Source organism: Emys orbicularis, chromosome 24 (assembly GCF_028017835.1).
Source record: "Emys orbicularis isolate rEmyOrb1 chromosome 24, rEmyOrb1.hap1, whole genome shotgun sequence".
NCBI classification, from domain to species: domain Eukaryota; kingdom Metazoa; phylum Chordata; order Testudines; family Emydidae; genus Emys; species Emys orbicularis.
The window spans coordinates 17,849,857-17,988,150 of record NC_088706.1 but is presented as its reverse complement, the minus strand read 5'-3'; the positions used below and the strand labels follow the sequence as shown (position 1 = coordinate 17,988,150).

At 59.7% G+C, this 138,294-nt stretch overlaps 5 protein-coding genes across 5 annotated transcripts; 3 read left to right on the top strand and 2 right to left on the bottom strand.

Moving 5' to 3' along the window:
* Positions 1-20,516: 20,516 nt before the first annotated feature.
* Positions 20,517-22,513, bottom strand: LOC135894017 (natural cytotoxicity triggering receptor 3-like). Its single transcript, XM_065421992.1, has 3 exons — positions 22,453-22,513; positions 21,750-22,103; positions 20,517-20,728 (listed from the first exon to the last, which is right to left on the bottom strand). Exons 1-3 carry the CDS (start codon positions 22,511-22,513, stop codon positions 20,517-20,519), a joined length of 627 nt encoding a protein of 208 aa, XP_065278064.1.
* A 29,385-nt stretch (positions 22,514-51,898) lies between these two features.
* RABEP2 (rabaptin, RAB GTPase binding effector protein 2) lies at positions 51,899-61,255 on the top strand. Its single transcript, XM_065422370.1, has 14 exons — positions 51,899-51,905; positions 53,260-53,523; positions 54,483-54,631; positions 56,433-56,552; positions 56,718-57,062; positions 57,273-57,389; positions 57,990-58,088; positions 58,253-58,384; positions 58,816-59,005; positions 59,164-59,175; positions 59,270-59,325; positions 59,510-59,608; positions 60,906-61,022; positions 61,154-61,255. The coding sequence occupies exons 1-14, from the start codon at positions 51,899-51,901 to the stop codon at positions 61,253-61,255; spliced, it is 1,809 nt and encodes a 602-aa protein (XP_065278442.1).
* Positions 61,256-63,433: 2,178 nt separating this feature from the next.
* On the top strand, positions 63,434-81,438 carry TUFM (Tu translation elongation factor, mitochondrial). The gene is made up of 11 exons (XM_065422135.1): positions 63,434-63,502; positions 70,078-70,124; positions 73,069-73,231; positions 73,653-73,819; positions 74,960-75,064; positions 79,765-79,929; positions 80,004-80,136; positions 80,241-80,345; positions 80,456-80,607; positions 80,691-80,810; positions 80,984-81,438. Exons 1-11 carry the CDS (start codon positions 63,454-63,456, stop codon positions 81,149-81,151), a joined length of 1,374 nt encoding a protein of 457 aa, XP_065278207.1. The 5' UTR covers positions 63,434-63,453; the 3' UTR covers positions 81,152-81,438.
* Positions 81,439-81,872: 434 nt separating this feature from the next.
* ATXN2L (ataxin 2 like) lies at positions 81,873-93,517 on the bottom strand. The gene is made up of 21 exons (XM_065422224.1): positions 93,500-93,517; positions 93,030-93,086; positions 91,955-92,026; positions 89,871-90,021; positions 89,650-89,774; positions 89,401-89,492; positions 87,799-87,999; positions 87,539-87,714; positions 87,255-87,359; positions 86,810-87,007; positions 86,574-86,663; positions 86,185-86,252; positions 85,821-86,101; positions 85,613-85,682; positions 85,346-85,492; positions 84,889-84,961; positions 84,407-84,594; positions 84,035-84,164; positions 83,791-83,912; positions 83,483-83,692; positions 81,873-82,725 (listed from the first exon to the last, which is right to left on the bottom strand). Exons 1-21 carry the CDS (start codon positions 93,515-93,517, stop codon positions 82,414-82,416), a joined length of 2,886 nt encoding a protein of 961 aa, XP_065278296.1. The 3' UTR covers positions 81,873-82,413.
* Positions 93,518-107,263: 13,746 nt separating this feature from the next.
* SH2B1 (SH2B adaptor protein 1) lies at positions 107,264-124,211 on the top strand. The gene is made up of 10 exons (XM_065421994.1): positions 107,264-107,327; positions 113,526-114,493; positions 116,991-117,092; positions 117,615-117,706; positions 117,964-118,070; positions 120,910-121,116; positions 122,251-122,468; positions 122,574-122,745; positions 123,732-123,828; positions 124,193-124,211. The coding sequence occupies exons 1-10, from the start codon at positions 107,264-107,266 to the stop codon at positions 124,209-124,211; spliced, it is 2,046 nt and encodes a 681-aa protein (XP_065278066.1).
* The last annotated feature ends 14,083 nt before the right edge of the window (positions 124,212-138,294 follow it).

The window sequence follows — 138,294 nt, the reverse complement described above, 5'->3', positions numbered from 1 at the left end:
CCTTGCTGATGAAGCAGCACTGGTACCGGGCTCCCAGGTCTTCCAGGCTCCTGACACGAAACATGAGCGTCGTGGCCAGAGTGGTGGAGCCTTTGGCCAAGGGCTGCGTCTGGACTTTGTACGGAGCGCTGATGGGAACAAGCGGCCTCTTCTCCCCATCGCTCCCAGCTGGTTCACTCCCAGCAATGGGCATTAGCTCTTCATTTTGGCACTTTGTCCACTTGGCATCCGTGCCCGCCAGGCAGTGGTAGCCAATGCACACAAGGGAAATGTACTCCCCGGGGACCCAGACTTTAGGCCCCATGATGTCGCTCACGGCAAACGTCTGGTGGGCAGCTAAAGAGAGAGAGCATCGTAGAGACACGTGATTATTTATACTGCACCAGCTATGACATTATGAGTGTAATATAATATCTCATTGAAAGATGACAGGGCCAGAAAGAGTTAATTAACTCACCGACTGACCTGACCCATGGCCAAACTTTAGAGACTGGTTAGGAAGATCTGTAAACGAATAGAGCTTTGAAATGCAGCCGGCATTGTTAGAGATAGAAGGGGAGGTGTTTGCTCAGGGCTTGTGATGTAAGCAAACAAATCTTGTCTATTGCTATAGCTTTGATTCAAAGATCAAAACAGGAATAGTAACATTTAGGAAGACACTTGAGTGAAATAGTATTACTGTCTCTCTGTCTCTTTGAAGGTTGTGGTAACCTGGATCTGAACTGTTTAATGGATACATTACCCTGTGCTAATTGCCAGGATGTTTGGAAGGAGAGTTCAGCCTATTGTTTTCTCAGGCCGAAAGGCTGCTGGAAATGTATAAGAACCCTGGGACACGATCCTGCTGCATCTCAGATCTGCTTTGGGTTTCAAGAGGGGGAAACCTTAAGCCACAAGGATTGAGATCCCCAGTCACTGACTGGAGCCACCCTGAATATGGACATTGGACTATAACCTATGGACTATTTCTAAAAGGACTTTTGGCAATGACAAGCTCATCTCTGCTGTGTCTGAACCTCAAGAATCAGGGCCGGCTCCAGGGTTTTTGCCGCCCCAAGCGGCGGAGAAAAAAAAAAAAAAAAAAAAAGCCGCGATCGCGATCGGCAGCAGCTCAACCACGCCGCTTTCTTCTTCGGCGGCGATTCGGCGGCAGGTCCTTCCCTCGGAGAGGGACCGAGGGACCCGCCACCGAATTGCCGCCGAGGAGCCCGACGTGCCGCCCCTTCCCCTGGGCCGCCCCAAGCACCTGCTTGCTAAGCTGGTGCCTGGAGCCGGCCCTGTCAAGAATTGAATTCAAGTCTGTCTGTATATTGATCTTTTAACCAACACTCTCTCGCTTTTCTTTTTAATAAATTTTAGTTTAGTTAATAAGAATTGACTATACCGTGTATTTTGGGTAAGATCTAAGTTATAATTGAACCTGGGTATGTGGCTGATCCTTTGGGGTTGGAAGAACCTTTTCTTTTCTATGATGAGATAAGATTGTCAGGAATCATCATCATATCTGACGTGTGTGTCTGGACGGAGGCCGGACGCTGGGCACTTTAAGGGAACTGCGTTGGTTGGACTCTGAGTAACCAGTGAGGTGCTATAGAAGCTGTTCTGTGCTGGTTGGTAAATCTAAGTATTGGACTAACCACCAGTGTTTGGGGTTTGTCTGCCCCGTTCTGTTTGCAGTTCACCCTGATTGAGTGACCTCAGCCGGCTCCCACGGGCAGCACCGTCACACCAGCGCCCCCATCAGGGACCAGGGCTACACTGTGCGGGGTGCAACGAATAGCAGCCCCGCCCCAGAAAGCCTGCAATGGAGGTGAGGGCGAGAGACGCCGGGGACATATTCGGACCCTGGGCTGTGCAGTGGCCCCAGCTCCCCGGCTGCCTGGCCACAGCTTCATGTCTGGGGTTCCCGTGGAGTCTGAAGGGGAGCGGCAAGAAGCTTTCGGGGGAGCTGCTTGGGACAGAGATCCGGGACAAGCCTGAGCCAGTGTTGGCACTGGGTCAGAGCCGGCTCCAGGCACCAGCCGACCAAGCAGGTGCTTGGGGCGGCACCTGGAGGGGGGAGGCCCTCCAGCCGGCTGGGGAGAGCGGGGCCCCGGCCGGGCTCGCCGCCCTCCCCTGCTGCGCTCCCCGCCGGGGGGCCGGGGGCGGCGGGAGGCTTTTTTGCCTGGGGTGGCAAAAAAGCCAGAGCCGGCCCTGCACTGGGTGGTGGGCCGGCGCAGGACTGCTGGAGGAGGAGGCCGGGCTGCTGTCATCGCTGGGAGATGAGGCGAACGCCCGACGTCTGCGCTGAACAACGTGGCAGACGACTGAGCGTTCGGGACAACGTGTGCGGGGTGGAATTGCTAGGCAGTACTGGGCGAGGGGGGGATTGCGCCCCTCCCCAGTCTTTGCCGTGTGGCCTTTTGTCTGCGGATCACCTGTGACGTGAGGCCAGTGGAAGACCCAGGCTGGATTCTCCCCGGGCCCGCTGACAAAGAAAGGACTTCTGAAGAAACAGCCTGAGTTTCGGCTGACTCAGGCCTTTGTTCTGACCCAGCGATGGAGCAGGGCCCTTGTGGGGATGGGACGAGCGGTGATCTCTGGTTATGAGCAGGTGCTTTTGGGGGGGTTGTGGGGACCTCGTGGGAGAGAGAATCTCCATTCTAACGCTGCTGCTGTCACCCCACGGGTGCGTCTACACTGGAGCTGGGGTGAAAGGCCCAGCTCACGGAGCCGGGGTGCAAGGCCCAGCTCACGGAGCCAGGCCCGCACGCACGCGGATCACGCTAACCACGGGGGGCACAAGGGGCAAGCTGCCCACGTCCGTGCCTAGCTGTGACGAACTGGGATTGTTCTTACTGTGGTCTGTGAGTGCTGACAGGGGAGTGTGGCTGGGATGGTCTGCGTTGGGGGATGGGAGAATGACTGAAGGGAAATACCTGAGCCTGTAACATGAGAACCCAGGAGGGGGCTGGGGCGAGGTGACACCTTTGCCCGGGAAACTGGACAAAGGCTGTGGGAGGGGTCGCTGAAGGCAGACTCTGGGAAGCTGGCTGGTGAGGTGGCTGGAGGCAGGGAGAGCTCTGACCTCTGGAGGGGGCTGGGATGCCCGAGGACCCCAAGATGGACCTAACTGAGGGGTATCCTGTTGTCTGTGCCTGCACGACCTGTCTCGGACTGTATTCCCGTCGTCTAAATAAACCTTCTGCTTTACTGGCTGGCTGAGAGTCATGGTGAATCGCAGGAAGCCAGGGGTGCAGGGCCCTGAGTCCCCCCTTACTCCGTGACAACTGGTGGCAGCGGTGGGATCTACTGCACCCCGTGGACGGCGCTTCCTGCAGTAAGTGACTGGGGAGCAGTAAAACGAAGGGGGATTGACGGGGACCAGGCGTGCTGAGGAGTCAGAGAGAGACGGTTATCACCCCTGGGAGTGTGTGACCAGCGAGAAGGACTTTTGCAGTAACAGGGTCCCTCGGGGGATCGCAGCGAGTGGTCCCAGGGGCGGAGGAGTCTGCAGCTCGACCCTGGCAGAGAGGTGGTGACCTCGAGAAGGGCTGGCACACTAGGGGTCTCCCTGGAGACTGTGGGGAGCGGTGAGCACCCAGGCCTGTGAGTGGCCAGCAGGAAGATGTATGCCAAGCGGCTTAAGAGCGACCTGGTGGAGCTGTGCAAGCAGAGGGGGGTGCACATTGGGAGGCTCACCAAAGAACAGCTCATTGCCCAGCTGGAGAAGGGAGATCGCGCGAATGAACTGATCCCTGTCTCTGAGGGAAGCAGCCTGGCAGATGCAGCGCAGGCCCCAGTGTCTGTCCCAGCTGGGAGTGGTCAGCCGGCTGCTGAGGGCTTCCCGAGACCCCTCCTTCCTATGCCTAGGGGAAGGGTGGGGAGGAGCCCAGCAAATACTGAGGGCACCGTGACCCCCCCGGCCAGCAGGGGATCCTCCCGGCCACGCGCGCCGGCCAGCAGGGGATCCTCCCGGCCACGCGCAGCATCCGTGGAGTGGAATGGGCTGGAATGGGAGAAAGAGCTAAAACTGAGAGAGCTGGAGGATCGTGAACACCAGAGACAGCATGAAGAGAAACTGAGGCAGCATGAACGGGAGGAGAATGAGAGACAGAGGCATCATGAACTGGAGCTGGCGAGGCTGAAGGGCCGCGAGCCCCCGGCTGCGGTGAGTGAGGGGGGACCCAGGACTGCACGAAGCTTTGATAAGTGCATCCTGGCCCCACGTAAGGAGGGGGAGGACATGGATGACTTCCTGGATGCCTTTGAGACGGCCTGCGAGCTGCACCAGGTTGATCCTGCAGACAAACTCCGGGTTCTCACCCCCTTACTGGACCCCAAAGCCTTGGCCTTGTACCGCCAACTGGAAGAGGCGGAAAAAGGGGACTATGAACTATTCAAAAAGGCCCTGCTACGTGAGTTTGGGCTGACTTCTGAGATGTACCGGGAAAGGTTCCGGAGTCAGGATAAAACCCCGGAGATCTCATATCTGCAACTAGCCGTTCGCATGGAAGGATACGCCAGCAAGTGGGCTGCTGGGGCCCAGACAAAGGAGGACCTGGTTAAACTGCTGGTACTGGAGCAACTGTATGAGCGGTGCCCATCCAACCTGAGGCTGTGGTTGGTGGACAAAAAGCCAGAGAACCCGCGACATGCAGGCCGGCTGGCCGATGAGTTTGTAAAGAGCCGGTCAGGGGCTGGCAGGGAGGAGTCCCAAAGGAACAGTCCCTCCACAACGCAGAGCGAGAGTCACCATGGGCCATCCCAGCGGGAAAATACGGAGAAACCCCACCAAAGGGGAAGATCCAGCGTCAGGTCCATCCAACCCACTCGAGGGGACCCCTGGGACATGGTCTGCTATCACTGTGACCAAAGAGGTCACATACGGGCCCAGTGCCCCAGGCTCAGGGACAGACTGAGCAGACCAAACCCACAGAGGGTTGACTGGGTAGAGACCCAGCCGGGCGAGAGGCAGCACTCCCAGGGAAGGGGGGCTGGCAGAGTACCACCTGCTAAGGAGGGAGGAGAGCTCCAGGCCTGCTCCTCTGCGGGGCGGGATGCTCCAGACTCAGGGTTTTTGGTTTATACGGTGGGCGCGGGGCGGTCCCTCCGGAAAGAGTACCTCGTTCCCCTGGAGGTGGATGGGAGGAAGGTCGATGGATACTGGGATACGGGCGCAGAGGTGACGCTGGCCCGGCCCGAGGTGGTGGCCGCAGATCAGGTGGTGCCCAACACCTACCTGACCCTGACGGGGGTGGGCGGGACACCAGTCAAAGTGCCCGTGGCGAGGGTACACCTGAAGTGGGGGGCCAAGGAGGGCCCCAAGGATGTGGGGGTACACCCGTATTTGCCCACTGAGGTGTTGATGGGGGGGAACCTGGAGGACTGGTCAAGCAACCCACCAAGTGCACTGGTTGTGACCCGCAGTCAGAGCCGGCGAGGAGCACTGCGCCCTGGCCTTGGGGAGGGTGCCTTGCCCGAGGCGCAGGACCCTAACCTGGTGGGGAGGGAACGCCCAGGGACACGGCTCAGGGAGGCTGCGGCTTCAGACCCAGCCGGCAAGAGAGAGCAGGTGGCCATCCCTGTCCCAGCTGCTGAGTTCCAGGCCGAGGTGCAGAAAGATCCCTCCTTACGGAAGATAAGGGACCTGGCCGACCTCGGTGCTGTACAGACCATGGGGAGAGGCGACCGGAAAAGGTTCCTGTGGGAGAAGGGGTTCCTGTACCGAGAATGGGCTCCCCCAGGGAAAATGGAGTCAGGGGGGATCAGGAGGCAGCTGGTGGTACCCCAGAAGTATCGCCGCCAGCTGCTGTGCCGGGCCCATGACATTCCCCTCTCAGGGCACCAGGGAACCTGGCGTACCCAGCAGAGGCTGCTACGGAGCTTTTACTGGCCTGGGGTCTTTGTTACTGTCCGGCAGTACTGCCGATCCTGTGACCCCTGTCAGAGGGGGAGGAAGGCCCGGGACAAGGGGAAAACGGCTTTAGGACCCTTGCCCAGCATAGAGGAGCCTTTCCAGAGGGTGGCCAAGGTTAAAAGGGGGGCTCTGAACCAAGAGAGCCCGAAGCACAGACCTCCAGACGGGAGCGCTGGGAGAAGACCACAGCCCAGTTGGAACCCCAGGGGTATTGGGGTGGGGAAAGGGCACAGGCCGCATAACCCTTCCCACATGCGAACTGCAAATGCCCTCGAGCACCCCCGACCTAAGGGGGGGCGTGAAACTGGAGGGGCCTGGTGTAATTCTCACCAAGGAATGGGAGGGATGCGGGGGCATCCATGGGAACGGGGGTAGGTTCGAACTTCCCCGGGTCACTGGCTGAAATGACCCCGCTCAGTTCGGTCTCGAAGGGGGGAGATGTGACGAACTGGGATTGTTCTTACTGTGGTCTGTGAGTGCTGACAGGGGAGTGTGGCTGGGATGGTCTGCGTTGGGGGATGGGAGAATGACTGAAGGGAAATACCTGAGCCTGTAACATGAGAACCCAGGAGGGGGCTGGGGCGAGGTGACACCTTTGCCCGGGAAACTGAACAAAGGCTGTGGCAGGGGTCGCTGAAGGCAGACTCGGGGAAGCTAGCTGGTGAGGTGGCTGGAGGCAGGGAGAGCTCTGACCTCTGGAGGGGGGCTGGGATGCCCGAGGACCCCAAGATGGACCTAACTGAGGGGTATCCTGTTGTCTGTGCCTGCACGACCTGTCTCGGACTGTATTCCCGTCGTCTAAATAAACCTTCTGCTTTACTGGCTGGCTGAGAGTCATGGTGAATCGCAGGAAGCCAGGGGTGCAGGGCCCTGAGTCCCCCCTTACTCCGTGACACTAGCATCCAAGACGGGTATGTATGCAGGCGGCCAGCCCCTCTCGCGCTGCCGCGGCTGCACGGCTAATGTTAGCCAGCTCCCTCGACCAGAGCTAGTGCCGCCAGTCTCACGCCTCGGCCTCGAGGTGCAGGCCCACCCTTCACGGGGGCAGAGGCGGACACAGAGAAAGGGAGACCAAGAGAAATGTACCGACTGACTCAGGACTCCGAAATCCGACTCCTGGGGGATTTACCGAGGGCCGGGTGACCAGACAGTAAGTGTGAAAAATCGGGAAGGGGGGGAGAGGGGTAATAGGAGTCTATATAAGAAAAGACCCCAAATATTGGGACTGACCCTATAAAATCGGGACATCTGGTCACCCTAACCGAGGGCTGGTCAGTGCAACCTCCAGGCGCTGAGCCCAACACGATGGGAACAGTGCTAGCCTGCAGCGGGCCTCTCTGGGCATCCTTGCGCGGCTTGGAAGTCAAGGGGGAGCTGGGCGTGAGGCCTTGCAGACATTTACGGCTCGTTTGAAAGCCCTGTCATAGGTACCCGCACGTACAGCGAACGCTGCCCACACGTTTCCGTTCTAAAGGACCACGTCAGGCACCAGGACTCTGTCGGCCGGCGCCCGTCTGGGCTGACGCCTGGCCCGGCTCTCCCGGGTACTGTTGTTTGCAAAGAGCAAAAACAGCTCAGCCATTATTAGAGACGGAAGGAATTGGGGGGAAGGACGGGGGGACGGGACGGACAGCTTTGTCACCAACTGTACTGGGAGGGTGAACCCCTCTGGTGTCTGTTGGGTTGGTGTTAGACCCTTGAAATGCAGCAGGGACCCTGCCTGAGGGACACTGACGGGCTTTTTTAATGGCCCAATGAAAATCGTTTCTTTGTGCGAGTGACGGTTAAAAACTAGACCTGGCACCTGCCACCGGCGATTCACTGAACTACTGGCACCACACACGGGTCTGTAAACTCAGACCTGCCCTGCCTGGAGCCCCCCGGGACCGGGCGTGTGGGGAGATGCAGGAGAAAGCCCCGTGCAGCTGCACCCGGCCGAGCCATCCCTTACCTCTGCTTCTCTTGTACAGGAATAACGCAACTCCAGCCACCGCCAGCGCTGAGACCAGCACTGACACCACCAGGACTATGACACTGACCTGAGTCCCCTCACCTGGGGAGAAAGGGAACCTGCGTTTGGCCCCCTGAGCCAGCCAGTCCCTGCCCTGGGGCCGGATGGGAGCTGGCGCCCCCTAGAGGGGACAGGCCCCATGTCCCATGCCCCGTCCCCATAGCCAGCCAGTCCCTGCCCTGGGGCCCGATGGGAGCCTGCGCCCCCTAGAGGGGAGAGGCCCCTGCCCCATTCCCTGCCCCCGTGAGCCAGCCAGTCTCCGCCCTGGGGCCCGATGGGAGCTGGCGCCCCCTAGAGGGGACAGGCCCCATGTCCCATGCCCCGTCCCCATAGCCAGCCAGCCCCTGCCCTGGGGCCCGATGGGAGCCAGCACCCCCTAACAGGGAAAGACCCCGTGTCGCCCCCTGAGCCAGCCAGTTCTTCCAGACAATGTCAAGCTCTCCAAGGGAGGGTGAGGCTAGTGTCCCTTCCCCCGGTTCTGGGACAAGAGCCCTCTTCCCTTCCAGCTGGCAGGCCCCTGACACCAGCCCCCGCTCTCCCTCCCTGTCCCCTCACTCACGCTCCAGGTGCACCCACACGCTCCGGACGATGGGCCGGCTCAGCATCTCGTGCTGCACCTCGCAGCTGATCTCAGCGCCCTCCGACTCCGCCGCAGGCTTGAACTGGTAGAAAGACTCCAGGTTGAAGGTGCCATTGGGGTTCACGCGGGGGGCTTCTGTCCGGATGCCATTGAGGAGCCAGTTAACAGCGATGGCTTCTGGGTAAAAACCCTGCACGTCGCACGTTAACACCTGGGCCTTGCCTTGCACAAACGTGGGGGCGTGAATGTTCACCACGGGGGAGACTGCAGAGGGGGTTAACGACATCAGGTCCGTGTGAGTTGTTACACGGACACTCAGAGAGACAGCACCACCCCGGGACAGCCCGCGGGGCCAGGACAGGATCCAGATCCCACAGGACGGGCAGAGCAGGGTACGGGCCAGGTAAGGGCGCCAACTAGCTACTCGCACAAAATGAACACCCTTGCCCCGCCCCTTCTCTGAGGCCCCACCCCTGCTCACTCCATCCCCCATCCCTCTGTCGCTCACTCTCCCCACCCTCACTCACTCGCTTATTTTCACTGGGCTGGGCTGGGGGGTTGGAGTGTGGGAGAGCTCCAACTTGGGATGCAGGCTCTGGGGTGGGACCAGAAATGAGGGATTCAGGGTGTGGGAGGGGGCTCTGGGCTGGGGCTGAGGGGTTTGGAGTGTGGGAGGGGGCTCCGGCTGGGGCAGGGGGTTGGGGTGTGGGGCGGATGAGGACTCCGGCTGGGGGTGTGGGCTATGGTGTGGGGCGAGGGATGATGGGTTTGGGGTTGTGACGAAGTGGGGATTTTCCCCTGTTACGTTTTATGTGAGTCTTACTGTTGAGCCTATGTGAGTTCTACTGTTTAGCATGAATACGGTTTGTGCCTCAGTTTCCCTGTGTGCTGCACCAATACCTCGGTGGTGGGAATAGGGGTGTGTGACTTTGGCTGAGACCTCTAGGGCAGGTCAGGCTGCTCCAGCTGCCTGCACAGATGCTATGGGCGATGCCCTTCCTAACCTGAGACCCAGGAGGGGGATGTGACCAGGTGACGACCAGGTGACTTTGCCCAGGAAGTGAGACAAAGAGGAGAAGGAGCAATGGGGGTGTCTGAGGTGGGGTGGCTGGAAGCTGGGCAGTCTGCTTAGGGGGACTGGCAGGGGGGGAATCCAGGGCGTCTGGCCCAAGATGGACTTGGCTGAAAGTCACTGATTTCTGTGCTAACAAGCTCTGCCCAACGCTGTGTTTCTGTCGAATAATAAACCGTCTGTGTCCCCGGCCAGCTGAGAGTCACGTCTGACTGTGAAGTGGGGGTGCGTGCAGGACTCTCTGGCTTCCCCAGGACCCCGCCAGGGCGGACTCGCTGTGGGAAGCGCATGGAGGGGCATAGGCTGAATGCTCCCAGGTCAGACCCAGGAAGGTGAAGCCATGTAAGCTTCTTGCCCTGGAGACAGTCTGCTCAGAGAGAGGAGGCTCCCCCGGAGTCCTGCCTGGCTTCATATGGAGTAGTTCCAGAGAATCACCCAGTGACTCCGTGACAGGGGTGCAGGAGGGGGCTCTGGGCTGGGATCAAGGGGTTTGGAGCATGGGAGGGGAATCAGGGCTGGGGTAGGGTATTGGGGTGCAGGAGGGGATCAGGGGTGCCTGCTCTGGGCAGCGCTTACCTCAAGCAGCTCCATGTCCCACCTCCGGCTCCTCTGTGGAGGCGCAGCCAGGTGGCTCTGCATGCTGCCCCATCCACAGGCACCACCCCCGCGGCTCCCATTGACTGCGGTTCCCGGCCAATGGGAGCTGCAGAGCCAGCACTTGGGGCAGGGGCAGTGTGCAGAGCCCCCTGGCTGCTCCTACACATAGGAACCTGACGGGGGACATGCCGCAGCTTCTGGGAGCCTCTCGGAGCCACAGCAGGCAGGGAGCCTGCCTTAGCCCTGCTGCACTACCGACTGGACTTTTAACGGCCCCGTCAGCAGTGCTGACTGGAGCCACCAGGGTCCCTTTCTGGCCGGATGTTTCGGTCAAAAACTGGACACCTGGCAACCCTAGGGCCAGGCCTGCCTGCCGCAGCACCCCCGCCACTGTTACTAGCCACACCGCCGTGCCCGGGCATGCGTACGCTGGCGCCAGCACCCTGGGAGCGAAGAGACGGGGTGGGGGCGCAGCTTTGGCAAGAGGAGGAATCTGGCGACGCGGCAGCTCCAGGACCAGAGGCCCAGAGTCAGTGACTGGCCCCAGGTTGCTCGGGGAGTCCGGAGCAGAGCTGGGATCTGAACCCAGGTTTCCTGAGGCCCGGCCAGTGCCCGAACTATCGGGCCATGCTTCCCTCAGGAATGCGGGGCCGGCCAGTTAGTGCCTCCTGGGGCCCTTCCCCCTCCGCCCCCTGCCCACGCTGTCACCTCCGAACACGAGCTGGAAGTCTGTCTGCAGAGCGCCCCGCGGCAGAGCGGCGTGCTGGACCTGGCAGGAGAAGGTGACGCCCTGGTCCTGCTCCGTGGGCTGGAAGGTCAGAGAGCTGCTGACATTGAAGGTGCCGTCCGGGTTCCTCTGGGGCGCGGGGACGCCGGCAGGACCTCCCCAGCCCTCAGCCAGGTCACCGTGATGTCAGCCGGATGGAAGCCGGACACGGAGCATTTCAGCAAGTTCGGCTCCCCCCTCAGCACCGCTTTACTGGGGATGGCAACGGTGGGCACGGCTGCGGGGAACCAGAGGGCATCAGTAGGGAGAGCCCGCGGGGGACGGGGGCCCCCAAGCATCCCCTGCTGGGCTGGGTGGTTCCTCCCCCCAGGACACCCAGAGCTGCCTAACTATGAACAGGAACGCCAGGGCAGGCAAACAGCCACCTGGAGGCACCCGCTCCTGGCTGGCGGGGCGGATGGGGGCTGCCAAGTCACGTGCTGGGAATTTAAGGAAACCCCTTGCCCACCTATCCCCGAAACACCCTGCCCAGCCCCAGCGACACGCGCAGTGCGGGCCGTGCCCAGAGCAGAGGGGCAGGCTGCAGAGCCAGTTCCCGCGCCTGTCTCCCCGCTCCCTCGCCAGCACTGACCCAGCACTGCCAGGTGCAGGCTCTGCTCCCCTCTGTCCGGGCTGTGGATGACCAGGCACCGGTAGGCTCCCTGGTCCGACACGGTCACATTGCGCAGAACCAGAGAGGCGTTGCCGCTGGCGAGCTGCTCCGTGTCCATGGAGGCCCCCGGCCGGGAGATGTTGAGGGAGTCATCGTACGACACCAGCTCCTGGTCCTGGAAATACCAGTGCACAGCCAGGTACTGTGGGCTGATGGGGGCGTCCGCCACGGTGAAGGTGCATGGGAGGAGAGCCTGGGAGCCCAGCTGAGCCACCACCGGGGAGTCCACCATCACCTCCAGCTGGGCGCCTGCATGGAATGGAGCCCGGTTCATCCCCAGCCTGCGTCAGAGAACGGCTCGCAGCCAGACACAGGGACGCAGAGAAGTGGAGCCGGGAGAGGAAGGAAAAGAGGTTGCGGGAGGGGGATTAAATAGCTTTTGTTCAACTAAATATCCTCTAAGTCGGGACCTTTAAACATCCAGCCCGGGGTCCAGATGTGCCACACACAACAGATTCGCCAGAATTTCAGCTTTCATTTAAAACACAGCATGTTTCTACCCCTCATGGCTGCAGAGAGAACCTTCTGCGTGTGACATATGTAATGACGCTGCCTGGGTCTGCAGAGAGCCTGAGCCCATCGCTGTGGGAGGGACGAGCTGCCCTGAATGTGACTGACACGGTGACACTGCCTGGGTCTGCAGAGAGCCTGAGCCCATTGCTCTGAGCTGCAAACTCTCCTGGCTCTTATTAGTCTGATTGGAGACTCAGCTGTACCGCCCCAGGATGACGCGTCAGTGTGAACATGAACTGTTGGTCACTGGTGGTTCTAGTGGCTGGGGGAGGGGCTGGCTGCAGGGCAGCAGATCCACGCACCCCAGAGGGAGAGACACACTGGGGACGGGCGATGGACAAAGGCAAAGGCAGCGATATCGGTAGATGGCGAGTCTCCGGTTCATGGCGGAGGTGACACCATGAACAACAACGAGCTGTTTAGTGCTGCCTGAGAGCCGCGCCCTCCCCTCGGGTCCCGTGCAAACCTCGCACAGCCGTGGGAGAGACTCAGGCCCCGATCCCTGCCTGGCAGCGACTGGGGTCCGTCCCCCCCCCCCGGTCTCCTTGCCCCCGGTGCACCAGGGAGCAGGGGAGAGGGCTGGGTCCTTGCCCATATACTCACAGACGCCCACGAGAAGCAGAGAGAAGAGCCCGACTCGCGCCCCCATAGCCCCGGCCGGGAGGGGCTCCAGCTGCCTGGCTGCTCCTTAGCAGTGTGTAGATCCTGGGCTTACAGCAGGGAGCAGTGACTGGATGCTTTCACTTTCCCTTCCCGTACAGCTGGGTGCCTTGTATCCTCCCTGTGCACAGCCAGGCAGTGAGCAAACAGAGCCGTGCCCAGGCCTGCTGTGTGCACACCAGCCTGGCTCTGATTTACACAGTGTGACGTGCTGCCACACTGAAGCTAGTCTAGGTAAGCGTTGGCCCGGGGGGGGGGGGGGGGGGGGGCGCCGCCAACCTCTGGGGCCTGGCTCCCGGGAGGGGGGAAAACGGTTGATCCGAGCCAGGTGTTTCTTCGGTGCAACCCTCTTTCCTGACAAAGGACTTGCCGCGGACATAGCAGCCAGCAGCGCCGAGCTCAGAAACCTCCACGTTTGCCCCTCTTCTGCCCCGTGGAGCGCTGTCTAGCTGTGTCCCCTCGGGGCCACGCTCCCAGCTCCCACAGGCTGCAGCGGGGACGCTAACCCCTGCACCGCCAGCCAGGGAACGCCCATAATCCGCCCGGCTCCGCGGCTCCCCGCCCCCACGATCCGCACACTAACCCCTGCACCGCCAGCCAGGGAACGCCCATAATCCGCCCGGCTCCACGCAGTGCCACGGTGCCCCGCCCCCGCAATCCGCACGCTAACCCCTGCATCGCCAGCCAGGGACACCTATAATCCGCCCGGCTCCGCGCAGTGCCACGGTGCCCCGCCCCCGCAATCCGCACGCTAACCCCTGCATCGCCAGCCAGGGACACCTATAATCTGCCCGGCTCCGCACAGTGCCACGGTGCCCCGCCCCCACGATCTGCACGCTAACCCCTGCATCGCCAGCCAGGGACACCTATAATCCGCCCGGCTCCGCGCAGTGCCACGGTGCCCCGCCCCCGCGATCTGCACGCTAACCCCTGCATCGCCAGCCAGGGACACCTATAATCTGCCCGGCTCCGCACAGTGCCACGGTGCCCCGCCCCCACGATCTGCACGCTAACCCCTGCACCGCCAGCCAGGGAACGCCTGTAATCCGCCCGGCTCTGCGCAGTGCCACGGTGCCCCGCCCCCGCAATCTGCACGCTAACCCCTGCATCGCCAACCAGGGACACCTATAATCTGCCCGGCTCCGCACAGTGCCACGGTGCCCCGCCCCCACGATCCGCACGCTAACCCCTGCATCGCCAGCCAGGGACACCTATAATCTGCCCGGCTCCGCACAGTGCCACGGCTCCCCGACCCCACGATCCACACGCTAACCCCTGCACCGGCAGCCAGGGAACGCCTGTAATCCGCCCGGCTCTGCGCAGTGCCACGGTGCCCCGCTCCCGCAATCCGCACGCTAACCCCTGCACCGCCAGCCAGGGAACGCCTGTAATCCGCCCGGCTCTGCGCAGTGCCACGGTGCCCTGCTCCCGCAATCCACACGCTAACCCCTGCACCGCCAGCCAGGGACACCTGTAATCTGCCCAGTTCCGCGCAGTGCCGCGGCTCCCCGCCCCCACGATCCGCACGCTAACCCCTGCATCGCCAGCCAGGGAACGCCTGTAATCCGCCCGGCTCTACGCAGTGCCACGGTGCCCCGCTCCCGCAATCCGCACGCTAACCCCTGCACCGCCAGCCAGGGAACGCCTGTAATCCGCCCGGCTCTGCGCAGTGCCACGGTGCCCTGCTCCCGCAATCCACACGCTAACCCCTGCACCGCCAGCCAGGGACACCTGTAATCTGCCCAGCTCCGCGCAGTGCCGCGGCTCCCCGCCCCCACAATCCGCACGCTAACCCCTGCACCGCCAGCCAGGGAACGCCTGTAATCTGCCCGGCTCCACGCAGTGCAGCGGCTCCTGGCCCCCACGATCCACACGCTAACCCCTGCACCGCCAGCCAGGGAACGCCTGTAATCCGCCCGGCTCCACGCAGTGCAGCGGCTCCTGGCCCCCACGATCCACACGCTAACCCCTGCACCGCCAGCCAGGGAACGCCTGTAATCCGGCCGGCTCCGTGCAGTGCTGCGGCTCCCCGCCCCCACAATCCGCAGCTGGGTTCACATCTGGGGGCCTGCCTGCGCCCGTGGGCTTTATGGGGGTGTCTTAGACCCGCCCACGGGCAGCCAGAAGCACCCCGCATAACATGAGCCAGGGTTAAAGTCCCGTCCTTGTGGCCCCTCGGGGGCCCGACGCACTTTATCCCCCAGCTCTCGGGGCTCCGCCTCCCTGGGCGCGAGGACCAGATGGCTCTTCGGGCTCCGAAAGGATTTTATTACTGTCACGGGGTGTGACGGTGCTGCCCGTGGGAGCCAGCTGAGGTCACTCAATCAGGGTGAACTGCAAACAGAACGGGGCAAACAAATCCCAAACGCTGGTGGTTATTCCAATACTTAGATTTACCAAGCCAGCCCAAAACAGCTTCTATATTACCTCACTGGTTACTCAGAAGTCCAAACAACGCAGTTCCCTTAAAGTGCCCAGCGTCCGGTCTCCGTCCAGACACACCTGTCAGATGTGACGATGATTACTGAAAAATCTTATCTCATCATATAAAAGAAACGGTTCTTCCAATCCCAAAGGATCAGCCACACACCCAGGTTCAATTATGACTTAGATCTTACCCAAAATACACGCTTAGAGCCAATTCTTATGAACTAAACTAAAATTTATTAAAAAAGAAAAGAGAGAGAGTGTTGGTTAACAGATCAATATACAGACAGACTTGAATTCAATTCTTGAGGTTCAGATACACAGCAGAGATGAGCTTGTAGTTGCCAAAAGTCCTTTTAGATATAGTCCACTGGTTATAGTCCAATATCTATATTCAGGGTGACTCCAGTCAGTGACTGGGGATCTCAATCCTTGTGGCTTAAGGTTTCCCCTTTTTGAAACCCAAAGCAGATCTGAGATGAAGTAGGATCATGTCCCAGGGTTCTTATACATTTTCAGCAGCCTTTCGGCCTGAGAAAACAATAGGCTTAACTCTCCTTCTTCCAAACATCCTGGCAATTAGCACAGGGTAATTTATCCATTAAACAGTTCAGATACAGGTTACCACAACCTTCAAAGAGACATAGAGACAATAATACTATTTCACTCAAGTATCTTCCTAAATGTTAATATTCTTCTTTTGATCTTTGAATTAAAGTTATAGCAATAGACAAGACTTGTTTGCTTACATCACAAGACCTGAGCAAACATCTACCCTTGAGATCTCTAACAATGCAGACTTGCATTTCAAAGCTCTATTCATTTACAGATCTTCCTAACGAGTCTAGGTTCACCCATGGGTCAGGTCAGTCTGAGTTAATTAACTCTTTCTGGCCCTGTCACCTCCCAGTGAAATATTATATTACACTCATAACGTCACACGGGGCCAGCGGGCGATGCTCTGGAACTGCCCCCTACGGAGCCAGGCAGGACTCTGGGGGATGCAGCGAGGCCGTGTGGTTCCCCGCCGCCCGGAGAGGGACGAGCGCCTCCCGACACCAGAGTGAGCGGAGCCAGCGAGTCCTGCGCCCGCCCCCCACAGGTCAAGGCGCAGGAGAGGAACTATAAAAGCCCAAACCCAGAGCTTGCTCGGGGCCAGACGTCTCCGGCCTAGTCAGGGCTGGATCCAGGCACCAGCGAAGGAAGCACGTGCCTGGTGCGGCACATGCTAAGGGGCGGCAGACCGTCCATTCTTGGGGCGGCACCGTCCGGGCGCCTTTTTTTTTTTGGTAGAAAAATGGTAGAGCCGGCCCTGGGCCTAGTTCCCGGTTGGGAGACCCCAGTGACCTACGGCGGGCCCGAGGACTGGCCTGACCTGCCGACGCCCACCAGAGCCCGAGGAGCTGCCCAGCCTGCCCCTCGCCAGTTACCCGGAGGAGCCCGTGGTGCTGGGTCCCCCGGAGGACACCGTACGGACCAGGTACCTCCAGAGGGGGAGTTCGGAAGTGGCCCGGGGGCAGCCGACCCGAGTCTGGGTGCGACGCTGCCAGAGCCCATGTCACTGTGTTGCGGCCGGGATCCCACTGACGCAGCAGCGGGAATTCTGCTGCTGCTGGGGCCCCGGGCTGGGATGCCGTGGAGTGGGTGGGCCTGTGTCCCCCCTGCCACCCACCTCGCGGGTCTCAGTCTCCCCCTTTCCCAGGCCCCTCTGAGCCGAGAGCCTGGGCTGGTTGTGAACCTGTCTTAGCTCAGCCCCTGCCTGAGCCACTGACTCTCTGCTGCCCGGCCCTGACCCAGGGCCTGGACCTGCTATTGCACAAACTGTTCCTCCGCCCCTGCCTGAGGACCTGAGCCCGTGACTGACTATTGCCGCCGACCACGGGCCGGGTGCGAATCACTGTCTGTGTTTGCCTCCCGCGGACAGACCCCCGCGGCCAGGTGAATTCCCCGTCAGCGACTGGAATCATAGACTCATAGAATATCAGGGTTGGGAGGGCCCTCAGGAGATCTTCTAGTCCAACCCCCTGCTCAAAGCAGGACCAATTCCCAACTAAATCATCCCAGCCAGGGCTTTGTCAAGCCTGACCTTAAAAACCTCCAAGGAAGGAGACTCCACCACCTCCCTAGGTAACGCATTCCAGTGCTTCACCATCCTCCTAGTGAAATAGTGTTTCCTAATATCCAACCTAGACCTCCCCCACTGCAACTTGAGACCATTAGGAAGGAAGTAGGAAGACGGTGTGGTTCCCCGCCGCCCCGGAGAGGAACGAGCCCCGGGCAAACCCCCTACACGCAGCTTGCCTCGTCTCTCCGAGCAGACTGAAGAAGCTCACACAGCTTTGACCTTCCTGGGTCTGACCTCAGAGCATTCAGCATCCCCTTCCACACTAGGGTGACCAGACATCCCGATAAAATCGGGACCATCCCGATATTGAGGCATTTGTCCCGTGTCCCCAACCGATGTTTGGTCGGGACGCAATTTGTCCTGATATTTCGTGGTACTCCGTTTTTGTTTTTGTTTTCCTCCGCCGGCAGCACGCCTCTTTTTTTTTTGCTCCGCCGGCGACCCCCTGTGACAATGCGGTTCTGGCGGAACCCAACTGAGAGTGCCAACTCAGGACAAATTGCTCAAACAGGGCAGTTACAGCCCAAGGCTGGGGTTTTTTCCACCTCTAAGGCAAACCAAACCAGCCAGACTAAGAGGACTTCGGTCTCACCCCACTGACTAACCGCAAGTCTCACAAGCAATCTCCTTAGACACTCCAGTTTCCCAGTATCACCACCAGTGCCACTCGTTATGGGGACAAATGGTTATGAAAACCAAGACCCCAGTAAAAGAAAAAGGTTCTCCTGATCCCAAAGGACCAAGCCCCAGACCCAGGTCAATATACCAATCAGATCTTACCCACAAATCACGCTGTTGCCAATCCTTTAGAATCTAAAATCTAAAGGTTTATTCATAAAAGGAAAAAGATAGAGATGAGAGCTAGAATTGGTTAAATGGAATCAATTACATACAGTAATGGCAAAGTTCTTGGTTCAGGCTTGCAGCAGCGATAGAATAAACTGCAGGTTCAAATCAAGTCTCTGGAATACATCCCCCGCTGGGATGGGTCCTCAGTCCTTTGTTCAAAGCTTCAGCTTGTAGCAAAGTTCCTCCAGAGGTAAGAAGCAGGATTGAAGACAAGATGGAGATGAGGCATCAGCCTTATATAGTCTTTTCCAGGTGTAAGAACACCTCTTTGTTCTTGCTGTGGAAAATTACAGCAAAATGGAGTCTGGAGTCACATGGGCAAGTTCCTGCATACTTTGCTGAGTCTCAAGGCATATTTGCCTTCTCTCAATGGGTCCATTGTATAGCTGATGGTCCTTAATGGGCCATCAAGCAGGCTAGGCAGAGCTAACACCAGTTTGTCTGGGATGTCACCCAGCAGCATAGCATAAGTTTGAAATACAGACAGTATAGAGCCAATATTCATAACTTCAACTACAAAATTGATACACACATATAGACAGCCTAATCATAACCAGTAAACCCTAACCTTGTCTTAGACACCCCATTTGACCCCCTTTATACAAGATTTGGGTGCCACTACAGGACCTTGGTTGCAACAATGATCTATATGGTCCCAGATTATATCAATAACGTCACACCCCCCGCCCCCAATGTGTCCCGATATTTTCTTCCTCTCATCTGGTCACCGTATTCCACACTGTTCGCTTCCCGCAGCGAGTCCGCTCGGGCGGGGCTTCTGGGGCAGCCAAAGGGCCCTGCACCCCAACTCCACAGTCAGATGTGACTCTCAGCCAGCCGGTAAAACAGAAGGTTTATTAGCCGACAGGAATGCAGCGTAGGGCAGAGCTTGTTAGCACAGAAATCAGTGACCTTCAGCCAAGTCCATCTTGGGGGGAGGGGAACCCAGAGCCAGCCGAGACCGACTCGCTTCCAGCTGCCTGGCCCCTGCCCGGCCCGTTGCTCCTCCTCTGTCCTGGGCCAAGAGTCACCTGGTCGCGTCCCCCTCCTGGGTCTCAGGTTACGAAGGGGCGGCCACAGCATCCCTGCAGGCAGCTGGAGCAGCCCCCGCACGTCACCCCCCCTTATTCCCACCACCTGGACATTGATGCAATACACAGGGAAACTGAGGCACGCACGGCATTCATGCCAAACAGCCAGACTCACATAGGCTCACATACAACATAACAAGGGAAAATCCCCACTTACTCACAATTACATTCAGAGAAACCGCCCCCCCCCTCCCCCCCTCCCCCCCCCACACACACACCAGCCAGCCAGCTCAGGCTGGTCTGGCACCACAGCAGCGCCTCTGGTGGGCAAAAGGCAGAATTGCAGCATATTTTCTGCAGAAACAAAATTCTGCCTCCCTGGGACAAGAACCCTGCACATGCTGTGGGGAGGGGGCGCGACGTGGGACAAGTGGAGTGTGGGGTGTCAGCACAGGGGACGGGGCAGACCCAGAGGCTCCCTCCCTCCTGAGACGTCCCCAGCAGTGTGGCCAGCGGCAACAGGGCAGCAAAATAAAATGCTGCAGCGCACAACTGCTAAAAAACGGCAGCAATGGACAGCTGAATATAGCCCAGCTGGGCTAGCAAAGCACATACTTGGCAACTCTTGCCGGCGCCCCTAGGCACGTGCCTCCTGTGCCTAACTGGCAATCCAGCCCTGCACAGGATGCAAAGACCCCCGGTCCGTCCCGTAGCGCTGGAGTTGCAGCCATGGCGTGCTGCGTCCCCCGGCTGCGGAGGCAGACCAGACCTCAGCAGTGCCCCTCGGCTGCTATTTCAGCCCTGAGCTGGGCCTGGTCAGAGCAGCGGGGGGCTGTTCCCGGCCCTGCGAGCAGATGTGGCTCCTGTTTCAGTTCCCCCGGCAGAGACAGGCTCCGCTACAGGCTGCAGACCACGCGGGGAGGCCGGGCTGCGCTCTGGGGCTGTGGCTTGTGGGGGCGAGAGCTGCTGGTTGCAGGCCCTGCACCATGCGGCGGGGCTGTGTGGCTGTGGCGGGGATGGCATCGCCCACATGGATCCTGTGCACCGTCTGCTCAATGCTCTCCTGGGGGAGTGAGAGCTGCTGGGCCCCCGGGTTCCCAAAGAGCCTCCGCACGTCCCGGGCCCCTCATCTCACAGCTGCCTCACATCGGGCGCCTCCTCTCCTTTCCAGGGCGCAGGTTGCCAGGGGCTCCCAGGGGTTCCCTCCCTGGCCGCTGCTGTCCCCCAGCCGACTGCACGGGAACAAGGGAGGGGACCCTGGGGACAAGAGGGCCCCGGAGCGGAGGGGATGGTGCCCGGCGGCCGACCAGCCATCAGAGGGGTCGGGGGGCTCCGTCCTTCCCTGCCAGCCCAAGGGTTGGCCGTGATTGCGGATCCCCAGCCTGTCCCTGGGCACCAGACCTCATGTGCCTCCGACGGTGCCGCAGGCCCTGGCACTCCCGGCACACCATGGCATGCAGGACCAGCAGGATGGGCGCCAGGACTCCCAGGGGGCCACAGGCTGCCCAGCGCTGCACCCCGGATCCTGGAGAGGGAACAGAAGGGAGCATGTGTGGGTCCCTGCAGAGGGGGCAACAATGGGCTGCTGGGGGTCCCCCATCATCCATTCCCCTCCTTTGTTCTGTCCCCTCCTTCCCTCCATCCCCCTCCTCTCCCTGCCCTTCCCTCCATCCTCCATCCTCTCCCTGCCCTTCCCCCTTCCCTCCATCCCCCTCCTCTCCCTGCCCTTCCCCCTTCCCTCCATCCTCTCCCTGCCCTTCCCTCCATCCCCCTCCTCTCCCTTCCTCCTTCCCTCCATCCTCCCACTCCTCTCCCTGCCCTTCCCTCCATCCTCCATCCTCTCCCTGCCCTTCCCCCTTCCCTCCATCCCCCTCCTCTCCCTGCCCTTCCCCCTTCCCTCCATCCTCTCCCTGCCCTTCCCTCCATCCCCCTCCTCTCCCTTCCTCCTTCCCTCCATCCTCCCACTCCTCTCCCTGCCCTTCCCTCCATCCCCCTCCTCTCCCTTCCTCCTTCCCTCCATCCTCCCACTCCTCTCCCTGCCCTTCCCTCCATCCTCCATCCTCTCCCTGCCCTTCCCCCTTCCCTCCATCCCCCTCCTCTCCCTGCCCTTCCCCCTTCCCTCCATCCTCTCCCTGCCCTTCCCTCCATCCCCCTCCTCTCCCTTCCTCCTTCCCTCCATCCTCCCACTCCTCTCCCTGCCCTTCCCTCCATCCCCCTCCTCTCCCTTCCCCCTTCCCTCCATCCCCCTCCTCTCCCTTCCCCCTTCCCTCCATCCCCCTCCTCTCCCTTCCCTCCATCCTCCATCCTCTCCCTGCCCTTCCCCCTTCCCTCCATCCCCCTCCTCTCCCTGCCCTTCCCTCCATCCTCCTCCTCTCCCTGCCCTTCCCTCCATCCCCCTCCTCTCCCTGCCCTTCCCCCTTCCCTCCATCCCCCTCCTCTCCCTGCCCTTCTCCCTTTCCTCCATCCTCTCCCTTCCCTTCCTCCTTCCCTCCATCCCCCAGCTCCCCTGTCCCCCAGGGGGTCACACGGACGGGGTGGAGGGGTACCTGGTCCCTCCCCCAGGACGCTGAGTTCAGTCCCGTTGCCGGCGTGGCTGCTGGTGGCCGAGGTCCAGATGAAGCAGCGATAGAGCCCGGCGTCGTGCTGGGTGAGGTTGGCCAGGTGCAGGGACGCGTCCCGCTGGTGCCGAAAGCGCCCCGAGTCCAGGGCAACGCGGCTGCGCAGCTCGGTGACCTGGCGGGGCGGGGGGTAGATCTGCACCTCCCCACTGCCGCCGGGTGCGCTCCGCACCCAGGTCACTGCCAGCTTGGAGGCCTTTGGGGCGGTGGAGAAGGTGCAGTTCAGGAGCACGGAGCCCCCCAGGGAGGCCCTCAGCTCCGGTGGCTGGTGCACCCGGACCTCTTGGGGGGAGGAGAGAGACACAGAGCGAAGCAGGAGAGGCTGCGACCCCCCCCTGCAATCTCTGGACCCCCCACTGCTGAGAACCCTCCCCCCTTCCCAGACTCCCTGCTGCTGGGGACCTTCCCCGACCCTGCCCTTCCCCAGTTTCCCCAACTCTGCTGCCAGGGTCTCTCCCCAACCTCCCAACCCTCCCCCTGCTGCCAGGAGCATCCCTCCCCTTCACCCCTGGCATGTGTTCCCCAGGCTGCCCCACTCACCAGGAACCTGCCCCACTCCCCATCCCAGGCCTGCTGTCCCCGCACCACCCACCTCCCCCCAGGATCCCTGAAGTCAGCCCCCACATGGTACCTGACCCTTGCAGCGGGAGGCAGCCAAGGAGGACGAGCCAGATGGGCAGCATGCGACACATCCTGGGCTGGTTAACAAGCCCTGGGGCGGCTGCCGGGTCTCCGAGGGCTCCGGGCTCTCGCAGGGCAGGGACACGTCCCGGCAGATTCTGTACTCACACCTGGTTGGTTCCAGCAGCGAGAGACCAGCCTGTGGTGCCCACCCTGGGTGCAGGGCCTGGCCACGGTGCCAAGGGCGCCAGGTAACAGAGATGTCCTGCAGAGCCAAGCCCCCAGCCGGGGAGAGCTGGGTGTGACCATCACTGGGTGCTGCGTCCAGGGCTGGGCTCTGCACTGCACAGACGGGGAGACGCCGGGAAGGGGCCGGCAAAGGGCCGCCTGACGGAGCTGGATCCACTCGGGTCAGCCGCACGAAGCGGTGAGGGACACCTGCCCGGGGAGGGGATTCCTGAGAGCAGAGCCCTCGGCGGCCAGCAGGGCAGGGCAGTTACAACCCCGAAGGTGCCAGTGGAGCTGCTCACCTAGAGCCGGCGCAGATCCTCCATCAGCCCCTCGCAGCGCCCGGGCGTCGGGACACGAGGCTTTCGCACGTGGGGGCGCCAGTCAACTCACCAGAACGACGCCAAATCCTGCTGCCTCCCCTGGGCCGAGCCCCCGGGAGCTGCGGCTCTGAGCCAATCTTACAGAGAGCCTCGCTCAGCGGCGCCTGGGTCGGGATGGCCCCTCGGTCAGAGCGCAGAACGCGCCCAACCACCCGTGGCCGCGTCATTTCCCACCCACCCCCGAGGAGCGGAGTCTGTGGGCGTCTCACTGTCGTCAGAGAGATGGAAGTGAAACCAGGCCGGGATCGGGGCTGCAGGGCCACGGGGAGAGCTGAGACACAGCCACACCTGGGCCCAGGGGTGGCTCAAAGCCATGGTGATACCAGCCCTCCACACACAGCTTCATGGCCCAGCCCTCACACACAGCAGGGTCCCCCCCGCACCCGCCTGGAGCCAGTGTCCCACGGAGACCCCTCTCTTTGAGGGGGGCCATACAAGGCCAGCGTTCAAAGAACTCAGCTTCCATTATTCTCAATGGCGCGGGAGGGACAAGATTTTTCCATTGTTCTCAGGACCCAGGTGTCCTGGCTCCCAGCCTCTCCCCCCCTCCAACCCCATTCTAACCCACTAAGTCCCACTCCCCACCCAGAGATGGGGAGAGAACCCAGGAGTCCTGGCTCCCAGCTGCCCGCTCTAACCACTAGACCCCCCTGAGCCAGGGATAGAACTCAGGAGTCCTGACTCCCAACCCCGCCCCCAACCCCACGCCCTTCCCACTTCTGGCTGTAACCTGACCCCAGTGACACAAACTCAGGCCAAGGATAATAGGATTTATTGGGATGGAGGCACACTGGTGGGTGGGTTAGGATGTTTGGGGGGCATGTTGCCTGCCGTGGCCCCTGCTCTTCATACACACATGGGGTGGCTCCAGGCACCAGCGCTCCAAGCGCGTGCCTGGGGCAGCAAGCCGCGGGGGGCGGCCTGCCGGTCTGAGGGCGACAGTCAGGCTGCCTTCAGCAGCACGCCTGTGGGAGGTCCGCCGGTCCCGCGGCTTCGGCGGCAATTCGGCGGCGGGGACGCGGAAGCCACGGGACTGGTGGACCTCCCGCAGGTGTGCTCCGAAAGCCGCCTGACTGCCGTGCTTGGGGCAGCAAAACACATAGAGCCGCCCCTGCGTACACATCAGGCCAAGGGGCAGTGGAGATGTGTGGGGAGAGATTGCTGCTCAGGAGGGTGTGTACTGGTGCTGGGGCCAGCCCTGTCTGTCCCCAGCGTGTAATGGGGTGGTGGGTACAGACACGGGGGGGGGCCTGTCCCCAGTGTGTCATGGCCGGGGCGGTACAGGTGCTGGGGGGGGTCCCTGTCCCCAGCCTGGACATGCACATTGTGATGAAGTGGGGGGTTTCTTGTTTTCGGTGGGGTTTCAATGGTTTGCATGCGGAGGGGGTGGGACTCAGTTTCCCTGGGGGTTACTGGTTTAACGAGGTGAGGGGAGAGGGAGTTTGTTTTGCAGAGGACCGGAGAGGGAACTTGGGACCCCAGCCAATGGCCGGGAGGATGGATACCCCAGCGACCGGTGACCTGGCGACACGGAGGCCCAGCTGAGGAGACGCAGCCGGTTCTGGCCAGTGGGAAGACAATGGGCTGCAGAGTGAGGACCCAGTGACCTAACCAGCCGGTTCCAGCCAGAGGACAGAAGCAGGAGAGGAGGCCCCGGTTTACGACCCTGTTTCCCTGGAGAGAAGACAATGGACAGAGGGGGGCTTGGGGCCAGGGATCTCAGATGCCCAGCTGGGAAGCAGGGGGGCTCTGGGCTGGAGAGGGGGAGCAGGCAGAGCCCACCTGGATGCAGAGAGACTGGCATGTGCTGGGCTGAGGGAGGCCAGGCCTGAGGCCCTGAGAGTTTCCTGTGCTGGGTTCAACACTCAATAAACCCTCCTGTTTTATGCTGGCTGAGAGTCGCTCCGGTCTAGAGAACAGGGGGCATCAACCCCTTCGGGGGTGGTGGAGGTCCCGGGGGATCCAGAGCGAGTGGACTCCCTGAGGGGGCCCACGGCGAGAAACAGACATGCTAAGGCTCAGAGAGGTGCGGCTCCAGGAGGTGGAGGGGCCTGACCCCGAGAGAGAGTGGACCCCCGAGAAGGGCTGTCACACTGAAAGGGGCTCCCCCCCGGACCGCATGGGGCCAGGAGTGGGCACAATCTGTGGGTCCATGACACACGTGTCAGACGCCGAGGGAATGTGGTCCAGCCCCGCTGGATGGAGCTGCCCGAGTGGGGCAGCCGAGCCCGGGCTGGGGGCAGGCCAGAGGCACCTGGGGGTATGGTGTCGGCAGCTGGCCATTGAAGAGCCATGGGAGCAGTGTCTGGAGCCCTGCGGCGCAGCTCCCGGAGCCCACGGGCCCCCCGCAGCCTTGGGGCCGTCCCCGGCAGTGGGGCCGGGATGAGGAGCAGATCCATGGGGGCGCGGGGCCCTCTCTGAGAGCCCTGTGCTCGTGGGCTCAGCTACACTCGCTGCCTGTCTCGGCCCAGGGGCGGCGTCTCCTAGTCCCGAGTCAGGCTCCGGGGCACCGCCCGCCTGGCGGGTTCAGCTCCCACGGGCCCTGGGGCCCTGAGCCCAGCAGCTGCAATGAGAGAAAACAGGTGAGAGCCCAGGGGCACCCCGCCACTGATCTCTGCCCCCAGGCCCCGCCCCGGGTACCCCCCAGTGCCCATCTCACCACCACCCACCCATCACTCACCGTCTCCTCGCAGCTCCAGGCTCCCCTCCCGGAAGTGCAGGACGCAGTCCGGCCCCCCCTCCATGTTCTCGTAGGAATCGGCATCTGCGGACGGGAGCCGGGCTCAGAGCCAGGGCCTGGGGGGGCTGTTGCCCCCACTCCGCCCCCCATACACACCTCATCTCCGGTCGGGGAGGTGGAGGGCTGAGCCCCTCCCAGCCCTTCTCCTGGGGAGCCTCCCCCTGCACCCCTGGCCCGGGGGCGGGGGGGCGCAGCTGGTGTGGTGGGGGCAGAAACATCTTGGGTGCATCAGGGAGAGGGCCTGGTGTGGGGGCCCCAAGGCCAGGGATGGTCCCTGCATGCTGGGATATTGGGGTCACCCCATCTCCCAGCCCCCCTCCCAGGGGTGACCCCAGGGGTGTCAGGGTGCTGGGGTATGGGAGTGACCCAGGGAGGGGGCTCAGGGCACTAGGATATGGGGTGACCCCAGGACTCAGGGGGCTGAGATATGGAGGTGACCCTGAGTGGGATATTGGGGTCCCAGCCCCGTTCCTGGAGCTCACCTTCCTCCTGGCTGCGGTCCCGGAGGCGGAGGTGCCGGGCGGGGGCTGCATACAGAGCCCCGGCCATCTCCTCATAGGCCTGGGAGCCTGTGGGGAACAAGGGGGCATCAGGGAAAGGTCGGGGGACCCTCTTGCCCTCCCCCCCCTGGGGGAGCTCCCAGCCCCTCTCACCAGCAGAGCCCTCGCTGTGTCCGTCCTGCCGATCCCGCTCCGGCTCCTCACACGCACCCAGCAGCAGCATCCGCAGGTCTGGGGGGAGAGACCAGCCACTGGGTGAGGCCACACAGCGCCCCCTACAGGCACCCCGGGATCCACACACACAGCGCCCCCTACAGGCACCCCGGGACTCACCCACACACACACACACACACAACGCCCCCTACAGGCTCCATGGGATTCACACACACACACAGTGCCCCCTATAGGCACCCTGGGATCCCACACACACGCAGATCCTGGGGTGGAAGACTGACCCCAAGCCCCCCCACCCAGGGACCCCACAATCCCTGAGCCCATCACCTGTTACAAGCCGTGCAGCTCCGGGGCTCAGCGGGGCGCTGTCCTCCTCCGTGTTCTCGTAACACTCGCTGTCTGCCAACACAGGGGCAGGTCCCTGTCAGCAGCAGCCCGTGCCTGCTCCCCTCCGATGGGCTTGTGGGGCTGGGGCACCCTACCGGGGGCAAGCCCCTGGACTGCCTGGAGTTACCAGGAATCCCGTTACCTGGGGCCATAGGCCAGTGTCACCAGGGGAGCCGTTACCGGGGTGATGAATGGGTTGCCAGGGGTGTTGTTACCAGGGCGGTGCTCTGGACCCTGGGAAACCATTGCCCTGGGCACGCAGATCCCCACCCACCCCCAAACCCCGGGGTGATGGGCCCCTCCCACCCTGGGGGATGCCTGGGAGTGGGGTGTGGCCTCCGGGCAGCCCCCCACCAGCACCCCACACTGTTACCTTCAGAGACCTGATCTTCGGCCCCGGGGCTCTGGCAAGCATTTGTGTAGTGGGCAGCGTCTGGGGACCGGGAGGGGGGAGACCAGTAAGTGAGAGATACGGGGAACTGGGGTGCAGGGCAGGGGGCTCTCTCAGCCCAGGGGAGACCCCCGAAACTCCACACTCAGCCCTGCTCCCCGCCACACCACAGCCTCACCCCCCCCACCCCGAGACCCTGCTCTCAGCCCTGCCCCCCCATTCCCCAGCCAGTACCCCACTCTCAGCCCTGCCCCCCCATTCCCCAGCCAGGACCCCGCTCTCAGCTCTGCCCCCCATCCAAGTGCCCCCATTACCTGAAGCCCAGTTGCCTCCTGCTCTGTTCTCCTCCAGACTGTTCTCATAGCAGGCGCCGTCTGGGGGAAGGATGGGAGGGCATCAGGGGAGCGGATGCCCCTAAACTGGCCCTGAGCTTCGCCCCCTGTGTAGACCGCAGGCCCCAATGCAGACTAGGGCCAGAACGACTGAGGAAGTGGGGAATGGGATACGGGGCCTTTCCCCGCTAGAGGGCACTGGCTCCCATCCAGCCCCAGGGCAGGGGTGCAGGGCATGGGATACAGGGCCTTTCCCCTCTAGGGGTGCCGGCTCCCATCTGGCCCCAGGGCAGGGACTGGCTGGCTCAGGGGGGCGGGGAATGGGGCACGGGGCCTGTCCCCTCTAGGGGGTGCCGTCTCCCATCTGGCCATGGGGCAGGGACTGGTTGGCTCAGGGGGGCAGGGAATGGGGCACGGGGCCTTTCCCCTCTAGGGGGCGCCAGCTCCCACCCAGCCCCAGGGCAGGGACTGGGTGGCTCAGGGGAGCAGGGAATGGGACATGGGGCCTGTCCCTTCCAGGGGGCGCCGGCTCCCATCCGGCCCCAGGGCAGGGACTGGCTGGCTCAGGGGAGCAGGGAGTGGGACATGGGCCTCTCCCCTCTAGGGGGCGCCGGCTCCCATCTGGCCATGGGGCAGGGACTGGCTGGCTCAGGGGGGCAGAGAATGGGACATGGGCCTCTCCCCTCTATGGGGTGCCAGCTCCCACCCAGCCCCAGGGCAGGGACTGGCTGGCTCAGTGGGGTGGGGAATGGGGCACGGGGCCTTTCCCCTCTAGGGGCGCCTTCTCCCATCTGGCCCCAGGGCAGGGACTGGCTGGCTCAGGGGGGGTCAGTCCCGTCTCATCCCCTGTGCAGTGGGTGGTGCAGGTGAGGGTGGGGGAGCCAGGGGTGGTTTTAGGGGGGCTGTTACCGCTGGACCCTTTGTCCCCCATGCACAGTTTCATGTCCCCGTTGGTGTTTTCATAGCCATCGCCATCTGGAGCCGGGAGAGAAAAATAGAGCAGGTGACCCCAAACCATGGCCGGGGGGGGGGGGGCAGCCCGGCCCCTTCACTCACCCCTCCCCATGCCCCCCATCCTGTCCCCTCCCAGCGCCCCTCTCCACCCCATCACTGCCCTGTCATGCCCCCAACCCCCCTATCTAACCCCAGCTCCCCGCCTCTCCTGCCCCCCACTCACCCTCGGGTGCTGGTTCTTCCTCACTGTCCGGGTGCTCGTACTCCTCCTCATCTGTGGGGAGAGGGGGTGTCAATGTGGGTCTTGCGCCCCCCAGTCCCTTTACTCTGGTCCCTCCCTGTGCTGAGCTGCCATCTCTCGCTCCATAGGACCCCCTGGGGGGCAAGGATCCCCCTCCCCCATCTGTCCTTGTAGTCCCCCTGCCCCTCCCACCCACTGCACCCCATGCCAATCACTCCCCTGTCTGGCCAGCACCCCATTTTGTGGCCCATGACCCCCCTTCCTGGTGGCTGGGCCCCCATTGCTGCCCCCATCCCGTCTGGGCCCCCATTACCCCCCCTTTCTCCCACTGTGTGCCCCTGCTCCCTCAGTACCCCGCACCCCACCCCTCATCTGGCTGTATCTCCATCACACCCTGTGACATTCTATACCTTGGGGGAGCGTCCTGTAACCCCCATATTCCTCATTTCTATATAATCATGATGTTACATAGAAAGCAGGCCTTGTAAGGTATCCAGGGAAAGGTTATGATCTGCTGACAGTCATTCTCTATCCATAGATGTGTAGCTTTAGTGCATAGGAAGTTATGAGATTGTGTTGTGTGGTTGTTATAGAATCATAGACTATCAGGGTTGGAAGGGACCTCAGGAGGTCATCTAGTCCAACCCCCTGCTCAAAGCAGGACCAACCCCAACTAAATCATCCCAGCCAGGGCTTTGTCAAGCCTGACCTTAAAAACCTCTAAGGAAGGAGATTCCACCACCTCCCTAGGGAACCCATTCCAGTGCTTCCCCACCCTCCTAGTGAAATAGTGTTTCCTAATATCCAACCTAAACCTCCCCCACTGCAACTTGAGACCATTACTCCTTGTTCTGTCATCTGCCACCACTGAGAACGTGCTGGGAAATCAGCCAGATATTAGCTCCCCCAGAGGCAACAGCAAGGAAAGTAACCAACACCCGGGCGGGGTGTGAAACAGCCCATCACCAGCCATTGTCCAGCAAGGGAGCTACAATGCAATGACTCACCTGCATGAGGCTCCACCAGGGGAATTGCTCAGCCTGGCCTGGGGACTCAGCAACGCCCCAGACAGGCCTGGACTCTGTGTCCCAAGCACATGGACTGAGGGTATGAAACAGACACAGGGGCCCCACGCTGGGCCTTTCTCCTCCCCCTGCCTATGCTGCAAGCAACAAGGACACTCTGAAAACCCCAATTGAGGGGACTGGGCCAGGTTTCAAGGGTGAAATCTGTGTACTAGAAACTGCAATATCCAGTGGGGTGAGAAAAACTGCTTAGTCTAGTTGTTGCCCAGTCTAGTAGGGATGTGCTTGGAGAGCCGGGGGGGGGGGGGGGGGAGGCTGGGTTGGGGTCGCCCCAGGGGGGGTCTGATACTCACCCTCTGACTCGACAGTACTGATGGGCCCCTCTGCAGGCAGTGGCCTCCCCTGCCCTCTTGCACCCAGTGCCACGTTCTCATAGGGCACTGCATCCGTCTGCCCCACACCTGGGAACAGGGGGCAGGGTCAGAGCGGGGCCCCCAGAAGATGCACAGTGAGGGAAGGGCGGCACGGGCAGGGGGAGTCACACCAGCTGGCCTGGGCAGGAGCAAGGAGAAGGGGGTCAATGCAGCCAGATGTGGCAACTGGCCATCCCTGGGGTCGTGTCCCACAAGCCCTGGAGTTGGAAAGAAGCAGGGCATCAGCACGCCCCTCCCTGGGCTGACTGTGGGGATGCGGCCCCCTGGGTGACTGGAGTGAGGGTACACAAGGCGAGGGGGGCTCTGCATTAAGACAATGCCTATGATCCAGCCGCATGCTTCAGGGCTGTGGCCTGTCACTTGCAGGGTCAGGAAGGAACTTGCCCCCCTTTGGCTGGCTGGATTCTCAGTTTTATTTCCCCTTCCTCTGAAGCACCAGGGACTGGCCCCACTGGGGAGGGGACACCGGGCGGGCAGGCTCTGAGGTGGGTCAGAGAGCCCTCCCGACACACTTGGCTGGTGGGGCTGGCTCCTGTGCTCACAGTCACGCTCATGGCCCTTTTCAGGGTCAGGAAAGATTCTTTCCCCAGGTCAGATTGCCTGGGACACTGGGGGACCATGGGCTGCTGCGGGCGCTGGGGGCCCCCAGGCTTCCCCATTCTCTGCCTGGGGCCACAACAGCTCAGCCTCCTTGGGACTAAACCACTTCAGTGCAACAGGTCCATATGGGGGGGTTACAATGGGCTGTGATACGCAGGGGGTCAGGCTGATCCAATAGCCTCTTTTGGCCTTGATCGCTATGAAAATATGGGGGGGGGGCACTCACCTGGGGGGCAGGGTGTTCCTGTAGAGGGTGGGGAAGCAGGGGGGCAATGGGGTGTGGAGGACAGTCACCAGCTGGGTTCATGGGGCAGACTGTTCTTGTGGCAGGCAGGGTGTGTGTTGGGGGGCAAAAGGAGTTGTCGGGGTGTTGGAGGACCCAGTGGAGGCAGGGGCTACGCACTGGGGGTGTCTGCTGGGGGAAGGATGTTCCTTTTGGGGGGCAGAGGCTGGGGGTGCTGGGTAGAAGGTGTTGGGGGGCAGTGGCTGTTGGGGGGCTGGGTAGAAGGTGTTGGGGGCAGTGGCTGTTGGGGTGCTGGGGGGCTGGATAGAAGGTGTTGGGGGCAGTGGCTGTTGGGGTGCTGGGGGGCTGGATAGAAGGTGTTGGGGGGCAGTGGCTATTGGGGTGCTGGGTAGAAGGTGTTGGGGGGCAGGGGGCACTCACCAGCGGTGTCTGCAAGGGGCAGGACATTCCCGTAAGGGGTGTGAGTCCCGTTCCCAGTCACCTTGAAAAACCTGGAAATGGAGTAATCGTCACCAGGAAATCAGAATCACAAACTCCGCACACACACCCCTGCCACCTCCAGGCAGAAACCCCGGCCCATCCTGCCCCCCACCGCTCCCAGAGACACCCCACAGACACCGCATGGGTCAGAGACATCCTGTCCCCGGCTGCCAGACACCCCAGAGCCTCCCCCAAGCCAGGGACCTTCCTGCTTCCAGCAGCCCCCTCCCCACAGCCCACACAGACCCCCCTTCGGGCTCCCAGAGACACCCCCATCCCGCCCGGGGCACAGACCCTCCCTCCCCACCCCAGGTCACCTCCTGGCCGGATCCATCAGGCGTTTCCTCCTCCTCCTGGTCTGCAGGGCTGGAACCGGATAGCACAGGGCAGTGAGGGGGGCACAGGGGAGCCAGTCCCCCCCAGCCCCCAGCCACCCCCCCAGTGCCCCCAGCACCCAGTGCTCCTCCCCCACCCAGCCACCTCACTCAGCACCCCTTCCCCTGACCAGCCACTCGCCAAAACCTCCACACCCCACGCAGCACCCTCCCCAACCCAGCCAGCCCCCACCCAGCACTTCCCACCCCCACCCAGCCCCCCCTCCCCCACCCAGCCAGCGCCCCTCCAGCACCCAGCCCCCTTCCCCCATCCACCCAGCACTCCCCTCCCCCACCCAGCCAGCCCCCCTCCAGCACCCAGCCCCCCCTCCCCCACCCAGCCAGCACCTCCTCCCCCACCCAGCACTTCCCACCCCACTCAGCACCTGTTCCACTCTGCCCCCGCCTGACCTCTGCTCCCTATGGCCAGGGTCATCACCCCAGGACTGAAGGTACTGTCTGGGAGGACGGTGCCCCCCACAGTGGGGACCTCCTCCCCGGAGCCCTGAGGGCTGAGCCCAGTCACACCCACCCACCCCACAGCACAGAGCGGGCTGGGGGGACAGGGCTACAAGGAGGGCCTGAGATGTGGGGCAGGGACTGGGGGTGTCCCGGCCCCCCACTCACCTCGGCGGATCTGGTAGTATCCAAACAAGGAGGCCAGGCCAATAGCAACATATCCAAGTGCTGCAGCCCCCACGATCCAGGGCTGCCACCCTCCTGGGCAGAGACATCGTCACGGGCCTGGCCTCACCCCCCCATGTCCTCCCCATATTCCCCCCGCTACTGCCCCCCTGCACCCACCCCCACTAATGCCCCCAACCCCTGGGCAGAGACATCGTCACGGGCCTGGCCTCACCCCCCCATGTCCTCCCCATATCTCCCCTGCTACTTCCCCCTGTACCTACCCCCACTAATGCCCCCAACCCCTGGGCAGAGACATCGTCACGGGCCTGGCCTCACCCCCCCATGTCCTCCCCATATCCCTCCTGCTACTGCCCCCCTGTACCCACCCCCACTAATGCCCCCAACCCCTGGGCAGAGACATCGTCACGGGCCTGGCCTCACCCCCCCATGTCCTCCCCATATCCCTCCTGCTACTGCCCCCTGTACCCACCCCCACTAATGCCCCCAACCCCTGGGCAGAGACATCGTCACGGGCCTGGCCTCACCCCCCCATGTCCTCCCCATATCTCCCCCGCTACTTCCCCCTGTACCCACCCCCACTAATGCCCCCAACCCCTGGGCAGAGACATCGTCACGGGCCTGGACTCACCCCCCCATGTCCTCCCCATATCCCTCCTGCTACTGCCCTCCTGTACCCAGCCCCATTAATGCCCCCAACCCCTGGGCAGAGACATCGTCATGGGCCTGGCCTCACCCCCCCCATGTCCTCCCCATATCTCCCCCGCTACTTCCCCCTGTACCCACCCCCACTAATGCCCCCAACCCCTGGGCAGAGACATCGTCACGGGCCTAGACTCACCCCCCCATGTCCTCCCCATATCCCTCCTGCTACTGCCCTCCTGTACCCAGCCCCATTAATGCCCCCAACCCCTGGGCAGAGACATCGTCATGGGCCTGGCCTCACCCCCCCCATGTCCTCCCCATATCTCCCCCGCTACTTCCCCCTGTACCCACCCCCACTAATGCCCCCAATCCCTGGCCAGAGACATCGTCACCCTCCTGCCCCACAACCCACTCTACCCCCTATGGTCACTGTTCCCCCTACCTGTGCGGGCCGTGACCTCCAGCTCCACGGCGTGGCTGTGGTTGCCCCGGACACAGCGGTAGGTCCCGGCCTGGTCGAGCGTCACTGCCGGCAGCACCAGGGCTGCCCCAGTGCCCAGGGCGAGCTGGAACATGTAGGGTCCGTGGCGCCGAGCCGCCAGCTCCACCAGCTGCTTCCACGAGCCCCCCGGGCCCAGCCGCTTCCAGGCCAGGGAGCCTTGGACCCAGGCGTCCGGCATGGAGCCATTGCAGGGGAGCCAGGCCGTGTCCCCCGCCAGCACCGAGAATGACGGCTCCCCTGCAGGGGACAGGGACAGTCAGGGCTGGGACGGGAAGGCTGGGACGGGAAGGGCCTGGGGGGTTGTAGGGCAGGAAGGCAGGAGCAGAGGGCAAGAGGCGATCAGGGTGCCGGGGTGTCAGCAGGAACAAGGGTTGCCAGGCATCCAGTTTTCGACTGGAACGCCCGGTCGAAAAGGGACCCTGGCGGCTCCGGTCAGCACCACTGACCTGGACATTAAAAGTCCGGTTGGAGCGGGGCTGGCAGGCTCCCTGCCCGGCTTGACGCAGCTCCCGGGAAGCGGCAACATGTCCCTCGGCTCCAAGGTGCAGGGGCGGCCAAGGAGGCTCTGTGCGATACCTCCACCCCAAGCACCGACTCCGCAGCTCCCATTGGCCGGGAACTGCAGCCAATAGGAGCCGTGGGGGCGGTGCCTGTGGGCACAGACAGCACGCGGACCCCCTCTCCTCTATGCCTAGGAGCCGGAGGGACATGCCGTCTGCTTCTCCAGAGCTGCCTGATGTCAGCGCCACCCGGAGCCTGCAGCCTGAACCCCATCCCGCACCCCAACCCCCTGCCCCAGCCCGGAGCCCCCTCCCACACCCAAACTCCCCCCCAGAGCCCACACCCCCACCCCCTGCCCCAGCCCTGAGCCCTCCCGCACCCAAACTCCCCCCCCCAGAGCCCATACCCCCTCCCACACCCCACACCCCAGCCCTGAGCCCCCCCCACACCCAAACTCCCCCCCAGAGCCCACACCCCGCACCCCAAACCCCTCATCCCCAGCCCCACTCCAGCGGGTGGGGGAGAGCGAGCGACGGAGGGAGGGGGAAGGAGTGAGTGGGGGGGTCTCAGAGAAGGGGCAGGGGGCGGGACCAGGATGTTCAGTTTTCTGCAATCAGAAAGTCGGTAACTCTAGCTGGGGGCACCGCAGGGTCCCTCACCTCCTAGCTGCAGCTGCACCGTCCAGCTCTGGTTCCCGGCCTGGCACCGGTACCACCCAGCGTCCCCTGACTCCAGCCCCTCAATGAGCAGGGAGCTGCCGTTGGGCCGGTGCCGAGGGCCAGCGCGGACCGACTGGTTGTTTGCATCCCTGAACCAGTCCACAGCAGTGGCATTTCCCCCGGCGCAGGGGAGCACGACCTGCCCCCCCTGGGTCCCAGAGATGTAGAGCTCCCCTGGCAGGGGTGAGAGTGAGCTCAGACCGCAGCCCAGCCCCGTGTCCACCCCAGTCTCTGCCCTCTGGATCAGCCCCCAGGTCCCCTGCCGCCTGCCCCCCAAATCAGCCCCCCACTGCCTGCCCCCCCGATCAGCTCCCAGGTCCCCTGCCATCTGCCCCCTAAATTAACCCCCCACTGCCTGCCCCCCCTGGATCAGCCCCCCACCACCTGTGCCCCAGATCAGCCCTCCTCCCCCCACCGCCTGCCCCCCTGGATGAGCCCCCAGGCCCCCCGCCGTCTGCCCCCCAAATCAGCCCCCCAATGCCTGCCCCCCTGGATCAACCCCCCACCACCTGTCCCCCAGATCAGCCACCCTCCCCCCACCGCCTGCCCCCCTGGATGAGCCCCCATGCCCCCCGCTGCCTGCCCCCCAAATCAGCCCTCCTACCCCTGCCGCCTGCCCCCCAAATCAGCCCCCCACTGCCTGCCCCCCTGGATCAACCCCCCACCGCCTGTCCCCCAGATCAGCCCTCCTCCCCCCACTGCCTGCCCCCTGGATGAGCCCCCATGCCCCCCGCTGCCTGCCCCCCCAAATCAGCCACCACTGCCTGTTCCCTGGATCAGCCCTCCTCCCCCCACCGCCTGTCCCCTGGATCAGTCGCCCTCCCCACACCACCTCACCCCTAGATCAGCCCCTCTCCCCCCAACGCCTGCCCCCCTGGATCAGCTCCCAGGACCCCCACCGTCTGCCCCACAAATCAGCCCCCCTGACAACTGCCCTCTGGATCACCCCCTCCCCCTACTGCCTGCCTGTGATGAAGTGGGTGGGGTTTCTTAGTGTTTTGCATGAACAGTGTGTGCCTCAGTTTCCCTATGTGTAGCATGTTTAACGAGGTGGGCGAGGGTTTGTTGTTACAAAGGACCAGGTGTGACCTTGCCTAGCAGTTGGGACCCCAGACAGAGGCCTGGAGATGGGAGACCCTAGCAACTGGTGACCTGGTGACCAGGAGGTCCACCCCAGCTTGGCAGTCAGTCAGTTCTGGCCAGTGGGAGGACAATGGGATGAGGAGAGAGGACCCTGGTGACCTGACCAGCTGGTTCCAGCCAGAGGGGAACAGAGGATGGAGGAGAGAGGGCCCCAGCGACCTGTTTGCCCAGGACCGAACACAAAGGATGGAGGAGGGGCCGAGTGGGGAGGGGATATAGGAGGCTCGGCTGGAAGGAGGGGGCTGCTGGACTCGGGGGAGACAGAACAGCCAGAGCCCACCTGGATGGGGACAGACCTAGACATAAGGTGCTGAGACTGGCCAGGCCCGAGGGCCCTGAGAACTGCCTGTGCTGGGTTCAGATGCTCAGTAAACCCTCCTGTGTGACGCTGGCTGAGAGTCGCTGCAGGCTGCAGATCTGGGGGCATTGCTCCCTCTGGGCATGCAGGTCCCGGGGGTCCAGAGCGAGTGGACTCCCTGAGGGGGCCCATGGCAAGAGACAGGCGTGCTGAGGCTCAGAGAGGTGCGGCTCCAGGAGGCAGAGGGGCTTAACCCCCGAGAGAGAGTGGACCCCCGAGAAGGGCTGTCGCCTTGAAGGGGGTTCTCCCAGGGAACGCACAGGGCCAAGACCGGGCACAATCTGTGAGTCCGTGACAGTGTGGTAGCAGAGGACGGTTGGTAGATGCACCCTACAGACAATTGGCTGCGAGTGCAGGCGCTTTGCCATGAGTGGCTGCCAGGGATAAAACGAGGGAATTGAAGGAACCAGCAAGGAAAGGGTCTAGAACCAGCTCCATAAGAGGGACCTGGCACGTCTGTGCAGGGGGAGAGGGCTGAGCGTGGGGAGGCTTACCCAGGAGCAGCTGATTGCCCGGCTGGTAGAGAGTGACCAGTCCGAGGAGCAAGTTCCGGATCCCAGGGGGGCTTTCGGGATGCCCGGAGAGCCTGGGAGTAGCAGGGGGGCAGTCAGGGTAGCAGCAGGAGGGCCAGACTCAGTTCCCCAGCCAGGAGGGGGTCTTCCCAACCTGGGCTCCCCCCAGTGGATGTGAAGAGATGGACACTGGAGCTGAGAGTGCAGGAGCTGGAGCTGGAGGAGCGGAGGCTTGCTGACCGCTCGGAGCAGTGAAAAGATGAGCTGAAGGAGAGGCGTGCCAAAAGGATCAGCCACGGGGTAAGTGGGGAAGGACCCCGAGGTGCCAATTCTGCAGGAAGCCTAGATTCTGAAGTGTTCCCCGGTGTAATGGGGCGGGGGGGGGGGGGCGGATATTGATTCCTCCCGCACTGCCTGTGAGGAGGCTTGTGATTTGAATCAGGTTGACCCGGCGGACAGGCACAGCTGTCTAACCCCCTGTGATGGGGTGAACAAGGCCCAACAGCCCCTTGCTGGAGGCCTCAGGATTCTGCCACTCCCATCCCAGGAAAGGAGCGGTGGAGAGATGCTCCAAGTGGCTTAAAGTGATGAGGAAGCAATTAATCAGAGGGGCTGCTGGAACGGCCAATCAGGGGCCAGGAGGGCCCTAGAAAAGGAGCTGCAGACTATAGCTGTAGTTAGTTGCTTTGTGGAGCTGGAGAAGAAAGGAGTGTGTGCCTGGCTGGATGAGCAGCAGGACCAAAGACAATCTGCTGGCAGGGACCGGGGGAGCGAGAGGCTCCTGGCTGGCGGCTAGAACTGAGCCAAAGACAATTTGCTAGCAGGGACCAGGGGAGCAAAGAAGAAGCTCCTGGCTGGCTGTGGGGACTGAGTAAGGACTGAGCCCAGGGAGGGCCGCACGAAGATAGTGTCTCCAGAGAAGAAGCCCTGGGGATATGGCCCCATACCAGGGCTGGACTACTTAAAATCATAGAATCATAGAATATCAGGGTTGGAAGGGACCTCAGGAGGTCATCTAGTCCAACCCCCTGCTCAAAGCAGGACCAATTCCCAACTAAATCATCCCAGCCAGGGCTTTGTCAAGCCGGGCCCTAAAAACCTCCAAGGAAGGAGACTCCACCACCTCCCTAGGTAACGCATTCCAGAGCTTCACCACCCTCCTAGTGAAATAGTGTTTCCTAATATCCAACCTAGACCTCCCCCACTGCAACTTGAGACCATTGCTCCTTGTTCTGTCATCTGCCACCATTGAGAACAGCCAAGTTCCATCCTCTTTGGAACCCCCCTTCAGGTAGTTGAAGGCTGCTATCAAATCCCCCCTCATTCTTCTCTTCTGGAGACTAAACAATCCCAGTTCCCTCAGCCTCTCCTCATAAGTCATGTGCTCCAGACCCCTAATCATTTTTGTTGCCCTCCGCTGGACTCTTTCCAATTTTTCCACATCCTTCTTGTAGTGTGGGGCCCAAAACTGGACACAGTACTCCAGATGAGGCCTCACCAATGTCGAATAAAGGGGAACGATCACGTCCCTCGATCTGCTGGCAATGCCCCTACTTATACAGCCCAAAATGCCGTTAGCCTACTTGGCAACAAGAGCACACTGTTGACTCATATCCAGCTTCTCGTCCACTGTGACCCCTAGGTCCTTTTCTGCAGAACTGCTACCTAGCCATTTGGTTCCTAGTTGGTAGCTGTGCATGGGATTCTTCCGTCCTAAGTGCAGGACTCTGCACTTGTCCTTGTTGAACCTCATCAGGTTTCTTTTGGCCCAATCCTCTAATTTGTCTAGGTCCCTCTGTATCCGATCCCTACCCTCTAGTGTATCTACCACGCCTCCTAGTTTAGTGTCATCGGCAAACTTGCTGAGAGTGCAGTCCACTCCATCCTCCAGATCATTAATAAAGATATTAAACAAAACCGGCCCCAGGACCAACCCTTGGGGCACTCCGCTTGAAACTGGCTGCCAACTAGACATGGAGCCATTGATCACTACCCGTTGAGCCCGACGATCTAGCCAGCTTTCTATCCACCTTACAGTCCATTCATCCAGCCCATACTTCTTTAACTTGGCAGCAAGAATACTGTGGGAGACCGTATCAAAAGCTTTGCTAAAGTCAAGGAATAACACATCCACTGCTTTCCCCTCATCCACAGAGCCAGTTATCTCATCATAGAAGGCAATTAGGTTAGTCAGGCATGACTTCCCCTTGGTGAATCCATGCTGACTGTTCCTGATCACTTTCCTCTCCTCTAAAGTCCAAAGTCCAGGGAGGGCTAGAGAGACACCACTAGAGGGGCACTGAGATAGGCCCCAGTGGACAGTATACACCGGAAGGGGTCTGTTCTGGTTCACATGCAGACAGTGTGTGTGACTCGACCAGAGGACTGAGTCGCTGAAAAAAACACCTGAGAACCACCGAAAAGGGTCACCAGAACTAAAGAACACAGATGTGCTCCACCAGAGGGGGCGCTCGCAAGAGGTGGGTGCTGACCCCGTTACACCCCCTTGCTTGGTCCCAAGGCCATAGAAGCGTTCAGCCAAATGGCCGGTGTAGAGACCGGGGACTATGAACGGTTCAAACAGGCTTTGCTGCTTAAGTTTGAATGGACCCCTGAGGCAGATAGGAAAAGATTCCGGCGTGTACAAGAAACCCCAGGTGTCACGTATAAGGAGGTTACCGCCTTGCTGGGGGGATATCTCTGCAAGGGGGGAAGGGTGCAGGGCCACTCCTGCAGAGCATGGGTATAATCGGGTGGGATTGGAGCAGCTGTAGGACATCTGCCCTCAGAAGCACAAAGACCTGAGAAGTGCAGGTACTCTAGCAGACGCAGCAGAGGGGGGAGGAACCCACATCGGTGACTTGGACGGGGAGTCATCCAGAGACCTCTCAGAGGTGGGACTCCAGGAAGCCCAATACGGGGCTGCCCACTAATGCTGGAGCAGGCAGACCCCCTCCATGGCTTCCGAGAGACCTGAGCTGTAATTACTGTGCGCAAAAGGACACCAGGTGGTGCAATGCCCAAAGATAAAGGAAATCGTGGCCCAAGAGAGCCTGCGAAGGGCTAACGTGGCGAAGGGAGGACAGCCTGTAATGGAGGCTCAGAGAGCCAGCTGTGTCTATCCCGACCAGAGCTGGCCAGGGGAGGGGAGGAGGCAGACGGGCTTCTACTCCGAGCCCAGCTGATGCCTGAGCCCGGGGGTGCACAAGAAGACATCTTGTCTCCCCAGGGGGAGGGGAAGGTGGGGGTCAATGGGGAGCATTCATGGGATGGAGAGATTCTGGGACCGAGAGACTCTCGTCGGTGTGGGACAACCCCACCGGCGGCCAAGGGGCTGTGTAACTTGGGGGGAAGGCTCCCCAACTGAACCCATTCACCTGCCGATAGCTCGGATCCCGCACAGACACAGGAAGGATCAGAGGGGGGCCGGGGGGACTGGTAGCTGGGGTCCTTCAGCACATCAGCTTTGATGTACTCTTGGGAAGTGACTGTGTCTCTCTGAGACAGGATCCGGACCTGGTGTCCGTAACCCCCGGAGAGCTAAAGCGAGAGAGCCCGGATCTCTTTCCTCCAGACGGGGGCCAGGAGAGGGCTCAGTCTGCAGGGGAGCATAGGGTAGGGTTACCATATTTCCACAATCAAAAAAGAAGACACTGGGGGGGGAAGCCCCGCCCTAGCCCCACCCTAGCCCCGCCCCTGCCCCACCCCCATCCACTCCCTCCCACTTCCCCCCCCCTGACTTCCCCCCTCAGAACCCCCAACCCCCCCTGCTTCTTGTCCCCTGACTGCCCCCTCCTGAGAACCCCCCACCCTAACTGCCCCCCTAGGACCCTACCTGTCCCCTGACTGCCCCCATGGGTGGCAGGTTTGTAGAAATTTTGATGGTGCCCAGAACCCCCCCCCCCACCTGCCTAAGGCTCTGGGAGGGGGTTGGGTGGGGGGAGGAGGTCTGGGGTGCAGGTCCTGGGCTGGGGATTAGGGTGCAGGAGGGGTGCAGGGTGCAGGCTCTGGGATAGAGTTTGGGTGCTGGGTGCAGGCTCCGGGCTGGGGCAGGGGGTGGGTGTGCAGGAGGGGGTGAGGGGTGCAGGCTCTGGGATGGAGTTTGGGGGTGGGAGGTGGTGCAAAGGGAGGGGGTGCAGGCTTTGGGAGGGAGTTTGAGGGCAGGAGGGGTGTGTGGGAAGGGGGAGGGGGGTTGGGATGGAGTTTGGGGCTAGGAGAGGGTGCAGGGGTGAGGGCTGTGGGTCTGAGGATGAGGGGTTCATGATGCAGGAGGAGGCTCAGGGCTGAGGCAGAGGATTAGGGTGCAGGGGGATGAGGGTTGGGGCTGAGGATGAGGGGTTCACAATGCAGGAAGGGCTCAGGGATGGAGCAGAGGATTAGGGTGCGGGGGGATGAGGGTTGGGGCGGAGGATATGGGGTTCATGATGCAGGAGGGGGCTCAGGGCTGGGGCAGAGGATTAGGGTGTGGGGGGATGAGGGCTGGGGATGAGGGGTTTGGGGCGTTGGAGAGGCTCAGGGCTAGGGTGGAAGGGCAGGGTAAGGGCAGCCTGCCTTGCCATTAGTGGATGGGGGGCACTAGGACCCTGGGGCAGCAGACAGCAGTTGCTGCCGGGAGCAGGCAGCACAAGCAGGCAGGGGAGAGGGGCGCGCTGCTTTCTTTCGGCCAGGGACGGGGGGGACCCACGGGAGGGGGGGACGCGTGGAGCGGGGGGTGGCAGGTGGAGGCTGGGGCCCGCTCCAGGCAGGGCTGGGGGAGCGACCCGCGGGGGGAGGACGCGTGGAGGGGGGGTGGCAGGTGGAGGCCGGGGCCCGCTCCAGGCAGGGCCGGGGGAGAGACCCAGCTCCAAATATTGCTGGAGCAGGGCCCCCGGCCCTGGATATTGCTGGAGCTCGGGCACCACAAAAGAATATAACCCGCCGCCCCCCCACCCCATATTCACCCCCCCATCCCCCGACAGGCCCATCCAACCCTCCCCCTGCTCCCTGACTGCCCCCCGGGACTCCCCTTACCATGCCCAGGCCGGTCAGATGCTGGCTCCACGTGTAGGCAAAACACGCTGCCGGTGGGGCGGTTTGTGTGGTTACACCGGGCTGCAGGCAGCGGGGGGGGGGGGGGGGGGGAGAGCAGGGGAGGGGCTCTGGCTGCTGGAGGCCAATGGGAGCGGCGCAATCAGGCCCAGCCGCCCAATCACCAGGCCACACTCTGCATGGAAGGGAGGGGAGGGGAGGGGGGGAAATCCCGGACCTTTTAACCTTGTTACCAATTCCTCCCGGACGGCTATTTAAAGACGCAAAAGCCGGACCTGTCCGGGGAAATACGGACGGATGGTAACCCTAGCATAAGGCAGACCCCAGTGGGCAGTCGCCACCTCATCCCCATCGAAGCAGATGGGAGGGAGGTCCGTGGGCACTGGGACACGGGCGCTGAGGTGATGCAGGCACAGCTGATGTGCTGGGCCCGGACGATGTAGTGCCCAGTGCAAACCTAACCCTGAGGGGGTCGTCGGACCCTCCAGGTTAAGGTGCCTGTAAGAAGGGTACATCTAAAATGGGGTCCCCCAGGAGATTGGGGTGCCCAATCCGCTTCCAGAGGCGGTGCTGACGGGAGGAAGGGTCGGAGAACAGGCGCCCGCCTGGCCTGACACCAGCAAACTACCTAGCAGGGGACGTAACACCTCCAACAGGGACAGGGCTTAACAGGGCTGAGACCGAGGCTTTGTCCCGTGGTGGAGAAACAGACACAGCAACGGGGGCCGGGCCCCGACCCCAGCAGCTGAATTCCAGAACCAGCAGCAGAAGGGTCCCGCCTGGGAGAAGCTGAGGGCCCTTGCGGGCCAGGGTGTTGCAAGATCCTGGGGGAGGATCGCAGGGAAAGATCCATGTGAGAGAAGGGACCCGGTACCGGGAAAGGGCTCCCTGAGGGAAAACAAAACCTTGGGGGATCAGGAGGCAGCTGGTGGTCCACCAGAAGTACCACTGGTGGTAGCCCCTGGCTGCGCGGTACCTCTCTCTAGAGATATGGGGGCCATATCCCAGCACACCGGGCAAAGACTGCTGCAGAACTTTGACAGCCCAAGACATGCACAGTGGTCCCCCCTTTCGAGCTGGTGTCTGGAAAGAGAGTGAGGGGTCCCTTCGGCTTGATGAGGGACCACTGGGAGGGGAAGACGAAAGGAAAATTCTGGGGAAAGCTCACATAGCTCATGGGTTTGGCCAGGGAGAATCTAGCCAGGGCCCAAGGGAAGCAGAAGGGCTGGTAGGACAGCGTGCTGTTCCTATGGCACCGGGCGGTGGGAGAGGGGTTGTTGTTACAGAGGAACAAGTGTGACCTCGCCTGGCAGCCAGGACCCCGGACAATGGCCTGGCGATGGGGGGCCCTAGCGACTGGTGACCAAGATGCTCAGCCCACCTTGGCAGTCAGCCGGTTCTGGCCAGTGGGAGGACAATGGGCTGAGGAGAGAGGACCCTGGTGACCTGACCAGCCAGTTCAAGCCAGAAGGGAAGGATGGAAGAGAGAGGGCCCCAGCGACCTGTTTACCTGGGACCGAAGACAAAGGATGAGGAGGGGCCAAAGGGGAGATGATCTTGGGGGCTCAGCTAGAAGGAGGGGGTGGCTGTACTGGACAGGGGGAGCAGCCGGAGCCCACCTGGATGGGGGAGAGACCTAGATGTATGGTGCTGAGGGAGGCCAGGCCTGAGGGGCCGGAGAGTTTCCGGTGCTGGGTTCGGACGCTCAATAAACCTCCTGTGTTACACTGGCTGAGTCACTGCAGGCTAGAGATCAGGGGGCATCGTTCCCTCTGGGGGTGGGGGCCCTGGGGGTTGCCAAGCGAGGGGACTGCCCGAGGGGCCCACGGCAGAGACAGGCGTGGTGAAAGCTCAGAGGTGCGGTTCCAGGAGGCAGCGGGGGCAGGGGACCTATCCCTAAGAGAGTGCGACCTTCGCGGGGGGCTGTCACGCCGAAGGGGGGTTACTCCCAGGGGCCATACAGAGCCCAGAACAGGAGGCCTTTGAGTCCCTGACACTGCCCCTCTGGATCTGCCCCCTCCCCTCTCTGGATCAGCCCTCTAACATTCCCCAAAACACTATCTGCCTCCTGGATCAGCCCCCCACATCTGCACTCTGCCCCCCACCCCAGTGCCTGCCATGGCTTAGTCCCCTGGGCCAGCCCCACCCCTCCAGTGCCTGCCCCCTAACTCCCCACCCCGCCCTCCAACCACCACCTTCCCCCTAGTCGTCTCCTCCATCCAGACCTTGCCCCACTGCCCTGCCCCCCACATGAGCCCCTCGATCCCCCCGGACTCACGGCTCCCTGGCACATTGAGCAGCACGTTCCCCCCGCTGTCCCCGTCCCACTGGCAGCTGTAGATGCCTGCGTCCGAGGTGGAGACGTTGGGCAGCACCAGTGACCCCCGGGCCCCGATGCCAATCCTGGTGCGGGGGGGCAGCTCCCCCAGGGTTGCGTTCAGACTCAGCAGCTCCTGGCCCCATGGGCCCCTCCACAGCCAGGAAAGTGGCAGCTGAGTGGGGGACTCCCCACAGGGCAGGACTGCAGCCTTCAACTCTGGGGGAGGGGGGAGAAGAGACACATAAATGGGGAACCAGCCTCCTCCCCAGCCATGGCCTCCCAGCCTCCCCGCTCAGTCACAGCCCCCCGCCTTTCCCCAGCCCCGCCGTGGCCTGATCCCACAGACCAGCCCCCTCACCATGCACCCCCCCCCCAGCCCGGTCCAGCCACCGCCTGGCCCATCCTCCACCTGTCACAGCTCGCCGGCCTCTCCCACACGCCCCCTGGCTCCCCCAGCCCTGAGACATCACCCGGGCCCAGCCCTGGCCCAGACCCTCCCCTGCTCCCCCCTTAGCCTCCCCCCACAGTCTCCCTGGGCCACTGCTTCCCCCAGAACCTCCCACCTGTGGTGTTGACCCGTCTGGCCGTCTCCCCCTGCCTCGGGGGGGCCCCGATCCCGGCCGCCACCACCCAGCCCAGCAGCGTCAGCAGCAGGAGGCAGTGCAGCTCGGGCGCCATCCCCTTGCCCAGTGCAATGGCCCCGCGGTTCCTGGCGAGGGGAGGGCCCCAGGGGTGGGCAGGCCCAGAGCTAGGGCTGCTATTTCCAGCAGGGCCTTGTGGTTTGGCGGGCGGGGCCCTGGACCATGACGTTCTCGGCAGAGGGTCCCAGGGGGTAGCTGGGCCCTGCAGCTGGTGGGGAAGGGTCATGGGGCTCCACAGCGGAGGGGTGCCGAGAGGGGGGGTGCAGCCCCATAGATTGGGGGTGAGTTCTCTGATCGGAGGGGTGAGGCCTGAACGCCCCTGGGATTTCCTGCCTGTGACAAGGCATCCACTGAAGGGGAAAGGAGATGGGGGCAGACCACGTCCCCTGACCCCACCTCCCTCCCACCCCACATCCCCCACCTTGTGACCACCCACCCTGTCCTGCTGCCCCACATCTTGTGTCCCCTCTCGTGGGTAGCTCCACCCCATCTTCCCCAGTGTGTCCCCTCCACCCCATGGAACCCCCACCCTGCATCCCCGCCATGCAACCTGTCTGCCCCAGTGCAGGCCCTGTGTCTGTGAGTGTCTCTCTCTACCCGGCCTCCACACTTCCTGGCACGTCCCTGGGGACTCTGGGTTGGTGTAAACACCCTTGCAGGTGCACGAGGAGCACGGGGCGGGCGGGAGGGAGGGGGGCTGCTTTCTGCCTGGGTGATCAGACCTGATGTTCTCACCAAGTCCCAAGTTCTCCCTAAATCCTCAGCTCCTGGAGTCAGGGGTTGGCAGGGGAATCCCAGCTCTCACTGGCGTAGATGGGGCGGGGGGGCTGGAAACGCTGCCTTTGAAGGTTCAGCGAGGCAGCGAATGCACATTGTTCATTAGTGAGGGGGGGCAGGGTAAGAACAGCCAGTGATTCCTGGGCCTGATCCTGCGATTTTCGGGCCCAACCCCACAGAGGGCGGGGGGGGGGGGGGGAGATGCTAGGGTCTGTGTTTGTGTGTGTGTGGGGGGGGTAGTTGTCAGGGTCTCTAAGGCAGTGGTTGCCAGAGGAACATGGTTGCTGGGGGTGATTGCTAGGGGGCAGTTGCCAAGAGGATGTGGTTGCTGGCAGTGAGTGGAAGGAGGAGCTCATTACCAAAGAGCGGTTGTGACAAAGTGGGTTTTTTCCTCCTTATTATGTTGTACTTGAGCCTATGTGAGTCTTACTGTTTTGCATGAATGCGGTGTGTGCCTCAGTTTCCCTGTGTGCTGCACCAATACCTCGGTGGAGGGAATAGGGGTGTGTGACTTTTGCTGAGACCCTTGGGGGCAGGTGAGGTGGCTCCAGCTGCCTGTACTTAAGTGATGGACGGTGCCCTTCATAACCTCAGACCCGGGGGGGGGATGCCACCAGGTGACACTTTGCCCGGGAAGCGAGACAAAGACCAGAGGAGGGGCAATGGGGGTGTCAGGGGCCAGGCAGCTGGAAGTCAGTCAATCTCTGCTGGCTTGGGGCTCAGGGGGAGGGCCAGGACACTGGCTCTGGGCTCCCCTCCCCCTACAATGGACTTTACTGAATGTTCCTAATGTCTGTGTTAACAAGCTCTGTCCTGTGCTGTGTTCCTGTCAACTAATAACCTGTCCATGTCACACGCTGGCTGGGAGTCCCGACTGGCTGCGGAGTTGGGGTGCAGGGCTCTCTGGCTTCCCCAGGAGCCCCGCCCAGGTGGACTCGCTGTGGGAAGCGCACGGTGTGGAAGGGGATGCTGAATGCTCTGAGGTCAAACCCAGGAAGCCGAAGCCATGTAGGCTTCTTGCCTTGGCGACTCCTGACTGCCTTCATTCAAAGCAGTTCCAGAGCATTGGTCCTGTGACTCTGTACACAGTTGCCAGGAGGATGCAGTTGCCAAGGGCAGATGCCAGGGGTGGTTACCAGGGAGATTTAGTTGCCCAAAGTGTTTGTTGGGGTTGGTAGCTAGGGAGAGGCAGTTGCCAGGTGTGGTTGCAGAGAGGAATGGTGGTTGCGAGGGAGAGGCAGTTGCCAGGGGGGTAGCTAGGGAGAGGCGGTTGCTGGGGTGGTTGCCAGGGAGAGGCTGTTGCCAGGGCTGGTTGCCAGGGAGAGGCTGTTGCTGGGGTGGTGTCATGGAGTAAGGGGGGGACTCAGGGCCCTGCACCCCCGGCTTCCTGCGATTCACCATGACTCTCAGCCAGCCAGTAAAGCAGAAGGTTTATTTGGACGACGGGAATACAGTCCGAGACAGGTCTTGCAGGCACAGACAACAGGATACCCCTCAGTTAGGTCCATCTTGGGGTCCCCGGGCACCCCAGGCCCCCTCCAGAGGTCAGAGCCCTCCCTGCCTCCAGCTACCTCACCAGCCAGCTTCCCAGAGTCTGCCTTCAGCGACCCCTCCCACAGCCTTTGTTCAGTTTCCCGGGCAAAGGTGTCACCTCGCCCCAGCCCCCTCCTGGGTTCTCAGGTTACAGGCTCAGGTATTTCCCTTCAGTCATTCTCCCATCCCCCAATGGAGACCATCCTAGCCACACTCCCCTGTCAGCACTTACAGATCACAGTAAGAACAGTCCCAGTTCGTCACATCTCCCCCCTTCGAGACCGAACTGAGCGGGGTCACTTTAGCCAGTGACCCGGGGAAGTTCGAACCTACCCCCGTTCCCATGGATGCCCCAGCATCCCTCCCATTCCTGGGTGAGAATTACACCAGGCCCCTCCAGTTTCACTCCCCCCCTTAGGTCGGGGGTGCTCGAGGGCATTTGCAGTTCGCATGGGGGAAGGGTTATGCGGCCTGTGCCCTTTTCCCACCCCAATACCCCTGGGGTTCCAACTGGGCTGCGGTCTTCTCCCAGCGCTCCAGTCTGGAGGTCTGTGCTTCGGGCTCTCTTGGTTCAGAGCCCCCCTTTTAACCTTGGCCACCCTCTGGAAAGGCTCCTCTATGCTGGGCAAGGGTCCTAAAGCCGTTTTCCCCTTGTCCCGGGCCTTCCTCCCCCTCTGACAGGGGTCACAGGATCGGCAGTACTGCCGGACAGTAACAAAGACCCCAGGCCAGTAAAAGCTCCGTAGCAGCCTCTGCTGGGTACGCCAGGTTCCCTGGTGCCCTGAGAGGGGGGTGTCATGGGCCCGGTACAGCAGCTGGCGGCGATACTTCTGGGGTACCACCAGCTGCCTCCTGAACCCCCCTGACTCCATTTTCCCTGGGGGAGCCCATTCTCGGTACAGGAACCCCTTCTCCCACAGGAACCTTTTCCGGCCACCTCTCCCCATGGCCTGTACCGCACCGAGGTCGGCCAGGTCCCTTATCTTCCGTAAGGAGGGGTCTTTCTGCACCTCGGCCTGGAACTCAGCAGCTGGGACAGGGATGGCCACCTGCTCTCTCTTGCCGGCTGGGTCTGAGGCCGCAGCCTCCCTGAGCCGTGTCCCTGGGCGTTCCCTCCCCACCAGGTTAGGGTCCTGCGCCTCGGGCAAGGCACCCTCCCCAAGGCCAGGGCGCAGTGCCCCTCGCCGGCTCTGACGGCGGGTCACAACCAGTGCACTTGGTGGGTTGCTTGACCAGTCCTCCAGGTCCCCCCCCATCAACACCTCAGTGGGCAAATGCGGGTGCACCCCCACATCCTTGGGGCCCTCCTTGGCCCCCCACTTCAGGTGTACCCTCGCCACGGGCACTTTGACTGGTGTCCCGCCCACCCCCGTCAGGGTCAGGTAGGTGTTGGGCACCACCTGCTCTGGGGGCACCACCTCGGGCCGGGCCAGCGTCACCTCTGCGCCCGTATCCCAGTATCCATCGACCTTCCTCCCATCCACCTCCAGGGGAACGAGGTACTCTTTCCGGAGGGACCGCCCCGCGCCCACCGTATAAACCAAAAACCCTGAGTCTGGAGCATCCCGCCCCGCAGAGGAGCAGGCCTGGAGCTCTCCTCCCTCCTTAGCAGGTGGTACTCTGCCAGCCCCCCTTCCCTGGGAGTGCTGCCTCTCGCCCGGCTGGGTCTCTACCCAGTCAACCCTCTGTGGGTTTGGTCTGCTCAGTCTGTCCCTGAGCCTGGGGCACTGGGCCCGTATGTGACCTCTTTGGTCACAGTGATAGCAGACCATGTCCCAGGGGTCCCCTCGAGTGGGTTGGATGGACCTGACGCTGGATCTTCCCCTTTGGTGGGGTTTCTCCGCATTTTCCCGCTGGGATGGCCCATGGTGACTCTCGCTCTGCGTTGAGGTGGGACTGTTCCTTTGGGACTCCTCCCTGCCAGCCCCTGACCGGCTCTTTACAAACTCATCGGCCAGCCGGCCTGCATGTCGCGGGTTCTCTGGCTTTTTGTCCACCAACCACAGCCTCAGGTTGGATGGGCACCGCTCATACAGTTGCTCCAGTACCAGCAGTTTAACCAGGTCCTCCTTTGTCTGGGCCCCATCTGCCCACTTGCTGGCGTATCCTTCCATGCGGACGGCTAGTTGCAGATATGAGATCTCCGGGGTTTTATCCTGACTCCGGAACCTTTCCCGGTACATCTCAGAAGTCAGCCCAAACTCACGTAGCAGGGCCTTTTTGAATAGTTCATAGTCCCTTTTTTCCGCCTCTTCCAGTTGGCGGTACAAGGCCAAGGCTTTGGGGTCCAGTAAGGGGGTGAGAGCCCGGAGTTTGTCTGCAGGATCAACCTGGTGCAGCTCGCAGGCCGTCTCAAAGGCATCCAGGAAGTCATCCATGTCCTCCCCCTCCTTACGTGGGGCCATGATGCACTTATCAAAGCTTCGTGCAGTCCTGGGTCCCCCCTCACTCACCGCAGCCGGGGTCTCGCGGCCCTTCAGCCTCGCCAGTTCCAGTTCATGATGCCTCTGTCTCTCTTCATGCTGCCTGTGTCTCTCATTCTCCTCCCGTTCATGCTGCCTCAGTTTCTCTTCATGCTGTCTCTGGTGTTCACGATCCTCCAGCTCTCTCAGTTTTAGCTCTATCTCCCATTCCAGCCCATTCCGCTCCACGGATGCTGCGCGTGGCCGGGAGGATCCCCTGCTGGCCGGCGAGCGTTGCCGGGAGGATCCCCTGCTGGCCGGGGGGGACCCTGCGCCCTCGGTATTTGCTGGGCTCCTCCCCACCCTTCCCCTAGGCATAGGAAGGAGGGGTCTCGGGAAGCCCTCAGCAGCCGGCTGACCACTCCCAGCTGGGACAGACACTGGGGCCTGCGCTGCATCTGCCAGGCTGCTTCCCTCAGAGACAGGGATCAGTTCATTCGCGCGATCTCCCTTCTCCAGCTGGGCAATGAGCTGTTCTTTGGTGAGCCTCCCAATGCGCACCCCCCTCTGCTTGCACAGCTCCACCAGGTCGCTCTTAAGCCGCTTGGCATACATCTTCCTGCTGGCCACTCACAGGCCTGTGTGCTCACCGCTCCCCACAGTCTCCAGGGAGACCCCTAGTGTGCCAGCCCTTCTCGAGGTCACCACCTCTCTCTGACTCCTCAGCACGCCTGGTCCCCGTCAATCCCCCTTTGTTTTACTTCTCCCCAGTCACTTACTGCAGGAAGCGCCGTCCACGGGGTGCAGTAGATCCCACCGCTGCCACCAGTTGTCATGGAGTAAGGGGGGGACTCAGGGCCCTGCACCCCCGGCTTCCTGCGATTCACCATGACTCTCAGCCAGCCAGTAAAGCAGAAGGTTTATTTGGACGACGGGAATACAGTCCGAGACAGGTCTTGCAGGCACAGACAACAGGATACCCCTCAGTTAGGTCCATCTTGGGGTCCCCGGGCACCCCAGGCCCCCTCCAGAGGTCAGAGCCCTCCCTGCCTCCAGCTACCTCACCAGCCACCTCACCAGCCAGCTTCCCAGAGTCTGCCTTCAGCGACCCCTCCCACAGCCTTTGTTCAGTTTCCCGGGCAAAGGTGTCACCTCGCCCCAGCCCCCTCCTGGGTTCTCAGGTTACAGGCTCAGGTATTTCCCTTCAGTCATTCTCCCATCCCCCAATGGAGACCATCCTAGCCACACTCCCCTGTCAGCACTTACAGATCACAGTAAGAACAGTCCCAGTTCGTCACAGGTGGTTGCCAGGGAGAGGCCATTGCCAGGGCTGGTTGCCGGGGGGATGCGGTTGTCCGGGTGGTAGCTAGGGAGAGGCGGTTGCTGGGGTGGTTGCCAGGGAGAGGCCGTTGCCAGGGCTGGTTGCCGGGGGGATGCGGTTGTCCGTGTGGTAGTTAGGGAGAGGCGGTTGCCAGGGGGGTTGCCAGGGGGATGCGGTTGCCGGGGTGGTAGCTAGGGCGAGGCGGTTGCTGGGGTGGTTGCCAGGGCGAGGCCGTTGCCAGGGCTGGTTGCCAGGGGGGATGCAGTTGCCAGGCAGGTTGCCAGGGGGGATGCGGTTGCCGGGGTGGTTGCCAGGGAGAGGCAGTTGCCAGGGCTGGTTGCCGGGGGATACGGTTGCTGGGGTGGTTGCCAGGGAGAGGCCGTTGCCAGGGCTGGTTGCCAGGGGGATGCGGTTGTCGGGGTGGTAGCTAGGGCAAGGCGGTTGCCTTGGGGGATGCAGTTGCCGGGGGGTTGCCAGGGCGAGGCCGTTGCCAGGGCTGGTTGCCGGGAGGATGCGGTTGCCGGGAGGGTTGCCGGGGGGACGCGGTTGCCAGGCGGGTTGCCAGGGGGGATGCGGTTGCTGGGGTGGTTGCCAGGGAGAGGCCGTTGCCAGGGCTGGTTGCCGGGGGATACGGTTGCTGGGGTGGTTGCCAGGGCGAGGCCGTTGACAGGGCTGGTTGCCGGGGGCGGGGGGGGGGGGGGTTGCCAGGCTCTCCTAAGCTCGGGCTGGCGGGCCCGCAGACAGACCCCGCCCCGCCCCTTCGGGCCTCTCCGCTGCCTCCCGAGACCCCTCGGCCCGGCTCGGGCTTTCGGCTCCCTCCGGATCCGCTCGGCTCTTTCCGGGACCGCCCGGGTGGCCCCGCCCCCAGCTGGCCCCGAACGCGGAAGTGCGGAGCCTGCGGTGGGGGAGCCGCGAGCGGAGCATGGAGGGTGCGAGGCCGGGGGGGGCAGTGACCCTCGGGGGGGGGGGCTCAGGGTGCGGGCGGGAGGGGGGCTCAGGGTGTGTGTGTGTGGGGGTGACCCCTGGGGGTGGGGCTCAGGGTGTGTGTGTGGGGGGGGGTGACCCCTGGGGGAGGGGCTCAGGGTGTGTGTGTGTGGGGGGGTGACCCCTGGGGGAGGGGCTCAGGGTGCGGGGGGGGAGGGTGACCCCTGGGGGCGGGGCTCAGGGTGTGTGTGTGTGGGGGTGACCCCTGGGGGAGGGGCTCAGGGTGCGGGCGGGGGGGTGACCCCTTGGGGAGGGGCTCAAGGTGTGTGGGCGGGGGGGTGACCCCTGGGGGAGGGGCTCAGGGTGTGTGTGTGGGGGGGTGACCCCTGGGGGAGGGGCTCAGGGTGCGGGGGGGGGGAGGGTGACCCCTGGGGGAGGGGCTCAGGGTGTGTGTGTGGGGGGGTGACCCCTGGGGGAGGGGCTCAGGGTGCGGGGGGGGGGGAGGGTGACCCCTGGGGGAGGGGCTCAGGGTGTGTGTGTGGGGGGGTGACCCCTGGGGGAGGGGCTCAGGGGGTGTGTGTGGGGGGGTGACCCCTGGGGGAGGGGCTCAGGGTGCGGGGGGGAGGGTGACCCCTGAGGGTGGGGCTCAGGGTGCGGGGGGGAGGGTGACCCCTGGGGGAGGGGCTCAGGGTGTGTGTGTGTGGGGGGGTGACCCCTGGGGGTGGGGCTCAGGGTGTGTGTGGGGGGGTGACCCCTGGGGGTGGGGCTCAGGGTGCGGGGGGGGGGGTGACCCCTGGGGTTGGGGCTCAGGGTGTGTGTGTGGGGGGGTGACCCCTGGGGGAGGGGCTCAGGGTGCGGGGGGGGGAGGGTGACCCCTGGGGGAGGGGCTCAGGGTGTGTGTGTGGGGGGGTGACCCCTGGGGGAGGGGCTCAGGGTGCGGGGGGGGGGAGGGTGACCCCTGGGGGAGGGGCTCAGGGTGTGTGTGTGGGGGGGTGACCCCTGGGGGAGGGGCTCAGGGGGTGTGTGTGGGGGGGTGACCCCTGGGGGAGGGGCTCAGGGTGCGGGGGGGAGGGTGACCCCTGAGGGTGGGGCTCAGGGTGCGGGGGGGAGGGTGACCCCTGGGGGAGGGGCTCAGGGTGTGTGTGTGTGGGGGGGTGACCCCTGGGGGTGGGGCTCAGGGTGTGTGTGGGGGGGTGACCCCTGGGGGTGGGGCTCAGGGTGCGGGGGGGGGGGTGACCCCTGGGGTTGGGGCTCAGGGTGTGTGTGTGGGGGTGACCCCTGGGGGTGGGGCTCTGGTGTCCCGGGGGAGAGGGTGACACCCGGCAGGTTGGGTCTGTGACCCCCCATCTCTGCCCCCAGAGCCGTGTGGGGCGGACGGGCTGGCTGGGGGAGCCGCAGCCCCCCAGGAGCCCGGCGTGTCGGTGGAGGCGGTGGGCGCAGAGCCGCAGCCAGACCCCGGGGGGACGATCCAGGTGCTGCGGGGGGAGCTGGCGGCCGCGCTGGCCGAGGTGGAGACGCTGCGAGCCGTGGCCACCGTGAGCGAGGGCACCAAGCAGGAGGCCGTGGCCGCCGTGCGGCGCCAGTGCCAGGAGGAGGTGGCCTCGCTGCAGGCCATCCTCAAAGGTGGGACCCCCCGGCAGCTCTCCCGTGCTACCCCGCTGCCCCCTGTACTTCCCCATAGCCCCCGTACACTCCCCCGCTGCCCCCTGTACTTCCCCATAGCCCCCGTACACTCCCCCGCTGCCCCCCTGTACTTCCCCATAGCCCCCGTACACACCCCCGCCATGCCTACTGCCACTCCCCGCACACCTCTGTATTCCTACTGCTGTCTTCACGTGCCCCCCACCTCCATACATGTACCACGGCCCCCAGCCACCTGGTACTACCCCATACGCACCCCCGTACACTGGCCATGGCCCCATACACACCCCTGTACGCCCGCCACAGCCCCATACGCACCCTCATATGCCCACCACAGTTCCCAGCCTTCTGCCATGACCCCATACACATCCCCATACACCTTCCATGGCTCCCAGCCACATGGTACTGCCCCATATGCACCCTCGTACACCCGCCACGGCTCCCGGCCAGCCGCCATGGCCCCATATGCACCCTCGTACGCCTGCCACCGTCCCATCCGCACCCCTATATGCCTACCGCCGTCCCCAATCTGCCCACATGCTCATCCCCCCCCACCTCTGCCCCCCATCTGCCACCAGCCCAATACAGACCCCCAGCCCCCCACCTGCCACCAGCCCGATATAGACCTCCACGCCCAGCCCCCCATGCCCAGCCCCCCACCAGCCCGATACAGCCCCCTTACATCCCAGGACACTGCCCCACACCCCCTCCTGTGTGCTCCACTTCCCCGGTGCCCGTCAGTGGGGATGTATGTCGGATGAGCTGGACGTGAGCTGCCAGTGTCCGGAGAAGCCAGACACCCCCCCGCACTCCCCCTGTCTGTGGGTGTCTGTGCCGCCCCAGCCTGGGGATGGGCCTCCACTCCCAGAGGTCCGGGGCGTTTGCCGGGTGGGACCCGGTGCTCCCTGTCCCCCTCACGGTGCCCTCCGCTGCTTCCCCAGAAACCATCAGCAGCTATGAGGCGCGCCTGGAGGCCCTGCAGCAGGAGCAGCATGGGGGGGGCTCATGGGGGGGCCGGGAGCTGAGCCGCCTGCAGCAGCAGCGGACGCAGGGAAACCCCCTGGACTCGCTGGAGCGGCAGATGGAGAAGGTGAGGCAGGGGGAGGATGAGCCCCTGGGGGTGGGGGGAGGGGCTGGGAGGGGCCCTTGAGGGGTGTTGGGGACCCCAGGGTGATCCTCGGGCCCAGGAGAACTCTGAGGGGGTGCTAAGGGTGAGGGGTGGGTGGGTGGGTCCCTGGCTCAGGAGGACTCTGAGTGGCTGTGGGAGAAGGGTGGGGGATGCTGGGCACGGGGGGCTGGAGAAGGTAGATATGGGGGGTTGGGGGGCTGTCGGGTCCTGGCTCTTGCCAGCCCTGCTTCCCAGACCAAGCAAGACTCTGAGCGGGTGCAGGGTGGGGGGCGGGGCATGCCCTCGTGTGGGTTCAGGAACCCATCCTGTGGGTTCAGGAGTAGGGGCTGGAGGCTGAGGGGGTTGGGGCTGTGGGTGGAGGTCTGTGGGGTCCCTGGCACATGTTGTCTCTGCCCAAGATCTTTTTTGTGAGTGGTAATTCGCTGTTATCACTGAGGAAAGAGATCTTGGCGTCATTGTGGATAGTTCTCTGAAAACATCCACTCAATGTGCAGCGGCCGTCAAAAAAGCGAACAGAATGCTGGGCATCATTAGGAAAAGGTTAGGTAATAAGACAGAAAATATATTACCTCTCTATAAATCCATGGTACACCCACATCTTGAATCCTGCGTGCAGATGTGGTTGCCCCATCTCAAAACAGATCTATTGGAAATGAAAAAAGCACAGAGGAGGGCAACGGAAGTGATTAGGGGATGGGACAGCTTCTGTATGAGGTGAGATGCCAAAGACTGGGACTGTTCAGCTTGCAAGAGATGACTGAGGGGGCATATAACACAAGGACCAGGGGTCACCAAAGGACATTAACCGGCAGCAGGTTCTGATCAAACAAAAGGAAGTATTTCTTCATATAACGCAGTCAGCCTGTGAAACTCCTTGCCAGGGGACGTCATGAAGGCCAAAAATATAACTGGGTTCAAAAAAGGATTATAGCAGGACCTCAGAGTTATGAAGCCCTCGGGAATGGAGGTTGGTCGTCACTCTGAACCAAATGTTATGGTTGTTCTTTCAAAAGTTTACATCCGAACCTTGACTTAACCCAGTTTTGCAGCTTTACTGTGCAGAAGAAAAATGCTGCTTTAACCAGCTTAATTTAAATGAAACAAACACAGAAAGTTTCCTTACCTGGTCAGATCTTTGTTTAAACTTTCCCTGTATGTTTAGTAGTGTACGTTTAACACAGCACTGTACTGGATTTGCTTGGTTTGGTCTCTGCTGCCTGATTGTGTACTTCCGGTTCCAAAGGAGGTGGTTAGTTCGTAACTCTGCGGTTCTGCTGTAACTGAGTTCCTGGAGGGTAGGTCCATCGATGGCTATTAGCTAGGATGGGCAGGGATGCAACCCCATGCTCTGGGTGTTCCTAAACCTCTGACTGCCAGGAGCTGGGACTGAACAACAGGGGATGGACACTCAATAATTGCCCTGTTCTGTTCATTCCCTCTGGGGCACCTGGCATTGGCCACCATCAGAAGACAGGATACTGGGCTAGATGGACCTTTGGTCTGACTCAGTCTGGCCGTTCCCATGTTCTTATGCCTCAGGACTCCGAGTGCCTGTGGGTGAAGGGCGGGGGGTACTGGGGGGCAGGGGTTGTGGTGCGGGGGCAGGGGGTGCTGGGGGTCCCTGGCTCAGCCTGTCCCCGCCCAGGCGCAGGAGGACTCCGAGCGGCTGTGGCGTGGGGGTTGCTGGGCATTGGGGGGAGCAGAGGGGGTGTTGGGGGGCAGGGGGTGCTGGGGGTCCCTGGCTCAGCCTGTCCCCGCCCAGGCGCAGGAGGACTCCGAGCGTCTGCGCAGCATCGTGCTGCCCATGGAGGAGGAGATCGCCAAGCTCAAGAGCAAACTCTCCCGGGCCGAAGGGCTGATCCAGGGGTTGCGGGGGCCTGAGGTGAGACCCGGAGGGGGGAACCGTGTGGGGGGAGCGGGGTGGTGGAGAGCCGAGCCATGCAGGGGGGGGGCTGGGGGGAGGGAAGGGTGCCCGATGTGGGTGGACTGGGGTGGTTCTGACTGCGTGGGGAGGCTCACTCTGCCCTGTGACTCCTTCCCCACCCAGGGCTCGCTCTGCGGCTCGTCGGAGTCCCTGCTGTCTGACGCGGAGGCTCCCAGCCGGGTGCCCCCTGCCCACCCTGGGGGAGAGGGGGATGAAGGCTCCGGACCGGAGGGCGAGGAGGAACCGGGAGGGGGCCTGGCCTTCGCCCGCGGCTGCGACAGCGTCTCCATCATCTCCATCGCCAGCTCCAGCGCTGGCTCCCCCCGGCCCCGGCGCCGGCCCAGCCCGGAGCACGAGGACACGGCCTCCCTGCTGTCCACTGGCACCCTGGTGCCCGAGAGCATCTACCTGCCGCCCCCCGGCTTCCAGCTGGTGCCTGATGGGGAGTGGACGCAACTGCAGCAGGAGGTGAGACCAGAGTGGGGGAGCTGCGGGCAGGGTGGGGGGCCGGGAGGTGGGAGTGGGCTGGGGGGTGACAGACATGGGGGGAGCAGGGAGGAGGGCGGCTGGGGTTGTGGGGCATGGAGATCCTGGGGGACATGGGAGGATGCTGTGCAGGGTTGCTGGGGTGGGGGGATGTGGCCGGGACAGAGTGACCTGTGACCTCGGTCCCCCCAGGCCAGGCGTCACCAGGAGTCCCTGCAGCAGCTGAGCGAGCAGCTGGAGGCGGCGACACAGGAGAAGCTGGGACTGCAGGAGGCGCTGAGACGGAGCAGCGAGGACTGTGCCAAGCAGGTAGCATGGGCAGCTCCCCCTCCCCCAGCTCTGCCGATGCCCCGCCACCCCCTGCTAGCCAAGCCCTGGGCCCCCCTGCCCCCAGCTGTGCCGGTGCCCCGCCACCCCCTGGGCTCCCCACCTCCACCCCCAGCTCTGCTGGTGCCCCTCACTCCTGACCCGCAGCCCCCTGCTAGCCCAGCCCTGGGCTCCCCCCCTCCACCCCCAGCTCTGCCACTGCCCCTCACTTCCGACCCGCCACCCCCTGCTAGCCCAGCCCTGCCCCCCAGCCCTGCTGGTGCCCCTCACTCCTGACCCACAGCCCCTGCTAGCCCAGCCCTGCCCCCCAGCCCTGCCGGTGCCCCTCACTCCCGACCCGCAGACCCTGCCAGCCCAGCCCTGCCCCCCCCAGCTCTGCCGGTGCCCCTCACTCCCGACCCGCAGCCCCTGCCAGCCCAGCCCTGCCCCCCCCAGCTCTGCCGGTGCCCCTCACTCCCGACCCGCAGCCCCTGCCAGCCCAGCCCAGCCCTGCCCCCAGCTCTGCCGGTGCCCCCAGTGCTAACGTGCAGCCCCTCTCCCTGTGGCCAGGCTGCTTCGTGCTGACGGCTGAGTCTCTCCCAGGTGCTGGTGCTGCTGGATCAGATCCAGAACTCGGAGCAGCTGCTGCAGAACCTGCAGGCGACCGTGTCCCAGACCCAGCACCGGACCCAGGAGCAGATAGTGAGCGAGGGGCAGAGCAGGGGGGTGCCCGGCAGGGTGGGGGAGACACGGTGCAGAGAGTGGGTGTGGGAATGGAGAGTGATGGCTGGGATCCATGGTGGGGGTCACTGGTGAGGGTCATGGGGGGGATCCAATCCCTCTGCTGACCCCACCCCCTCCCCCAGGCCGACCTGGCGTCATCTCACAAGCGACTCAGCTACGAGGTGCAGCGGCTGAGCGAGGAGAACGAGGGGCTGCGAGGGTCCCGGCCGCCCCCGACCCCTGCTGAAGAGCCACCACTGCCGAGCTCCGTGCAGGTACCGCAGGGGCTGAGACCAGGCGCGGGGGGGGGCTCTAGGTCATCTCCCTGACCCTCCCCAGGGAAGTGTGTGGGGTGGGGAAGAGGGCGCACTCCCATGCAAACCTCCAGTCCCTACCAGGACCTGTAGGCGCTGGTGGTGGGGCGGGGATATCAAGGTGTGGGTCTCACCCCTCTCCCCCCTCCCCCCCCCAGGAACTGTGGGTGGGGGTGGGATATCGAGGTATGGGTCTCACCCACTCCCGGGTCCCCCCCCCCCCCCCCCGAGCTGTAGTTGCAGGCGGGGGGGGGATAACGAGGTGTGGGTCTCACACACACACCACCCAGGAGCTGTAGATGCTGGCGTTGGGGGTACCGGGGTACGGGTCTCCCCCAGGAGCAGCAGGTCCTGGCTTTGGGGTACAGCTCTCTCCCACCATCGCCCCCCAGGAGCTGCAGGCCCTGGTGCGCCGGCTGCAGGAAGAGGCCGGGACCCTGCGCCGAGCCAGCGAGCACCATAGCGAGCGGCTGCGCATTGAGATCGTCACACTGCGTGAGCGGCTAGACGAGGAGGAGGCTGCCCGGGCCCGGCTGCAGGGGGTTCTGGAGGCCCAGCTGGGGGCCCAGCGCGAGGAGAGCCGTAAGGGGGCGGCTGGGGGCGTGGGGACTATGGGGGGGAGGGGAAAGGGGCTGGTGGGGGGCTGGGAATGTCATGGCAAGTAAAGCACCCCCCCTCGCTGTAACATTGTCTCTCTTTCCCCCCCCCCCCGGCTGTGGCTCCATCGCTCCTGCCCGCAGAGCTCATGGAGGGTAAGTGGGGACTAGGGGAGCGGGGTGGGTGTGTCTGTCGCTCACCCCAGCCCCTCACGGTGACTCACCCCCTGCCCCGTCTGTCTCTCCCCAGCCTCCCTGTGCAGCGTCCGGTCGGAGATGGAGCGGCTACAGCAGCAGCTGGGACAGGTGAGGGGGCTGGTTTTATGGGGAAGCAGGGGGGTCCTCGGGAATGGGGAGGGGCCTGTTCTGTGCCCCCCAGGGAGTGTGTCTGGTGGGCATGTCTATGCTGAAGTCTTCCCACAGGCAGGACATGCCTCGGGGGGGCAGAGGGGACGGTGGGGTCATACTGGTTTTCCCTTCTCCCCCGAAGGCAGAGCAGCGGGCGCAGGTGCTGGAGCAGGACATGCAGCGGCTCCAGGGGGACCTGACCCAGCGCGACCAGCAGGGCCAGGCCTGGGAACAGGAGAAGGTGAGTGAGCCGAGCCAGCCCCTCCCCTGCACAGCACCACCCCCCTGCCCCAGGGCGGGCTCCTCACTCAGACGCCCCTGGTGCCCCACACAGATCTCCGGGGGTTCAGGGCACTGGCTGTTAGGCAGTGCAGTTGGGGGCGCCCCTCGTCTGTCCTGGATTCCAGCTCCTCCGGGAGAGACTGGCCCCTTGGGGAGCGCCATAGCCATGTGTACCTGCCGGGACAGTCTGGGCATCTCGCCTGGGAGCCAGCTTAGCCTCTGGCTCTGCGCCCACCCACGGAGAGCCCCAGCGCTGGCTCCTGCCTTTCCCCTCCCGGCCAAGCCTGGGACCTTCCCGTTCAGTTCTCGATGGGCACATGGCCCCTGCCCTGCCTTCCAGCCCCCTGCTCCGCAGCGCTTCCCCAGGCCGGGGGCTCGCTGGGCTGGCGCGGTCCAGGCACCTGTTTCACAGCCAGCCCCACATCCAGCCGCCTGTGACTGCCCCGACCCGATAGGCCAGGAACCCCGCTTGTGTCGGGGTGGCTGCCGGGGTGAGATCGAAGGGGAGTCGAATGACACCTTAATCCCTCCACCAGTGCACCTGGGGGGATGAATCCTTCCACCCCCCGGACACAGGGGGGGTGTAAACTGAGCCCCACCCCGGTTCAGAAAAGTATTCCAATATTTCCCACATTCCTCCTTCCACCCTACACCTCCCCTGAGTGCTCTGCAACCACCCCACCCCGTGGGGCATGTAAGGCAGGACCCCAATCATGGTCCCCAGCTGCAGCTGGTCCCAGGGCTCTCATGGTCTCTCTTCCCCAGGCTGGGCTGGAGGGGGCACAGAATTGGGGAGAGGGGGTGCAGAGGAGTTGGGGGAGGGGGCTGGTTCCAGGGATGTGACAGTCTCTCCCAGGCCGGGATGGGGAGGGAGGGGGTGCAGAGGAATGGGGAGAGGTGGGAGGGTTGGTCCCAGGGCTGTGACACACTCCCCCAGGCTGGGCTGGGGGTGGGTGGGTGTGTAGAGGAATGGGGAGATGTGGGGGGCCTGGTCTCTGGGTTGTGACACTCTCCTCCAGGCTGGGCTGGGGGGGGGGTGTGTGTGTAGAGGAGTGGGGGGACCGAGCCTGGTCTCTGGGCTGTGACACTCTCCTCCAGGCTGGGCTGGGGGGGGGGGGGTGCAGAGGAATGGGGAGATGTGGGGGGCCTGGTCTCTGGGTTGTGACACTCTCCTCCAGGCTGGGCTGGGTGTGTGTGTGTGTAGAGGAGTGGGGGGACCGAGCCTGGTCTCTGGGCTGTGACAGTCTCTCCCCCAGGCCAGGCTGGAGGCAGCGCTGTCCGAGCAGCGGGGGAAGCTGCAGCGGTTGCAGGCGGAGCTGGACACCAGTGAGCAGGTGCAGAGAGACTTTGTCCGCCTCTCGCAGACTCTGCAGGTACCGGCTGGGGGGTGTCTTGGAGCAGGTGCCGTCTGTCCTGGGGGAGCTGTGCCCTGTGGGGGGCGGAGGGGGTGTCTCCGTGGCCCAGGATCTCGGGAGGCATCTCTCACTCCCCTCTTGTCCCTCAGGTGCAGCTGGAGCGGATCCGCCAGGCCCCCTCGCTGGAGCAGGTGCGCAGCATTGTGGACGGGACGCGGCTGAAGGATGTAGCAGATCTCAAGGAGCCCTGAGAAGCTGGGACAGCAAGGGGCCCTCCCCCTGGGGGGGGGGGCACGGATGCCACCCACCCTCCCCCTGTGCGGGCACAGACTCCAACCCCTTCCCCTTCCCACTAGGGGGGCCTTGGACACTGCCCATGCCCCGGGCCAGGCTCTGAGTGGCCATCCTCTACTAACCCCCCTCCCCAGGCACCTGTGGGGGATTGGGGCTGTCAGCCTGGGTAAATGGGTCCCAGCCCCTCTCTGCCCCCTCCCCCCCCAGCTCAGGGATGGTGTCCCCCACCTGCACACTAACCAAAGATGCAGCTGCTATCCAACCCCCCCCACACACACACACACAAGAGCGAGGCCTATGGGGGAGGGAGTCATGGCGTGGCCCCAGCTCTGGCTCCCACCACAGGAGACAGCCTGTTACTGACAGTTACTAACACTGAGGAGGGATTTGGGCTCAAGCTGGGGGAGGCCAGCTCCGTGTCCATCCTCCGTTCTCCCTTCCCCCAGGTTCCTTCCCCCCACAATGGGTGGGAAGGGGCTGGGCCAAGCAGGGCCCGCCGGCTCCCCTGACACTAACACTCCACCAGCCTGCCTTTGTGTGGAGGGTCCACAGGGGGTAGGGTTAATAAAGGTGACTTTGTGACCATACTCGTCTGAGCCACCTGCATCCATCTGTCTGCTTTAACATTAAACTGCTGCCGCTTTCTCCATGTCGGCTGCCCTGGGCAATGGGGGGCTTAAGTGGGACAATGGCGTGAGACTGACTGAGGCAGCGCAGGTGAAGATGTAGGGCCTGGAACCCCATGCCCCCCCTGCGCCTTTGCCAGCCTAACCTATTCTAAAATCATGAGTCCCACCCTGTAAAATGATGTTGGTTCTTTTTCTTTGCCTCAGCTTTTCTCCCCTGCTGCCACAGCTGGACCCAGGTGCTGGGTATTAAATGAAAGCTGAGATCCTCCTGCAGCCAGTGCCCTAAGCAGGGGAAGCTGGGGCTGTCCAGTGTTCGCAGAGTGCTGCTCCGCTTCATGCTGTGTCTGGTTCCTAGTGCCTGGGCAAGCCAGCCCCACGAGCGTCCCAGCTCCCTGCCTGGGGAGCTCAGCTGGGGACAGCCCCAGCCTCAGTCTCGCTGGTTGTAGTGGCCCTGCTCCCCCCTAGGGGCTGGTGGGGAGGGGGCTGCACCAGGTGACCCCCCCCCACACACACACACCCCTATCCCGTGCAGCCTGGCTGTGGGGAAGCTCCAATTCTGGACAAACTGGAGAAATGGTCTGAAGGAAATAGGATGAAATTCAATAAGGACAAATGCAAAGTTCTCCACTTAGGAAGGAACAATCAGTTGCACATACACACAATGGGCAATGACGGCCTAGGAAGGAGTCCTGCGGAAAGGGATCTGGGGGTCAGAGTGGATCACAAGCTAAATATGAATCGACAGCGTAACGCTGCTGCTGCTGCTGCAAAAAAGGTGAACGTCCTTGTGGGCTGTAGTCAGCCAGACACGAGCTGTAATTCTGCCGCTCTGCCCGGCGCTCACCCGGGCGCCGTGGGTCCGTGCTGGGCACTGAGCGACGGGGACGACCTGGAGCCGGTCCAGGGCCGAGGGGAGCGACACCCCCCCCCCCCGGGCAGAGTGAAACGCGGGTGGGTTCAGGCCCAGGGTCTGTCAGCACCTGGGACCCCCACAGTTGAGTGGCCCTTAGTCCTCCAGGGCCATAGAGTCTAACTTGGGGGTAGAGTTGCCCCCTTTCCATCCTCGAGTCTGGAGAGGAAGCGTCCCCCTTTGCCATAGAGTCCCCGCAGGGAGCTAGAGCGGCTCTGCCCGAGCTGTGCTGGGGGTCACAGCCCCCGGCAACCATAGAGTCCCCAACTGGCTAGCGAGGCTCACCATAGACTGTCAGTGGGCAGAGCGCCTCCCCGTGCCATAGAGTCCCTGCTCCTGTGCCTAGTGACGCCTGGCGGAGGCTAGAGCGGCTCCAGGAGCGCCATAGAGTCTCCCTTTAGCCGGGGGCTAGAGAAGCGCCTCCGGTCCAATAGCGTCTCCCCCTAGTCGTAGATAGAGCGGCTCCCGGTACACCATAGAGTTCTTACATGGTGCTAGAGCGGCTGCGCCACATTTCGGGTGTGCTCGCGACTCGCTGGCGGAAGCGGCTGTCTCCCGCTTCATTCATTGGCTCTGGCGCCCGCCGCATGTACGTTACTTCCGGTCAGGGTGAAAGATGGCGGCGCACGTGATGCTGGTCCGCGGGGGACGGAGCGGGGTCGCCGGTCAGTGACCGGGGAGCAGGAAGGACCTGGGGGGAGGTTACAGGAGGTCGGGGGTCTCTGGGGGGCCGGAAGGACGTGGGGGAAGGTTGGGCAGGAAGGACAGGAGGTGGGGGGGGGTCTCGGAGATTGGGGAGCTGGAAGGAGGTGGGGGTCACTGGGAGGTGGGGGGTAGGTTGGGGGGCAGGAAGGAGGTGGGGGGTCTCTGGGAGGTAGGGGCAGGTTACAGGAGGTGGGGGGTCTCTGGGGGCTGGAAGGAGGTGGGGGGGTCTCTGGGAGGCGGGGGGAGGTTGGGGGGCAGGAAGGAGGCGGGGGGAGGTAGGGGGGCAGGAAGGAGATGGGGGGGTCTCTGGGGGGCCGGAAGGACGTGGGGGAAGGTTGGGCAGGAAGGACAGGAGGTGGGGGGGGGTCTCGGAGATTGGGGAGCTGGAAGGAGGTGGGGGTCACTGGGAGGTGGGGGGTAGGTTGGGGGGCAGGAAGGAGGTGGGGGGTCTCTGGGAGGTAGGGGCAGGTTACAGGAGGTGGGGGGTCTCTGGGGGCTGGAAGGAGGTGGGGGGGTCTCTGGGAGGCGGGGGGAGGTTGGGGGGCAGGAAGGAGGCGGGGGGAGGTAGGGGGGCAGGAAGGAGATGGGGGGGTCTCTGGGAGGTGGGGGGAGGTTACAGGAGGTGGGGGTCTCTGGGAGGTGGGGGGGAGGTTACAGGCGGTGGGGGTCTCTGGGAGCTGGGGGGAGGTTAGGGGGCTGGAAGGAGGTGGGGGTCTCTGGGAGGTGGGGGGGAGGTTAGGGGCAGGAAGGAGGTGGGGGGGTCTCTGGGAGGTAGGGGCAGGTTACAGGAGGTGGGGGGGGTCTCTGGGAAGTGGGGGGTAGGTTGGGGGGTAGGAAGGAGGTGGGGGGGTCTCTGGAGGTTACAGGAGGTGGGGGTCTCTGGGAGGTGGGGGGGAGGTTAGGGAGCTGGAAGGAGGTGGGGGTCACTGGGAGGTGGGGGGTAGGTTGGGGGGCAGGAAGGAGGTGGGGGGTCTCTGGGAGGTAGGGGCAGGTTACAGGAGGTGGGGGTCTCTGGTAGGTGTGGGGGAGGTTGGAGATTAGGAGGTCGGGGGGGGGTCTCTGGGAAGTGTGGGGTAGGTCTGGCTTTCACAGTGTTTAGGGCTGGAAAGGCCATTGTGATAATTTAGTCCGACCCCTTGGCTCAGGCCAGGGACCTGCCCCACAATAATCTTAGAGCTGATCTGTTTGAATCCACCACGACCCTTGATAAATTGTCCCAGTCGTTAATTACCGTTGGGTAATTGGATGATCTGGGAAGGGGGGGATGTTGGGGGGGAGAAGGGATCCTGAGAGGGCAGAGAAGGCTTGGGGGGTGGAATATAGAGGCAGGTTATGTGGTGGATGGAGATTATGGGGAGGAGCAGGGGTTGAGGGAGAGGTTGTCGGGGACAGGGAGGATCTGGGGGTAGGAGGTGAGTTCAGGAGAGCAGGTGGCTGTGGAGGGGGTGGTGATGTGGTGGGGCATTTGAGGGCTTGATGGTGGAAGAGGGGCTAAGCGGGGAGCTGGGATCCTGAGAGAGAAGGGGTGGCTCTGGATCAGGCCAGGAGGGATTGTGTGGAGAGCAGGGGGTGCAGCATGCAGGTTACGCTGTGGAGGGGGGTTACAGGGTTATGCAGAGGAGGAGGGATCTGGGTTTGGGGGGGTTGGTGGTGGGAGGAGGGGGAAGGGATTTGGGGGTGGCAAGAGTCAGGTTGTGGGACAAAAGAGGGGGTTATGGGGTGATCTGGGAGATGGGGCAGGAGGGGGAGGAATTTTGGTGAGGGCAGGGTGGTGATGGCAGGGGGAGCAGGGATTCTGAAAGGAGAGGGATGGGGTCTGGGTTGGGGGTTGGTGGGGGTGGGGAGCAGAGTAGTCTGGGGGGTGTTGGAGAAAGTGGGGGGTGCGGGGAGGGGATTACTGGGGAGAGAGGGTTAGGGTTAGGTGGGAGAGTGACTGAGATTGGGGTAGAAACTACTGGGGGCTGCAGCTCTGGGGGTGGGCTGCCCCAGTGCAGTCAGCAGGAGACACTGGGTGAGATTCTCCATCGGGACTGGGTGGGAGGTTGGATTGGATGGTCACAGAGTGGGTGCTTCTGGCCTGAACAGCCGAGAGTCTGAATCCATCTGCTCTGTCTCTTGCCCCATTCACCGAGATCCCTCATAACCCCGGCCCTGCCTTCACCCCAGCACTACAAACCCTGAGCATTTGTACCAGCAGTGCCAGCGCCCACTGATCCAGAAGGGTGCCCCTCTCGACCCCACGGACGGGCGCAGTCCATGCCCCCACTGGAGCTGGGGCCAGTCAGCCACAAGTACCACAAGACACGGGGCTGGATGGGACCTCGAGAGGTCATCTAGTCCAGCGCTGGCACCGAGGCAGGGCTAAGTAACCCTAGCCCAACCCCGAGTGGGGTTTGTCCAGCCTGTTCTCAAAACCTTCTAGAGATGGAGACCCCACAGCATTCCTAGATAACCTGTTCCAGAGCTGAACTAGCCTCCTAGTTAGAAAGTGTTTCCTACTATCTCACCTAAATCTCCTTTGCCAACATTGAGCCTCTTACTTCTTGTCCTACCTTCAGTGAACGCAGATCATTGATTCCCATGAAAGAAAGCGTAGAATCAAATGAAGTAAAAATCTTAAATGAACCAAACTATACCATAGAATCTCTATGGATAGTAATTCCATGCTCTAAGAATAAGCATATAGCAGTAGGGATATATCACTGACCACCTGAAATGCTCAGTGATATTAGAGAGACTATTAAAATAAAAAAACTCAATAACAGGGGATTTCAATTATCTCCATATTGACTGGGTACATATCACCTCAGAAAGGGATGCAGAGATGAAGTTTCTTGACACCTTAAATGACTGCTTCTTGGAGCAGCTGGTCCTGGAACCCACCAGAGGAGAGGCAGTTCTGGATTTAGTCCTAAGTGGAGCACAGGATCTGGTTCAAGAGGTGAATATAGCTGGACCACCTGGTAATAGTGACCATAATATAATTAAATTTAACATCCCTGTGGTGGGGAAAACACCACAGCAGCCCAACACTGTAGCATTTAATTTCAGAAAGGGGGACTACACAAAAATGAGGAGGTTAGTGAAACAGAAATTAAAAGGTTCAGCGCCAAAAGTGAAATCTCTGCAAGCTGCATGGAAACTTTTTAAAGACACCATAATAGAGGCTCAACTTAAATGTATCCCCAAATTAACAAACATAGCAAGAGAACCCAAAAAAGAGCCACCGTGGCTAACAACAAAGTAAAAGAAGCAGTGAGAGACACAAAGGCATCATTTAAAAAGTGGAAGTTAAATCCTAGTGAGGAAAATAGAAAGGAGCATCAACTCTGGCAAAGGAAGTGTAAAAATATAGTTAGGAAGGCCAAAAAAGAATTTGAAGAACAGCTAGCCAAAATTTTTAATTACATCAGAAGCAGGAAGCCTGCTAAACAACCAGTGCGGCCACTGGACGATCGAGATGCTAAAGGAGCACTCAAGAATGATATGGCCGTTGCAGAGAAACTAAATTAATTCTTTGCATCGGTCTTCACGGTTGAGGATGTGAGGGAGATTCCCAAACCTGAGCCATTCTTTTTAGGTGACAAATCTGAGGAACTGTCCCAGATTGAGGTGTCATTAGAGGAGGTTTTGGAACAAATTGATAAACTAAATAGTAATAAGTCACCAGGAGCAGATGGTATCACCCAAGAGTTCTGAAGGAACTCAAATGTGAAATTGCAGAACTACTAACTGTAGTTTGTAACCTATGATTTAAATCAGCTTCTGTACCAAATGACTGGAGGATAGCTAATGTGATGCCTGAGAGGGGACATGATAGCAGTTTTCAGGTATCTAAAAGGGTGTCATAAGGAGGAGGGAGAAAACTTGTTCACCTTAGCCTCTAAGGATAGAACAAGAAGCAATGGGCTTAAACTGCAGCAAGGGAGGTCTAGGTTGGACATTAGGAAAAAGTTCCTAACTGTCAGGGTGGTTAAACACTGGAATAAATTGCCTAGGGAGGTTGTGGAATCTCCATCTCTGGAGATATTTAAGAGTAGGTTAGATAAATGTCTATCAGGGATGGTCTAGACAGTATTTGGTCCTGCCATGCGGGCAGGGGACTGGACTCGATGACCTCTCAAGGTCCCTTCCAGTCCTAGAATCTATGAATCTATGCCAATTTTTAAAAAGGGCTCCAGAGATGATCCCAGCAATCACAGGCCGGTAAGCTTGACTTCAGTACCGGGCAAACTAGTTGAAACTATAGTAAAGAACAAAATTGCCAGACACATAGATGAACATAATTTGTTGGGGAAGAGTCAACATGGTTTTTGTAAAGGGAAATCATACCTCACCAATCTACTAGAATTCTTTGAGGGGGTCAACAAGCATGTGGACAAGAGGGATCCAGTGGATATAGTGTATTTAGATTTTCAGAAAGCCTTTGACAAGGCCCCTAACCAAAGGCTTTTAAGCAAAGTGAGCTGTCATGGGATAAAAGGGAAGGTCTTCTCATGGACTGGTAACTGGTTAAAAGATAGGAAACAAAGGGTAGGAATAAATGGTCAGTTCTCAGAATGGAGAGAGGTAAATAGTGGTGTCCCCCAGGGGTCTGTACTGGGACCAATCCTATTTAACATATTAATAAATGATCTGGAAAAAGGGGTAAACACTGAGGTGGCAAAATTTGCAGATGATACAAAACTACTCAAGATAGTTAAGTCCCAGTGCGAAGAGCGACAAAAGGATCCCATAAAACTCGGTGACTGGGCAACAAAATGGCAGATGAAATTCAATTGTTGATAAATGCAAAGTAATGTACATTGGAAAATGTAATCCCAACTCTACATATAAAACAATGGGGTCTAAATTAGCTGTTATCACTCGTGAGAGAGATCTGGGAGTCACTGTGGATAGTTCTCTGAAAACATCCACTCAATGCGCAGCCGAAAAAGCGAACAGAATGTTGGGCATCATTAAGAAAGGGAGAGATGATAAGACAGAAAATATCATATTGCCTCTAATCCATGGTACGCTCACATCTTGAATACGGCATGCAGATGTGGTCACCCCATGTCAAAAAAGATATATTGGAATTGGAAAAGGTACAGAAATGGGTAACAAAAATTATTAGGGCTATGGAACGGCTGCTGTATGAAGAGAAATTAATAAGACTGGGACTTTTCAGCTTGGAAAAGAGACAACTAAGGGGGGATATGATAGAGGTCTATAAAATCATGACTGGTGTGGAGAAAGTAAATAAGGAAGTGTTATTTACTCCTCCTCATAACACAAGAACTAGGGGTCACCAAATGAAATTAATAGGCAGCAGGTTAAAAACAAACAAAAGGAAGTATTTTTTCATACAACATGCAGTCAACCTGTGGAACTCCTCACCAGAGGATGTTGTGAAGGCCAAGACTATAACATGATTCATAAAAGAACTAGATAAGTTCATGGAAGATAGATCCATTAATGGTGTCCCTAGCCTCTCTTTGCCAGAAGCTGGGAATGGGTGACAGAGGATGGGTCACTTGATGATTCCCTGTTCTGTTCATTCCCTCTGGGGCACCTGGCATTGGCCACTGTTAGAAGACAGGATACTGGGGTAGATGGATCTCTGGTCTGACCCAGTCTGGCCGCTCTTAAGTTCTTATCCTCTATAACAGCCCATAACCAAGCTGAAGAGTCCCCCCTCCGTCTTCTCTTCTCTAGACTAAACAGGCCCAGGTTTTTAACCTTTCCTCACAGGTCAGGTTTTCTAAACCTTTGATCAGTTTTGTTGCTCTTCTGTGGACTCTCCAGTTTGTCCCCATCTCTCCTAAACTCTGGCACCTTGAATTACACCCAGCACTCCAGCTGAGACCTCACCATTGCCAAGGGCGACAACTACCTCCTGTGTCTTACATGCAACACACCTGTTAATATGCCCCAGACTGAGATCTGCCTTTTCACACCTGGGCCACATCACTGACTCATTCAGTGTGTGACCTGCTCTAACCACAGATCCTGACCAGCAGTGCAACTGCCAGCCAGCGAGTCCCCGGTTTGTAGCTGTGCCTTGGATTTTAACTTAAGCGCTTGGCTTGTCTTTACTGAATTTCATCTTGTTGATTTCAGTCCAACTCTCCACTTTCTCAAGGCGGTTTTGTATTGTGAGGATAATGACTAGCTGGCAGTGCTAGATCCCAGTGGAGAGCGGGCTCCTGGCGTGCTGAGGACCGCCTACCCCAAAGAATATGCAGTTCTAGGTAGAGTCGGAGAGGGAAAGTGAAGTATGGAAAGGAGATCGGGCTTGTTCAACGCCAGAGCTGGGGAGTGAACCCAGGAGTCCAGCCCAGGGCCACTCCGCTTAGTGAGCAAGGTGCTGCACAAACACAATAGAGTGAGTCCCTGCCCCAAAGAGCTTCCGATCCAGGCACAAGTCGAGAAGCACCAGGGGCTCCTGATGACCAGACAGGGAGTGGGGGGAGCCTCCAAGCTGACGGGAGATGGGGGCGGGGACTGAACAGTGCGACAGGGTGATCACAGCTTTTCCCTGTACCTCTTCCAGGTTTCCGGGGCTGCCTCTCCCACTACCTGCTGGGCGTCTTGGGGACGGTAAGGAGCCACCTGGCTGGGATGGGCTGTGCGGGTAACTGCCGTGACCATACACACGCTCCCCCAGTGCACTGGGGTGTTTGGGGCCTTGGCCACAGAAGGGGGAAACTGGGGGTGAGGAGGGTGTTAGGGGCAGTGGGGGAGCTATGTTGGGTGGGTTGGAGTTGTTAGGGAGGTGGGGGGGGATGTGGGTGGGGGGGCTGTGATGGGGGTTGTAAATGAGGTGGGGGTTGGGAAAGTGGTGTGATGAACTGGGACTGTTCTTAATGTGGTCTGTGAATGCTGAGAAGGGAGTGTTGGCTGGGAAGGCAGGGGAGTGTGGCTAGGATAGTCTGCATTGGGGGATGGGAGACTGGCCGAGGGAGAATACCTGAGCATGTAACATGAGAACCCAGGAAGGGGTTAGAGGCCAGGTGACACCTTTGCCCGGGAAACTGAACAAAGAGGAGAGAGTTTCAGGGCTGGTTGGTGGAATGGCTGTGAGGCAGACGGGACTCTGACCTTCCAAGGGGGCTGTGGTGTAGTGCCCTGGGACCCCAAGATGGACCTATCTGAGGGGGTCCTGATGTCTGTGCCTGCAAGACCTGTCTTGGACTGTGTTCCTGTCGTCTAAATAAACCATCTGCTTTACTGGCTGGCTGAGAGTCATGGTGAATTGCAGGAAGCCGGGGGTGCAGGGCCCTGAGCCCCCTCCCACTGCGTGACAAGTGGATTGTGGGGAGCCCAGCTGTGTGTGTGGTGGTGGTGGTGGTCGGGGGCTTGGAGAACCCTGGTGGGTTGGGTGGCTGGTGAGGTTGGGGGTGGCTATGGGAGCTGTGGTGCATGTCGTGGATTGATGGGGGGATGGGGATGTGAGGAGCGATGTGGGGTGGAGCCCTGTGGGGGTTGGAGCCCAGGTGAGGTTGGTGGGGATGTGGGGAGCTGTAGGGGGAGGCTGTGGAGGATGGAGCCATGGTGGAGTCAGTGGGGGGGGGGTGGAGCTGGCAGGGAGAATGGGGATGTGGGGAGCTTTGGGGGGTGGAGCCCGGGTGTGGTCGGTGGAGGGATGTGGGGAGCTGTGGTGGGTGGGGTTGGAGGGTGGAGCCTGGGTGGGGGGATGGGGATGTGGGGAGCTGTGGGGGGTGGGGTTGGGGGATGGAGCCCAGGTAGGGTCGGTGGAGGGATGGGGACGTGGGGAGCTGTGGTGGGTGGGGTTGGGGGGTGGAGCCTGGGTGGGGGGATGGGGATGTGGGGGGTGGGGTTGGGGGATGGAGCCCAGGTAGGGTCGGTGGAGGGATGGGGATGTGGGGAGCTGTGGGGGGTGGGGTTGGGGGGTGGAGCCTGGGTGGGGGGATGGGGATGTGGGGAGCTGTGGGGGGTGGGGTAGGGGGATGGAGCCCAGGTAGGGTCGGTGGAGGGATGGGGATGTGGGGGGTGGGGTTGGGGGATGGAGCCCAGGTAGGGTCGGTGGAGGGATGGGGATGTGGGGAGTTATGGTGGGTGGGGTTGGAGGGTGGAGCCTGGGTGGGGGGATGGGGATGTGGGGAGCTGTGGGGGGTGGGGTTGGGGGATGGAGCCCAGGTAGGGTCGGTGGAGGGATGGGGATGTGGGGAGCTGTGGTGGGTGGGGTTGGGGGGTGGAGCCTGGGTGGGGGGATGGGGATGTGGGGAGTTGTGGGGTTGGGGGATGGAGCCCAGGTAGGGTTGGTGGAGGGATGGGGATGGGGGCAGTTGTGGGGGGTGGGGTTGGGGGATGGAGCCCAGGTAGGGTCGGTGGAGGGATGGGGATGTGGGGAGCTGTGGGGGGTGGGGTTGGGGGGTGGAGCCTGGGTGGGGGGATGGGGATGTGGGGAGCTGTGGTGGGTGGGGTTGGGGGGTGGAGCTGGCAGGGAGAATGGGGATGTGGGGAGTTGTGGTGGGGGGGGTTGGGGGTGGAGCCTGGGTGGGGGGATGGGGATGTGGGGAGTTGTGGGGGGTGGGGTTGGGGGATGGAGCCCAGGTAGGGTCGGTGGAGGGATGGGGATGTGAGAAGTTGTGGTGGGTGGGGTTGGGGGGTGGAGCCCAGGTAGGGTCGGTGGGGGGATGGAGATGTGGGGAGCTGTGGTGGGTGGGGTTGGGGGGTGGAGCTGGCAGGGAGAATGGGGATGTGGGGAGCTGTGGTGGGTGGGGTTGGGGGATGGAGCCCAGGTAGGGTCGGTGGAGGGATGGGGATGTGGGGAGTTGTGGTGGGGGGGGTTGGGGGGTGGAGCCTGGGTGGGGGGATGGGGATGTGGGGAGTTGTGGGGGGTGGGGTTGGGGGATGGAGCCCAGGTAGGGTCGGTGGAGGGATGGGGATGTGAGGAGTTGTGGGGGGTGGGGTTGGGGGGTGGAGCCCAGGTAGGGTCGGTGGGGGGATGGGGATGTGGGGAGCTGTGGTGGGTGGGGTTGGGGGGTGGAGCTGGCAGGGAGAATGGGGATGTGGGGAGCTGTGGTGGGTGGGGTTGGGGGATGGAGCCCAGGTAGGGTCGGTGGGGGGATGGGGATGTGGGGAGCTGTGGGGGGTGGGGTTGGGGGATGGAGCCCGGGTGTGGTCGGTGGAGGGATGGGGATGTGGGGAGCTGTGGTGGGTGGGGTTGGGGGGTGGAGCCTGGGTGGGGGGATGGGGATGTGGGGAGCTGTGGGGGGTGGGGTTGGGGGATGGAGCCCAGGTAGGGTCGGTGGGGGGATGGGGATGTGGGGAGCTGTGGGGGGTGGGGTTGGGGGATGGAGCCCGGGTGTGGTCGGTGGAGGGATGGGGATGTGGGGAGTTGTGGGGGGGGGGGAGCTGGGGAGCTGTGGGGAGTTGTGGTGGGTGGGGGAGCTGGGGAGCGGTGGGGAGCTGTGGGGAGTTGTGGGGGGTGGGGAGCTGTGGGGGGAGGTTGTGGGGGGTGGGGTTGGGGGGGAGGTCGTGGGGGATATACTCATGCCATGGCTCCCTGTGCCCCTAGGGATCCCCGCCCAGCCCAGCCTCCCGCCTCTGCCCCCTCCTGCTGCGCAGCTTCGCTGTCGAGGCCAAGAAAACCTACGTGCGGGACAAGCCCCATGTCAACGTGGGCACCATCGGGCACGTGGACCACGGCAAGACCACGCTGACGGCTGCCATCACCAAAAGTGAGTGGGGGGCCTGGAGCAGGGGGTTGCGTGTCCTGGGGTTTCCTGTGCCCCTGGCCCCATTGATTGGGTCCTGGTAGCTGCCCGAGGCCCCTGACCAGGAGTGCTGGTGCCGGGTGCCGCACAGCCCCAAAGGGAACAGCCCCTGCCCCCAAGAGCTCCCGGCTAAAGGGGTGAGAGTGGAAACAGGAGCCACGTGGAGAAAGGACTGGCCCACGGTCATAGAGAAGGTCACTGGCAACGCTAGGTATTCAACCCAGACGTCCTGGCTCCTAGCCCTCCCTGCTGTAACCCACTAGACCCCACTCCCAGAGCTGGGATAGAACCCAGGCGTCCTGGCTCCCAGCCCGCCTCTGCTCCCCAGCTGGTTACTCACCCCCTTTCTCCTCTCCCCCCCTCCCCCCCCCCCCCCCCCCCCCAGTCCTAGCTGAGACTGGAGGTGCCAAGTTCAAGAAGTACGAGGAGATCGACAATGCGCCAGAGGAGAAGGCTCGTGGCATCACCATCAACTCCTCCCATGTGGAGTATGCCACGGCCAACCGGCACTACGCCCACACCGACTGCCCCGGCCACGCCGACTACGTCAAGGTGAGGGCAGGGCGGGCGGGCGGGACCTGCCCCTTTCAGCCTGTGGGTGAGTTGTTGTGGTAGTGCTAGGCAGCCACATTTCCCAGAATTCTGCTGTCTTAAAGGGCCAAGCCTCCCCTTGCCTTCCAGTCCCCGAACGCACCCCCTCAATCTCTTCCTGTCCTCACACGCGCATCCCCATGTGCCCCGCTGTCCCTGCCCACACCCTCCTGTTCCTGCCTCTATCCCCTAACCCCACAGCCCTCTGCCTGCCTCTCTGCACCTCCGTACCTCCAAACCTGCCCCCTCTATCCCCAAACGCACCCCCCCAGCCTGTCCCTCCGTCTGTCCCCGCACACACAGCATCTGCCTGCCTCTGCACCTCTGTACCCCCAAACTCACCCCCTCTAGCCTGTCCTTCCGTCTGTCCCCACACACAGCCCTCTGCCTGCCTCTCTGCACCTCCATACCCCCAAACTCACCCCCTCTAGCCTGCCCCTCCTTCTGTCCCCAAACGTACTCACCTTTGTCCACCTCTGTGCCCCTCCCTTTGTGCATCCCTCTGTCCCCACACTCACCACTCTCCATCCTTCTGTTCCCAAAGATAGACCACCCCCATCCCTTCCTCTGTCCCCACACACACCCTCAGTTCCTTCGCCTGGCCCCTGAGACACCCTCCTCACCCCTGCTTCCTCTACATAGCCTCTGAGACACCTTCACCCCCGTTCATCCTCCCAGCCCTCAAGACCTTCCCGCCCCCCCCCGCTTCCTCCTCCCTGACCCGAGACCCCTCCCCTCCCCCACTTCCTCCTCCCTGCCCCTGAGACCCCCTCCCCTTCTCTCTCTCTCCCCGCCCACCCCACCACTTCCTCCTCCCAGCCCCGGAGGAACAGTGGGTGGGTGGGGAGCAGGGGAGGAGCAGGGTGTGGGCGAGGGAGCAGCGAAGGGCATGGGCGGGGAGCGGCTGTACTGTGGGTGGTTTCACTCTTCCTCCACTGGGGATTGGGTCTGTGTGTGTCACCCCAACAACTTCACCGTCAAGCTCGGTGCAACAATAACACATTCCCGCCCCCGAGTTCCGTTCCCTCCCCAGCCTGTGCTGGCTCCCCTGCCCCCATCCCCAGGTCCCGGCATCTGAGCACCGCCGTCCCTCTCTTCCAGAACATGATCACTGGCACCGCTCCCTTAGACGGCTGCATCCTCGTGGTGGCAGCGACAGACGGGCAGATGCCGCAGACCCGAGAGCACTTGCTGCTGGCCAAACAGGTGAGGGGGGGTGAGGAGTTCCCCAGGGTGCAACCTGGAACTGGGGTACCACTGAGCTCACCAGCCTGGGCCCCCTCCCTCACTGTGATGCTGGGACAAGCTGCAAACCCCTCCAGGTCCTGCACACACACAGCCAGGGACACACCCAGCTGCAGTTACATGAAGGCTTCTCCCAGCCACTCATGAACCAGCACTAGAGAGGTTCCAGCCAATCCTCCCCAGCTCCGCAACCTAGGCCCCCAGACCTGGACTGTCCTGCCCTGGTCAGAAGCCTGTCCGGTGTACGTTTATTACCCAGTCTGCCACTTCTACAAAGGACAGTGGGCATGCACCAGCCCTTGCCCCCGAGCAGATTCCCCAAGCACTTCAGCCAAAACGCGCTGTTGTAGGTAACTTACCAAACAGGTGTATTCGCGACAGACAGGTGGATTGTAAGTAATTATAAGTAATAGGTGTGCAGCTCAAAGCTGGTTACCTAAGAAATGAAACACGTCTGCAGCCTGAGTTCTGTTACCTAGACAGGGTTTGAATCCAGCTGTCTCTCACCCTGGGATTCTCCTTTCCAGCCTGGGACCCCCTTCCCCGTTCAGTGTCCCCCAGCCGGGTTCCCAGGTGCTGAGTTGGGGGGTGAGGACCAGTGATGATGTCACTTCCCCCTTGTGTAGCTTCTTCCAGCTGGGGAAAGAGCCTTTGCTGTGATTGAGTCAAGCAGCCTCCATTGTGTACCTGCTCTCTCTGAGAGGTCTCCATTGTACACAGTTCCTGGGACAGTCCCTGGGAGTGTGGATTCCCCTTAATGGGCCATCAGCGCTGTCTGGCTCCTCCATTGTTGTACCTGAAAGGCTGGTTGTGGGTGTCTCACAACATATTTCACTAACACACACACAGCAAAACTTCATAACTTCCCATCCAATGACGGCACCTACAATCCAACAGGATATTAATGTTCAACAGCTCAAGACTTTTAACATGATACCTCCTGGTTCCACGCGCAGGGCCAGGTAGGCAGGCAGAACTGCAGAGTCTCAATGCATGGATGAGACGATGGTGCAGGGAGGAGGGGTTTAGATTTATTAGGAACTGGGGAAACTTTTGGGAAAGGCAGAGCCTGTACAGGAAAGATGGGCTCCATCTAACCCAAAATGGAACCAGATTGCTGGCACTTAACATTAAAAAGGTCGTAGAGCAGTTTTTAAACTAATGGCTGGGGGAAAGCCAACCGGTGCGGAGGAGCACATGGTTCGTACATCCCTTAGGGGAGGATCTATTAATAGAGAATCTCTCTGTCCTAGTGAGGGCGGAAAATGAGAAAATACAGGCAGGGTCTGATCAGAAACAATCAAATAAAAAATAGTCCCATTCAATTACATCATGTAACGGCAGACAGCTAAAAGGAGACAAGTTTTTAAAGAGCTTATATACCAATACTAGAAGTCTAAATAATAAGATGGGTGAACTAGAGAATATTGATAAAATAGGCATCACAGAAACTTGGTGGAATGAGGATAATCAATGGGACACAGTAATACCAGGGTACAAAACATATTGGAAGGACAGAACAGGTCGTGCTGGTGGGGGAGTGGCACTAGATGTGAAAGAAAGCATAGAATCAAATGAAGTAAAAATCATAAATGAATCAAACTGTACCATAGAATCTCTATGGATAAAAATTCCATGCTCTAATAATAAGAATATAGCAGTAGGGATATATTACTGATCACCTGACCAGGATGGTGATCGTGACTGTGAAATGCTCAGGGAGATTAGAGAGGCTATTAAAATAAAAAAACTCAATAATAATAATAATTAATAATGGGGGATATCAATTATCCCCATATTGACTGGGTACATGTCACCTCTGGATGGGATGCAGAGATAAAATTTCTTGACCCTTAAATGACTGCTTCTTAGAGCAGCTGGTCCTGGAACCCACAAGAGGAGAGGCAATTCTTGATTTAGTCCCAAGTGGAGCACAAGATCAGGTCCAAGAGGTGAATATAGCTGGACCTCTTGGTAATAGTGACCATAATATAATGAAATTTAACATCCCCGTGGCAGGGAAAACACCACAGTGGCCCAACACTGTAGCATTTAATTTCAGAAAGGGGAACTACACAAAAATGAGGAAGTTAGTGAAACAGAAATTAAAAGGTTCAGCGCCAAAAGTGAAATCCCTGCAAGCTGCATGGAAACTTTTTAAAGACCCCATAATAGAGGCTCAACTTAAATGTATCCCCAAATTAAAACACATATTAAGAGAACCAAACAAGAGCTACCATGGCTAAACAACAAAGTAAAAGAAGCAGTGAGAGGCAAAAAGGCATCCTTTAAAAAGTGGAAGTTAAATCCTAATGAGGAAAATAGAAAGGAGCATTGGCAAAGGAAGTGTAAAAATATAATTAGGAAGGCCAAAAAAGAATATGAGGAATAGTTAGCCAAAGATGCAAAAAGTAATAGCAATTTTTTTTTATGTACATCGGAAGCCTGCCAAACAATCAGTGGGCCCACTGGACGATCAAGGTGCTAAAGGAGCACTCAAGGACGATAAGGCCATTGTGGAAAAACTAAATGAATTCTTTGCATTGGTCTTCACGGCTCAGGATGTGAGGGAGATTCCCAAATCTAAGCCATTCTTTTTAGGTAACAGATCTGAGGAACTGTCCAAAATTGAGGTGTCATTAGAGAAGGTTTTGGAACAAATTGATAAACTAAACAGTAATAAGTCACCAGGACCAGATGGTATCACCCAAGAGTTCTGAAGGAACTCAAACGTGAAATTGCAGAACTACTAACTGTAGTTTGTAACCTATCATTTAAATCAGCTTCTGTACCAGATAGGGTGACCAGATAGCAAGTGTGAAAAATCGGGACGGGGTGGGGGGTAATAGGAGCCCATATTTTAAAAAAAAAGCCCCAAATATCAGGACTGTCCATATAAAATCGGGACATCTGGTCACCCTAGTACCAGATGACTGGAGGATAGCTAATGTGACGCCAATTTTTAAAAAGGGCTCCAGAGATGATCCCGGCAATTACAGGCCTGAAAACCTGACTTCAGTACTGGGCAAACTGGTTGAAACTATAGTAAAGAATAAAATTGTCAGACATATAGATGAATATAATTTGTTGAGGAAGAGTCAACATGGTTTTAGTAAAGGGAAATCATGCCTCGCCAATCTACTAGAATTCTTTGAGGGGGTCAACAAGCATGTGGACAAGAGGGATCCAGTGGATATAGTGTACTTAGATTTTCAGAAAGCGTTAGACAAGGTCCCTCAACAAAGGCTCTTACGCAAAGTAAGCTGCCACAGGATAAGAGGGAAGGTGCTCTCATGGATTGGTAACTGTTTAAAAGATAGGAAACAAAGGGTAGATATAAATGGTCAGTTTTCAGAATGGAGAGGGGTAAATAGTGGTGTCCCCCAAGGGTCTGTATTGTGCCCAGTCCTATTCAATATGCTCATAAATGATCTGGAAAAATGGGTAAACAGTGAGGTGGCAAAATTTGCAGACGATACAAATTACTAAAGATAGTTAAGTCCCAGGCAGACTGCGAAGAACTACAAAAGGATCCCTCAAAACTGGATGACTGGGCAACAAAATGGCAGATGAAATTTAATGTTGATAAATGCAAAGTAATGCACATTGGAAAACGTAATCCCAACTATACATATAAAACGATGAGGTCTAAATTAGCTGTTACCACTCAAGAAAGAGATCTTGGAGTCATTGTGGATAGTTCTCTGAAAACATCCACTCAATGTGCAGTGGCAGTCAAAAAAGCCAACAGAATGCTCGGAATAATTAAGAAAGGGATAGATAATAGGATAGAAAATATCATGTCTCTATATAAATCCATGGTACGCCCACATCTCGAATACTGCATGCAGATGTGGTCGCCCCACCTCAAAAAAGATATATTGGAATTGGAAAAGATTAACAAAAATGATTAAGGGTATGGAACAGCTTCTGTATGAGGAAAGATTAATAAGACTGACTTTTCAGCTTGGAAAAGAGACGGTTAAGGGGAGATACGATTGAGGTCTATAAAATCATAACTGGTGTAGAGAAGGTAGATAAGGAAGTGTGGTTTACTACTTCTCATAACACAAGAACTAGGGGTCACCCAATGAAATTAATAAGCAGAAGGCTTAAAACAAATAAAAGGAAGTATTTCTTCACACAACACACAATCAACCTGTGGAACTCCTTGCTAGAGGATGTTGTGAAGGCCAAGTCCATAATGAGGTTCAAAAAAGAACTAGATACATTCATGGAGGATAGGTCCATCAATGGCTATTAGCCAGGATGGGCAGGGATGGTGTCCGTAGCCTCTGTTTGCCAGAAGCTGGGAAGAGGTGACAGGGGATGGATCACTTGATGATTCCCTGTTCTGTTCATTCCCTCTGGGGCACCTGGCACTGGACACTTTTGGAAGACAGGATACCGGGCTAAATGGACCTTTGGTCTGACCCAGTAGGGCCATTTTTATGTACCTCACAGGCAGACTTTGTACCGAACAAGTCATAATCCTATCACAGTGGTGAATATGGGGGTGCCAGGGCACTGTTGTGGGGGTACAGTGTGTCACGGGGCGTCTTTGCCAGAAGCCCTGGGCATGGGCTGTGAGCCAGGGGATCCCCTCCCCGAGGACCAGGCTGGGGCTGGCTGGGCTGTCCCTCACCCTGTGGTCCCCTCAGATTGGGGTGCGGCACATCGTGGTGTACATCAACAAGGCGGACGCAGTGGAGGACCAGGAGATGCTGGAGCTGGTGGAGCTGGAGATCCGGGAGCTGCTCTCCGAGTTTGGCTACGATGGGGAGAAGACGCCCGTCATCGTGGGCTCTGCCCTCTGCGCCCTGGAGGTGAGTCCCGCCTTCTCCCTCCCACCAGCGCCTCACCTGCCCGCTGCCCATGCTAATGCCCTCCCTTCCCCCAGCACCGCAGCCCTGAGCTGGGACTGAACTCCATCATGAAGCTGCTGGACGCGGTCGACACGCACATCCCACTGCCCATGCGGGAGCTGGACAAGCCGTTCCTGCTGCCCATCGAATCAATCTACTCCATCCCAGGTAACGCCCGCTCTCCCCCCCCCCCAGCCCCCATGCTGAGCCCTGTGCCTTTCCAGGGACCCCCTATGCCGGGCCCCATGGCACTGACCCCTCTGCCCTTGCAGGGCGTGGGACGGTGGTGACGGGGACGCTGGAGCGTGGCATCCTCAGGAAGGGGGATGACTGCGAGTTCGTGGGGCACAACCGGAACGTGCGCTCCGTGGTGACAGGTAGGGGGCACAGCTAACAGAACCCCTCACCTGCTCTCCCCTCCCAGAGGTGGGGGAAACCCCCCTGCCCAGGCTGGGGAACCCGGGCTCACCCCATCCCTCCCCCGCAGGCATCGAGATGTTCCACCAGAACCTGGAGCGGGCCGAGGCCGGGGACAACCTTGGCGCACTGGTGCGGGGGCTGAAGCGGGAGGACATGCGGCGTGGCATGGTGATGTGCAAACCAGGCTCCATCAAGCCCCATCAGAAGATCGAAGCCCAGGTGGGGCCTGTGCTGGGGCAGTGGGCTGGGGGGCGGGGAAGGTGGGCTGCTGGGCTGTAACAGTCTCTCCCTCTGCCCCCCAGGTGTACATCCTCAGCAAGGAGGAGGGTGGGCGGCACAAGCCTTTCGTCTCTAACTACATGCCTGTCATGTTCTCCCTGACCTGGGACATGGCCTGTCGGACCATCCTGCCCCCTGGAAAGGTACAGAGCCCCCCCCCCCAGCACTGCCTGTGGGCTCACCACGGGGAACCAGCTTCCCCAAACTTCCCCATCGCAGTCCCTATCCCCACCCCGGTCAGTGGTGGCTGGCGGCCAGCTGTGCCACTCTGACCTTCTCCCGCTCTTCCCCCCCCCCCCCCCCCCCCCCCTTGCAGGAGATGGTGATGCCTGGCGAGGACACAGCCCTGACCCTCACCCTGCGGCAGCCCATGGTGCTGGAGGAAGGTCAGCGCTTCACACTGCGTGATGGCAACCGCACCATTGGCACCGGTGTGGTCACCAAGACGCTGGAGATAGGGCCAGATGATAAGTGGGGGGCTTAAAAGCCCAGCTGAGCTGGCTCTGCCCCCAGGCCTGTGTCTGCAAACAGTGGGGGAGGAGCTAGTTCTGGCTGGTGTCCCCTACGAACCTGTTTATCACTGCTGCCCCCGGCAGCATCATGGTCACCCAGAGTGGGGTGCAAGCTGCCTGTTGTATGAACTGCTCTGCCGTGGGGCAACAGAAATCAAACTGCCCTCCCGTGGTGGCTCTCCTGCCCAGAGCCCCTCCAGTAGGGGCTTATGCAGCTTCCTGCTGTTTGGTTTCTTTTGTTAATAAAGGTGCGGAATCATGGCTGGGTCCTTCCTGCTTCTTGGGGGGGGGGGGGGGGGTGCGCTGGAGGTGACGGTTAGATGAAGGGGGTTCCTGGCATGGGTGCAGCTGGTGACAGAGGCTCATGTCCCCCCCCATGGGTTGGGCTGGGACAGTGATACTAGCTCTGTAGGGACCAGGTAGCACCCTGTCCTGCTCTCAGGCAGGTCCCAGCTCCTGTCCAGGGCACTGTGGCCCAGTGGACTAGCAGAGGGGCAGCACCCAGCTTTGGGTGCTTGCCTAGCAAAGCAGTGGGAGAAGGGGGGGGCGGGGGGATTAGCTCCCAGGGAGCAGAGCTGGGGGCTGATGAAGCTGAAGGAGAATGTTGTCAGAAGGGCCAATAGGGACAAATGACCCTGCCTCAAGTCAGGGTAGAGATGGGATGGGGTGGAACAGCCTCCGCGTGCGCCCCCCCCCAGAGTAAAGAGCAGGGCCCTATTTGGTGCAGAGCAGTAGGCTCCTTCATGTCTTCCAGTAGCAGCTGGGGCCTAGCCCCCAACTGGGGGGGAGCAGGCTGCTGAGAGTTGACACCCACCCCTGCTCCAGCTGAGGGGGAGGAACAGAGGGCAGCAGGGCAGAAGCTGCAGATCTCCCTCCCTCCCTCCACAGGCTAGTTTTAGTCACTCCATTAGAGATCTTTAGCAGCCAGTGCTGCTGCTCTCACCAGGGCCCACCCCACACACAGCAGAAATGAAGGGAACAGAAGCCAGGACTCCAACCCCACCCTTCCACCAGTGTAACACCTCCTTAGGCTATTCTCCTCCCCTCACAAGCCCCCAGAGACTCACCCCAACACCCACCATGGAGTTAGTTTAAAATTTTATTTTATTTTTTTTTTCCACTTTTTAAATATTTTTATGTAATAAAAAGTCGGTGTTCATCAGTCTGGTCTGCTCCTGTGTTCGCATGACTAGGGGAGGGGAGCCCAACACTCTGTTTAACAGCCCAATTGGAGTTATAAATAATAGAAAATAAAACCTTGGCGGCTCCAGGAGCCAGGGGCAGGTGGCTCTTGCCGCTGCGCGCTCCGCAAACCAACAAAAAAGGTGCTTGGTAAAGCCCCGCCCCCAGCTGTGGCCCCGTAAGGGGCAGGCTGGGGGTTCCACCTCAGGGCCCGGCTGCCAGGCCGGGGCGCACACAAGGGGGCAGAAGGAGCAAACCGGATCCCGGGCAGGGGCCGGCACTGGGAGTTCAGTTCACAGTCAGGAATCGAGGCTTCAGTTTCCAGGGGGGTGGAATGGGAGCTGCTGGGATGGGTGAGACTGAACTAGAAAGAGAGCAGAGATTGTTAGTGAGCAAAGCAGGACAGGAGGCCGAGCACTGGACCCCCACAGCAGGGAGACAAGGCTGCAGCCAGCCCGCCCGCCCACCCTGGGCCTGGAGCCAGGTGGCCTATCCACCACACCCCACTGCATAGAGGCCTCCCCAAGCCCCACCCACAGCACCTGCTGCAGGAGGAAGGCGAGAACATGCCCTGCTCTCTCCCCTCACCACGCCCATCTCCCAGGGCAATGAGCACTGCAGGCCTGTCACACTGACGCCTAGACAGCCCCCTCACTGCAGGCCTTCACATTAGGGGCCGGACCCTCCATCATCTGTCAGAGCTGAGCCCCCAGCTCAGGGAAGGAAGGGTAGCCCCTCAACAGCTTGCCAGCATGGGGGGTGGGGGGTTACTCTGGTACCAGCCTGGCCCATCACACACACCCACCAGTCCTGAACCTCTGAGACATCCCCCCACCCCCAGCACTGACCTTGATGGTGTCCTATATAGGTGTATGGAGATGGTGTGGAGGCTGAGAGGGTGGGCACCCCGCTCTGTGGCACGCCGCCTTGGGGGGGCCCCCCATGGGTCTGCGAGGGGTGGAGCAGCATGACCTGGGGGGGATGAGGTGCCCCGGGGTGGGGGGGTGGTGCTGCTGTTATTCCAGTCTGGACATGGGCCTGTGGGAGGGGAGAGCAGGGGGATGAGCATTGGTGGGTGGGGCCCGCATAGTGCCCGCAGCCCTGCTGCCCCTGCCACCTACCTGGGTGACATGGGCCATGTTGGTGTAGCCGTGCTGCAGCTGCTGGTGGGCGTGGATGGCGTAGACAGCCTGCTGTGGGAAGCTGCTCTGGGGGGACTGGGCACTGGGCCCTGGCGTGATGGAGGGCGGCGTGGCCGTCAGCGTGGCCGTGTGGTACAGGTTCTGCTGCTGCTGGGCACTGGCCAGGTGGGGCGGCTGCCCAGCCTGGTGCTGCGCCAGGACACAGGAATGTCGTGAGCAGGGTCAGGGAGTCAAACACCTCCCCACCCACTCCCTCCCCCTCAGCCCTGGGGGACATCCCCCCTCACCTGTACGGGGCTGGGGGCAGCGTGCTGGGCCTGTTGTTGGTTCCCTGTCGGGGTGGTGGCGGGCTGAGGCTGGTGGGGGTGCAGCTGTGTCGCATGGTGGGGATAGGACTGATGAACTGTAGCTGGAGAGAGAGAGACACCCAGTCAGACCCCGAGCAGCAGAACTGGCCCCAGCCCCTGGGGCTCCCCGGCCCCTGGGGCTCCCCGGCCCCTGGGGCTCCCCGGCCCCAGCCTACAGACTCACCATAGAGCGTCTGGGGCGTGGGCTGCTCCGAGGGGGGGTATTGGGGTGTGGAGGACGACACAATGGCCTGGGGGTGGCTGCCAGATGTCATCATGCGGGGGTTGCTCTGGAGCATCGGGGCAAATACAGGCTGCAAGGGAAGAACCAGGCCTCACGGCTGTTAGAGGGACCATCCCTGTGTGCCCACCCCTCACTGCCCCCAACACACCCCTCTGCCCCCAAAGGCTGCAGGGGCCAGGCCCCGTGGCTGTTAGACCATCCCCACACACTCACCCCTCTGCTCCCAGATGGCCCCACCGAGGCCGCAATGGGACAGAAGGGCCCTTCTCGCCTCACCCCCATGCTCCTCCCTCCCCTCCCCGTGGCCCTTACCTGAGAAGGGTAGTGTGCCATAGGCTGCATCATGGTGGGCTGCCCCGTGAACTGCTGGGGGTTATAGGAAATGTAGGAGGAGTAGGGCGTAGCTGCTACCAGGGGGGGCCCTGCCGCCGCTGCCGCCTGCATAATGGGGGGTGCGGATGTCGGCTGATGCTGGTCCGAGCGCTGGGGTGGGAGGGAACCTGTGGGAAAAGGAGCCAGCTGCTCAAAACGGACCCCAGAAGCCCCTAGGCTGTATGGCTGCCTCAACCCTATGATGAGGGACCCTCCCCTCCAGCCCCACGCAATGGTCCCTGCTGCCATCTCTCCCCAGACATCCCATCACTCCAGTGGATCAGCATCTGCTGCCCTGGGAGGGGCTCCAGGTTAGCCTCACCCACCATAGGGAGCTCTGCCCATGCTTTAGCCAGCCCCCCCTCCCATCAGTGCAGCTGGTGCCAGACTTGCTATGCCCCCCTGAGAAACGCCAGGCTCACCTTTGGCCCCTCGGTACTTGCCCTGCTGGCCAGGCACAGAGCTGGAGACAGGGTACGGGTACATCTGGGGCGCCTGCAACGAGAGAGCGGCAGCAGGGTGGTTACCTAAGAACAAGGAGCGCTCCCCTGCCCCCTCAGAACCCAGCTCCCCTGCCCCCTCAGAACCCATCCCCAAACACATTTACCCACCCTCTGCAGCTCCCCCATCCCCCCCTTCCCAATGTGCCCCCGCCCCCCCGCTGGATAGGCCCTGCTCCCCCCATCCCCCACATCCTTCCCACTCCCCGGACAGGCCCTGCTCCCTCATCCCTGCAGCCTCCCCCCCCCCCCCCCCCCGAGATCCTGGTCCCTCATCGCCCCCCCGCCATCCCTGCAGCTCCTCCCCCCAGCAGCTTCCTCATCTCCTGCTGCCAGTGTGGCCCCCCTCCTCCCCCCCATACAGCGATGGGGGGCTCACTTGGACGGCAGGGCTCATGTGGATCTGAGGTATGTAGGAAATGTACTGGGGGCTGTACATGCCCGTCTGGCCGGCCGTGATCACTGGGATGGAGGGAGTGGAATGGGCGCGAGGGCCCGGTGACGTGGGGGTGCTCGTCGACTTGTTCTGGAAGCAGAGACAGAGCAGGTGAGCATGGGACCCAGCCAGATCCTCACCAGCGATGGGGAGGACCAGCAGCCGCTGGCGCCAATGGGGCTCCCACTGCCCCCAGCCCAGATCACTCACCACAGAAAGCAGCGTTTTCGAGGGGTTGAACTCCTTGGCGTTGGGATTCAGAGTCGATTTCTTCACTTGCCTGAAACCAACGCAGGACAAATCAGGGTTAAAAACCCTGGAGAGCCCAGCGTCCCCCTCCAACCCACTCCCCCGAGTGCAGCCTGCCTTGCCCTCCCCCACCCCTGAGAGAACCCCTGGCCCTCTGCTGCAGACTCACTCGGACACAGGCCCCTCCTCTTTGTCCTCGGGCTCGCCCTTGCCCGGGGGGCTGGCCGCCTGCTGCTCGGCCACCTCACACAGACCCTTCTCCTCTTTGCCACTCTCCGGCAGCAGCTCCAGGCTGGTCCCGCTGGGCTTTGGCACCATGCTCACGGCGGGCGCCTCCTCAGGACCCTCGCAGATGCCCGGCTCAAGGGATTTCTCCTTGCCCTCCAGAGGCTCCTTGGGCCTGGCACTGAAGGACTCCAGGCTGGTCTCTGGGGAACTGCTCGGCTGGAGCTGTGGGGGAGCCAGATTCTCATGGTGAGCCCGGCCCAGACATGCCCACTCCCCCCGCCCTCCCTGCTGTCACCAGGCCTTACCTTGAACTGGGCCCCAAACTTGCGCAGCTCCTCCAGCTGGGTCCGCTTCTGCTCATTCTGCAGCCCTGCTGTGGAGAACAGAGAAGTGAGCGGAGGGGCTGCTGCAGCCTCGGGGTGCCCCCAGCCATAGGGAACCCCCACTCCCCACCCCAACCCCCCAGCCTCACTAAAGCTCCGCCAACACAGACGGGTTATGCTTCCATGAGGGGGACAGGTCATAGAAAAGACCCCCAACAGGAGGATGCAGGCCCCTGCGTCTTCTCCCCAGGCCCCTTCGCTTGGGAAGCGAAGCTTGGAGCAGTCTCCCTCAGGGGCACACACCAGGTTCTGAGGCGTCACAGGGTGGCTGGGGCCCGGCCCTGTCAGTGCTGACTCCAAGACACACACACCTTTGCTGGCTGCCTTGTTGAGCTCACATGACCCCGTCACTTCCAAGATTCTGCCAGGATCTTTAGCCACAGATGTGGGAGCCTCTTTCCCTGGGAGGGAAAAATGGAAATCCCTTAACACATTACACTGCCCTGCCCCCACCCGACCCCTGCTCCAAGGCACAGCTCCCCAGGCCCATCTCCTCACAGTGGCCACAAGAGTCCCCAGAAGCCCCACGCTGCTCCCTGGGCCTTACCCTCAACAGCAGTGGCCGGCACGGGGGCGGCTACTTTGGGAGAAGGGGGGTTTGGGGAAACACTCGACTCCAGGCCAGTTCTGGCCTCCGATGGGGATGCGGGTGCTGCTGGCACGGCAGATCCCACTGGAGAATCCTGGGAAGAGACTGGAGTGGCTGAGGCAGACTTGGGAGAGCGAGGAGGGTACATGCGGCCCACTGCAGGGAGAAACATTAGAGACGGGGTGAGAACATAGGTCCTGATCTCCCCCCCCATACACAGCAAGAGACACAGGGACAACCACACAGACTAGGGCTCTCAGACTCTATAAACCACCACCCTTGTCTCCAGCAGGTTAACCCTCAGCTGCTCCTCCTGCCCACCGGGCTAGCAGTGACTGGGGCAATGTTCCAGCTGCAGACCCCTCTCTAGCCATCAGAGCAGAAAGATCCCCACCCTGCCTACCTGCAGGGGGAGCTGCTGAGACCTCCACAGGGCGGCTTGACGGGGAAGACATGGTCTTGGCACCCCGGATGGGGCGCTGGGACTTCGGAGACATTCGGGAGGGTCCTGGAAAGCAAGCAAGCAAGCATAGGAGGGGGTTACAGGGCTGGTGCAGCAGCTTGGACACAGTCCCTGACCTTCCCAGAGAGTGGTGTGCGAACTCCGGGCTGAAGGGCACTGGAGACCAGCCTCAGGCATTGCTAGAGCCTCCTAGGAAGCCTCTCATGTAGGTCCCCGGATCTCACCTCCATTGATCCCTCGCTGCTCCGGGACAGGACTAGAGTTGCTGTCTGGATGGTGCGCACTGCCCCGGGGAGGGATGGACCCCACCCCTGGCCTCCCACCCCGGGAGCTGCTGCACCGGACGCCGCCTCGCGAGCCCTCTCTGACGCGCTGTGGCAGCGGGACATACTTGCCCTCCCTGCAGACACAGATGGGAGAGGAGTTACATCGGCTCCCACACCCTCCCCACCCCACCCCACATGTGTGCATGCGCCTCTCTCACCTGGAGGCCAAGCTGGGGCTGTCCCTGCCAGACACCTGCCTCTGCACAGAGCTGTGTTTCTCCTCCTCCGTCCGGCCGTCATCATTCTCCATGGCAATGCGCAGGCGGTACTGGGGGCTCGACTCAATCTCCCGGGCCAACTGGGCCGCCCGGGCTTCCCGCTGCCGGAACTCCTCTGAGTTATCTTTCTCTAGAGGGACGCTAGGACAGGGACAGACAGAGACAGGCCTCAGTGCCAGCTGACCCTCCCAAGAGCTGTACAGGATGACACTGTGGCTCAGAGCTGTCTGAAGCCCCCCATTTTGGGTGGCAATTGCTGCTCTGGTCTCCACTGGAGGGAGCCTGTTTCTGGAATTCGTTTGCCCATCTGAGCACAAGGGGGATGAAAATCACCCTGCGCGCTGTCAGTGAAAAAAGCAACCTCCCGGCTTGACGTGAGTAGCAGTGGTGCAGCCGGTCAGGGGAGCAAGCCGATACTTAGGAGCAGAAGCCAGCCCCGGGGCAATTCGGATCTGAAGATTGACAGGCTTTAAACAATGAAAAGCAAGCATGAGCAAGGAGCTGCTTTCACCCAGAACCACACTGGGCAATTCCAGAACCAAGAGCTACACAGCACTTGTCTGTGTGGGATGCTGGAGAGCCGCACCCCAACCATATGCAGGTGCACAGGGAGCGAGGCTGGGCTCTGCAGGGACATGCGCAGAAACCCTGGGTCACTTTTGTGGTTCAGATGCATCCAGACACGTTTTCTTACTAAACAGTTTTAATCTGGATGTTTTCTTAGGAAATTCTATACCAAAAAAAATCTACATGAAAGGGACATCAACTCCAGATGAAGGCAGTTAAAGAAAAGGAGTTAGAGGTAGCTCCAACTTCTATATTTGCACCCAGCCTGCCCTACGCACCTATCCAAGGTCCTCCGACCTGAGCCACCCCCTCCCACCACACACACGCACCTGCCCCCGAGGCTCCTATCCATTTTTGTGGGTTTAGAACCGCCTGTTCCTTTTCTAATCTCTCCCCCACCCTCCCTTCTGCTACATGAAAGGCCCACAAGGACAAAGGAAACAGTATCCGACTCCCCAGGGCAGTGGTTCTCAGCCCCTGGCTTGCAAGCCACATGCGGCCCAATCGGTATACAGCTGCAGCCCAACTCACATCCTCAGGGCCATATAGGTAGTATATATATTGTGTGGATGCTGCCCACAACACACGTACAGCTGCGTATACAGCCCACAACGGTAAATAAGTTGAGAACCATTGGCTCAGGAACACAGAAAGATGGACTAGACAAATCCCCAAAGAAAACAAGCTGGAAAAGGATCATTTTTTGCATGGAAGAAGAGTGAACAAAATCCTCCTGATGGAGGTGTGACTTTAAATGAAAGCCAGCCTGGGCAGCTTGAACTTGGCTATTCCCTCACTACTGAGAGCTACACCCTTGTTCTTTCAACGGAGCCACGGGTGGTACTGCAGTTCTTCTCGAAAGGGGCAGCCCCTTTGGCCTTTGTAGCCTGATACAAAGGCACTGGACCCAAGAATCACACACTCTTCCCCAAGAGCGACAGCTCCCTCCCACACAGAGCCCAGGCCCACACTCACGTGTAGGAGGACAAACTGCTGTCGTACGTTGTCTTCACGCCATAGTTCTCTTCATTAAACTTGAACATCTCATTGGGATCCCAGCCATTAGACTGCAACAAGGACAAGTGTTAGATACAGGCTCTGCAGAGCCCCCAGCGCTGAGCGCCAAGCAGCAGAAGGGATCTGGGTACCCCAGAGCCCTCTCCCCACGCTAACCCCTGCCCACCTCACCCCAGGCCCTGAATGCAAGGAGGAGCGAAGTCTTACCATGTCAGACTCCAGGTCGTAGTCGTCACTGTTGCTGTCCCCTCCTTCCCAGCGCTGCAGCACCTTCTCTTTGTGCTCCCCGTTAACCTTGGAGTTCATGGCGATGGCAGAGTCCGTGAACTTGTCTAGGAGCAGACAATGGGCCATAAGGACTGCCACCCCCTCTGGGCGACCCCCCAGCCCCAAGCGGGAACGGGCCCCATCTAGAGGGCCAGCATTACCTTTGGTGGCGTAATTGAAATCAACATTACGGAAATGCACCAGCATGACATCGGTGGGCTTGAAGACCATGGTGTCCACAATGTCCTCCCGCTTAGGTCCCACCAGCTGATCTGGGGTCTTCCTGTGCACAGCATCCACAGCAAGCTCGAACTGCAAACAGCCACCATTACTGCACGCTGCGCCCCTGCCCCAAGAGCCGGCCTCCCGCTGCCACGGGGGACCCCACATGTTCACCACAGAGCTCAGACGCTCTGCGCCCTGTCCCAGAGCCAGCCTCCCGCTGCCACGGGGGACCCCACATGTCCACCACAGAGCTCAGACGCTCTGCGCCCTGTCCCAAGAACCGGCCTCCCGCTGCCACGGGGGACCCCACAGGTTCACCACAGAGCTCAGACGCTCTGCGCCCTGCCCCAAGAACCGGCCTCCCGCTGCCACGGGGGACCCCACATGTTCACCACAGAGCTCAGACGCTCTGCGCCCTGTCCCAGAGCCAGCCTCCCGCTGCCACGGGGGACCCCACATGTTCACCACAGAGCTCAGACGCTCTGCGCCCTGCCCCAAGAACCGGCCTCCCGCTGCCACGGGGGACCCCACATGTTCACCACAGAGCTCAGACGCTCTGCGCCCTGCCCCAAGAACCGGCCTCCCGCTGCCACGGGGGACCCCACATGTTCACCACAGAGCTCAGACGCTCTGCGCCCTGTCCCAGAGCCAGCCTCCCGCTGCCACGGGGGACCCCACATGTTCACCACAGAGCTCAGACGCTCTGCGCCCTGTCCCAGAGCCAGCCTCCCGCTGCCACGGGGGACCCCACATGTTCACCACAGAGCTCAGACGCTCTGCGCCCTGTCCCAGAGCCAGCCTCCCGCTGCCACGGGGGACCCCACATGTCCACCACAGAGCTCAGACGCTCTGCGCCCTGTCCCAGAGCCAGCCTCCCGCTGCCACGGGGGACCCCACATGTCCACCACAGAGCTCAGACGCTCTGCGCCCTGTCCCAGAGCCAGCCTCCCGCTGCCACGGGGGACCCCACATGTTCACCACAGAGCTCAGACGCTCTGCGCCCTGTCCCAGAGCCAGCCTCCTGCTGCCATGGGGGACCCCACATGTTCACCACAGAGCTCAGACGCTCTGCGCCCTGTCCCAGAGCCAGCCTCCCGCTGCCACGGGGGACCCCACATGTTCACCACAGAGCTCAGACGCTCTGCGCCCTGTCCCAGAGCCAGCCTCCTGCTGCCATGGGGGACCCCACATGTTCACCACAGAGCTCAGACGCTCTGCGCCCTGTCCCAGAGCCAGCCTGGAGGACCCCATGGTTACTCCTGGGGGAATTCTGTGCCACTGCAGAATTTCCTGTTTGCCCCGCAGAATTTCAGGCCACTGGACTCTGCAGAGCTCAGATTGCAGTGAGCAGAGCGCCCAGCCCGGCTGGGTTGGAGGCTGCATGCTTTTTGATCCTCATTCTTGCAGGGACTGGAGAGTGCATGGGACGACCCAGCCAGCTCTGGCAAAGGGTAAGGAAGGGCACGGCCGCACCACAACATGTGCCCCGGTGGGACAATAAAGAAGTTGGGGGGAGTAAAGGCTCTGGAGGGACTGCTGTCTGGGCTGGGGGTTGCCCCGTGGTTCAGCTCTGGGGGGAAGGGGGTGTGGGTGTCTGGGCTCTGGGGGCCCAACAGCTCCCTCCAGCCCCCCAATCTGGAACTGGGTTGTTGTAGGGGTTTCTTTAACTCTTTACTCCTGGGGGAATCTTTTTTGCTGTTGTCTGTATTGTTTACAGGTAAGGTATTTTGATTACATTGTGTTATTTTGACAAATAAAATATGCAGAATTTTAAAATATTGTGCACAGAATTTTTTATTTTTTGGCGCAGAATTCCCCCATGAGTAACATGTTAACCACTGAGCTTAGATGCTCTGTGCCATGTCCCAGAAGCCAGGCCTGCCACTGCCCAGGGGCACCCCAGATGTCCACCACGGAACTCAGACACTGTGTGCCCTGTCCCAAGAGCCTGCCTCCTGCTTCCCAGAGGACTGGCCAGCCATGGGGACCCCAGCATTTCACTATCCCCCCAGACACTTACCTTAGAGCTGAGGGTTTTAAAAATCCCCTCAAAGGTGCTGCCATTTTTCACATTCACATCACACGTGGAGCCCTGGGGACAGAGCCAGAGATTAGCGCTGGCTGGGGAAGCACATACCACAGGGTCCAAGGTTCCCTCCAGTAGAGCACAATCTGTTTCTCCTTCACACCATCCCCACCCCCACTGCAGCTCCCAGGGTCCCCCGGCCCACCCCCCAGAACTGGGAGAAGAGAGGAGATGCCCGAAGGGAATCACTCTGGGAAGCAGCACACTCTCTCATTGGCACCTGTTACACAGGGTCCTACTAGACTCACTGGTGCTCCCGGATGCCCAGCACTCCAGAGGCTCGTACTATCCTAGCCCAGGCAGCACCACTCAGTTGGGAGCCCACCACTGTGACCCACTGTGAGGGCAAGAACTGCCAGAGCCCAGGGGCAGCTTGCAGACTGGGATGGGGTGAGACCTTTGGCTGTGAAACTCCCAGACCACCCCCAAGAACTTCTCTTTCTACAGTAGGACGCACACTGCAGCTGGTGACCTCTCCCCAGTCTCTCTGAGGACAGTGGCAAGGTGGGGGGAATTCAGGCCTCCTGCACAGGAATCCGTTTTTGGATGCTGTATGCCGCGCTTCGATGCTCTGGTGATGAGCACAGGCACAGGGGTGGACAGCATTACCTCCCAATCTGCAGTGCCAGCCTGGCCTTCAGCTCCTTATCCCTCCGGCCCCTGCCACCAACACAGCTGCTGCTCCTTTCCTCTCTTCCCACAGGCCCAGGTCCACCCCCCAGCAGAAAATACCCCACATCGCCCCTCTGTCTCCAGATCCCCCCCTCCCCACACTCCCATGGACATGTCCTGCTGGATGACACACACATCCCTTCACCTCCCTCCCTAGTTCCCAACTCAAAGTCCAATGCTGGGAATAGGGAGTTTCTGAGAGAGGGGACAGTATGACTGTCCTCCCCGCAAAGCCAGAAACTCCTCCCCACCCCCGAGACTCTTGCAACAGCCTGCTCCTGAATGGACCATGCTAGGCAACCCCCTCAGCATTGGAACAGGAACTGACAGCACTTACCACGACAGCCGTCAGGAAATGCAGCATTCGAGAATTGTTATAGACGCCTTCGAACACCTGTCATTAACACAGTGAGATGAACCCATCAACAAGGAGCAGTGAATACACAACCTTCATCCCCCAGGCTTCCCCTGTATGCACCGCCCTCAGCACCCGGGTTAGGAGCCAGGGCAGTTACCAGGATGAGTGGTGTACTAACAGCAATCACCTCTGTGATGCTACACTTACAGGGCATGCTTGGGGTACGACTCCAGGGCAAGCCACGTGCTGCTGTGTGGAGACGCAGGCTTGGGTCCTGAACGACCCCCAAACTTTGGAGCCTTGAGCTCATGCCAACCCCATCGGCACCAGCAGGCCCAGAATGAGCCTGCCCCCTCTTTTCCAGGAGGAGCCAATCCAAGGATTCACAGATCTTAAGGCCAGAATGATCAAGCCTGGCCTCCTGCGTAACCCAAGCCAGAGAATCTCACCCAGCAACCCCAGCACATGGCCCAGTGAGAGGGAAGAGACAGCACTGCAGGGAAACCTCCTCCAAGGTGGATCTGAGAGAGAGACAGCTGGATGTCAGAGTCCCACTGGCGACTCTGTACTCCCACTAGCACTGCAACTCCCGTGCAGCTGTGCCTCATGCACCGCCCCTCTGCCCCCCATCCTGCTACAGGGACTGAGCGAACAGCTCTGCTGAGGGTAAATTCTGGCTGCACTTGTTACTGCAGATACACAAGGCAGAGGATCCAACTTCAGGGAACCAGAGAACACATCTTTGGGCTTGGAACGAGACCATGAACCTGAAGCAGAACATCGCTTCTAAAGCAGCTTTTCAGAGCAGAACACACACACCCTCCCCCCAGTGATGGGAAGCCAATGCGGAGGTGTTCAGCTGCATACTTGGAGTGAAGGGGAGGGACCAACTTAAAAGCACAGATACCCTGGGGACTGAGAAGGCAATTATGGGACCTTTCACCTCTAGAGTTCCAATCTGGCCCTGGGTTGGAGGAATAAATTGGCTCAGAAGATATCAGGGAAGGAGATATGGGACTTTCCCCTCCACAGGGCACTAGCTCCAATCTGGACGGACTGGCTCAAGGGGTGAGGAATGGCACCCGTCTGGCTCCGTCTTGCTCCAGGCCCCAAGGGAACTGTCTGGCTCACTGGGGACTCCTATCACACTAGTGTCCCTTGAGATCAAAGGGAAGCTAGTGCTACCAAAACACTATGAGACACACTCATTAAGATCTGGGCCACAGGGAAGCAGTTAAAGGTCAGAGTGCTGGGTGGCAGGTCGGGTCCCTCTCTTCTCTAGTACACATTTTTGGGGAACATTTAAACTTGCATTGGCACTACGATGCAGAAAGTAGGAAATGCCAGGCAAGTCCAGCAGAAGCCTGTGGGAAGAGCAGTAGGGAGACGATACTGTCTGAGGCGTTAACGGAGGCCAACGCAAGCATCCCCAGCCCATGCCATGTTCTCAAGAAAGAGGAAGGGCCTGCCCAGCCACCCGCGGCTGCTGCGGAGGAAAAGAGTCTCTCGACCAGGAAGTCAGTACAACAGACAGCCTGGCTCTCCTGGGAGACCAGCATCAGGTTCCCCCCTCTCCCCTTTAGACAGAGCCTCAGGTACTTACTGGAGACTGGGGAGGCCCCTTCCCTGTGCTCTGCCCCCTGAAAACAAATCACAGGTAGAGCTAGTTACAGTACCACTGCGCGCCGGGGCCCTGACACCCCCCCCACCCCCCGCTCCCGGGAGGGGCCCTCGCCAGGCCCCCACAGGCTGCGCCCCTCCTGGCAGGACTCACCAGGCCGGGGGCCCGGACGCCTGGGGTCTAGCCTGGCTCGGAGGGAGGGGGACGACTAGGAGCCCGGACGCCTGGGTCCCCTCCCTGGCTCTGGGCGGGGAGTGTGTTCTAGTGGGGAGGGGCGCTGGGAGCCCGGACGCCTGGGTCCCAACCCTGCACTCCCAGAACTCGGGGGGGGGGTCTCCCTCTCCCTCGCGCCGCCGCCGGGCGGGGATTGGCTGCAGAACCGGCCAATCAGCACCAAGCTCGCGCTGTCCCCCACCCCACCTCCCCGCCGCGCGCGCGCAGTCACGGGACCCTCGCGGCGCCCCCCCCCCCCGGGCCGCGACCCCTCCCCCCAGGGCCCGGCTGTTACCTGGTGGTGCCGCCGCCGCTTCCTCCGGGGCCGCCGCCGCCTCCCGCCCCGCCCGGGGCCGCCGTCGCGGCCCGCCCCGCCCCGCCGCTGGGGCTGAGGCTGCCGTTGGGGCTGGGGGCGGCCCCCGGCGGGGGGGCCTTGCGGGCGGGCGGGGGCCCGGCCTGGGGCACGGGGCCGCCCGGGGGGGGCTGCGGGGGCAGCGGCTGCGGCTGCTTCAACATGGCGGCGCCGGCGCGGCCCCAGTCAACCCCGGCGGGGCGGGCGCGAGCGAATCAGCCACCCGGCGGGCGCGCGCGCGCGAGGCGGGGACGGCGCGAGGCGGTCGGCGCGGCCGTTGGCGAGCGGCGCGCGCGGGCCGCGGGGGAGGGGCGTTCGGATCGGAACCCGGCCGGAGCGGTCTCCTCGAGGGCTCCCTCCGCACAATGAGCCTGTGTGGACGGAGAGGAGAAGGGGCAGCGCGGCGGGGAAGCCAGCTCAGTGCGCCTGCGCCGACGGCACCGCCAGCCGGGCACATCCGCACCGCGGTGATGGGTCGCACCACGTGATCCAAAAGCGGGAACTTTTTGATCCTTCCGCCGAGGTAAGAAGCCCATTCGCGGCCGCTGCGCACGCGCCGCACCACAGGGCGGAAGGGACGGAATGGCGCTGCCTCGGTACGCATGCGCGAGGTGTGAAAGGGTCTCCGGGCCCACTACGCGTTTGAGGAAACCTTCCGGCGGCCCTCGGCTTCTGCGCCTGCGTACAGCGTCACGTAGCCGGGGGGAGGGAGCAAGCACCACTCCCTCTGCGCGTGCGCGTCCCCACCAAAGACCTTCCGCCCCACGCTGCGCATGTGCCTCCTTGGGAGGGAACTTGCCGGAGTTGGGGGGCAGATAAAGCTGAGAGCGCAGGCGCAGAGTGATCCCTCCGCCAGGACCGCCTCACAGAGGGGACGGGAGAATGAGTCCCGGCTCCTGCCCGCGCAACCTGAACACCCCCCCCGTGACGTGTACATGTAACCCTGGTTACATAGACACCCTGTGCCCCCGGAGGCGCAGAGGGACACGCGTGGGGAGTGGAGCTGGGGGGCAGAGGGGAGCGGGGCAGAGGGGCACGTGTGGGGGGTGGAACTGGGGGGCAGAGGGGCACGCGTGGGGGTGGCGCTGGGGCAGGGGGGAGCGGGGCAGAGGGGCACGTGTGGGGGGTGGAGCTGGGGGGCACGTGTGGGGGGTGGAACTGGGGGGCAGAGGGGCACGCGTGGGGGTGGCGCTGGGCGGGGGGCAGAGGGGCACGCGTGGGGGGTGGAGCTGGGGCAGAGGGGCAGGCAGGGGGGGCAGAGCGTCAGGTGGGGGGTGGAGCTGGGGGAGGGGGGTAGAGGGGCACCTGTGGGGGCCAGGAGACATTTGAGATGGTCACAGATTGCCATGCCAGAACAGACTCTGCAATTATCTCCTCTGACCTCCTGTATCACAGGCCATAGGACTGCCTTGAATTAATGCCTGTTTGAACCAGATCAGCTCTTTAAGAAAAATATCCAGTCTTGATTTAAAAGCTGCCAGTGGAGTAGAATCGGTCAGGACCCTTGGGAAACTGACCCAGTTGTTAATTACCCTCCCTGTTAAAAGTTCACACCTCATTTCTAGCCAATCTAAGGCCATGGCTACGCTGGCAGAGTTTTTTTCACCAAAAGTTTTGTCAATGATCAAAAAGCGCTAAAAGAACATTGTTGTTTCATGTTGTCTTCCTCTGTCAGCAGAGCGCATCCACACTGGGGGCAGTAGCATCGACAAAGCAATGCACTGTGGGGAGCTACCCCTCAGTTTAGCTCTCCACCTTCAAGTTTTGCAAGGAAGTACTTGTGATTTTTGTGGCCTAAGACTCAATGTAAGCAAATGATTAAACTGCTTGTTTACTTGTTGCTGCCATCTCCTGTCACAATTTCCAGGAAACAAATAAAAAGTGCTTATCATTCAAAAAATTTTGCTTTTATTGCACAAAAAACTACACCAGCACACACACATGCTTGGGGGGGCAGGGGGGTAAGAGGTACTGGGGAGGGCTGACTTTCAGAGCTGTGTGTAAGTCCAGCTATCATTTGAAAAGATGTCCGTGGGGATGGAGTGAATAGGAAAGCGAGAAGTCCCAGACAGTGGAAAGGAATTTGCGGGTGGAGTTTGGGGAGGGCATGGGAAAGAGTTCTGAATGTGCTGAAGGGAAGGGCAGGCACCCATCTGCTCAGTCTGGAGTATTATGAGGGACCGAAGCATCTCAGTTTGCTTCTCCATAACTTTAATCATCCTCTCCATTTCTGTCCAGCCTTTCCATTTCCCTTCAGTGCCTGCGTTCCCTCTTTTCTGCATCTGATTATTGCAGCACCTTCTGGAACATATCTTCCTTGCTCCATCTTGGATGCTTTCTTATCTGGTGGAGGTGCTCTGCCGGTGTGTAGGGGATGCCTCTGAAGGCCACATCTGCAGAAGCACAAGGAACAATACACAGAAGCATGATTAAATATGTGCACAGCATTGAAACAGTACAGTAAAATACATCTCTAGTAACATATCAATCACTTTCTCACTGACCAAATGCCAGCCAACACCCCAAACATGGTGAGTGTACCCCAGGGCAGGGGGCATTGTACGTGGGGAGAAAATCAATATGAAAGGGTTGTGGTACAATTGACTAGGGACAATATTCTAAATTTTTCCAACCTTTTCCATGGGGTGGGGGGGTCATACCAGATATCTCACTCCTGAGGGTAAGCAGGGAAGCAAGGGTGCATCTACTACACGCTTGTGGCTTCCGCCGCGATCCCTATGCTGCTCACCTGGGTGCCCCTTTGTCCCTGCACAAGTGATTGCAGAACGGCGTGGGAAAGTTTCCTTCAATGGGGGAAGGAACAAAGCAGCTTTGCCAAGAAACCTTCAACAGAGGATTGCCAAGTATCTCCACCGTACTGCTTAGCTGCACAGGGAAACGTCTAGCACACAGAAACATAGCCATTTCTATGCCCTCAACCCACCTCAGCACTTCACAAAGCAAAACCACTTATCAGGGGTCTCTGCTCCTGCTTCTTGCTCGCTGCAGTGTGACTGCCAAGACTGGCTAGATATCTTTGGAGTGGAGAACAGCTCCTGACTGGACGCACCACCAGGTGACCCTACCGTGGGCTCCACACAGGGCCGGCTCCAGGCACCAGCTTAACAAGCAGGTGCTTGGGGCGGCCAAGGGAGAGGGGCGGCAATTCGGGGGCGGCAGGTCCCTCACTCCCTCTAGGAGCGAAGGACCTGCCGCTGAACTGCCGCCGCCGATCGCGGCTTTTTTTTTTTTTTTTTTTTGCTTGGGGCAGCAGAAATGCTGGAGCCGGCCGTGGCTCCACATCATCATTTACCTCCACCTCTTCATCAATGACTTCATCATCTGGGTTAGGTCCACTTTCTGCCAGCTCCAGCCACGTCGAAGTATCCATGGGGCTCTTGGTGGTGGAGGAGGGGTCGTTGCTAAGGATAGCATCCAACTCCTTATCAAAACGGCAGCACCGGAGTGACAGTTTGCCTCCCTTGCCTTCTGATACGCATGCCTCAGCTCCTTGACCTTTGCTGTTCACTGCAGCATGTCCCGATCATAACCCTTTTCACACAAGCTTTGAGAAATCTGCCTGTAGGTATCAAAAGTCCTGTGGCTGGAGTGCAGCTGTGACTGCACAGCCTCCTCTCCCCAAATACTCAGCAGATCCACATTGGTCCAAACGGGAGAGCGTTTGCCGCATGGAACCGCCATGGTCAGCTGGGAAGATGTGATGTGAGCTCTCCACACCAAGCAAACAGGAAGTGGAATTTCAAAATTTCCCAGGCCTTTAAAGGAGGAGGGGTGGACAGTTGCTTACCTGGCTGCAGGGTAGTGGAATTGGAACTGCTGACCAGAGCGGTCAGGATGGGCATTGTGGGACACCTTCTGGAGGCCAGGTGATAAAAATCAAGCATGGTGTCTACACTGGCACTTTGGTGACAATACTTTTGCTAAAAGGCCCTATGACTCTCGTTTAGGTGGTTTTATTTTGTCACCAAAACTGAAGAGTTTTGTCACCGAAAGTGGCCTTGCAGTATTGTTTCATCACCAAAAGCTGCCTTTTGGCAAAAAACAAAAAAACTCTGCAGTATAGACAAGGCCTAACTGCAGTTTCATGTCATTGCCTCTTCTCTGCTAAACTGAAGAGCTCTCTGTTATTAAATTTCTATTCCCCACGTAGGTACTTCTAGACTGTGTTCAAGTCACCCTCTTTGTTAAGCTCACTAGATTTAGTTCCTGGAGTCTGTTACTATAAGGCGTGTTTTCTAATCCTTTTATCATTCTTGTGGCTCTTCTCTGAACCTTTGCTAATTTATCAACATCCTTTCTGAATGGTTGGCACCAGGACTGGACACAAGATTCCAGCAGTAGTTGCATCAGTGCCAAATACAAAGGTAATATAACTAGTCTCCTCCGACTCGATATTCCCATTGATACAGTCAGGGATCACATTAACCTTTTTAGTCACAGCATTGCACTGGAAGTTCATGTCTGAATGATTTCAGGGTCATTGCTTCTCAGGCTAGAGTCCCCTATCCTGTAACCACAGCCTATATTATTTGTTCCCAGATGTCTGACTTGATATTTGGCCATATTAAAATGCATATTGTTTGCTTGTGCTCAGCTGATCAAGCAATCCAGATAGCTCTGCATCAGGTGACCTGTCCTCGTCAGCTGCAGTGATGCTTTTATGTTCTCTTCGAGGTCATTGATAAAAATGTCATAGTGCAGGGCCAGGAACTGATCCCTGCAGGGGCCACTGGAAACAGACCTTCCCCCTATACAATTATATTTTGAGGCCTATCAGTAAGCAAACTTTTAATCCATTTCATGTGTGCCATGTTGATTTTGTATTGTTCTAGTTTCTTAATCAAAATGTCCTGCAATACCTAGTCAAATACCTTACAGAGGTTTAAATATATTAAATCAACAGTGACTTATATCAAACTTGTAATCTCATGAAAGAAAGCAATTAATTAGTTTGACAGGATTTGTTTTCCATAAACCCATGTTGATTGCCATTAATTATGTTACCTCCTTTAATTCTTTATTAATAATAGAGTCCTTTATCAGCTGCTCCATTATTTTGCCTTGCATCAATTGTCAGGATGTTGAAAAATTGGGGAGGATGCAGAATAAAACCACAAAAAAATTATTTGAGGCCTTTGAGGGAGAGCCTTAATGAACTCAGTCTGTTCCACTTATCCAAAATAAGATTGAGAGATGACAGGATTATGGTGCAGCAGGACCTTCAGGGGACAAAATACCAGGTACTAAAGGACTCTTTACTCTAGCAGAGACAGGCAGAACAAGAACCACTGGCTGGAAGCGGAAGCCAGTTGAATTCCAATGAGAAATAATCACCCTCACTGGTATAAATGTGTGCCTTACTCACTGGAACAAACTCCCAAAGGAAGGGGTGGATTCTGCATCTCTTGATGTCTCCAGATCCAGGCTGGAGACCTTTCTGGAAAATGCTTTAGCCGAACCCCTCCTGCACCCTGTCCCCCAACTCCCTGCCCTGAGCCCCTTCCCGCACCCCAACTCCCTGCCGCACCCCAACCCTGAGCCCCCGCCGCATCCCGCACCTCTCCGGCACCCTAACCCCCTGCCCTGAGCCTCCTGTCGCACCCCACACCCCTTCCCACACCCCAACACCCTGCCGCACCCCAACCCTGAGCCCCCGCCGCATCCCACACCCCAACTCCCTGCCACATCACAACCCTGAGCCCCCTGTCACACCCCACACCCCTCCTGCACCCCAACTCCCTGCCCTGAGCACCTTCCTGCACCCCAACTGCTGCCGCACCCTGCACTCCAACCCCCTGCCTTGAGCCCCCTGCCGCACCCCACACCCCTCCTGCACCCCAACTCCCTGCCCTGAGCCCCCTGCTGCACCTCGCACCCCTCCTGCACCCCAACTCCTTGCCCTGAGCCCCTTCCCGCACCCAACTCCCTGCCACACCCCAACCCTGAGCCCCCTGTTGCACCCCACACCCCTCCTGCACCCCAAGTCCCTGCCCTGAGCCCCATCCCACACCCCAACTCCCTGCCCTGAGCAACTTCCTGCAACCCAACTGCCTGCCACACCCTGCACCCCAACCCCCTGCCGCACCCCAACTCCCTGCCGCACCCCACACCCCTCCTGCACCCCAACTCCCTGCCCTGAGCCCCTTGCTGCACCTTGCACCCCTCCTGCACCCCAACTCCCTGCCCTGAGCACCTTCCTGCACCCCAACTGCCTGCCGCACCCTGCACCCCAACTCCCTTTCCTGAGCCCCTTGCTGCACCCCACACCCCTCCTGCACCCCAACTCCCTGCCCTGAGCACCTTCCTGCACCCCAACTCCCTGCCCTGAGCCCCCTGCTGCACCCCACACCTCATGCACCCCAACTCCCTGCCCTGAGCACCTTCCTGCACCTCAACTGCCTGCCGCACCCTGCACCCCAACTCCCTGCCCTGAGCCCCCTGCTGCACCCCACACCCCTCCTGCACCCCAACTCCCTGCCCTGAGCACCTTCCTGCACCCCAACTGCCTGCCGCACCCTGCACCCCAACTCCCTTTCCTGAGCCCCTTGCTGCACCCCACACCCCTCCTGCACCCCAACTCCCTGCCCTGAGCACCTTCCTGCACCCCAACTCCCTGCCCTGAGCCCCCTGCTGCACCCCACACCCCTCATGCACCCCAACTCCCTGCCCTGAGCACCTTCCTGCACCCCAACTGCCTGCCGCACCCTGCACCCCAACTCCCTGCCCTGAGCCCCCTGCTGCACCCCACACCCCTCCTGCACCCCAACTCCCTGCCCTGAGCACCTTCCTGCACCCCAACTGCCTGCCGCACCCAGCACCCCAACTCCCTGCCCTGAGCCCCATGCTGCACCCCACACCCCTCCTGCACCCCAACTCCCTGCCCTGAGCTCCCTGCTGCACCTCGCACCCCTCCTGCACCCCAACCCCCTGCCCTGAGCTCCTTCCTGCTCACCACACCCCCTCCCACACCCCGCACCCCAACCCCCTGCCCCAGCCCTGCATGCAATTTCCCACCCAGATGTGGCCCTCTGGCCAAAAAGTTTGCCCACCCCTGATCTATAAGTACCTACATAGGGAACAGAGATTTGATAGTACAGGTCTGTTGCATCTTACGTGCATTTAACATGCGCGATTTCAGCTTTACGCGGTCGGCAAAAACAAAACGAAAAAAAAGAGAAATATAACAATTTTAATACTGTACCTGTAGTGCGGGCGATTCCACCCGCCATTCAACTCAATGTAATTTCGACTATACGCGGTTTTCGCTTTACGCACTAACCGCGGAACGGAACCCCCGCATAAGATGAGACTCGCTTGTAGAAGGCTCTTCAATCTAGCAGACGTAGGGTACGTCTTCACTACCAGCCGTATCGGCGGGTAGCAATCGATTTATCCGGGATCAATATATCGCGTCTCATTAAGACACGATATATCGATCCCCGAACACGCTCACCGTCGACTCCGGAACTCCACCAGAGCAAGCGGCGGTAGCGCAGTCGACGGGGGAGCCGCGGCCGTCAATCCTGCGCCATGTGGACCCCAGGTAATTCGATCCAAGATACTTCGACTTCAGCTACGCTATTCGCGTAGCTGAAGTTGCGTAACTTGGATCGATCCCCCCCCCCCCAGTGTAGACCAGCCCAGAGATGTAACATGATGCAGTGTCTAGAAGCTGAAATTAGACAAATTCAGATTGGAAATAAGATGCAAGTTTTTACCAGGGAACAATTTAGCAGGGCTGTGACAGCGATTTCTAAATCAAGATTGGATGTTTTGCTAAAAGGTCTATTCCAGTTCAAACAGGAATTAACTCAAGAGAAGTCCTATGGCCCGTGTTATACAGGAGGTCAGACTAGATCATCACAGTGGGTTTTTCTGGGTTTATCCAGCCCACCCTACTGTACACTGAACCAAACAGGATCTTCCAGTTGATGCGGTGGCCAACAGGGCAAACATGATCATGGATATATAAACAGGGAAGTATCAAGTAGGAGCTGGGAAGGGGAGTTACAGCATCAGTGAGATCATTACTGAACACTGTGTCTAGTTCGGGTGTCCAGACTTCAAAAAGGATGTTGATAAATTGGAAAGGGTTCAGAAAAAGTCACAAGATCAACTCATGGTCTGGAAAACCTGCCTCACAGAGAGACACTGAAAAAGCACAAATTATTTAGCTTATAGAAGAGAAGGTTAAGAGGTGACATAGACTCGGTCAGAAGGGACTACTGTGATCATCTAGTCTGACGTCCTGCACACTGCTGTTACTGACATGTTGGGCCTACATCGGGAGGCAGTTTCTCATAGCAGAGGGCTCTTTAATCCAGCACCTAGACGCTGGAGCGGGACACATTCATACTGGAAGTAAGGCACAAGTTTTTAATGGTGATGATAATTAATCATTGGAACAACTCACTTAAGGATGGGCTGGATTCTCCATCCCTTGAAGTATTTAAATCAAGTCTGGATGGCTCCTGCTACAATTAAGGCACAAATCAGGGACACTCCGTTTCCGGTGCCACCTAAATCAAGACAGCCACCCCAAAACCAACTCAATCCAAAGCTTTAGCAACATGGACCTGCAAGACAACTGAGCACACCTCCCCAGCTGAAAATGACAACAGGTGTGTGACAAACATGCAGGCCCCAGGAGGCATTTGTGTGGGACCCACAGGTGTATTCAGATTCTCCTGACCCTCAGCTTACAGTTAAAGAGTGAGTGGCTAAGCCTCATGGCTGTAGCGATAACCTTCCAAAAACAACCTGAGGGTAACCAACGCTACCTGAGTCCATCTCTCGGAGACGGAGGAGCTGCCACAAGTGTGACTAACAGCACCACTGTCCTGAGTCTGCAGAGAGCCTGAGCCCATCGCTCTGCGCTGCAAACTCCCCTGGCCCTTATTAATCTGATTGGCGCCTCAGCTCTACTGCCCCAGGCTGGTGCATCAGCTGTAATGGGGGCAGGGGGGGCCTTTGGGGTTTGACGTATCAGGGGTTAGCCGCGTTAGTCTGTATCCACAAAAACGAGGGGTCCGGTGGCACCTTAAAGCCTAACAGATTTATTTGGGTATCGGCTTTCGTGGTATCTGAAGAAGTGGGTTTTACCCACGAAAGCCGATGCCCAAATAAATCGGTCCGTCCTGGCTGGTTTGGGGTTTGGGAGCTGCAGGGGGGAGGGGGGCTGGGGCAGGCAGAGGAGGAGGGGGGGCAGTGGGGAGGAAGGGGCAGAGGCGGGAAGGGGGCGGGGCTGGGACGAGGCCCGTTCCCTGCCCCCCCATGGCCGGCGGGCAGTCGCTCCTGCAGGGGACGCGCGAGCAGCGCGCGGCGCTCTGTCCCCGCGTGGGCTGGGCTCTATGGCAGGCGCCGTTCCATTCCCGCTGTCCGCCAGCACTTGAGGTTCACGGGGAGCGGCCGCTCTAGCCCGTTCGCTCTATGATGTTTGCTGTTCGTGAGATTCCTTCTAGCCTGACTTCCCTGCCTCTATGGTACAAGTGTGGCGCTGTAGGCAGTTCTCGTCCCTCCAGCCCCTCATCTCTATGGTACGGATCGCCCATAGGAGGCGCTCTGGCGTAGCCCCTCTACCACTCTATGATCTGTAAAAAGCAACCCCGAGTCCCGTGGCACCTGGTAGAGGAACAGAGGTGTTGGAGCCGGAGCTTGCGGGGGCGCCCACGCGCCTGGCGAAGTGGGAATTCACCCCGAACGCTCCTGCCCCACTACGCCTGTTAGTCCAGCTCCAGACTAACCCGGCTCCTCTGAGCTATGATATTTGCCACCCGCAGCTGTCGCTCTAGCGAACGTTTCAGAGTAGCAGCCGTGTTAGTCTGTATCCGCAAAAATAACAGGAGTACTTGTGGCACCTTAGAGACTAACAAATTTATTAGAGCATAAGCTTTCGTGGGCTACAACCCACTTCTATATGCTATATGCATCCGAAGAAGTGGGCTGTAGCCCACGAAAGCTGATGCTCTAATAAATTTGTTAGTCTCTAAGGTGCCACAAGTACTCCTGTTATTTTTGCTCTAGCGAACGAGTCTCCTCTCTATGGTAACTCTGCCCCGCCCCGCAGGAGTCGTTCTAGGCAGGCGGACTCGGCCCCGCTGTGGTATCGCCGCTCTAGCCTCAGTCTAACTATCGTCTATGGTTTTATGCCGGCTGCACGAATCGCTCTAGCCCGTAACCGCCTCCTCTCTATGGTGCTGTTGTTGCGCAGCCGCTCTGGTCCCGCTCTCTGTGGGATGGGGTTTCCGGTTACGTCCCGGAAGCGGAAGCCTAGACCTGCGACGTAGGGACGGATCACCCGGAAGCGGAAGTGACGAGAACAGGGCCCTGTCCCCTCTTCGCTGTAACGGAGACAGACGCGGAAGCTGCCGCTGCCGAGACCCGGGAGGAGCCGGAGCCGGAGCCGCCGGGCGGGATGGTGAGACTCGGCCCGGTCCGGCCCCCGCGACCCCGCCTGGGCTCCCGTTGGGCCCCGTCCCCGGCCTCCCCCCGGCCTGGTGCGGCTGGAGCTGGGCAGGGACCCGCCCCCCCCGCTCAGCTGCTTCCCCGCCGCGCGGCCAGTTCCGTCACTGGCTGCAGCTTTGGGTTGAAATGGGAACAGCCGCTTGCAGGGTGACAGCAGTTACAGCTGTGACAGCCCTGCGCAGGGTGACAGCCTGACACCAGTTACAGCTGTGACAGCCCTGCGCAGGGTGACAGCCTGACACCTGTTACAGCCGTGACACCCCTGCGCAGGGTGACAGCCTGACACCAGTTACAGCTGTGACACCCCTGCGCAGGGTGACAGCCTGACACCTGTTACAGCTGTGACAGCCCTGCGCAGGGTGACAGCCTGACACCTGTTACAGCTGTGACAGCCCTGCGCAGGGTGACAGCCTGACACCAGTTACAGCTGTGACAGCCCTGCGCAGGGTGACAGCCTGACACCTGTTACAGCTGTGACAGCCCTGCGCAGGGTGACAGCCTGACACCAGTTACAGCTGTGACAGCCCTGCGCAGGGTGACAGCCTGACACCAGTTACAGCTGTGACAGCCCTGCGCAGGGTGACAGCCTGACACCAGTTACAGCTGTGACAGCCCTGCGCAGGGTGACAGCCTGTGGCCTGAGCCAGGCTGGCAGGTGGGGAACGTGGGGACAAAGCGCAGTTCCCTCACCTGGCTGCAGTTTGTTACTGCGACGTTGGCCAACCTAATAATTTCCAATTGTGACTTGTAGACAAGGTGTGAGTGAGCTCCCCTCTGACCGCTGGTGATGAGCTGGGGAGAGAAAAAGGCTTCAGGCCCAGATTGTATTTACATGAACACATCCAGCAGACAGAGCTGTGCTGCCCAAGTGATCAAGTTTGTCTGCTGTTGGGTTACAGCAGGAGTCATTAAATGTTGTTATTGTAGGAGTAAAGGGCAGCAGAACTGCGCTTAGCCTGTCCTGATTGAGGGGGTTACCCTCAGTGCTTAATTTTGTGCCAGGGCTGAGCCCTAGCACCTCTAGACTTGGCAGTTCATAGCCCCAGGACCTCTGGGTTTGCCACATCAATGATTAATGTAAAAAACTTGCTGGAGCTCTGGCACTTAATTGTTGGAACCTCAGCACCTTTTTCATTACAAATTAAGCATTGCTCACCGTCAGCTGAACTGCACTCGGTAAGCGGGGGGTTGGATGCCAGATCCCAGTGTAGAGAAAGGGTGGGGGACAGGTGTTTTGCTTGGTGGTGTCAACTCTGCCTAAGAGTCACAGGCGCCATTTGACCTGCCCCTCTCCCTGGTTTAAGGATAGAGCTGGTTAGGCTCCATAGTCTTTTGTTTTTTTAAGTGACTGCTGATAATCTAAGGGTGTAGACTTGCTGCAGGACAGCATTTCTGTGGAAGACCCTGCCCAGGCTGCACTAGCAGTGAGGTTCCCCACTGAGAGCTGGTGGACCCTCAAGAGACCAACTTGCAGAGCTCACAGTGGCAGGTGGCAGCAGAAGGTGACGGCGTAGGGCCATTGGCAGTGGAGTGAATGGTGGCATGACAAACAGCAGCCAGAGCGAGCAGCCGGAGCAAGTGGCGAGCGTCTGGAGGAAACAGCAAGGTGCCTTCTCCCCCCCGCAGGGTGGGAGGTGAACTCACATGAAAGCACCTCTGAACTCTGTCTCTCCACTGACCAAGGACAACAACTATGAGTGGGGTGCGGTGGAGGGAGAAGGGAGGAGTACATTAAAGGAACATTTGTTTGTTGGACTACATTTTAGTGACTTTGCTCCCAAATGCTAGATTTGTGACTGGGAAACTAATATAAATATACATTTCCTAGTAGGCCAAGATTTTTAAAATGCATTATTTGCCAAAGTAATTATCTCACATTGTTGCTATCTTGAGAGATCACTATCTTGGGGAATTTTAGTACTAAACATTTGTATTGTTATATTATAATTCATTTTACATAAGAACGGTCATACTGGTCCATCTAGCCCAGTATCCTGTCGTCTGACAGTGTCCGATGCCAGGTGCCCCAGAGGGAATGAACTGAACAAGTAATCATCCAGTGATCCATCCCATGTCATCCACTCCCAGCTTCTGGTGCGCATAGACTAGGGACACTCAGAGCATGATGTTGCATTCCTGCCCATCCTGGCTAATAGCCATTGATGGACTTGTTCTCCAGGAACTTATCTAGTTCTTTTTTGAACCCCCTTATAGTTTTGGCCTTCACACCATCCTCTGGCAAAGAGTTTGAAAGGTTGACTATGCGTTGTGTGAAGAAATACTTCCTTGTGTTTGTTTGTTTTAAACCTGCTGCCTATTAATGTAATTGGGTGACCCCTAGGTCTTGTGTTATTTGAAGGACTAAATAACACTGTCTTGTTCACTTTCTCCACACCAGTCAAGATTTTATAGACCTCTATCATATCCATTCTTAGTCATCTCTTTTCCAAGCTGAAAAGTCCCAGTCTTATTAATCTCTCCTCCTATGGAATCTATTCCATACCCCTAATCATTTCAGTTCTTCTCTGTACCTTTTCCAGTTCCAATATATCTTTTTTGACATGGGGCGACCAGAACTGCATGCAGTATTCAAGATGTGGGCATACCGTGGGTTTATATATTAAAAATGGAGGAGCTTGGTTTGCCAAACTGATCAGCAAAGCCAATGCTGACAACCTACATTAAAAGGCTGCAAAACACCAAGCCTCTGGACTGCGTCGACATGCAGAAAGCCTTGTAAGCCAGTCACTATCAAAGCCAATTTTAGAACAACTTAACGAGGCTTTTAAGAATTCTGGAGACACAACACAGTTTTGGGAACAAATGTGGCTGTCGCAACAATCGTACTTTCTATTTAAGCAAGAGATACCACACCCTGCAAACAGGAGTCCAATGTTAAATTCATTTTCCGTTGTTAATCCTGAAGTTGGACACTGGTTCCGAACAAGACCAGCAAATGTTCGCTATCTTTCTGCAAGAAACTCAACTAGCTGGTTAGAAGCATGTGGTGCAGCAGTGAAAGGTTCAGCAGTTGAAAAAGTGAAGAACTCTCACTGCATTCAGAAAATGTGCATATGTGGCAGATGAATGAATCGATGCATATGGGCATCAATTATTAAGTCATCTTGATTATTTTCATGTCAGTAGCAGGCCAACAGCTGCATTTCTAGATGTTCAGATTATAGACAACACATCTGCTGCATCTCTGACAACCCACGTCTTAGAAGAGTTAATTGCTTGTAAATTGAACCCCAGAGAGATGGCTGCTTGTGCATTTGATGGAGCTGCAAACTTCTCTGGAAGACATAGTGGAGTATAAGCTTTGCTCAGAGAAGTGTAACCCGAATCTCTCCTATACACAATGCAGAGACCATCTTCTCCAACTAGCACTAGTATGAGTGCAGAATCTTCAAAAGATATTAAAAAAGCCATCCGTTTAATGTCTTATTCATAGATTCATAGATTCTAGGACTGGAAGGGACCTCGAGAGGTCATAGAGTCCAGTCCCCTGCCCGCATGGCAGGACCAAATACTGTCTAGACCATCCCTGATAGACATTTATCTAACCTACTCTTAAATATCTCCAGAGATGGAGATTCCACAACCTCCCTGGGCAATTTATTCCAGTGTTTAACCACCCTGACAGTTAGGAACTTTTTCCTAATGCCCAACCTAGACCTCCCTTGCTGCAGTTTAAGCCCATTGCTTCTTGTTCTATCCTTAGAGGCTAAGGTGAACAAGTTTTCTCCCTCCTCCTTATGACACCCTTTTAGATACCTGAAAACTGCTATCATGTCCCCTCTCAGTCTTCTTTTTTCCAAACTAAACAAACCCAATTCTTTCAGCCTTCCTTCATAGGTCATGTTCTCAAGACCTTTAATCATTCTTGTTGCTCTTCTCTGGACCCTTTCCAATTTCTCCACATCTTTCTTGAAATGCGGTGCCCAAAACTGGACACAATACTCCAGCTGAGGCCTAACCAGAGCAGAGTAGAGCGGAAGAATGACTTCTCGTGTCTTGCTCACAACACACCTGTTAATACATCCCAGAATCATGTTTGCTTTTTTTGCAACAGCATCACACTGTTGACTCATATTTAGCTTGTGGTCCACTATAACCCCTAGATCCCTTTCTGCCGTACTCCTTCCTAGACAGTCTTTTCCCATTCTGTATGTGTGAAACTGATTTTTTCTTCCTAAGTAGAGCACTTTGCATTTGTCTTTGTTAAACTTCATCCTGTTTAACTCAGACCATTTCTCCAATTTGTCCAGATCATTTTGAATTATGACCCTGTCCTCCAAAGCAGTTGCAATCCCTCCCAGTTTGGTATCATCCGCAAACTTAAGCGTACTTTCTATGCCAATATCTAAGTTGTTAATGAAGATATTGAACAGAGCCGGTCCCAAAACAGACCCCTGTGGAACCCCACTCGTTATGCCTTTCCAGCAGGATTGGGAACCATTAATAACAACTCTCTGAGTACGGTTATCCAGCCAGTTATGCACCCACCTTATAGTAGCCCCATCTAAATTGTATTTGCCTAGTTTATCGATAAGAATATCATGCGAGACCGTATCAAATGCCTTACTAAAGTCTAGGTATACCACATCCACAGCTTCTCCCTTATCCACAAGACTCGTTATCCTATCGAAGAAAGCTATCAGATTGGTTTGACATGATTTGTTCTTTACAAATCCATGCTGGCTGTTCCCTATCACCTTACCACCTTCCAAGTGTTTGAAGATGATTTCCTTAATTACTTGCTCCATTATCTTCCCTGGCACAGAAGTTAAACTAACTGGTCTGTAGTTTCCTGGGTTGTTTTTATTTCCCTTTTTATAGATGGGCACTATATTTGCCCTTTTCCAGTCTTCTGGAATCTCTCCCGTCTCCCATGATTTTCCAAAGATAATAGCTAGAGGCTCAGATACCTCCTCTATTAGCTCCTTGAGTATTCTAGGATGCATTTCATCAGGCCCTGGTGACTTGCAGGCATCTAACTTTTCTAAGTGATTTTTAACTTGTTCTTTTTTTATTTTATCTGCTAAACCTACCCCCTTCCCATTAGCATTCACTATGTTAGGCATTCCTTCAGACTTCTCGGTGAAGACCGAAACAAAGAAGTCATTAAGCATCTCTGCCATTTCCAAGTTTCCTGTTACTGTTTCTCCCTCTTCACTAAGCAGTGGGCCTACCCTGTCTTTGGTCTTCCTCTTGCTTCTAATGTATTGATAAAAAGTCGTCTTGTTTCCCTTTATTCCCGTAGCTAGTTTGAGCTCATTTTGTGCCTTTGCCTTTCTAATCTTGCCCCTGCATTCCTGTGTTGTTTGCCTATATTCATCCTTTGTAATCTGTCCTAGTTTCCATTTTTTATATGACTCCTTTTTATTTTTTAGATCATGCAAGATCTCGTGGTTAAGCCAAGGTGGTCTTTTGCCACATTTTCTATCTTTCCTAACCAGCGGAATAGCTTGCTTTTGGGCCCTTAATAGTGTCCCTTTGAAAAACTGCCAACCCTCCTCAGTTGTTTTTCCCCTCAGTCTTGATTCCCATGGGACCTTACCTATCAGCTCTCTGAGCTTACCAAAATCCGCCTTCCTGAAATCCATTGTCTCTATTTTGCTGTTCTCCCTTCTACCCTTCCTTAGAATTGCAAACTCTATGATTTCATGATCACTTTCTCCCAAGCTGCCTTCTACTTTCAAATTCTCAACGAGTTCCTCCCTATTTGTTAAAATCAAGTCTAGAACAGCTTCCCCCCTAGTAGCTTTTTCAACCTTCTGAAATAAAAAGTTGGCTGCAATGCAGTCCAAGAATTTGTTGGATAGTCTGTGCCCCGCTGTGTTATTTTCCCAACATTATACTCTTTTTTTTTTTTTTTTTTTTTTCCAGCAAGAGTCCAGAAGGACTGAATGTCTTGGAAAAAATATAAGATACAATATGACTGAAGTTCAAATTAGTCCAACCTGGGAAAACCCGCTGGCTTTCTCATGAGCGATCCTTGGCTGTTGTCTTAAAATTACTGCAACCATTATTACTGGCTTTGGAAAGTATCTACTGAGATAGGACAGATCTAAGTAGTGAGGCTGGTGGACAACTTTTGCTACTAAGTTTACAGAAGACTATCACCATTCTCTCTCTCTTAAGTCTACTGTTGAAACCACTTGGGTCATTAAACAATGCCATCCAGGAATAGTAGATCTCTGTCCAGCAATAGATGCTACGCTTGGATCAATCAAAGAGATAGCCATTGAAAATGTACTGGAAGAAGCAAAGACTTCAATCAAGAAGTTGACTAATGAAGGCACTTATATTGAATCCTTAAGTGAAGAAGACAAGAAGTGTTTGTTAAGACAGCTGAAAAAGTACACAGACTTGATTCTTACAAATCTACAACAGCGACTTCTGGATTCTACTCAACCTCCACGTAGCTTTTACAGATGCCTGTCTTATAAAACACCGACTGTTAAGTGAAGTGAGACACTACCAACAGAGCAAAGAATTTGAACACAGAGCGGAATATCATACGATGAACGAACAAAGATTTGACTTCAACTTTTTCTTTTTCATCACTAGTGGTTCGACCCAAACTTTGTGCTATGTTTCCTGGGATGAAAAAAGTAGGAATACATCTCTTGCTACTCCCAGTCTCAACAGCTACAGTTGAGTGTTCTTTTTCTTCGTTGAATAGAATGTTGTGTTCTGAAAGGAGTTGCCTTCTGCATGATCATGAGCATATCCTGAAGGACTGGAAGTACCGGACACATGAGAAGCCACCAAAAAATGAATGCAGTACATTTGAGAAGTTCATTAACAGAGTTGTGCAAAATTACAAGAAGAAACCAAGAAGGATGTAGAAGTCGTGCTTCATAGCAGGCTTGAGTAGCCAACTTTAATTTGTATGATGATTTTAAAACATGAGTTAAATCTAATAAAATGGTTGTGAAACATTTTTCAGTTTTTACTATGGTACCATGCAGCCCACCTTCACCCGCACGGTCTAACCTCTCATCCGCCCTCAGTCCCCTGTAAATGCGAACACCCCCACTTAATTTCAATTCCCAGGGAAAACACTGGAGCTGGGGGCCTGGCTGGGGCAGGAGCCCAGATGAAGGAGGTTTGGGGTGGCTAAGGGGCGCTGGGGGTGGGGGCCTGGCTGGGGCAGGAGCTTGAAGGAAGGAGGTTTGGGGCAACTGAGGGGTGCTGAGAGGGAGGCTAAGCCTGGGCGTAAGGGGAAAGGGGGAGACAGAATGGTCGTTCCCCTCAGCCCTTTTCCTTCCCACGGTGCAGTGCCTCCCAATCCTCTCCAGTGTTACACCCTGGAGCCGTCTTCTCCCTCTTGCCACCTGGACGTCTCCCCAGCAACTCCCCTAGGCACTTCATTGCCCCTTCTTCCCAGGGGAATCCTCCAGCCCATCTTCCCCTCCTGGGGTTCATGCCCCCTTGGTGCAGTGCCCTCCCACATACTCCCACAGCCCAGCACCATGCTCCCCAGGGTATCTCTAGGGGCTCTCCCCAGCCCCTTCCCATCCCCCACCCTGAGGTCTCTGCGCTGTGCCCTCTTCCCACCCTAGAGTTCCACCCCCACAGGATCTTCTGTCACCTTTGCTCAGCTTCCTGGTCATGTGGTGTGTCCTGGGGCTATTTCTTCTCTCACTCTGGAGCTGTGCCCCCTTTACCCATCGCTTCCTGGTGCACCCCCAAAGTCCCCTTATGGAGCTCTGCTCCCCTGGCCTCTGGGCTCACCCCACAGCGCTGCATTTCCTGCTTGTCTTCTCACTCTCTGTCTCCCCCACTCTCCCAGGTGAGCACGACAGTAGCAGCAGCAGCAGCCTCCTGGTGGTCAGGATCCTGGCGCCCAGCCCCTCCCGGGGCCCCTGTCTCCTGGACAGCGGCAGCAGCATGAACGGCAGCGTGGCGCCACCGGGGGTGGTGGAGGCGGCGGTGGCACCGCTGCCCTCGCCCGGCTGGCGGGATTTCTGCGAGGCCCATGCCCGGGCAGCCGCCCTGGACTTCGCACGGCGTTTCCGCGCCTTCCTGAGCGAGAACCCCCAGTTTGCAGCATCAGGGGCCGAGGCTGCCTTCTCCCGCCGCTTCGCGGAGCACTTCGTGGAGCACTTCGAGGCCGAGGTGAGCCGGGCCTGTGCCGGCGACTCACCCCCCCGCTGCGACATCGCTCCCTTCACTGGTGCCCACCATTGTCCTGGGGGCGCCTCCTCCTCCTCCACCCGCGACCTCTCCGAGACCTGCAGCGACTCCTCGGTGGCCTCTCCGGTGGAGCCGCAGCCCGGCCTGGCCTCGGGGTTGTCCAGCAGCCAGTCTCGTAGCTCTGAGGACGTCTCAGCCTCTGCCGCGACTGCCAGCACGAAGCCTAAGCTCAAGAAGCGCTTCTCCCTGCGCAACGTCAGCCGCAGTGTGCGGGGCAGCATGCGAGGCATCCTGCAGTGGAAGAGCTCAGCCGAGTCCCCCACCGAGGAGGAGGCTGGCGGGGCCAACACCAATTCCAACTCCTCGGGGGGCGGGGCCGCGGACTCCTTGCCCACCGAGCGCTGGACACACAAGTTTGAGAGGCTGCGGCTCAGCAAGGCGCCTGCCCCCAAAGTGGAACTGTCCAGTGTGCGCCGGGAGGGGCTGCTCAATTATATCGTGGCCGATGACAGCGGAGGGGGGGGTGGCAGCCGGGCCCGATGGCAGAAATGCCGGCTGCTGCTGCGGAAGGCAGGCAAGGGAGAGGGCGAGGGCTACCTGCTGGAGTTCTACATCCCCCCCAAGGTGAGGGGCGGTGGGAGTTGTGTCCCATCCTGGGGGGCAGCCATCCACCTGATGGGATTCCTCATGGGGGGGCTGCTAGTAGGGATTGGCCGGGGGATCCTCAGGTCCGGGGTGGCAGAGAGCTGCGGTTCAGGATTAAGGAGCATTGCTAGAGCTGTACATATTGTGAGAGACGAGGTGGAATGAAAGGTGTTCTGGAGACAGGGCTTCTGGGTACCTTGCCTGGCTTTGGGAGGAGAGTGGGGGTTTAGAGGGGTACTGCAGTGGATCTTAACCTTTCCAGACTACTGTACCCTTTTCAGGAGTCTGATTTGTCTTGTGTACCCCAAGTTTTCTCTCTCTTAAAAACTACTGGGCTCATATAAATATTGTACTTACATTTCAATGTATAGTGCATAGAGCAGTATAAACACATCATTGGCTGTATGAAATTTTAGTTTGTACTAGGGCTGTCAAATGATTTAAAAAATTGCGAGTAATCGTGAGATTAAAATTTAATCGTGATTAATTGCCATTTTAATTGCACTGCTAAACAATCATAGAATACCATTTAAATATTTTTGGATGTTTTCTACATTTTCAAATATATTGATTTCAATTACAACAGAATACAAAGTGTACAGTGCTCACTTTATATTATTATATTTTATTACAAATATTTGCACTGTAAAAAGATAAACAAAAGAGAGAGAGTATTTTTCAATTCAGCTCATGCAAGTCCTGTAGTGCAATCTCTTTATCATGAAAGGGCAACTTATGAATGTAGAATGTTTTTGTTTTGGTTTGGTTTTTTTACATAACTGCACTCAAAAATAAAGCAATGTAAAACTTTAGAGCCTACAAGTTCACTACTTCTTGTTCAGCCAATCGCTAAGAGAAACAAGTTTATTTACATTCACAGGAGATACTGCTGCCCACTTCTTATTTACAGTCATGTGAAAGTGAGAACAGGCATTCTCATGGCACTTTTGTAGCTGGCGTTGCAAGGTATTTACGTGCTAGGTATGCTAAACATTCGTATGCCCCTTCATGCTTCGGCCACCATTCCAGAGAACATGCTTCCATGCTGATGACGGGTTTTGCTTGATAACGATCCAAAGCAGTGCAGACCAACACACGTTCGTTTTCATCATCTGACTCAGATGCCACCAACAGAAGGATGATTTTGGGGGGGGGTCAGGTTCTGTAGTTTCCAAATCGGAGTGTTGCTCTTTTAAGACTTCTGAAAGCAAGCGCCACACCTCGTCCCTCTCAGATTTTGGAAGGCACTTCAGGCTCTTAAACCTTGTGTCAAGTGCTGCAGCTGTCTTTAGAAATCTCACAGTGGGACCTTCTCTGCATTTTGTCAAATCTGCAGTGAAAGCGTTCTTAAAACAAACAACATGTGCTGGGTCATCATCCAACATTAAATATATGGCAGAACACAGGTAAAACCACAGAGCAGGAGACATACAATTCTCCCCCAAGGAGTTCAGTCACAAATTTAATTAATGCGTTATTTTTTGAACGAGCGTCGTCAGCATGGAAGCATGTCTTCTGGAATGGTTCGTGAAGGGGCATATGAACGTTTAGCATATCTGGCACATAAATACCTTGCAATGCCAGCTACAAAAGTGCCATCTGAACGCCTTCTTCTCACTGTCTGGTGACGTAAATAAGAAGCGGGCAGCATCTCTGGTAAATGTAAACAAACTTGTTTGTCTTAGCGATTGACTGAACAAGAAGTAGGACTGAGTGGACTTGCTCTGAAGTTTTACACTGTTTTGTGTTTGAGTGCAGTTATGTAACAATCTACATTTATCAGTTGCACTTTCACGATAAAGAGATTGCACTACAGAACTTGTATGAGATGAATTAAAAATACTATTTATTTTGTTTTTTTACAGTGCAAATATTTGTAATAAAATATTTAAAGTGAGCAGTGTATGCTTTGTGTTCTGTGTTGTAAACAAAATCAATTTATTTGAAAAGGTAGAAAAACATCCAAAAATATTTATAATAAATGTAAATTGGTATTCTGTTGTTCTTTATCAGTGCAATTAAAACTGTGATTAATCACAATTAATTTGTTTGTTTAATTTGCTTTGAGTTAATCACTTGAATTAACTGCAATTAATTGACAGCCCTAGTTTGTATTGACTTCGCTAGTGCTTTTTCTGTAGCTGTTGTAAAACTAGGCAAGTGTCTAGATGAGTTGATGTACCCTCTGGAAGAACTCTGCGTATCCCCAGAGGTACACATACCCCTGTTTGAGAACCACCGGGGTAGAGCAGGGGTAGGAGAGTCAGGTTGGACTCCTGGGTTCCTGATCTGGCTGTGCAGTCTTGGCAAAGTCCCTTCCCTGGGCTGCACCCTCAGTGTAACAGGTCAGTAATGACCCCTGTCCCATCGCACTCAGCCTGACACAGCCCTGTGTGGGGAGGGGATGAATGGCCCGGCCCAGGGTTGGGTTGATTGCGCGTCCCATCTCACCTTGCTGTCTCTCACCTGCCCTCAGTCCACCAAGGCCCGGGTCAGCATCCTCTGCTCGGCGGTGACAGATGTGCGCACCACCACGCCGCTGGAGATGCCTGACAAGGAAAACACCTTTGTCTTAAAGGTGGGTGCGGGGGACTGGGAGGGGCTGGGGGGGGAATTGCTCACGGGGGGGGGGGGAGAATCAGCCACACCCCTTCCTTGCACCGCTGCTGCTGTCGTGGATTAAGCACAGGGCTGGGGTGGAGCAGGTGGAACCATCTGAGGGCTGTGACACCCCACCCCCCGGGGGGGGGGAGGAGCAGGGAGGAGGGGATCATCCCCCAGTGCTGAGGGTCTGAGCAGGAAGCCCCAGCTGTGGGGCCAGGCTGTGGAGATGTTCTGTGGGGGAGGGGTGTAAGTGGGTTCTGGGAGGTTGGGGATGGCCCCACAGGTGTGTGCAGGAGGAGTTCTGGAAGATGTCCTGGGGGTGCCGTACTGGTAGGGGAGGGGAGGAGGGGGGTGGGAGCACCTGAGGCTGGAGTGGCAGAAGAGGGGTGCCATAGGGCTGGGGGATTGGGATGCTGGAGGGGTGGAGGGAGGAGCCCCATGAGGGACTGGGAAGGGGGAGCCCGGGGCACTGGTGCTGACCCGGTGTACCTGGCAGATGGAGAACTCTCTCGAGTACATCCTGGAGACGGTCGATTCGCTGCAGATGAGGTCGTGGCTGGCCGACATCCAGGACTGCATGAGCCCGGGGTGAGTGAGCCAGCGTCCGGCCGCAACCCCAGCTCTGACATCTCCCCATCATGGCAACAGGGCTCCGGGTCCCCATCGCCTTGCTGTGGGACCCCCCTGTGCCACCAACTCCTCCACCCCCTGCATTGCTCTGGCTTCCTGCTCTGGGCCTGCGCTCAGTGCAGGGTCCAGATCCCCGTTCCTAGGAGGGGGAGCCAGGCAGCATCCCCCGGGGTGGGGGTGTCCTTCACCTGTGAATCATGCCGGTGTCCCTGCAGGGAGAACACGGACAGCACAGACCTGACCTGCCTCAACCACTCGGAGAGCATGCCAAGCCGGGAGCTGCCCCTGCTGCCCAGCGAGAGCAACGAGCAGCTCTCCCAGGGTGAGTGTCAGCAGAGACCCCCGGTCCTGCCAGCCCCCCGAACCACCCCCTAAGCCATCTTCCCCCATAACCGAATCCCCAACCTCTCTACCCCGTACCCTCCCCAGGCCTGCCTCTTCTCCCCCCGAACCAGCACCCCGTGGCTGGCCCCCCTGCCCTGTATCCCCCTTTACCAGGGGCCTGTAGCCAGCCCCCCTCCCAAGCCCTGCCTCCTCCCATACCATAGATGGATGGCATGCTCCCAGCCCCCTCTGGCTCTGTCCCAGAGCCGCAGGGTCGGTGCTATGGCCCCAGCTTTGGAACAGTCTCTCAGAGGACCTGTTCAGTGAGCCAGACCCCCTGGGGTCTCTCTTCTTCCTGGATAAGCCATGTGGCTTCACTGCCTGCTTAGACTGGACCTCTGGGCTGCAGCCTCCTGCTTCCCCCGTGAGCTCTGCCCAGCGAGTCCCGCTGAGCCAGACCCTGGCAGAGACGTGCCCACGCTGCCGGGACGGTGCCCCTCGCCCAGCGTGGCAGGGACAGCCCCACAGCGCTGGCACGCAGTCGGGTGTGTTAGTTAGCTGGCCACGGCACAGGGAGCCCTTAGGGTAGCGCAGAGGGGTGCAGGTTACAGCCCAGTCCGTTCTGCTCAGCCCAGAGCCCCGCCAGGCTGTGGGGAGCCCCTTGGGGCTGGCTCTCTCCCCGTCTGTCTGATCTTCTTTGTCAGGCTCCCAGGTTGTGGTCTGCTGGAGGCAGTCAGGGTACTTACCCTCCCTTCCCCCTCCCCCCAGTCCTTTGTTCCCAAGCTGGGGAGATGCAGCTCAGCCCCCTGCTAAGAGGTGGGTGTGGCATTCCCTTGACCAGACTGCCGTGTCCCCTTAGCTCTCTAGCCTGGGGTGCCTTGGACACTGCTGTACTGTCGCACCAGGCTGCTCACGCGCAGCCCCTAGCGTGGAATGCCACTCTCCGATGTTTACACGAAGCTCTCCCAGCCAGCCATGAGTCGATACAGGGTGGCACCCACATAGCCCTGTCCCAGCTCTGGCCCCCCCATCATGTGCGTCTTACACTGCTCAGTAGCCCGCTGGACAACACAAGCTCATAGATAGTTGAACATCCCAACAAAGGGTAATGTTTATGCACCAGCCTTTGTTGTCTCAAGTAGAGGTTTCTTAAACACTTCAATTGAACCAGCTGGTTTAGAGAAAACAATAAACCGAGTTTATTAACTGGAGCAAGACCCAGTTAAGTGATGATAAGGGAAAAGGCATAAAAGTCAGAATTGGTTACAAAAGAAAAAAAGATAAAACCACTAGCTAATTCCTAAACTTTGCCAAGCTCAATAAGATTTGAAGCAAACATCATTCTCTCCACACCAGATGCTGCAGGTAATTCTCAGTTCATAGGCTGTCTCTCCTTTCAGTCTGGGACCACTCCCCTTAGTTCAGTACCCCGCAGGTCTTCATTGATGTGAGAGGAGAGGTGGCTAGAGGCGTTTCCCCCTCTTTGATACCCCAACCCTTCTGTGCTGGACAAGCCCTTGCTGGGTCATAGGGGCCAGCGGTTCCATGGCGTACGTCAGCTCAGATGAATTGTAAATTTCCTGTTTACAAGTCCCCTGCTGGTGAATCTCTGATTTAAGCAGGCAGTGATCTTTTAGCCCCTAGCTGGCATGGCTTTGTCTCTGAGAAATTGGCTTATGGGATTATGCAGAATCACAACATATTTCACTAACAATCATACAGTAAAACCTCATAATTTGACATGAAGTGTTGTTACACACATTTCAACAGGGCCGTGATGTTCAGCAGATTGAGTTTTAAATGATACCTCACAAGGCACACTTTGTACCAAATATATCGCAGCCATATAAAAGTGGTGACCATGGAGTACAGGGTGTCACAGCAGGGAAGTCGGTATGTCTCTGGGTCGTTGGTTGCTAGGTATTGGATTTGTCATTGTCTTCTGAAGAGCTCCACTGATATGGGATCTAAGGGTCCAGACAACTAGGCGACACCCACACCTGTGTCCTAGCCTGGTGAGAACACACAGACCTGTTCTCCGCTCTGAGAAACAATGCAGCACAGGAGGGAAACTCTGGCGCACCCACACCAACCTGTATAAAAATGTTACAAAAAATTGTCACTTTGTGACAACCTGCCATACCAGCACCCTAACTCCATAGCTGGTCCCCAAACCCCACTCTCCCCACACCAGGTACCAGCACCCCATAGCTGTTCCCCCCCCAGCCCTTCCTCTAGACCAGCTCCTTCAGCCGTCTTCTCCCCTACACCTGCCACGCTAGACACCTAGCCTGTCTCTCCATCCCCAGCTCCCTTCTCCCCTAGCCTAGTTCCTCCTTTTCACACTTGGCTCCTGACTCCTCTTCCATCCACTGCTTCTGGGTGCAGTGACCCCAGCACAGCCAAAGCTGGCATGGGCTTCCCTGTGGCTGGGGAGTGGTGCAGAAAGAGTTACCCCCTGGGCCCAGGGGATCTCGAAGCAGCCATGGGCTGAGGGTCTCTTATTCAGGGGCAGGGTCTGCAGGGGTGGCAGTGACTAGAGAGAGGAGACACGGTAGACAATAACGGAGAGAAGAGGGAGCTGTGATGGGTACATGGGGAGTGGTGGATCCAGAGAATGTGCTCCCCTGGGCCAGTGGAACTGCCCGCCACTGGATCACACTGCGTTCAGGAATTGGGTGCTTCCAGAGAAAACCAGACCAGCTGGACCTGCTGAGGAGGGAGCATGAGCCACACAGCATGGGATGGCCTCAGCATGAGCCAACCCTGAACTGGGTCTGTCCCAGCGCCCCCAGCTCTGTGGGGATTGGTAACTTCATCTGCATCTGTCCCCCCAGGTGCGTATGGGGGTCTGTCCGAGCGCCCCTCGGCTTCCATCTCCCCCAGCTCCATCTCCATTGCTGCTTCCCACTTCAACTCCATGGAGCTGCTGCCTCCTGAGCTGCCCCCCCGGGTACCCATCGATGAGGCAGCTGAGCGGCTGCAGGGTCCCTACCCCCCTGGCCTGCTACACACGCCCTTCCCCGACACTCCTGACGCCACAGGTACGGAGCAGAGGAGTCCATGCGGGGATACTGGGGGAAGAGTAATGAGGAGTTCGGGGGGACCATGTAGCCAGAGATGGGGGGGGTTCCAGGAGGTGTGTCGGGAGCGGGACCCAGAGTAGAAAAGAGATTTTGTGGGAAGCAAAGGTGTAATTGGGAAGGGGGGGTGGGATGAGGGGGAGGTCTCTGGTGTGGGGTGTGCTTGGGGGGCTGGGGATACCAGATCTGTAGGAGGGGCATGCTGGGGGGGGTGTACTGGGTCTGGTGGGCGTGTGTTCAGGGGAGGGGGGAATGGGTCTGGGGGAACGTGCCAGGGACGGGGGCCGAGTGGAGAGCAGGTTGGGGGGATGTGCCAGGGATGGGGCTGAGAGGAGGAGGAGGTTGGGGTGAAGGAACAGGTGCCGAGTGGGGAGCAGGTCAAGGGGACGTGCCGGGGACGGGGCCAAGTGGGGAACAGGTCGGGGAGAAGGGATGGGGGCTGAGTGGGGAGCAGATCATGGGGGACGTGCCAGGGACGGGGCTGAGCGGGGAGCAGGTCGGGAGAATGTGCCAGGGACGGGGCTGAGTGGGGAGCAGGTCGGGGGGACATGCCGGGGACGGGGACTGAGCGGGGAGCAGGTCATGGGGGACGTGCCAGGGGCAGGGCCAAGTGGGGACCAGATCATGGGGGACATGCCGGGGACGGGGCCGAGTGGGGAGCAGGTCGGGGGGACATGCCAGGGACGGGGCCGAGTGGGGAGCAGGTCGGGGGGACATGCCGGGGACGGGGACTGAGCGGGGAGCAGGTCATGGGGACATGCCGGGGACGGGGACTGAGCGGGGAGCAGGTCATGGGGGACGTGCCAGGGGCAGGGCCAAGTGGGGAGCAGGTCGGGGGGACATGCCGGGGACGGGGCCGAGTGGGGAGCAGGTCGGGGGGACATGCCGGGGACGGGGCCGAGTGGGGAGCAGGTCGGGGGGACATGCCGGGGACGGGGCCGAGTGGGGAGCAGGTTGGGGGGACATGCCGGGGATGGGGCCGAGTGGGGAGCAGGTCGGGAGAATGGGACGGGGACGGGGACTGAGCGGGGAGCAGGTCGGGCGTGCTGGAGCCATGCCCCCCGTGTGCTGTTTCACTCCCCTTTCCCGTGTCAGGCTCGTTCCTGTTCCAGGGGGAGCCGGACCCCGGGGGGGGGGACCCAGAGCACCCCCTCTCCGAGTACCCCTGGTTCCACGGCACCTTGTCCCGGCTGAAGGCCGCCCAGCTGGTCCTGGCTGGCGGCCCCAGCAGCCATGGTGTCTTCCTGGTGCGACAGAGCGAGACCCGGCGTGGGGAGTACGTGCTGACCTTCAATTTCCAGGGCAAGGCCAAGGTGAGTGCCCGAGCCCGTGGACCCATCCCCAGAGAAGGGCCAGGAGCCCTGGGGCCGCAGAGCCTGTGGCCATGGTCTGACCCGCTTCTCCCCTTCCCCCGCCAGCACCTGCGCCTGTCGCTGAACGAGGATGGGCAGTGCCGCGTGCAGCACCTCTGGTTCCAGACCATCTTCGACATGCTGGAGCACTTCCGAGTGCACCCCATCCCGCTGGAGTCGGGCGGCTCCAGCGACGTCACCCTGGTTAGCTATGTGGTGGCCTCGCAGCGGCTGCATGGTGAGAACGTGGCGGGGGGCCCTGCTGCACCGGGGGTGGGGGGCAGCAGCCCCAGGGCACTGTGGGGTGGGTGTGCCGGGCGCCCGGGAGGGCACATCAGCTGCAGTTCCATCGGAGGCTCACAGCTCATTCATAACTGGCTGGAGGAGGCGTGGCTGGAGGCTCCCTGTCCGCCTGCTCCCCCGTGGGCTCGGGGGGGGGGGAGGGGAGCCATGGGGCTGGCTGTTCCCTCTCTGTCCGTCTGTCTGCAAGGCTGGGTCTCCGTGTCGTGGGGGTTCCCATCCGGCTGTCTGGAGAGTGTCTGTCAGGGGAGGGGCATTTCCAAGCCCCAGGCTGGTTGTTCCCCATCTGGCTTGGGGGAATGTGTGTTTGAGTCTTGCTGCCTGGGAGAGGAAGCATGCGTGTGGTTGTGGGGGAGGGCTTGTGTCTATCTGGGGCTGGGGGAATGTGTGGAGGGAGGTGGGTGGGGGGGGGTGGCACGCGTCTGGCTCAGCGGGGAGTGGGGGCGTGGCATGCGTCTGGCTCAGCGGGGGGAGACGGGCATCGCCTGTGTCTGGCTCGGGGAGGCAGGTGCACGTGTCCAGGGGGGCAGAGGGAGGTGGGCTCATGCGTCTGGCTCGGGGGGCGGGGGGGAGTGCGTGGGTCCAGCTGGGGGTGGGGGACGGAGGTGGGTGTGGCGTGCATACGGCTTGGTGGGGAAGGAGGTGGACGCAGTGCGTGTACGGTTCGGGAGGGAGGGAGCTGCTTGGGGAAGGCGGGCATGGGTCCGTCGGAGGGGAAGGGGGGGGCGCAGATGTGTTAGGAGAGGGGGTCGTCCAAGCCCTATCTGGCAGTGTCCTGTCCTGTGTCTGTCCATCCGTCTGTGCTTTGTCTGTCCCCCCAGGCTGGGCGGCTATCCCCGTCTGTCCCCCCCACGTCCATCTGTCTGTCCCCGTATCTGACGGGCGTCTCTGTCTTCCCCCCCCTCGTGCCCCCCACCCCTGCAGGCAGGGACAGGGCGGGCAGCCGAGCCGCCGCCTGTGAGCCGACCCAGCGCAGCCCTGACTCGCCCGGCCTCGTCTCCATCGGCGCGAATGACTGTTTGTAAGTGTGAGCCGCGCCGGGGGGCCTGGCCCCGAGGGAGTGAGTGTCTGTTGTGTGCGCCATGGCCCATCATGCCATCCATGGAGGGTGGGGGTGTGTCTGTGAGCTGCCGCTGCTCACCCCCATTCCTCAGAGCTCCCGCGGGCAGGGGGCCGTTACAGATGTTGGGGGGCAGCAGCTGCTAGGGGAGAGGGGTCCCAGGTCTGTCAGGCTGGCCCTCACAGCCTCCTGTGTGGCCCTGTCCCTGATGTGGGAAGTGGGGGGCTGTCACCCTGTTATTGATCGGGGGGTGGGGGCTGGGGTTTCAGTGTCAAGGGCATCAGCTAACACCTGACCCCATCTGTCTGTCTGTCTGTCTCCACAGAGCCGATCACCTCCCATAGCCGGCCCCCCCTGCCCCCATCCTGGCACGCGGCTCCGGAGGGGGGGCTCCTGCAGCCCCCTTGGCTCATCCCCGAAGCCCCAGCCCCCGGCAACCCCTCCCTGCCGGAGGAGGAGGAGGAAGGGGGCACCACAGGGGACCCGGAGGACGGGGCCGCGGGGAGGGTCCTGCAGCTCCAGGCTGAGGAGCCAGAGGGAGACACGGGGCATGCCCGGGCCGTCAACAACCAGTACTCCTTCGTCTGAGCCACGTTGGGGGTGGGGTAGCCCCACTGAGCACCCCCGGGGCCCTGCCTCAAGGGAGCCCCAGCCCCACTGTATGCCCCCGGGCCCCATGAGAGGGGGGCCAGCCCCCTTGAATCAGCTTCCCAACCTCCCGCCTTACATGTGATCATTGAGCCTCTCCCCTCCCCGCAAGATTGGCCTCAGCGGTACAGAGCCCATTGGGGCAGGAAGGTACGTCGTCCCCCCATTGGCAGAGGGGCTGGGCACCGAAACACTACAGGGCAGGGCCTCTAGAGCACTACGGGGAGTAAGGGACTGGTCTTCTCCAGGCCAGGGGGGCCTGTCCCTCCCTCCTCCCCCCCCTCCCCGGCTCCGCACGCTGTCACTGAATGTATCGAGTCTCCGAATGTATTCTCATGCATCCCCCAGTGTGACCTCTGACCCCAGGGCGTTCAGCCCCCTTCTGGCCCTGTCCTCCTCCTCCCACCCCAAAGCAACATATTTATACACCTCCCGGAGCCAGCCTAGGGCTACGGGCCAGGCCCCCACACCCCACGTTCGACTGGCCGCACCTTACGGACCCCCCCAGTAAATTAAAGAGAAGATACTATATATGTCTGTCCCCTCGTATGTCCCCCAACCTGTGCGCTGCCCCCATCTGTTCTCTCCTCCCTGCCTAGTCTCACCCTGCACAGCAGTGCCCCTCGCCCTCCACGGCGCACCCTCCTCGCCCCCTCTCAAAATTATTTTTCTACTGTGGAGTAGTTAGACTATCCTCCCCCGACCCAGCCTTGGACCCGACCCCACCCCAGCCCCCTGACTCCGCCGTGTCTGGTTTTTAGTTGGCCGGGGTCCGTTTGTTGGTTTTTTGTTCATTTTTTTGGTGTTTGTACGAACCTCGTTCACCTTTTAAAGAAAAAGAGGGAAAGAAAAGCTCGAATGCAGCGGCAGTGGCTCCGTCTCTTCTGTGCCCTGGGGGCTGGATCGTGAGACACCCCGCACTGGCCTTGCCCCCAGGAGTGGCCACCCCAGCGCCAAAGGAGTATGAGACACCCTCCCCCCCCCCTCCCAAGGGCCTGGGGACGGTGCTCGCAAAGGAGTGGGGTGACTATGGCGGAGTAAATGTCCCCCCACTGGGCATGGGGGGGCTAAAGGGACACCCCCTGCACCCAGCGTGGGAGCGGGCCCCTGGGGGATAAATACTCCCCTGTGCCTCCCAGGGCAGAGGCCGCAGGGAGCTGGGCCAGTGCTGGGAAGGGAGGGGGCTAAGATCTCTCCCCCAGGCCAGAGTCCCCGGCACGCTGACCGTGAGGGTACAGGATAGACACCCGCCGAGCCCCAGCCGCTAGGATAAACCCCCCCCCCCCGGCCTCCAGAGCCCATGATGCTGCTGAGGCCGTGCAGCCCCCTCTGCCCTGGCCGGGGACCTGGCCTCACCCCCCCCCCCCCCCGGCCTCCAGAGCCTGTGCTGCTGCTGAGGCCGTGCAGCCCCCCCTGCCCTGGCCCGGGACCTGGCCTCGCCACCCCCCCCCCCGGCCTCCAGAGCCCATGATGCTGCTGAGGGGGTGCAGCCCCCTCTGCCCTGGCCGGGGACCTGGCCTCACCCCCCCCCCCCTCGGCCTCCAGAGCCTGTGCTGCTGCTGAGGCCGTGCAGCCCCCTCTGCCCTGGCCGGGGACCTGGCCTCACCCCCCCCCCCACGGCCTCCAGAGCCCATGCTGCTGCTGAGGGCGTGCAGCCCCCCCTGCCCTGGCCCGGGACCTGGCCTCACCCCCCCCCCCCCCCCGGCCTCCAGAGCCCATGATGCTGCTGAGGCCGTGCAGTCCCCTCTGCCCTGTCCGGGGACCTGGCCTCACCCCCCCCCCCCCCCCGGCCTCCAGAGTCCATGCTGCTGCTGAGGGTGTGCAGTCCCCTCTGCCCTGGCCGGGGACCTGGCCTCACCCCCCCCCCCGGCCTCCAGAGTCCATGCTGCTGCTGAGGGTGTGCAGTCCCCTCTGCCCTGGCCGGGGACCTGGCCTCACCCCCCCCCCGGCCTCCAGAGCCCATGATGCTGCTGAGGCCGTGCAGTCCCCTCTGCCCTGGCCGGGGACCTGGCCTCACCCCCCCCCCGGCCTCCAGAGCCCATGATGCTGCTGAGGGTGTGCAGCCCCCTCTGCCCGGGCCCTGGCCTTGTCCCTCCCGCTCAGCACCGCAGCCTGGCTGTGGGGGGGGCCTGCAGCGGGTGGTGCTGACCCCTGGCCAGAGCTGGTCACTTAGCTCAGCTGGGACCCCTGTGGGGACAGCATGGGATACCTCCTGCCCCAGACTGGAGCACTGGGGCCTGCCCCCTGGTGCTGCTGGGGGTGAGTAATGGCATGGGGGGGGGGGTGAAGGATAACCCCCCCCCCCCCCCGCGCGCCCCTGGGCTGCGCAGCTCACACGGGGGCAGGCCCCTGCTGGCTCCCAGCTGCAGCCCCTCTGTGCCCTGCCCTGGCTCCAGGTACAATGGACCTGGGTCCCCCCACCTGGCAGCCGGGACCAGGGAGGACCAGGCTGGCCTGGGAGGTGGGTGCTGGGAGTGATCGAAACACCAGGGGGAGCTGCTGGTCCCTGTGGTTTCCCTGGAGCTCCCCTCCACCCGGGGACACGGAGCCGAGAGCAAATAAACCAGAATCGCTGCATATGGGCGATCAGAAGTGGGGGTCAGGAGGGGCACAGGGTGGGGGAGCCCAGGGCTGGCCTAGCAGGGGCTGCAGGTCGGGAGTGAGGGGCATCGGCAGGGCTGGGCTGGCAGGGGCTGCGGGTCAGGAGTGAGGGGCACCGGCAGAGCTGGGGGGCTGGGCTAGCAAGGGCTGTGGGTCGGGAGTGAGGGGCACCGGCAGAGCTGGGGGGCTGGGCTAGCAAGGGCTGTGGGTCGGGAGTGAGGGGCACCGGCAGAGCTGGGGGGCTGGGCTAGCAAGGGCTGTGGGTTGGGAGTGAGGGGCACCGGCAGAGCTGGGGGGCAGGGCTGGGCTAGCAAGGGCTGTGGGTCGGGAGTGAGGGGCACCGGCAGAGCTGGGGGGCTGGGCTAGCAAGGGCTGTGGGTTGGGAGTGAGGGGCACCGGCAGAGCTGGGGGGCAGGGCTGGGCTAGCAAGGGCTGTGGGTCGGGAGTGAGGGGCACCGGCAGAGCTGGGAGGGGGGGCAGGGCTGGGCTAGCAAGGGCTGTGGGTCGGGAGTGAGGGGCACCGGCTTATCAGGGGAGGTGGCCAAGAGTCCAGGACTGGGCTAGTAGGGGGTTGAGGGGCATCAGCAGAGCTTGTGGCAGCCTCATTGGGCTTCTATGCCCAGCTCAGACAACAACTGCCCTTGTTCTCTGGGTCCAGGTGGGCTGTGGAGGTGCGGGGTGTGTGGGGGCTGAGGGGAGAGCAGTGATGCAGGGAGGGGATGGCAGCTGGAATTGGGCGGGGGCTGGTGTGTGTCCCATAGGGCCCCCCCTTTTGCCCAGCTTGGGGCAGTACCAGCTCCCCAGCTCCACGTTGGAGCAATGTCCTGGCACAGGGGCTCACTGGTCTGGTAGGGAATTGCTGGGGCTCCCCTGGGGGACATATTGCCTGGGGAGACTGAGTCAAAGCCCTTGGTCCTCAGCTGGATCCACCGGGGGGATGGGGGGCTCAGTCTGGTTTTGTGGGGGCAGCCAGCTCCTGCCCCTCCCCCACGTGAATGGGGCATGGAGACTGCACTTGCGTGGGGGGCTGTGGAAGCCCCAGCCCAGCTGCCCTCCCCAGAGCGCCCCGCCAGCCCTGCGTGCCGAGCGCTCGCCCCTCAGCGCTCCAGAACCCCCCGGGGACAAGGCTGCTCTGCGTGACCTTGTTCCCACCAGCCACCTGGCCCTGTGGAGACAGACAGGGACAGCTGCGGGCCGGGGGGGGGGGGGGCAGCAGGAACCCACCAGATTCATCAGGGATCCCTTGGAAAATTGATCACCTTGTTAAACTGGGGGTGGGTGAAGGAGGGGGGCGCAGGCAGGATTAGCCCATCATCTGGGACTCTGGCCTCATGAGAGGCCTTAGTGCATGTCCGGCCTTCCCTTGGGGCCTTGCACCTTGCCACAGACCCCCAAATAAGACCAGCCAGGCGGCACCCTGCAGCAGCCCAGCTAGGGCGGGAAGGGCCCAGCCCAGAGGGATGCCTGCAGGGAGCCCTGTGATCGGTGCTGAGCGTTCAGAGTGAGCGATGCCTCGAACGGCGGAGAATCCACTCCCCAAAGCTACAGTGGCCCACAGGTCAGTTCCTAGAGGAGTTGGGAAAATGGGACTTCTGCCTCATGGATTTTTTTCACAGGAAGAAGTAACCCTATTGAAAACCGCCCTGTCCCACTGGAAACGCTGACATGAAGCCAGAGCGCTTTTTCATTTGGGCTTCAAATTAGTGGTATGTGTTTGTGTGTCTTATGGGAGCACCCTGGAGCTGCAGTCCTGGGGCAGAAGCCTGGCGTGCCAGGTGCTGTACAAATACAGCAGCACGTTGGGTTGGTTTTGGAACCAAATAAACAGTTTGAGCAACTGGGGAAGCTCCTGCTGGCTTGCTCACCCCCCGCCCCATAGCCATGTGCGTGAGTGCCTGCTGCCAGGCGTGCAGACTGCCTCAGAGCCCCCCTCTCAGTGGGTGTGACGCCAACGCAGCCACCCCATCTCAAGTGTTCATCAGTTCATCAGTCTGATCTCAGAGAGATCAGTTTGAAAACCAGGTTTTCCACCATGTAAAATGCCGGAGGCTGCTTATTTGCCTGCTGCCTCTGCAGCTTTTGGGGGGTTGCGTTCTCCCAACTTGTCTCGCTGACTGCAAAGGGCAAGAATCTGACTTAGGGATGCCAAGATCCTGCTGCAATCACAGGACTCCAGGAGCTGGGGCTCAGTGGAAACCCGCAAACAGGATGAGAGCTGGCAGCCCGGCAGGGATGGGGCATGGAGCCAGCATGCTTGGGTGGGGGCATGGCCACTGGCTACACCCAGGTTCCTGGGACCTCTTCACCCCACGCAGGCATCAGGGCGAGTGGGGATGAGCTTTCATCCTTGGCAGCTGGGTGGATGTCACTGGGGTAGCAGCTTCCCAGGGCCCCGCCAGCCAGGTTGAGGCTAGAAGGCTCCTGGGGTTTTCTTCTGGCCATGGGAGAAGGCTGGGTGGGGACTGGGGGCTGAATTGCAGCCCAGGACTCTGGCTTTTCATATCCCCTCTGCCTGGGAGGGAGGGGGAGAGAGAGTCAGACACGGCCACCCCCACAACAAAGAGGACTTCGTCTCCTCCAGCTGGAACATAAAGGGGCTCATCTCACAGGATCCTGGGCCCCTCACTGGGCCTGGAACACAGCACCCTGGCCCACGGATGGGCCGTGGGTTGTGGCTGGCGCCCCACATGTGGGACATGGGGCGGGGTTAGCATGCCCCAGAGGCTCCTTGCCAAAGGGTCAGCTGGTCTTTGCAAACATCTCTCACCGCAGACCCTACACTCTCACTGCTCCAAACACGCCGTACAGGCCGTTTTGCCAGAAGGAGGAACATGAGAGGCTGCAGGAGGCGCCTGACTTGTCAAGATTCACAATCCTTGTGCGCCATGTGCCCCAAAGAGCTAACAAAGACTGTGTTGCTACTGCCAGGGTGCGTGGGGAGCTCGGGGTGCAACTCAGCCATGGGGTGGGGTGTGAACCAGTCATTGACCCCCCGCCCCCTCATTAGCCTGGTAATGCCGGTTCTAGTCTGCCCTGGCCACAGCCCAGCCAGTCGCTGGAAAACCAGCAAAGACAATTGCCGATGAGCACAGCCAGTGGGAGGTGACCCAGCCCGCCGGAGAGCGCCCTGGTGGGAAGCAAAGACAATCGCGTCTCAGGATAGCAGAGGCCCTCGGTGCACAGTCATTGAGGGAACCCCTGGAGGGGGGCTTCCATGAACGTCTGGCTCCTGGGCCTTGGGCGTGGCAGGGAACCCTGCTCCGGTAGCTAGGCCGGGGTACTGCAGAGACAGGCGGAGCCAGGGCTGTGGCTCGTTGTAACCAGGTGTTCCCATTACTTCTCATCATTCCCATAAACCTGCATATGGTTTGCTACACGTGCGCCCAGGTGCTGCCTGGTTCCTGGGGTGCGGTTTGAGGGAACACGGGGGCCCATGGCTCCTGTGGGGCAGAGGCTCTGGGACGGCTGCGAGCAGCCAGTGTTGGGCTGCATAGCACAGGGGAGTGATGCAAAGCAACACGGGAACTGGGGGAGCACCTACCATTGCCCTGCGAGGCGAGCGCCGGGCTGGTGTAGCCCAGATAGAGCGCGTGAGCAGCTGGCAGGCTGGTGGGGCCAAGGAGCCGCCCAGCAGCCACCAGACTCCGTCCTGCTGGGCAGGGGTACCGAAGGGTCTCAGAATCCCGGTACCCCAAGAACCATCACAGTTAGTGCCCCATGGCTGTGCCCCATATACAGGCCATGGGGACCACAGGAGGGTCAGTGTCACATAAACAGGCCATGGGGCTTACAAGGGGTCAGTGCCCCATATACAGGACATGGGGACCACAGGAAGGTCAGTGGCCCATATACAGGACATGGGGCTCACAAGGGGTCAGTGCCCCATATACAGGCCATGGGGACCACAGGAAGGTCAGTGGCCCATATACAGGACATGGGGCTCACAAGGGGTCAGTGCCCCATATACAGGCCATGGGGACCACAGGAAGGTCAGTGGCCCATATACAGGACATGGGGCTCACAAGGGGTCAGTGCCCCATATACAGGCCATGGGGACCACAGGAGGGTCAGTGTCACATAAACAGGCCATGGGGCTTACAAGGGGTCAGTGCCCCATATACAGGACATGGGGACCACAGGAAGGTCAGTGGCCCATATACAGGACATGGGGCTCACAAGGGGTCAGTGTCCCCTCTATGGGGTGGGTTTAGTGCTCCCATGTGCAGGACGCAGGGGCTGTAACTGGCTCCTTAGCGGATGCAGGCCCACAGGGGGCAGTGTCCCAGCAGGCAGGCAGGGCTGGGCCCCAGGAGCGGAGACAGAGCTGCCCGGGACGGGGGCACGGGATGGGGGAATGGGTGGTGCCCTGGGGCCAGTCCCCAGGAGCGTGGGGGGGGTGTGGAGCCATGGAGCAGTAGTACCATGGGGGGCAGTGCCATGGCGTGGGACGGGGGTTGGTGCTGGGGGGGTTCAGTGCCTGGGGATTGCTCCCCAGGGCGGCGTGGGCAGCTGCGGCCAGGGCTGGGGTGGTGGAAATCTCTGCGCTAGGATCCCTAATCCGGGGGCAGCAGCTGCTCCCCCTCCCCCGGCTGGGCTGTTTATTTTCAGCGCACGCAGCCCAGCAGGTCCCTTATAGGGTAACGGAGCATGGCCCAGCCCCACAGCTCCTTCAAGATGGATGGGGGGGGGGCAAGGTCCCTGAGCAGCCCCTGTGCACACCCATGTGTCAGGGGACAGTGCTTGCACTAGTGACACCGACATGCTGCCCCCAGGCACTACCGGCCCCTTCCATGGGTGTGAACTCACCACTGACACTGACATGGGGGGGGGCACACAATGCAGCGTCCTCTGCACCATACACGACCTCTCCTCAGACACAGCGATGATGGGGGATTAGAGTTCCCAGCTCCCCCCCCACCTCAATACACCTGCATGCACCCAACTCCCCCCACGCACCCAGCCCCCACGCACCCAGCTCCCCCCCACCTCAATACACCCGCATGCACCCAGCTCCCCCCACTCACCCAGCCCCCCATGCATCCAGCTTCCCCCACCTCAATACACCCCCAACGCACCCAGCTCCCCCCACTCACCCAGTTCCCTCAACGCATCCAGCTCCCCCACCTCAATATACCCCCAACGCACCCAGCTCCCCCCACTCACCCAGTTCCCTCAACGCATCCAGCTCCCCCACCTCAATATACCCCCAATGCATCCAGCTCCCCCCACTCACCCAGTTCCCTCAACGCACCCAGCTCCCCCGCACCCAGCTCCCTCCAATTCCCCCAGCCCCCAATGCACCCAGCTCTCCCCACTCACCCAGTTCCCCCAACGCACCCAGCCCCCTCGCACCCAGCCCCCAAGGCACCCAGCTTCCAACACACACAGCTCCCTCCAATCCACCCAGCCCCCAATGCACCCAGCTCCCCGCACTCGCCCATCCCCCACGCACCCAGCTCCCTGCACCGCAATACACCTCCCCAATGCACCCAGCTCCCTCCATACACCAAGCTCCCAACATACCCCACTCCACCCGTCACCCAAGCTCCCCACATCCACCCAGGCCCCAAGGCACACTGCTCCCCCCCCAATGTACACAGCTCCCAACACACCCAGCTTCCCCCATGCACCCAACCCCCAATGCTCCCAGCTCCCCTTGTGCACCCGGCCCCCCACCTCAATACACCGCTCCAATGCACCCGGATCCCCCATGCACCCAACCCCCAATGCTCCCTGCTCCCCCCTTGCACCTAGCCCCCACACCTCAATACTCCATCCAATGCACCCAGATCCCCCATGCACCCAACCCCCAATGCACCCAGCTCCCCCTGTGCACCTGGCCCCCGCACCTCAATACACCACCCAATGCACCCAGCTCCCTCCAATCCACCCAACCCCCAATGCACCCAGCCCCCCACCTCAATACTCCATCCAATGCACCCAGATCCCCCATGCACCCAACCCCCAATGCACCCAGCTCCCCCTGTGCACCTGGCCCCCGCACCTCAATACACCGCAATACAGTTCCCTCAACGCATCCAGCTCCCCCACCTCAATATACCCCCAATGCATCCAGCTCCCCCCACTCACCTGGCCCCCGCACCTCAATACACCACCCAATGCACCCAGCTCCCTCCAATCCACCCAACCCCCAATGCACCCAGCCCCCCCTGTGCACCTGGCCCCCACACCTCAATACACCACCCAATGCTCCCAGCTCCCTCCAATCCACCCAACCCCCAATGCACCCAGCCCCCCACCTCAATACTCCATCCAATGCACCCAGATCCCCCATGCACCCAACCCCCAATGCACCCAGCTCCCCCTGTGCACCTGGCCCCCGCACCTCAATACACCACCCAATGCACCCAGCTCCCTCCAATCCACCCAACCCCCAATGCACCCAGCCCTCCACCTCAATACTCCATCCAATGCACCCAGATCCCCCATGCACCCAACCCCCAATGCACCCAGCTCCCCCTGTGCACCTGGCCCCCGCACCTCAATACACCACCCAATGCACCCAGCTCCCTCCAATCCACCCAACCCCCAACGCACCCAGATCCCACCATGCACCCAGTCCCCAGTGCACCCAGCTCCCTCCAATCCACCCAACCCATAATGCACCCAGCTCCCCCTGTGCACCCAGCCCCCCCCTCAATACTCCATCCAATGTACCCGGTGTGACGTTATGAGTGTAATATAATATCTCACTGAAAGTTGACAGGGCCAGAAAGAGTTAATTAACTCACCAACTGACCTGACCCATGGGTGAATTGTAGAAACTGGTTAGGAAGATATGTAAATGAATAGAGCTTTGAAATGCAAGTCTGCATTGTTGGAGATCTCCAGGGTAGATGTTTGCTCAGGGCTTGTGATGTAAGCAAACAAGTCTTGTCTATTGCTGTAACTTTAATTCGAAGATCAAAAAGGAATATTAACATTTATGATGATACTTGAGTAAAATAGTATTATTGTCTATATGTCTCTTTGAAGGTTGTGGTAACCTGTGTCTGAACTGTTTAATGGATAAATTACCTTTTGCTAATTGCCAGGATGTTTGGAAGGAGAATTAAGTCTATTGTTTTCTCAGGCCGAAAGGCTGCTGGAAATGCATAAGAACCCTGGGACATGATGCTATTTCATCTGACATCTGCTTTGGGTTTCAAGAGGGGGAAACCCTAAGCCACAAGGATTGAGATCCCCAGTCATTGACTGGAGCCACCCTGAATATGGACATTGGACTATAACCTATGTACTATTTCTAAAAGGACTTTTGGCAACTACAAGATCACCTCTGCTATGTATCTGAACCTCAAGAATTGAATTCAAGTCTGTCTGTATATTGATTTTTTAACCAACACACTCTTTCTCTTTTCTTTTTTAATAAATTTTAGCTTAGTTAATAAGAATTGGCTATTAGCGTGTATTTTGGGTAAGATCTAAGTTATAATTGAACCTGGGTATGTGGCTGATCCTTTGGGATTGGAAGAACCTTTTCTTTTTTATGATGAAGTAAGATTTTCAGTAATCATCATCATATCTGACAGGTGTGTCTGGATGGAGGCCTGAGGTTGGGCACTTTAAGGGAACTGTGTTGTTTGGACTTCTGAGTAACCAGTGAGGTACTATAGAAGCTGTTTTGTGCTGGTTGGTAAATCTAAGTATTGGAAGATCCACCAGCGTTTGGGGTTTGTCTGCCCCGTTTTGTTTGCAGTTCACCCTGATTGAGTGACCTCAGCTGGCTCCTACGGGCAGCACCATCACACCCGGATCTCCCATGCGCCCAACCCTTAGGCTAGATCTCAGCTCATGAACAAGAGTTGGTGCACGTCCACTTTCCTTTGTAGAAGTGTTGAACCGGGTAATACATTCATACTGGTGGGGTTTTGACCAGGGCAGGATGGTTCAGCTCTGGGGTCTTAGCCTGGGAAGCTGGGGGTTATCTTGGCTGTAGCCTCTCGATTGTTGGTTCATGCAGTGGCTGGCCAAAGCCTGCATGCACCTGCAGCCGGGTGTGTGCCTGCCTGCGCAAACGCTGGTTGAAGTGTAGGATTGGGAGCAGTGAAAAGCTTGTCACACCAGCCCAGTGCTGATAGGGAGCCCAGCCTGGTGAGTCACAGCTGCCCCAATGCACCCAGCCCCCTACCTCAATACATCACCCCAACGCAACCAGCTCCCTGCACCCACCCATCCCCCAACACACAGAGCTCCCCAATCCACCCAGCCCCGAATACACCCAGCTCCCCCATACACCCAGCCCCCAATGCACCCAGCTCCCCCCACCTCAATACACTGTCCTAACATACCCAGCTCCCCTATGCACCCAGCCCCCATCTCAAAACATCACCCCAACGCAAACAGCTCCCTGCACCCACCCATCCCCCAACACACAGAGCTCCCTGATCCACCCAGCCCGAATACACCCAGCTCCCCCATACACCCAGCCCCCAATGCACCCAGCTCCCCCCACCTCAATACACTGTCCTAACATACCCAGCTCCCCTATGCACCCAGCCCCCATCTCAAAACATCACCCCAACGCAAACAGCTCCCTGCACCCACCCATCCCCAAACGTCAAGAGCTCCCCAATCCGCCCAGCCCCCAATGTACCCAGCTCCCCCCATGCACCCGGCCCCCCAAAAACACCAGCCCCCCCATGCACCCAGCCCCCCAATGCATACAGTTCCCCCCATCCTCCCAGCTCTCCTGATCTACCCAGCCTCCAACACACCCAGCTCCTCCCCTGCACCCAGCCCCAAAAGCACCCATCTCCCTCCAATCCACCCATCCCACAATGCACCCAGCTCCCCCCACTTCTTTACACTGCCCCAACGCACCCAGCCCCTCACTCATCCAGCTCCCCCCATACACCCAGCCCCCAACACATCCAGCTCCCCCATGCACCCAGCTCCCAACAAACTCAACTGCCCCATACACCCAGCACCCAACGATATTCTATGATTCTATGATTCACCCAGCCCCCCATTCACCCGGTTCCCCCTATGCACCCACTCCAGCACACCCAGCTCCTCCATCCCCAACCTCAAAGTGCTCTGGCCTCGGTCCCCCTGCCCCACCTCAGCCCCAGCTCTCCCTCCAGCACAATCACATGCAGGACCCTGACGCCCTCACATGTTGGACCCTCGTTGTGCTCCATGGACTGCTCCTCCAAGTGCCATTCCCGCTCCGGGTCAGGGAATCCCCTCTTGTCCTTCCCCCTCTCCCCTCCCCCCTTGCTGGATTCCCTGTCCCTGAGGCCTGGAGCAGCCTCAACACACACACACACACACACACTGGTGGGCAGGGAGCAGACCAGGTCAGCTGCAGCTCCCAGCGTAAGGGGTGAGAGTACAATCTGAGAACTGTCCATTCCTCCCGCCTGACCCCATTTCGGGGAGGCGGGGAGACTGGCTCCTTTAAACCAGTCACCCTGGTTCAACGTCAGCCATGGGTGCACCTCAGCAGTCAGGACTCCTGGGTTCTCCCACCAGCTCTGGGAGGGGAGTGGGGCACTGGGAGAAAGGAGCCTGGGTTCTATTCCCTGCTGTGCCCCAGGTCTCTGTGTGATCAGCCCTTTCACAGCTCTGTTCCTCAGTTTCCTTTTACTCAGTGCTTCCCCCCGCCCTGTTCAGCTGTCTGTCATTCTCTCCAGCACCTGGCCCATGGGGCTGTGGTCCCAGCTGCAGCAGTTGGAGTGGGGGCAACCCGTCTGGTTCAGAGACCCCCGGCACCAAGAGGGCCTGGAGTTTGATGGTATGTGTGTGTGTGTGCGCATGAGCGAGAAAGAGAAACAGCTGTGGGGACCCCTGCAGAGCTGGGGGTCACAGGCCCCACTCTGACCACCCCACAGCACGATTCCCCCCATCCCTTCTTATCCTCCCCCCCCCCCCCCAGCCTGTTCCCCTGTGGGCGCTGACATGGCCAAACAGCAAAGGTTGTGTGGGTAACTGGAGCCGGGACAGGCAGCAGCTGCTGCTCGAGTTACACTTCTCGGCCCGGCCTCTGGGGGGGGGGGGGAAATCTGGGGGCTCAGGCTCTCTGCAGACTCTGGCAGCGTCGCTGCATTGGTCACTCAGAGTAGCTCCCCAGTTTCAGTGTGATCAGCAGACTCAGACTTGACTCTGGATTCAACTGGTGTGATTGAGACCAGAATCTGCCCTCCCATTCACAGCAAGGTGCGCTGCCAGAGCCGGACAGGGCTGCATGGGGGGCAGGGGATTGTGGGGGGCAGAGCTCTGTGCTGCTGCACGGTCTCTGGGAAGGCTCAAAGGCTTTGAAAATGGGGTCAGAGATGGAAATACCTCACTAGGCTGGAAGATTAATGTTCCCCTTCAACTCCTCTGGGAGTCAGGACGCCTGGGTTCTATCCCCAGCGCTGGGAAGGGAGTGGGGTCTAGTCATTGGGGGTGGGAGTCAGGACACCTGGGTTCTATCCCTAGCTCTGGAGGGGCAGGTGCTGAGACGAGACCCTCGGCAGCTGTGCTACCCCAGTCACTGAGGACATGGATCTGTGGTGGGGACAAGCCACCCCAATCCCCTTGGAGCAGAAGCCGTAAATTAACTTTCCTGCCACCACCCAATAAATCAGCTTCCATCGCCACCCTCCCCCCCGAATATCCCAGCTGGGGCCAGTCACCTCAGGACAGGACAGGGAGCAGCCAGTCAGGGTGCCATGGGGGTGGGGCAGGCTGGGATTGCAGTTCCCTTGGGGGCAGGGACATGGGGGGCTGGGGGCAATGAGACTGGCTCAGCAGGGATCCATGGGGGTGGGGAGCAGGGCCCTATGACTCACTGGCTGCCCAGCCCCCAGGATGCTGCTGGAGAGGAGTCTGGGTGCAATGGGGCTCCATGGAATATGCTGCATCCCCCCGCCCCCTCCAGGGGCAGATAAATGCCTCATTAACAACCTGGGCCCAGACACAGGGATCCCACTGGGCCGGCTCAAGACCACAGGCCAGGACTCCTCCATCCTGTGCCCCCCCCACGCCAGGATCCCCCCCAGCCCGTGCCCTCATTCCCCGCTGCCGGGTCCCCACCAGCCCATGCCCCTCCCCCCTACGCCAGGATCCCCCCCAGCCCGTGCCCTCGTTCCCCGCTGCCGGGTCCCCACCAGCCCGTGCCCCTCCCCCCCATGCCAGGATCCCCCCCAGCCCGTGCCCTCGTTCCCCGCTGCC

Bases quoted from the DNA above. Each gene is read 5' to 3' on its own strand.
- TUFM (XM_065422135.1), top strand. From the start codon at position 63,454: ATGGCGGCGCACGTGATGCTGGTCCGCGGGGGACGGAGCGGGGTCGCC. The intron at 80,137-80,240 runs GTAACGCCCGCT...CTGCCCTTGCAG, and splicing joins ATCAATCTACTCCATCCCAG to GGCGTGGGACGGTGGTGACG. The intron at 80,346-80,455 runs GTAGGGGGCACA...CCTCCCCCGCAG, and splicing joins CGTGCGCTCCGTGGTGACAG to GCATCGAGATGTTCCACCAG.
- ATXN2L (XM_065422224.1), bottom strand. The intron at 89,775-89,870 runs GTAATGCTGGCC...GTCTGCTCCTAG, and splicing joins TTTCAATTACGCCACCAAAG to ACAAGTTCACGGACTCTGCC. The intron at 84,595-84,888 runs GTGAGCCTGGCG...CTTTTCCCACAG, and splicing joins CAAGTACCGAGGGGCCAAAG to GTTCCCTCCCACCCCAGCGC.
- SH2B1 (XM_065421994.1), top strand. From the start codon at position 107,264: ATGACAAACAGCAGCCAGAGCGAGCAGCCGGAGCAAGTGGCGAGCGTC. The intron at 114,494-116,990 runs GTGAGGGGCGGT...ACCTGCCCTCAG, and splicing joins AGTTCTACATCCCCCCCAAG to TCCACCAAGGCCCGGGTCAG. The intron at 122,469-122,573 runs GTGAGTGCCCGA...TTCCCCCGCCAG, and splicing joins ATTTCCAGGGCAAGGCCAAG to CACCTGCGCCTGTCGCTGAA.
- LOC135894017 (XM_065421992.1), bottom strand. From the start codon at position 22,513: ATGTGTCGCATGCTGCCCATCTGGCTCGTCCTCCTTGGCTGCCTCCCG. The intron at 22,104-22,452 runs GTACCATGTGGG...CCTCCCCCCAAG, and splicing joins CCTCCCGCTGCAAGGGTCAG to AGGTCCGGGTGCACCAGCCA. The intron at 20,729-21,749 runs GTACCCCTCCAC...TTCCCTCTCCAG, and splicing joins CGTCCTGGGGGAGGGACCAG to GATCCGGGGTGCAGCGCTGG.
- RABEP2 (XM_065422370.1), top strand. The intron at 57,390-57,989 runs GTAGCATGGGCA...AGTCTCTCCCAG, and splicing joins GCGAGGACTGTGCCAAGCAG to GTGCTGGTGCTGCTGGATCA. The intron at 58,089-58,252 runs GTGAGCGAGGGG...CCCCTCCCCCAG, and splicing joins ACCGGACCCAGGAGCAGATA to GCCGACCTGGCGTCATCTCA.